We start from the raw sequence: 144,179 nt of genomic DNA on the forward strand, positions 1-144,179 counted from the left end.
GGTCTGAACACAGCCTTATAAAGCTTAAGAAACCCCGCTTTTATATTCTGGTCCTTTCGAGATGTAGGACCCCATTGTATTTGTCTTCCGAATTGCCAGCTCAATATCCCAATTCACAGAAAGTGCGGACCGGACTTTGAATCCAAAGTTCCATTCCTCCGCAGAATCCTGATATATTTTCGCATTCAGCAAACAGTGAATGTTCCTACCTTTCCTGTTTAAGTGCATGATCTCACAATGTCACACATCATTTTTCATCTGTCATTTCTTTGCCCACTCGCCTCACCGATCCATATCTCTCTGCAGCCTCGCTGCTTCCTCAATACTACATGTCCCTCACCGACCCTTCTCTCATCTACGAACGTAGCCAGAATGACCACAGTTACTTCATTCCAATTATTTATGGAAAAAGTGAAAAGTTGTGATCCCAACACTGACACTAGAACACCACTAGTCAGCGACTTCAATCCTCAGAAGGATAATGTTTTCCACAACATCTACATTCTGTCAGACAGGCAATCTTCTACATAAACTTGCCACTCACACCGTCACCCCTTACCTTTCTGAGCAGCCTCTTGCGTGATACCTTATCAAAGGCCTTCTAGAAATCGAGATAGGCAACATTCTTTGGCTCTATTTAGTCTAACCTCCCAGTAGAATTCTCATTGGCATGAGAGTAAGGTGCTTTCTCGAAAGGGAGAGAAAGCAGACGTCATGGCTATTCCGAGAGTCAGAATGGAAATTTTCCTCACAACATTCTCCTTTTAGTCTCGCCAGTGGAAAGGACACTGGATTGTGAGCAGCAGTGACGGTGGACTGAATCGAAAGAGGAGAATTGAAATGCTGCTTTACCTCTAACGTGCGTTTGGTCGCTTGCACAGTTAGAAGCGAAGAGGTTAATGGGCAAGTGTTGCAGCTTCTGCGAATGCATAGGGGGTGCTAGCGAGATTGAACAATTATTTTGGGTGATAACGAGTTTCACAGCGGAAATGGTCCCTGTGGAATGCTCATAGTGTCTGGAAGGGGAGGATATGTTTGATGGTGCTGTCCTGCTGGAGTTTGAAGAAGTGGTGTGGAATGATTTTTGAATGTGCAACAAGCGCAGATGAAGGGAAGACAAGGACATCTCTGTCATTGTTCTGGGAAGGAGGGGAAGAAGTGAGGGCCGAAGCACAGGAGATTGGTCACTCAAAGCTTTCCAATCGAATGTGGAATATTCGAACAGAAATGACAGAAACGGAGAAACTGGGAGAATTAAGTTACTCTCAGTGGACCATGTGTCCAGCCACTTACGGAGGTTACTCAAGAAACACTGAAAAGAATTAATCATTTCAATTGCAGAGTCATGTCGTATATCTGCTCTAAAACGGAACGTCAAAACAGACCGCGGTGAAGGTCAGTGGATTTGTGGGAGAGACTTTGAAGCTGATATTTCATATCGCTCAGAAATGATAGACTATCATCACGAAAGAAGATTCAATGATCAAGTAAACCACCTATGGTTCCCAATGGCTATCAAGGATACTATTGCATCACACAGTAAAGAATTCACGTTTTAGAAACGAGAGTCGGTGTGATTTGGGATGTTCATTTTTAGAACAAAGGGACGACAATATAAAGAAATAAAAGAAGTTTGCTTATAAAACTTCCAATTTTTTAAAAATAAATCTGGCATTAAAAGTTTTTCTGTTTATTTTCTTTTCAAAGTTTGCAATGTGTGTGCGATCCTCGGAAGGAAATCAGGATAGAACATGTGGGACACTTCGAGAATTCGTCTGGGGATTTCGCTTCCTGGAACAAGCAGATAATTTACACCAGTAATTTGCATCATCCCTCACAGGGGATGACACAATTTATTTCAATAACTTCAGCAAAATGGTTGAAGGATTTTTTTTATAGAATCATAGAAACTCTACAACGTGGAAACAGACCAATTGGCGCAGCAAGTCCACACCGACCCACCCGCTACCATTTTACTTTGCATTTCTCCTGACTAATACGCCTAACCGACACATCACTGTTAACAGTGGGCAATTTTGCATGGTCACTTCACCTAACCTGCATATTTTAAACAGATTATTCATAAATAACTGGACTGTTGAAAGAAATCCACGCAGACTCAGTAAGAATGTGCAAACTCCATTCAGAAAGTGACGTGGAACTGAAATCTAAACCGGATCCCAATCTCTTTGAGGCAACAGTAATCACCACTGAGCACCGAACCCAACCATAAGATCATACACTATCTTTAACAAAATGAAAAAGGCTTTATTTTTCAAACAAGTCGTACCAATTTCAGACAACATAGCAAAACTGATACTCTGTTTTAAGAAAGGTTGTTAGAGAGTGACTGGCTGCATGGGTGTGTCCACACCTCTCTCAATTTTCGGAGTATTCCTGCAAAACTGGCAAACCTCCAGTCTGGCGTCTGTTTTCAAGAAGGCAGTGAGACGTTAAACAAGAGTATATATGCCACGCAACCCGAAAATTATTACTGCAAATATGCGACAGTGTTATTAAGGAAGGAATTGCAAGGTATTTAGAAAAAATGCTTTCAGCGATCAGATTCAGTGTGTTTTTCGGAATGGGAAATTACGTTTAGCACTGTAAAGTCCCGCAAAATATTGCTTGAGTTGTCGTCGAGAATATGTAGAGTGTACCAGGACATGTGGAGAGTTATTCAAGGAAAAGGTATGTTATTCACAAACAAAAAATGATGACACTCAGAAAACAAATTCTTGAATGCCGTCACAATTCAGGGTCCCTGGCTCTGAATAAATTTTTGTTATCATGTTTTTTTTTTAATCTAGTCAGCATGCCCAACTGTATTAGTTAGAATAACCTCACACCAGACCTAGAATAAATAAATAATTTTTGTTCCCATTATCTCTCCACTTCTAGCACTACGTTTTTTTTTCCCACATTTTACTTAATATTATTCTAATGTCACGATTAGATATTTGACTACCTCATCTACCATAACGGTCTCCTGTCCCAAGCTGACCTGTCAATATTAGATATTTTACGACCAAAATGCCACAATGGTCTCCTGTCCCAGGCTGACTCTACTTTCTATTAATTAAATATTTAATGCTATGTTCTGCCACAAGTGTCTCAGGCAGGCAGAATCTACTAACCATGAATGGAATTTTCAATGTCATGTCCCAACTATTTATTGTCAAGAATCGTTCCAAAATGCCATGACGATATTTCGCAGGCAAGTCTTAGTTTTCTAACTGCTGTTATCTCATCCCACTATATATAGTGAACTTTCATCCAAAAGCTGACTCTGCTAGTTGGTGTAGCCGCATTCCACTGTTCTTATTCCATTCTGCCGCATCCTGCCGTAGTGAATCTTTCTAGTGTAGGATTCCACAGACCCTTGGAAGAGATCGCCAGTGGTCTTCTGATTTACCCTTCTAATGCTTTAATGCTCTTTATTTTCCATATCGTTTCCTGTGGATGTACCAATCAACTTGATAAAGCGGAACTGATGTGCAACAAATTGTACCCTGGATGTGTAGATTTTATCGCCGATCTGGATGGTTCGTTTTCAGACAATTCATCATCGTTCGTGTAACATCTTCAGTGAGCCTCTGGAGAAGAACACGTGTTATGATCATAACCTCAACCTCAACGTGGTTTCCAAATCTCAAGTCTCGCGAGTTTGTTGGGCTTTCCATACGTGTTCTCTATTCGTCTTGTGACAACAAAATGGCGGTTCTTACACAAGATAGAGTCTCACACTGTGAAAGATAATTTATTGGATCGGTTTCGCTTTTTTTCACACCGACTAAACAGAACGTCGAGATGATTGGGTCTTTATCAGATTAAAAACATCTATCTACTGGGCTATCACAAATTTTACTGCAATTACATCAATCATTTTGCAATTTCTACTGATGGCTCGAAGTGGGGGCTGATTGCAGTATGTATGCGAGTTATAGAGACGCAAACATATGTAGGAGGCTCAGTGACAGTAAGGATGTAAAGAATCTGAAAGGGAAAATCGGTAATGTCAATGAGTGGGCAAATAATTGGCACGTGGAGTTCACTGGGAAAAATGTATGTGGTCATGAACTTCAGACTTAAGAAGCAAACGTCAGGCTGTTATTTAATGATGAAGACACGTAAAAAGAAGTACAGTGCGAAGGAATTTGGGTGACTCTAGCATGAAACATAATGGTTTCAATACTGATACAGCAACTGATGAAAGAGAGTCAGTTGTTTCATCTTGGAATGAAGATGTTGAATTCTCAAGAAAATCTAAAACGTTTAGACATTTATTCTTTGTAGTTGAAATCAATGAAAGGTAATAACATTGAAAATTCCAAGATAGAGAATGGGATTAAAAAAAATGGGAAGGTGGGCACAGTCTCGAACTCGGGGACATAAATCCAGAATACGGGATGTCGACATTGAATTGGGACGCAGTGAAATTTCTACTTTCATGAAGTACCGAATCTCTGAACTTCCATAACCCAGAGGGCTATGGAGGCTAGAGCACTGAAACAACAGACAGACCAGATGTTTGGCCTTTTTGATAAATCGGCCCAGCCGTGGGATACAAAGATTTGGTACGAAAGTAGAGAGAAGACCTGGAGTATTTCAGCCATTTTTTTATTGAATGACAGGGCAGGCCTGAGCTGTCCAATACCCGACAGCTGTTCTTATTTCATATGTTCACATGTTATGTTGTTGGAAAGTAACTGGTTATATACCTGCAACTTGGATTGTGCAATGTTGCATTCAAAGATAGCAGAGGATTGGGCTGGGCTAACGCTGGGTGGGATGTGCGGGCTACACACACAGTGAATTGGGGTCTACAGCATGGACGAAATCTGGAACCGAGGTTATTGAGAGGGGAAGCCAAAAAAGAACATTTGTCGGAGTGACGCTCTCCCGGATTCAGCCTGGGCTTCCCATGTACATTTTCCAAACAGACACCTAACTATCAGATCAGCATCGACCTTTTCCTGTGTGGCAGGTCGAAAGAAATGTATGGCGCATCAGTACTTAGGATGGAGAAGCACGAGTCTTTCATTTAATCATTTTAAGATCGTAGCTCATCTCTTTGCGATCCAGGCTGCACTTTTCTGTCAATACCCTAGTCTCCCTGATCCGCAAGTATATCGAAAAACAAATGAACTCTGCTTCCGTATAAACTAACGATCCAGCCAACACAAACTTCTGGGGCAGGAAATTCCCAATTTGAATATATTCCCACTTTGTGAATTTCTCCTGATAATGGTTCTGACCGAGATTGGAGTGGAAACTATTTACTTTATTCATCCCACTCAGCTACTGGTTACACCATTTTTAGTGTTGCCACGTCAGTGATATGACTAATTGTACAGGTCTCAGACTGGGTCAGGTTCGTTGATAAGAACAAGTGAGGAAGAATTCATTAGACAAATATAAGTCACTTGTTAGTCGTGGAATACACATCCATTGTTAAAACGCAAAGCCAACTGACAATAAATTTGGAAGATGCAAATGTCCATCTGGTATCCACCTGATCCACTCTCCACACGTTGTCTGTATGCTTTAATCTGATCACCTCACAGTCCAGGGGTAACCCGTTAAACCTCCGTAATGCAAACCTCTCATTACAGGAATAAGTGAAGTGAAGATCTCTGAACAGCTTGCATTGTCCGTTTTCAGGTAAGGAGACGAAGAAAAACATTCACTCACAGATCTCCGGTGTGTTCTCAGTCAGACTGGGTGCTGCTGCAACTACAAGTGGCTCCGACAATGTCGATTGAAAGCACATCAGTGGAAAATTGCATGTTTTTCTTTCCTTTCATTTTGAAAATCATCTTCAATTTATTACACAAAGTAGGAGATTTATTTTCATTCTCAGCGTGTTGTGAGACATTCGAACTCTCTTCCCCAGAGAACATTCGAGACATAGATATTAAATGTTTTGAGGCCCAGACAGATATCTTCATGAATACCAATCAGGTCAAGGGACTATTGGTGAATGAGCAGGGCTGTGCAATGAAGGTTTACGATGAAACTGTGAATGATGAGAACGTCCAGAAATACAAAGCAAGATGAAATGACAATGTAGATAAATTTTTGAAATGCTGGCAATGATGGAATACAGTCGCTATCGTCCCAGAGGATCAGGTACTGTTCTCTGATGCGAGAGAGAGATCAATCGTGGCAGTTTGACCTGAGGGTCACCATACCCCAGGCGATTGGTGACAGCGAGAAAGCATAGTCTTCATGTTAACTTCTGCCAGTGTGGGGAATTGATCTTGCGTTGTTGGCCGGCTTCTGCACCAGAAACCAGCCATACAGTCGACTGTGGGAGACGAAGAAACTGTATTCGGCAGAAGTAGGCACCTAAATGAAGAATAGAAACTTTTGTAACAGTCAATAAGCTACGAGTTAGACAACATTCGAAATAACAGCTGAGCAAAAAAGAAAAAATAACCATCATTAATGAGGCAATTGCTTGGATGCTGTCATCAGCTGAGTACAGTACGATGAAACAACTGGAATAACTAGAATTACGAATTGTGTTGGAATATTTATAACAATAAAGTTGGTAAATATTTTTGACTTTTCTGTGTAAACTGTGCATATGCTTTCATCGGAGTTTGAAGCTGATGTAATAAATTGTTTGGAGAGTGCGTTCTCATGGGATATCGCTCCCGGGCACATCCTTGAAGAAAACAATGGTTAAAAAAGAAGTCTCCATGTGCTGTCTGGTCACTGAGAGTGACCCAAGGGGTCTGAATGACGGAATGTTCCTGCAACATGGAGCTCAGGACAGAATCAAATGAGGACGGACTTTATTGATTGTTGCAGCAGATTTGAAGGTCTCATGTTGGAATTTAGTCGTACATGACGTTTTTAAAAAAAACACTCTTCTCCTTCCGCCTTTCTGCTCCTCAGTGGTACCTGACATTTTGCTCAACCTGGGAATCATTTGGAAAATTACCTGGAGCATTCTAAAATTGATATCACAGCGTATCGAGGGTTTCCGGGCACGGGTGAGTACATCCAATCATGAGGGTTTGTAAAATCGGGCTGTCATTCAATGAGAGGCACTGCATAGAGTGGGGTAGATATTGAACGAAGTGAGTTCAAAAAGATTGCAAAAGAAATCCAGCTCGGCCTCGTGCTAACGATTGCTGTGTCGCAATAAAAGATAATGACTCCTCGAGAAATTACTGTCAGATTCAATACAATGAGTGGACAAATCTGCTGACCTCACTCCCAGTTAAAAAGTTAAAGAACAAATGCTCATCCAATACTCTCCAACATCTGAAGTCATAGCATATCCATTCACCCATCATCTGAGAAACACGAGTCCCCATTGCTCGACGCAATCGAAATTATTTCATTTCAGAATTTGTAAACCTACAATCAAATCCTTCTCTGAATTTCTCTCTCAATCTCTCCCACTCATTCCCAAATTGTGCAAAATTTCGCTGGCAGTGATTTTCTTATCCATACCACCTCTTGACATGGCACAATAGAGATGTGGAGCTGTAAATGGATGGGTGCTGTCGTCCTGATCCTTCTCGCAAGGGCTCCAAGAATCCCCGTGCTCAGCAACGATCTCACACAGTGTTACAACGTGCATTGGGATACACATAGCCCGAGAATCTGAGATGGTATCTGCTCAATTCACTGGTGTTGGCTGCACAGTACACCGTGCTGAACAGACAAACTGGTCCGCGTTTGCAGATGAATGCAACTGTGTGGTCTCTTCTGCTCCTGGTGATGGACAGATTGCTACTGGACTGATGAGCCATGCAGTTTTCTACACCGGCAAAATTGCCCATTTGAATTTAGCAGTACATGGGCCAGGCATGCGCAGCGCTCCATGCTGCGTAGAGATCTCGTTTGAGTTCATTCTGAAGCTATGAAGAGGATTGACTAACTTATTTCCTTGCCACTGCAGCATAGTTGGTAGAAAATCATTTGATGTTTTCATTTTTGTGCCTCAGTCATACAAATTCTTCTCCTCCAAACCCGCCGTTTTCTGTCAAACCCCATATTTCAGAAACTTGTTGTCCATTATAAATTATTCAGTTAGTATGTGAGTACCTGTCCCTCTTATTATGGACTAGAGAAAACTCCGTCAAAATGTATGAAATTGTCGCTTCGACCTGAGCATTTTCTTATTGTAAAGATCCGTGTTAAGTGCTGTCTTCAAGATGTAATTCCATTGGCCAACATACTAGATGTTGACAAAGGCATAAACTCCCTAAAAATGCATTAGTTAAAATACAGCAAAGGAAAGAGAATCCAGGAAGAATTTAGTACTGTTGGAAAATTTAATAGAAAACCAGATTATTTTACGACTAAACTGTAACTGTTCCAATATGCTAACATTCCATTCACAAACACTTATCAAAATTCAAAGTCCGAAAACAGTTTGTCTCACAATAGTTTTCCTCTCCAAAAAGAAAGAGTATCAAAAGACAAATGAGAGGGAAATCTCAGAGTCGAGGTGTAGCAGCTGAGAGAGATTTTCCAACGCTGCTGAAATCCCAAAAAAAGCTGGCGAATGGTAAGTCAAATATTCCTCGTCCAGTGAGAGCGTCACGCACACTCTACCGAAGCAGACCACGACTCCACAGAATCAGGAACGGACATCAATGATCATAAAGTAGCGGCCGTATTCGTACTGCATGCACCACAATCGTAGCTGCTCAGACAGTGCCAAACATCACCGATTCTGATAAACGATGAAAAGATAAATGTAGAAGTGAAGCATAAATCATTGCCACAAAAGGATAAAGCAGGCCTATTGATCAGACGTCGACGGTGCCAGGAACCCAGTACTACCTTCTCTGCCTAAATACAGCAGCGTCATACAGCTTCTCAAGAGCTTCCTTTGCAATCAGAGATGTGTCATGAGTCCAATTGCCAAAGATGCCAACATGTCACATCACACGAAATATTATAGTGATATGAGTTGACATCAAAGTTGTTAACTGGAGTAATTGATGTCAGTTTCTACGGTTCTTAATTGTGACATTGGAGGGTTTGCATCTTCGATCAGTAGAGGGTTTCCTTCAATCTGATATTCCCCAAATTAAGGGGCAGCATCATCTCCGAGACCATTTGGTTCAGAAGTTGCAGGGAGAACAAGGTGAAGAGAAGCATAGAACAACAGGTTATTAAAGCAAAAGATAAGAATCAGCAAACTTTTGATGGATTATTGCAAAATAAAAAGAATCGGAAAACTAAATATTGATAATTACAAAAATGCGCAGACGTTTATCATCGTATCTTGACATGCTTTGTCAAGATTAGCCACAGTTCTAGTTGTGGAAACGAGCAGGAATAATGATTGTTCAGGTCGGTTAATATTCCAACCTCGCTGTTGTTTGCGTTCGTTGGAAGTCTGTCTCTGTCAAATTAATAAGTTATGGTGAAGATCGTTGCTATTTCTGTTGTTTATATTCAGCAAAGACGTAAACCTTTATCTTCAGTTTCAGACAGAATCCCTTCTTAATTTCCATGAATATCAGACTCCTCACCCACAAACATCGAATAAGGAACAAGACTGTTCATACCTTCAAGTCTCCCTCTTACCCTGAACTTCTTTATGTCTCCGTATTCCCTCTGTCATCAAACCTGACCATAACCACATCCATAGTATCGCTGCCTCAGTGCTATTGCTGATCATCAGAAAATTCTACCCCTTCCTTAACTGCAGATGTCATCGTTTCATTTCTATTCTTGGCACTCTTCTCGGTGGCAAATTTTCCACAATTAACGTGTCTACATTTATTTCAAAACAAAATCTCCTGATCACAGGTCTAATGATACTGGGTGTTTAATTCAGAGCCAGAGGGCATGACTGTGAGGCATTGTGGCAAATCCAACGACAGCTGATGGAAGAACATCTATTCGGAGGACAAAAACTGGAATGAAACATGTCTTGGTTGTTGACACGCATGATCCATCAGGATTTCTTAAAGCCTACCTGTATAAATGACGATCTTTGTTGAAGAAGTTTTGTATCATTGATGACAGTAAGGACTGCAGATTCTGGAATTCAGAGTCGGTAAAATGTGAAGGTGGAAAGTTACTGTACTAAGTCAGGAGCGGAGGAACAGGAAAATCGATTTTCAGGACCTTTCATCAGGACTCTGACAAATGGCCCTGACCGAAACGTTCACTTTCAAGCCCTTCCGATATTATTTTACCTGCTCTGCTCTTTTAGCTTCACATTTTATTGAACTCAACGTTAATCGAATTAATGAACTTTTTTAAAAAGCATCTCATTGTATTGAACGTTGGCAAAGCTGGTGCATCCAATGCGCAATCTCACGGAGCACTGAGGAGGTCGCAATAGAGCTAGTGGTACAAATACAGATTATTCTTCAAAGCAGTTCAGATTCCGAAAATGATCCTGGCGGCTGGAAAGCTGTTATCTTGAAACTAAACATTTGAAACAAGGCAGAACACGAAACAGTGCATATATTGACGTCAGCTGTGAGTAAAACATTGTAACGTTTTTTTAAGGATTGTGACAGTTTGATACTTAAGGAATAATAAATGATTTGGTAGTCGGCTAAAATTAAGGAAATGGAAATGATCTTTGACAAACCCGCTGGAGATTCTCGAGAATGTCCGTAGTGACATCGACAATTGACAGTGAAATACTTCAAGTTTCAGAAGACCTTTGACGTGATTGAATGCAGGTGAACGGGGAATGTTCTAGTGCACGAGTTGGAAGGGGTGGGAAAATACCACATGGATTAAAAATTGGATAATGGACAGAATGAAGACAGCAGTATTTCTATTCTGGACTGAAGACTTGTGTAGTATAAGAAGAATTTTGGACAATAGTTGTTTGCAATTATAGAACTGATTAAGATGTGAACGACAAGTACAATCACTCTCATTTACAATTATTAAATTATGAGAGAATGGGAAGTGCTTTTGTTGAAAAAGACGTGGATGCCCTTGGTCATGCGACACTAACAGAATTCGTGCAGTGTCGATAGCATGTCAAAGTTTTGTGTCCCTAAATGCAAAATGATTGAAGTACCAGAGTAAGTATGTCTTTCCCAATGATAGTGCTTCATTGCGAGAGTATTTAAGGTGTTGTGCAGTGATGTGCTTTCTTTAATGCCTAACGACGTCTTTGTCACTGAGACAGTCGAGTAAACCTCGGCATGACGATACCATGAGGAGTACAGTACATGTTTATTTTGTAGTGCTATGGCAGAATAAGAAGTTGAAACTACCGTGGTTGTGGGTGTTTTCCCCGAGCTGGCAAGTTGACTTGGAGAGTTTTCATCCAGATGAAATCTTCACTGGTTTGAAACCTCCAGGGAACCGCTGCTGTATTTGGTTCTGCCTCTACTGCTACCAGTTGCCTATTCTAGTTGTTCCTTGTAGCGGACAATATATTGGGTCTATGTGCATATGTACGTTGATGGAATCTGTGGATGATTGCCATGCTTCTAGATATTCTCTGAACATCCTCTGTTTAGCTCGTACTCAGACTAATAATTCGAATGCGAAAATAAAATGGCTATCTGACAAGCGAAACCGTGAACAACCAGAGCATTTCTAGATGCATTGCACACATCCACAGACTCCATCAACAACCTTCCTGACCTACACTCAATATACCACGACAATGAAGAAGTGGGACCATCGACTGTAAGCAGCAGGGACTGAAGCAAATAAGTTCCACAAGACACAGTACAGCAGTGATTTACAGAATGTCCCAAACCACTGAAGATGTTACGTAGGCAGGTAAGGACACATCTGCAAATCAGTGTCCCAGCTCGGCGAACATACCCACACGACAATAACTGGCACCCGAGATGCAATTCTTTACATAAACCTTGAAGTTGAAAATTGATGGTTATGGCCGGGCACTCAATGTGTCTCAAACAACCATTGATACGGTGCGAAGTTTCATACATTTATCCGACTTCCGGTAATCTGCGTGCCTGTGTTTACTGCCAAAGGTTATGAACAGAGTGGTTCCAGGCTCTGAATTATCTGTGAACACTTTAAAGTGTCGTTGCTGTCTGACGCTGCGTTGAAATTTAGGTTATCCATACTCTTGTCAGCAGCCACAAAATCTTAATTCTGAAACAGTTCAGCATTCCCACCAGCTTCCGACTTCCGGAAAGAACATGGGTCTGACTTCTTGGAGATGGAAAACGCCTCCGAACCTAGATTTTAAAAAGGATTCATTTCTACGGCCAGAAAATCATGTTAAAGTAACATGTCATACACTGAATAATGAAGCTACGTGGAACAATGTGGAACAGCCTATCTGTGCAGTCCCTGCTGCATTTGTTTCTGGTGTTGAAACATCACTGATACCTTCTCGCTCCTTTGTTAGGAACTTGAGGAACTGAATGGTCTCCTACTGTTCCTGTGTAAGTGGCCCCAGGTGAGAAATCGTTTATTTCTGATTCTGTGCAAGTGACGCATGAGTCTGAGCAGACTCCTTGAGATTTTGTGCAACTCGGCGGATTGACGGAACGAGTTATTCCACTTCTTGTCCCACAGTTTTGTTGCGGTGAATAACTTCCCCATAGTTTTGGGAATTCAGTCTGAGGTGCTGAATGTGCTCCTCCGTTTACTGTGGACATTTGCAGGGACTGGCAGTGCTGCTACGTGAACCTTATTGACATTTTAACAGCACGAGCTTGAATGCTGTCCAGGTTTTCTTGTACAAGGTCATTGATTGCTTCAGGAGCTGAAGGGGGCAAATTGTTCTGAACATTGCGTAATCATCAGTAAATGCCCCTATTCTAATAGGAGTCAGCTCAATGCGATGAATGGCCTGCTTCCACATTGTAGCTATTCTATCAAAACAAACAGCAGGTGTCTGGGTCGAGGAAGCTACCCAGAGAATCTCCTGTAGTGGTGTCACGGGGCTGAGATGATTGAAGTCAAGCGATGACAAATCTTCCCTTGCAATGTGAATGACTCAAAACAGTGGAGAGGATACAAGCGATTTCCATGAAATGCAATTTCTCTCCTTCTACTTAATTTCACATTCAGTCAGAAACAATGACTTGATATCAGGTTCAGTCATTCTTAAAAGAGCCATTGTGTTCACTTCTTTTGTTCCTATCAATAGGCCATGGGATAGGAGCAGGGACAGTTCAATTCAAACAGAGGGTAATGATTGTCAGGAATTTCATTTTGCATAGAATTGGGGAACATGGTCACTCTAAGCATTTATAAAGAGACTCTCGATTGATTACGATCCGTCAGAGAATTGGTGGCAATGCTGAATTGTACATCAGGGAGGATTTGAGACCGAGAGCAGATCAATCATTATTTTCGCGAAAGGCAAGGTGGGCTTGGACCGCAAATGAACTGTTCCTTTTTTCTGATATTCTCACATTCACTTATTGGAAAGTTAATTTTTGTTAGCTTCCAGAACGTCTGTTATTGATGTGTCTACTCACAGAGAGCAACAACTTTGTGAGCCAACTCTGGATGAGGTATGAGAATTGTAGTCACAAAGAATCTGGTTCTACAACATGACCAAATGAATGAACCACCATTCGAAGAGAGGGAAATCTCTTAAAGTGAGATGAGGTGTTTCTTTGGTACTCAATTATATTTTCCAAATCACCCCGAACTGTGTGTGACAGTCTTGACAGGCTGAAAGGTTTCCTCTGCTTCTGTGCAAGAGTTTATCGGAGTAAGTGGACTACAACTCGTTCTGTCTAACAGATTTGACGGACTGAACTTAAAAAAGGAAAATAGGATTAACGGGCAGGAGTGGGTAGTCGAATCATTCTCCACCAGCATCAGGATCGTGGCTGATCAGGTTGTGTTCTCAGACCCACTTTCATGTCTGTGTCCCATTATCCCTGACTCACTTCGCTGCCAAGTATTGAGCTAACTTCGTTTGAGTAAATGTGAACAGAGAGGCACTATAAACGTCTGGCGAAGATAATTCCCACTTGAAATACCTTATTTTTGAATTTCTCATCATAACGTTCTCTCATCGTATCCCTGCACCAACAAGTTATACGAAATGGATCTCGTCCCCATTTGCCATTAATTGTCAGCATCCCTCCAAGTTCTTCCTATCAATTTGCCCGTCCAGATGTCTTTTAAATATTGTAATTTTACGAGCTTCCATCAGTTTCTCTAACAGCACTCACCGAAAACCTTTGCCCTCTAATGGCGAACTCGCCAACCTGTGAAAAATAATTTTGATATTCATGCCATCCAGGCCTCTCATGATTTTATAAAGCTCTACAATGCCATCCCTTGGCCTCCGGTGCTCCAATGAAGTGCTTTTTCCCGAAACATCCTTTTTCCTGCTCCTCGGCTGCTGCCTGACCTGTTATGCTTTCCCAGTACCACTCAAATCGAGACTCTGATTTCCAGCATCTGCAATCCGCACTTTTGCCCTATAATACTGTCCAGTCTTTCCCCAGTGGTAAAACCCATCAGTCCTGTTGTCATCTTGTAATTCGTTTCTGCACCCTCTCGAATTTATCAACATCCTTCACATAGCAGAGTGTACCAAATTGAGCTCAGTATTCTGAATGTGGTCTTACCAACTTCCTATGTATATGCAACATTTCAATCCAAAGCCTGGGATCAGAATATTGAACAGTGACAGGAAGTGTGCCAAATGCGTTCTCTGCCAGCCTATCGATTTGTAACCCCAATTCCAAATCCAAATGTGCCTGCCACCTGGGGTCCCTTTTCTCAACAATACTCCCGAGGGGCCCAGCATAAATGATATATTTACTGGCCTGCTTGGCATTCCCAACATACAACACATCAAATTAATCTAAATTAAACATGATATTTCCCGCCTTAGCCATTTGGGAAAACTGATCAATGTCCTATTTATCTCTGATATAATATTCTTCCGTGAACTCTGCACGATGTATTTTGATGTAATCTATAAATTTACTAATCAGGAAGATATTCACCTCTAAGTAATTGACATAAATTGATGAAAAGCAGTAGACTCAACACTGATCATTGTGGCAGATCGTTGGTCACAGTTGTCGATTCTGAATAGTAATCTTCTACCACCAGTCTCTGTCACATACCTTCAATCTAATTTTGTAGTCAATTATGTAGCTCATCCTGCACCTATTTATTATCTAAACCATACAGATTTTCGGGCATCTGAACTTTTATCAAAAGCCTTGCCGATGTCCATACTGAGAACGTCGAAGGCCCTTTTCTTCATCAATCTTCGTTGTCATGTCTTCAACAATCCCAATTAATTAGAGACATCAGATTTCCTACATGCAAAGCAATGCCGAATATGTCCAATTAGTCTGATCCGTTTAAATGCATATAATCCTATCCCACGGAATCGCCTTCCACAATGGATCCATTCCTGCGTATCATCTATTTACCAAGCGTTTCTTGCCACAGTTTCCTTTTCTCATCACGTTCCTCCATGCGTCACAGCAATTATTAAATATAACCAAACTGAAAACGTTCCAAAGTAAAAATCAACAATTATCTCGATTCAGTATGTCCTGTTCGCTAACAACCCTTCGTTGTTCCTGTGTACCACACGAGAAATGGCCAATAATATATGTTTCAGACTCTGTCAGGGTCTGTTTTAAGGACGAGTCAGACTGGTTTCTTTAATCTGCTAAAGGTATCCAGTTTAAGACTAAAACAAAGTTACTCAAACAATGATGGAAAGATAAATGAACAGAACAATTTTCATTATACAAATATGTACATTGATATTTCTCTTTTGAAAAGTACTGACACGTGCACGTGCACGAGTATGCACACGCTCACGCACACACATATACGCAAACGCATGGGCACGTTTGAGCACAAACCGAAAAACAACATCTATGCACGGTATTAACTGGAAAGGACTTCGTCCTAAAATTACATCGACTAATGACAAATGGACAATGAGAGATTGTCCCAAATATTCTTCAGCTTCTGACATTGTTGTGCTTTTGAAAGTTACTGGTGACGTCACTTCTTCCAGGTAAAGTTGAATTTATGTAATTTTATTTGGACGGCTTCATGTACCAGGTCACACAAATCCCTCTGTACCACCGAGTGCAACATTTGCTCTCTAGTTACATAATATACTGATGTTTTAGCCTTCCCACAAAAGACAAAACACCCATCACTCACGCTGTTATTTTTTCTGAACTTTACGACAGTCACAATGCTTGCCTCTCTGTACCGTTGCCGGAGATCAGCTTCAACATGACATCCTATTGGAGGACTATGCTGATGTATGAGCAAATTGAAAGCGAAACCATTTAGCCCATTTGTCCAAATCATTAATTTAGATTATAAATTGGTGATAATCGCACTCTGTCCCAATTGTAATTCCACCAGTTACCGTTTCCCAAATTGAAAATACGTAACTTTCTGAACACAGCCTGTCCCTTTTGGATAAACAAGACTCCCCTGTTTGAGTGCAACAGCGGAGAAATGTTGCATGGCCTACTCCTGTGTTTTGTAGTTGGTTCTCAGGATAGTTCTGAGCACAGGACTAACCAATGAGGTCAAGTTGTCAGATAATCAGACACAGGTCTTAAAGTTATTGACACCGATCCTTGAGGGTTTATAAGACGAGCACAGAACACAGCTGAAAATGTGTTGCTTGAAGAATGCAGCAAGTCAGGCAGCATTAACGGAGCAGGAGAATCGACGTTTCGGGCATAAGCCCTTCTTCAGCCCTGAAGAAGGGCTTATGCCCGAAACGTCAATTCTCCTGCTCCTTAGATGCTGCCTGACTTGCTGCGCTTTTCCATCAACACATTTTCAGCTCTGATCTCCAGCATCTGCGGTCCTCACTTTCTCCTCCAGGAACAGAACATAGACTAACATTCGACTAGAACGCTGCACAATCAGAAAAGCTGTCTTTCAGATGCAGCAATTAATCAAGTATGAGATCCCAATCAGGAGTTGCACTTTTGACAGATAAGTCTCGAGGAGGAATGAAGATTTCCCAATAACCTGGTTAATATTTCGGCGTTTTACAACACAATCAAAGCAGATAATCTTCATCATCGTTCGGACACTGAGGTTAACTGTTCTGGTAATTAAACCAAACACCCAGAACAATACTCACCTCTCCTCGTAATATGTAGGATTATGAGGGACTGGGAACTCCAACATTCCAATATATAAAGAAATACTATCAATTTAATCTTAAACTCTAAAAGTGAACATTTCGGGAACACTATGTACAACTGTCAAGTCTGCCTTTCTCTTAACTGCTTGTTATCGGCCTCCAACTCTATAGCAAAATTCTGTTTCAATGAAAACCAGTATTAAAATTATATCAAAATGGTTTCACACCCATACAGCGGCTCTTCTCATCGGTGTTCGTCTCCTTTTGGCTCAGCATCGCCATGGGTCGTCTTCTTTCGTTTAAATTAAAGGTGTTTCTTATGAAAACAAGGTAGCTTGATAAAGAGTATTATGCCGTGGCAATCTGTCGTGATAGCATTTCGTTTCTGTCGATGGCATTTGGTCTCTGTCTGACCTTCAAAATGTCTGCTGCTTTTTATCCCCCAAACATTGGTTCATCTCATTAGGTCGAGTTTGGCAAAAACAATAAATCTGATTGCGGTCAGGCTTTAGTACCCTGACGCCCCCATTTAAACAGATTGATTAAATTCCAATTGTTATCAAAATAGCACCAACACAGGTATGTATTTCACAGCCATATGTTACATATTTTTGATTTTCCAGCACACTCTGATAGTGCTAACTAGTCATATGACAAGTGCTTGTAAGATCTCTATGTAAAACAGCAATTACACTTTTAAACGGAAAGTGCATGCGTTCAACTTCCGAACACGCCCACTCTTACGAAAGAAACGAAACGTTATGATGAAAAGATGACTTAATTTGTTAAAAGTTCTTATTTAAAATAATTTGTCACATAAACATTAAAATTGTATAATTCAATAATTCCTATTCGATGGTATAGTGTTTTCTTTGGTGGGTGTCAGGTTACTTTGAAAAAAAGCCAATTTGCCATTCAATTCCATCATTGTCTTCCATTACCCGAACAGGTCCAACTACTATATTGCTAACATCGATTGTACATTTGAGGGGTTTCAAAAAAATTGGCGTAACCAAAACTGGTGAGATCGGCAAATTGTTTTTTAGAGTTCACAAATACTTCCTGTCATTGTCCCGTCCACCCAAACTTCGTGTTTTTCTTCAGGAAATCTGTTATGCGCGTTGTTACGCTGCTGAAGACTGGGACAAAATTCCAATCCAATCTGCCTAGTTTCAAAATTGAAGGACCGCTTTCTTCGATGTTAATCGTGGAAATTTCTCTATGGCTTGGTCTTGGCATTACTTGGGATCAACCTTCCATAACAGATGTCATAGCCAATAGCAACACCTCTGCTTTCTCGAATTATGTTTTCTTAAATCATTTTACCAGTTTTACTGCACTAAATCGTTCAAAGATATCTGCCAACTGCAACACGTTATCTTTCCATGACTCACTAAAGATCATTACAGCGTCCAGATTGACAGCACCGTTTATGAATATAACTAAAGAGGGTTCCTGAGTCTTTAAAACGTGGCTGGTGCGTTTGGTGCGTTCTTCATTCCAAAAAGAATTACTTTGAACTAACAGAGACCATTCGAGACGAGAAACGCAAAAACGTTGTTTATTATCTCTGAAAAGATAACTGTCAATAACCACGCATAATTTTCAATTTAGCTATTTTCTGGACTTGTCCAACCATCTCTATACAGTTCACGTCCGATTTTATTATGGCGTTGACCTTCTGATAGTCCACACAAAATCGTTGAGTTCCAGCAGTTTTATAAACTAACACGATCAGCAAACACCACTCACTCTGATTCTGTTTGATGATATCTTTGTTGAACATCGCATCCACGTCCTTCAAGAACAGTGTGGCTTTGAAAAGATGGAGCCTGTACGGGTGTCGTTTTGTCTGAACACCACCCCCTACGTCTGCCTCATGTAAAACAGCATTCGCCCATCCCACCTAATTTCTCTATATGCTCTCACTCTGCTGCACAAGCCTTTTCATTGGCATTGTTTCTTCTCAGACGGATGCTTCAATAACACATTCCACTTTTCAGAGACTTCTTCTTGTATAAAGCATTTTGAGGCACATCAAAACCACCACATTCGGATGTGATTCCTCACTCTGCAGGGCAGACACAAACACCTGTTCCTCAATTTCCCTCTCCGGTATCGTCAGGTTTCGACATATTTGCATTGTATATCCAATTTTTTTTTAATAGTTACCTTATCTGACTCAACGTTTTCTCTATTTGGTTAGGACCACTAAATTTGACTTTAACACGATCTTCTAACATTTGTAGCCATGATAATATTTGATCTTCACGGGAAAATTGCGAAGTTCTCTCTGCCACATGAATAATTCAACACTGCAATGCCTTCAGATGCAATTTAACCAACTTACCTACACGATTTAACCCCCTTGCTTACTTCCGATACATCGTCCAAGTGTGCAATCACCGACTTCAGTGTTGTCAATTTGTTTTTTTTAATTACTGTGAAATGTCCGGTCACGTCATTTGCAAAGAATTACTCAAACAGAGTAAAGTGAATAGATTTGTTTGCGGTATATATGGAGGTAAACAATACAAATGGGACACCATTACCACAATCTTTTGGATTATCTTGTCTGATGCCTCGATTCCAAATCTCCTGAGGATTGAGGATCAAACGCATTTGATTTTAACTGCAGTATGCCCAAACTATCAATGACTTCCTTACAAAATGTAACTCCTCGTCTGACTGCTTCTTTCTCGTACCTTTTGTCTTCATACTCTATAATGGAAATGCACCCAGAAATCTGTTAGGCACATCCGTTTTGAATCACCAGTATTTATTCCCAATTTTAATTTGAGGGAGGGGGCTCACACGATCAATCATAACCCGCATGGAACATTCTTTGATAGTAGGAATTGACAAGAATAGTGCTGGTTTTGTTGTTTTCTGTAGCGTATCTACCTTTTTGCATGTATCAGTTGTATGACAAAACTTAACCGCATCTTTATGTGTTCCAGGCAAATAGAAATGCTTTTGGAACTTAGGATGAGTCTTCCTTACATCTTGGTAATCACCGACGTGTAACTCAGTGGCTAGCCTAAACATGTCTGATTTATATACTAACAGCAACACAATCTGGTGCACGTCTGCCAAGTTGTCTTATGCACTAACTGGCCATGTGCTCCACTTCTAACTGGGGACTCTATCTTGAATTCAACAATCCTCAGGAATAGATTATAATTCATTTCCCAAATATGCATCAATACATAGTATTAACCATGTATTTCTGTACTAAGTCCATTAGCCTTACAAGAATGAACACATCTGCCCGGCCCTCTTCTGTGCAGTTATTTCCTGCACCATTACATTAAACAGGATGTCCGCTAACTGAATGTTAACACCTGCGCCTTTCCTTTTTTTTGGCTAAATGCTGTTATTTGACAGTGGGATCATGTTTTTACACGTTCTGGAAAAAAAAGTCCCGTTTTTTTCACAAGCCTTCCTTTGGTTTCTCCACAACAAGAGTTGTCACTCCCAACTTGGATGCTGCAAAATCGTTCTCAAGAACAAACTGCATTGCTGGAACCGACACTCTGGCAATCAGTCCAACCGTTGATTATCGAACCGCATTTTATTTTTTTGCACTCCAACCTGATCTTAAATAGGGATATGCTAATTTTTTGCCCAAAATACCACGGATTACCACTCTCTCGTGTAACAGTTCGGAATGAGTGCAAATGTGTTCATCTCTTATTCTTCGAGACGGATTAGATTCTATATACCTCAAAATTATAAATTCTTTCACTTCTCCCATGTTCTTTTTGGGTATGCTTCACCCACAGAGGCGAAGACTTTGCCAAGATTACAAATTAACACAATATCCAGCTCCTACTGACGGTCTGCACCCACTTTCTGCTTTTTGAATAATGCCATTTGCTTTTCCGCTTTTGCCACATCATTCCCAATTGTGCCATTCTTTAATGGCCAGCATTCCGAATTTCCTTGTCCCCCTTTACAATAGTAGAAACACCAGACGATTTTCATCCTTGTTTCACAATTGTGGGCGTATTAGTTAATCGTGGTAAACTAAAACCAGTGTGCGTTGCTCTGTTATTTGTAGAGCAGGATCTCCCTTTCTCCCAATCTCTATCCCGGGCAGGGTGGCATTTTTGCCAGAAAATGAACATTGCCGAAGTCGTCAGTTCATATTCATCTGCCATCTCTGCTGCTTTTCTCACTTTTTGAAAAATCTGTAAATCCACACCAATTCTTATAATCCATGGAAGTGTTCTTTACTTAAACTGTTCAAGCAGAAAGGCCTCTCTTATGGACTAATTGGTTATGTCTATTTTAAGGCCTGCACCATCTACCAAAATTAAATATTTAATTCTTTCGAATTCAGCATAAATATGACCTGCTTCCTTTAATATTTTAATGAACCGCCTTCTGTATGCTTCAGGTTAGCAATTCATACTTCCTCAAAGTAACTGTTTGGTATGGGTAAATCTCACGCAGTTTTATCTGCCATCGCTTCAAATACTGCACCAGATCAGCCTAACAGATCAGTCTAAAATAGTATTGCCCACAAATTCTGTGACCTCTCTGTGAGCCTCATCTGATTTTCAAAGAATTAAAGAAGGCTTCGAAATCTTTCTTATGAATATGTGGCCATATTTTAAAATATTCGTCTGGATCAGGACACTGCCTTTTTATTTACATCCTGTTAACATGACTTCCCACATTAATTCGCAACTTTGAAATTCAATTTTCTCTGTGTATCTCCTTCTCCTCTCCCTTCTGTCACTCTCGCTTTCTCTTTCTCTCTCTCAATTCCTTTCGTCTCTCTCTGTTTATTCTCTTTCGTTTTCTGTCTCTCCTTTTCCTCTCTTTCTCTATTTGCCTCATGGCTTTTTTTTTTTACAATTTCTTAACTTGTAACTCCAGTTTACTGAATTGTTATTGAACTTTTCCTAACACTAGTGCATTTGTTTGTCTCTCTGATAAACACTCTATCAATTTCAGTTATTTTTGTCTCAGGTAAAATACAAATCTTACCTCGTTGCTAATCCTCTGTTTTTCTAAGCTTTCTTGGCACATTTGGGAATCATGATCAACCCAAGAATCTCATTAGAAATTTACACAGCCAGTTCTCTGACTTAAAGTGAATAACTCACATGTAACGCCAAATAAAATAATTGTCTCACGTTCATTCAATCTTCAATGGGGCACCTCTTAAATTCGAAGTGTGCTCACATCACAGCAAGCCACCTTCTCTTTTGAGAAATAGGGGTACAGCAGGTACGAATTGATGTAGGCCATCCAGCCCATGAAACCTATTGGCCATAGAGAGGAGAAAGACAATGGAGCAGGTTCGGCCGTTTGTCCCGACAATGCTACTCTACTGTTGATCAGAGCTGGTAGGTATGTCAACGCAATTTTCCTGCATTCTCTTCGCAATCCGTAATCCACTTACGATCGAAACATAACCACCTCTTTCTTGGAGATACTGTTGTGACCATACATCTGCATCTCCTTAGTTTGTCTGCTTTAGTGTGTTACTGATTAATGGTCGGAGGCAGGGGGTTTTGTGTTGGTGCCGAGTTGTTTTTCGTGCCTGGAGTATTCCACAGGGAACCTTTGCGGTATCCACTTTTGATTACCATTTATAGGAACGATTTAGATTTACGAAAAGAATGGATCATTAGCATTTTTGTTCAGATGACACCAAGTGTGGTTGTGTCAAAGACAGTGAATATTGTTATTCGAAATTATAAAAACTTCTTGTTGAATTGGATCAATGACCATAGAATGAACTGCATGAAAACAGACCCCTCACAGCAACTTGTTTATATCCTCAAGCAGTCTCTTCCTATATAACAGAATTTGGCCCATATGCCGCTCAGTGTTTCCTTTTCATATCAACATGCAGATGCATTTTAAATTATGACATCCACACTGTGCAGCATATGGGCGAAATTCTGTTACATAGGAAGATATTGTTTGAGGATATGAGCAAGATGCTGTGAGGGGTCTGTTTTCATGCAGTTCATTCTATGATCATTGATCCAATTCAACAAGGTGTTTTTATAATTTCGATTAACAATATTCACTGTCTATGACACAACCATTTGACCCAGCCATTTGACCCAGCAATTCTGTACGAATCCTGCAAAGAGCAGCTCACCGAGATCTGAACCCGACATTTCCCATGTCTCAGCCAGCTACTTACACTTTGGTGAACACAATCGGTAATTTACCAAGGGCAACCTACCGAAACTACACGTCTTTCGACATTGAGAAGAAATCGGAGCACCCAGCAGTAAGGTATGCAGACACATCGAGAATACACAAACCCCACGCAGATATTCACCTGTGTCTGGAGACGAATTCGGATGTTCAGCGCTGTGAGGCACAGTGCTAACCACTGTGTGATTGTATTGCAATTGTGCCAGCCTCCACCACCCACACTGGCAGCTCATTCCTGCGTGAAAAGTTGACCCTTCAGTCCCATTTAAATCTTTCTCCTCTCACCATAAACCTTTGTCTTTAGTTTTGGACTCGCCCACCCTGGGAATAACGAAGTTGACTATTTTCCCTATCAAAGCCGGTCATGGTTTTTATCCACCACTGTCTGGCGAGAATTTGACTCCAATCAACAAGAATGGCTGTTTTTCAGCCACTCCGAGCCTAAATTCTGTAATTCAACACCAACAAATCTTCCTTACAAATTAAAACATAATTACAAAATAAGTTTAATCAGTTAGTTCAGACGTATTATGAAACAGCTCTGTGGAATTTCAATGCAGACCTTTGGGCCCAGGGACAGAGAGACTTCGACCACTCAGAAAAAGCCCTGATAACTGCAACACAATTGCAATGGGTAGTCTGACATGCTGTGACTCCCCTTCATGAAAGAGACAGCTTGAATCCAGACAGCATGGTCCAGAAGTTGGGACATTATCACGAGTTGGTGAATTGAAATCCAGTGCACAGCTATTGCTCAGATACGGGGGCACTGGCCACTATACAAGTCGGAAACCATGCCCAGAATTTGAGTCACATTTTAATGGCAGTTTTCAGCTCGATATGGATTCCATAAAGCCTTGTTAATTTTACAGGATTACAAAGTTAAAGCACTTATTTTTTTAAAAGGTGCAAGGTAATTGTCTCAACTGTTGGATGAAGATTGCATATGCGCTTCCATTGAAAAAAACTGTTGACATCGACAATTGCTTGGCTATGATGTGCAGCTAAATCGTTTTTCATCTAGGAACTGCAACATTAGGACAAAAAATGCAGCAGACAGACTCCGCAGTCTGAAGGAGCATGAAAAATAATCATTATTTCTAAAAACTACAGTTGAGGAAGGAGCATAATTTCTGATGTCAAGCAACGATCACTGTATCCAGTCACTAACACGACCATGCCATGTTCCTAATACCATAAATTATATGAGGCAGCTGCCTACTTTCCAGCTCTCCTCCCAATGACTGGGTCGGCCATCCAACCTCTTACTACTCCTCCCCTCCCAGGGTCAACTGAGCTCAGGGACATTTTGGAAAATGAAAGCCAGACTTTATTGGCCACTCGGGGTCAGTTGTGGGTGAGGTGCGGATACGATGTTTTTTTATGGACGAGGGAAAGTCAGGAGGCCTTAAAAACAATCACTGGGCGAAGGAGTGGAAGTTGGATTTGAACTTGTTTAAATACAAGTTATTTCATTAGTCGTAGAACAAATTAGGAGAAATTATATCATGAAAATTAGGGACTTTGGTAGAGTTGCACAACAGAGAGACTTAGGGATTCAGGCACAAGTATTTGATTTTTGCATGCCATGTGCACAGAATGGTTAGGAAGATGCTGAGCAAGGTTTGATTCAATACTCAATGATGAGGATTATGAAGAAAGTGAATGGCAGCTGTACTTTTCCCAGGATACATTAACTCAACAATAGAGGATAATTTTGAAATGGCAAGAGAAAAAATTGAGAAGTAGATGAGGGGTATTTATTTTCCACGCAATGTGTCTGTGTATGATATGAGATTCCAACGGAAGTGGTGGTTGTGAATGCAGTTGCACGCCGAAAAGGCAATTAGTAATGTTATTAAATAAGAGAACATTTGGAGGTAAATGGGCCAAGCGCACGAATGTGTGTTTAGTTTAATTTGAAATTATGGTCGGCACGGACTGGTTGCATGAAATTATCTATTCACTGACTATACGATTCATGATTCAACGTATGTTTGTGTGTCTATGTATGTGCCTGCATATTTCAATTTCTGTTTCTTTGCGTCTCTGTATGTGTCTGTGTGACCCTCCGTGTCGCCTTCATTTCTATTTCCTGTGTTCTCCTGGATCAATATGTGTACGTACGTTTGTACCTATGTATCTCCATGTCATTGTTATTCAAGTATTTTGATTTCGGGACACATGATTAAAATGAGTGAAAACCTCTCTTGCCTCTTTTATTTAAAGTGATACAATGCTGCCCTCTGCGTCACTGATTTACTGCTTATCAATCATTTTGCGCATTTAACAACATTTGTCAGCGGAAATAACAAAACATTGCAAGTTCTTCTATAGTTTGCGCGGAGGTGCCTGGAAATAATTACAATATTGTGTATACTGTGTGCCAGGAACATTGTCCAAAGACAAGCCATTTCCACAATGCCGATATAGCGCAGACATTTCTTTACAACGACTCATGCCATTCTAAGGTTAATCAGGACAAATGTAATTGTACAAACACCAGCTCGCCAGATTATCTCAGGTGAGTGGATATATCAACTTGCTGATGTGCGCTGCACAGCTCCCTCTTTGCGGGAAATATACCTTTCCTTTTGTTCAAGTTGAGTAAACCGGTGTGGGTTGCACAATGTCCACCCTGGACAGCTCCCCATGCTTTACTGAACATTAAGCTCGCCTGTCCACACAGTACTGAGAGCGGAACAGGGATATCGTCTCCATTTATGGAGATGGCATGGCAGCATTAGAACATAGAACATAGAACATTGTAACGCAGTACAGGCCCTTCGGCCCTCGATGTTGCACCGACCTCTCATACCAATCTGAAGCCCATCTAATCTTCACTATTCCATTTACGTCCATATGCTTGTCAAATGACGACTTAAATGTGTTTAAAGTTGGTGAATCTACTACCGTTGCCGGCAAAGCATTCCCAACCCTTATTACTCTCTGAGTAAATAACCTACCTCTGACATCTGAAATATATAATGTACAGCCCTCAATTTAAAGCTCTGTCCCCTCGTGCTCGCTGTCACCATATTTGGAAAAAGGCTCTCCCTGGCCACCCTATCTAACCCTCTGGTAATCCTATATGTCTCTATTAAGTCACCCCTCAAACTTCTTCTCTCGAAAGAAAACTGCCTCAAGTCCCTCGGCTTTTGCTCGTAAGACCTTCCCTCCATACCAGGCAACATCCTAGTAAATCTCCTCTGTACCCTTTCCAAAGCTTCCACATCCTTCTTATAAAGCAGTGATTAGAACTGTAAACAATACTCCAAATGTGGACGCAGCAGAGTTTTGCACAGCTGTAGCACAACCACATGGTTCCAGAACTCGATCCCTCTATTAATAAAAACTAAAACACTGTATGCCTTCTTAACAACCCTGTCAACCAAGGTGGCGACTTTCAAGGAACTGTGTATCTGGGCACCAAGATCTCCCTGCTCACCTACACTACCAAGAATCTTACTATTATCCCAGTACTTTGTATTCCAGTTTCTCCGACCAAAGTGAGTCACCTCACACTTGTCCGCATTAAAATCCATTTGCCACCTCTCAGCCCAGCTCTGAAGCATATCTATGCCTCTCTGTAATCGATAACATACTTCGTCACTATCCACAGCTCCACTGACCTTAGTGTCGTCTGCAAATTTACGAACCCACCCTCCTACACCCTCATCCAGGTCGTTTCTAAGCGAACAGCAGTGGACTCAACACCGACCCTTGCAGTTCAGCACTGGTAACTGGACTCCAGGATGAACATTTCCCATCAACCACCACCCCCTGTCTTCTTTCAGCAAGCCAATTACTGATCCAAACTGCGATATCTCCTACAATCCCATTCACCCATATTTCGTACAATAGCCTACTGTGGGGAACCGAATCGAACGCCTTGCTGAAATCCATATACAAAACATCAACCGGTTTACTCTCAACTACCTTATTGGTCACATTCTCAATGAACTCAGTAGGTTTGTGATGTCAGACCTACCCTTCACAAAACCGTGCTGACTATTCCTAATCAAATTGTTCTTTTCTAGATAATTGCAAATCCTATCTCTTAAAACATTTTCCAACACTTTAACAAAAGCTGAAGTAAAGCTCACTGGTCTATAATTACCAGGATTGTCTCGACCCTCCTTCTTGAACAGGGGATATACATTTGCTGTCCTGCAGTCTTCTGGCTCTATTGTTGGAGACAATGATGATTTAAAGATCAATGCCAACGGCTCGGCAAATTCCTCCCTGGCTACCCAGAGGATCCTAGGATAAATCCCATCCGGCCCAGAGGACTTATCTATTTTCACACCGCAGGATTTCTCATGCCTCTTCCTTGTGAACCTCAATCACACCTAGTCTAGTAGCTTGTATCTCAGTAATCTCCTCCACAACTTCGTTGATTTCTACAGTGTATACAGTCTAAAAATATTCACTTAGTGCTTCCCCTTCTCCTCTGACTCCACACACAACCTCACACTACTATAATTGATTGGCAATAATCTTATTCTCGTCATCCTTTATTTTTTCCTTAAATACCTCTAGGAAGCCTTAAGAGTTACACTGATCCTATCTGCCAACAACTTCGCATGTCTCCTCCTGGCTCTTCTGAGCTCTCTCTTTATGTGCTTCCTGGCTACCTTGTAACACTCAAGAGCCCTAACTGAGCCTTCACAACTCATCCTAACATAAGTCTTCTTCTTCCTCTTGACCATAGATTCCACTTCCTTCGTAATCCACGGCTCTCGCGCTCGACAGCTTCCTCCCTGCCTGACAGATACATACTTATCGAGGGCACACAGGAGATTTTTCCTTGAATATGCTCCACATTTCTAATGCGCCTGTCCCCTGCAGTTTCCTTCTCCATCCTATGCTTCCTAAATTTTGCCTAATTGCATCGTAATTGCCTTTCCCCCAGCTGTAACTCTTGCCCAATGGTATACAGCTATCCCTTTCTATAAACATAACAGAATTCTGATCGCCATCACCAAAGTGCTCACACACTTCCTAGTCTAACACCTGGCGCGGCCCATTACCCAGTTCCAAATATAACGTGGCTTCGCCTCTTGTTGGCCTGTCTCCATACTGAGTCAGGAAGCCCTCCTGCACACACTGGACAAAATACTGAGACATCGATAATACTCTTACTATAGTGTTCCCAGTCAATATTTGGAAAGTTGAAGTATTATTGTGAGGCTGTTAATCAAAAATCCCAGGAAATACTTTGGCGTCTGTGTTCGAATCCTGAAATGGTCGATGGTGGAATTTGAATCCATTAAATGTCTAGAGTTGAAAGACATGGAACATTACATCAGAGTAGAAGCCCATCACCACTGGATATTAAGACAACCTGTGATAACAGCGTAAATTGTAGCTCGCCCAAAGTAATCCATTATCATTCATATGTTTACCCGGTGAAAATTTAAATTCACTCATGTTGGCAAGTCCACTACTGCTCCGGGCAGGGCATTCCACGTTCTTACGACTCTCAGGTTAAAGTAATTGCCTGTGAGACGTGTCTTTTCTTTTTCACCATTCAATGTATACTTGTGACTCCTCGTGCTACCCATCACCATCCAAGGATCGAGTCTCTCACTTTAAAACCTGTCTCAATATCTGATCATCTTGTATAGTTCGATTAAGTCACCTCTTAAGATACTACTCTCTCAAAAATAAAGCCTCAGCTTCCTCAGCATTTCTTCACAAGCCTTTATTTCCATACTAGGCTAGATTCCAGTTCACCTGCTCTGCACCCTTTCTAATGCTTCCACGTCCTTTTTCAAACGTGATGGCCATAACTTCACGCAAACCTCCAAGGGCGGTCCCACCAGAGCTTTGTATAGCTGATACGTGACCTCCTAGCTCCGAAATTCAATCCTTCTAGCTAAGAAAGCTAAGACACCGTCCACTTTATTAGACAGTTTATTCAAATACACAAACATCACATCAACTGCTTTACCTTCATCTATCTGCAGTCAGTTACTCAAAGAATTCAATGATTGTGAGGCAAGACAGAACCTTTTTGAAAACCATGTTGACTATTTCTAATTGCATTATTGTTTTATAGATGAATTTAAATTCGATGTCTCTCTTCCTTTCGCAAAATGTTTCCACAACAAGTCGCTGATCCATAATTAGCAGAATTGTATCTCTCCCTTCTTTGAACAAAATATGCAATTTTCACTATACTGCAATCTTCTGGCACTATTCCTGTAAGCAAGGACGACATAAAAATCAATGTCAAATGCTCTCCAAAGCCCGCCGAGCTTCCCACAGACTTCTATGACAAATCCCAGTCGGCCCAGGCTAGTTATCGAATTTCACACTTTCCAGAATTGCTAATACCTCCTCCTTCTGAACACCAATCCTGTCTAGTCTCATCGCCTCTATCGCCGTGCTCTGCCCGGCAAGATTTTCTTTGTCCAATGAGAATGCTGAAGGAAACTATTCATTTAGCGTCTCTCCTATGTCTTTGGACGCCACACACAACTTGTTATGATTGTCCTTTACTAGCCCAAACCATGCAAAATTCATTCTTTACATGGAGACATACTAGTAAAAGGCGTTGGGCTTTTTTTCTCTTTTTTCTACCTGCCAAAGACTTTTCATATCACCCTCGTGCTCTCCTGAACTTTTTCTGTAGGCCCTTTCTGTCTATCTTGCAAATCTCAAGCGCACTGACTGAGCGTTCAAGCCTCCTTCTTCCACTTGACAAAATATTCAACTTATTTACTAATCCACGTTTGCTTCCCACGACCACTTCCTTCCTGCCTGACAGGTGTACACTTACCAAGGAAACGCATTGAACAAGCTCTACTTTTCAGTTACGAATATACACTGCAGTTTCGTTCTGCATCCTGTGCATTCTAAATCTTGCCAAATCTCATCGAAATTTCCATTCATTCGACTATAACTCTTGCCCTGTAATATATACCTAGCCCTTTCCACGGTTAAACTAAATGTAATCACATTATGATTACGATCATCAAAGTGATCAACTCTCACAACTTGGTCTGGTTCATTACCCAGTATCAAAAGCCATGTGGCTCTCACCTTATCTGTACACTCTGTGAGGAAGCCCTCCCATACACATTGGACATATACTAACCTATCTAAATTGTTCGAACGAGAGAGTTTCCAGTCAATATTGGAAAATTTTAATTCCCCTACAATAATTACGCTGTCACTTTTGCTCCTATTGAGAATCATCTTTGCAATCCCTCCTTCGACCTATCTGCAAGTTTGCAGCCGCCTATAGAATACTCCCAACAGGAGAATCTCTGCTACGCTGTTCCTCAGCTCAGCCATTCTACCTGAGTAGACGGGTCCACATCAAAAGTTCTTTTACCAATGTAACACTGTCCTTGACTAACTTTGCTACATGGAGAAAGTTAGCACTACAGATGTTGGAGATCTGAGTCGCGAGTGTGAATTTGTCAAAACTCAGCAGGTCAGCCAGCATACGGGGAACAGGGGAATCATCATTTTGGACATTAGCCCTTCACCAGAATCAAGAACAATGCCACATCTCCATCAGTTATTTCACCTTCCCTGATCCTACTGAAACATCTGAACCCTGAAACGTGCAAAAAAGCAATCCTGATCTATTCATGTCTACAAAATAGTCACATTACCTATGTCCCAAGTTCCAACCCATTTCCAATTAACCCATTATGTTGCCCGATGCTACCGTCCTGCAACCTTGAAAACATTGTCACGACTTCACTATTTTCAACCTTCTGTACAATGAAGTGAAAAATCGGTTTGCCATCCTGCGCTGAATGATTTAAAAACCTCCAGAGGAGTATTAGCAATTTCCCCTCCCCCAAGATGTTGGTCTCCTTCTGGTCAAGGTTTTGACCACGCTATGTGTAAAGTTCCCACAATCCCCAGATGAGCCTAAATTATCCAGAATCCCGCCCTCCTACCGTTCTTGTCTGCACATCTTAAATAACACACTCTTTCTCTCTGTCTCTTCGTTCTTCGCTCTCTACCACGTGGCATGTGTAACAAGCCAAAAATAACACCTCAGTTGCTTCTACCTCAGAGCTTCAACCCAAGGTCCCTGGATTTCTGATTACATCTCATCCATTTTTCAACCAATGCCATTGGTGTCCATTTGGAATACGACATGGGGCTGCTCCCTCTCGTTCTTAAGAATCGAGAAAACACGATCCGATACATTATGGACGATGGCACCTGGGAGACAACACATCAACGGCGAGACTCTCCCGTTCCAACAGAATCTTATGTCTGGCTTCGACCTATGGAGACTCTAATGACGAATGCTCACGTCCTCTCCCGCCTTCCCGTCTGAGCTACAGGGACACTCTTTGTGCCAGAAACCTGCATTCCGCTGTTTACCCCTGTTTATCCCTGTACCCTGCAACAGCATTCAAAACAGTATATGTGTTAGACAGAGGAACGACCACAAGGGATCTCCGCACAAACTGTTTCATAACATTTCCAACAATCACTCAAGTATCTTCATTTCCAGTGATAAAATACCTCCCAGGATCTGTTTATCGATAACTGTCTCTGCCACCTGAATGATTCTGCAGTCATCCAGTGTGAGCACCAGTTCCGTATCACAGTCGTCAAGGAGGTGGAATCGAGAGTACTTCCCTTGGGTGCACACCTTAAACATTCCACAGGAATAATATTGCACTGCATGAAAGAAAGAAATAAAAGATAACCTGATATTCCTCTGGTGGTGTACGGTGAGAGGAGGTTGGTGGGTGTTAGACCTTACAGGTGTAATTTCACATGTATAGCAACCACTCTCTTTATATACCTATAGGTAGAAAACTGACCAGTCCCAGAAGCATCTGCCCTCTGGTAAATTTGAAATGTCTGTTTCGCTTTCCAAGTATACTACTCCTGTTGTAGAAATGCCGGCAACTACGACTGCAAAGTAAAATTTGTAATGAAGCTTTTTCCATTGCGATAGCCCCCTGGTTTCCAATCCCGACCGCCACTCCCGCTGTAGAGACATGGCGGTCAAATGTCAGTGTGTAGTTTGCACATTCTCGTCGTGTCTGCGCGTGTTTCGTCCAGGTGCTTCGGTTTCTTCCCACAATCCAATGATGTGCAGGCCAGTTGAATCGAACATGCTAAATTGCTCTTAGTGTGTGCTGCATTAGTAAGGGGTAAAGAGAGCGTATGTGAATAGGTCTGGGTGGGTTACTCTTTGGAGGGTCAGTTTGAGCTTGTTGGGCCGAAATGCTTGTTTCCCCACTGTAATCTAATCTAAGATCGACATTTTTCTGAACACTGTTTCCCTGACGTTCCCTGCAACATTGTATACTGGACATTCTCCAGAAAAATTCATACCAGATATTATCAAGTGCATTCTGTGACTGATATTTTCCAGAAGGTTCCACAACTGGAATGATTTTGGACAGTGGGACGTCAGTTAATTGAAGAAAAGACAACATCGCTGGGGAAGAGCTTCCTACCAATAAAGAAAGCGACACACTTCCGAAGTTTTCTCAGGCAGTTAAATGGATAACTGTGGTTTCCCTGCATTTGCGTTTGTTCCCAATACACGGTGGACCACAATTTTTAAAAATGACAAATATTTCTAACTTACGTTTGTACTCAGGGAACACGAAGAGAATCATTCAGGATGAGTGTGGTGACAGGGTTTCGTATGTTTTTCATCACATGTTTGTCAGTAATTCACATGATACCATTTGTTACAAAATTAAAACGCTGAATACAGTGACATTTTTAAGACTTCTCTGTCTTCAATAAAATGGGTGACGTTTCCGCACGGCTCATGTATAATTCATATGTTTTCCTCCTTCACAGTGAACGTCCTGACCATCTACGTGCAGCTTTGTAAAGATTGTGGATTGTCTCCGTCTGCCAGTCTGTACCTGGGGACCATGAGTGGGAGCAGCGGCCGAGGAAAAACGAACCCGGGAGACTACAGCTAAGGTAAGACAGTTTGTTTCAAAATTACTTACCTGTAGCGGGCAGCGGAAGTGAGGTTGGAGCGCATAGCTGGGCGGGAAGGTAAGTGATTAGTATTTGAGTGGGTGTGTTCTAGACCCCAGGTTATTGACTCAGTGTTCTTGTTTTTGGAGACAGTGTACAGTCATGGCAGCACAGGCGGTGGAATGTTCCTCCTGCAGGATGTTTGAGGTAGGGGTGACCACCGATACTCCTGCCGACTTCGTGTGCAGGAAATGCAGTCAGATCCGGATCCTCACCGAACGAGTTAGGGAACTGGAACTGGAACTGGATGAGCTGAGGATTATTAGAGAGGCTGAGAGGGTGATCGATAGAAGCTACAGGGACATAGTTACGCCAGAGAACAGAGGTAGCTGGGTAACAGTTAGAGGTGGGAAGGGGAAGAAACAGGCAGTGCAGGGTTCCCCTGTAGTCGTTCCCCTAAAAAATAAGTATGCAGCTTTGGAAACTGTTGGGGGGGACAGCCTTGCAGGTGTAAGCTGCAGTGAAGGGGTCTGTGGCTCTGAGATTCAGAAGGGAAAGGGGGAGAAGAAGAGAGCGCTAGTTATAGGGGACTCTCTAGTTAGAGGGACGGACAGGCGGTTCTGTGGACATGGGCGAGACTCTCGGATGGTTTGTTGCCTCCCGGGTGCTAGGGTCCGAGATGTCTCGGACCGTGTCTTCAGAATCCTTAAGGGGGAGGGTGTGCAGCCAGAAGTCGTGGTACACATTGGCACCAACGACATAGGTAGGAAGAGGGGCGGGGAGGTCATTCAAGAGCTCAAGGAGTTGGGCTGGAAGCTAAAAGCTAGGACAGACAGAGTCGTCATCTCTGGGTTGTTGCCGGTGCCACGTGACAGAGAGGCAAAGAATAGGGAGAGAGTGCAGTTGAACACGTGGCTGCAAGGATGGTGTAGGAGGGAGGGCTTCAGATATTTGGACAATTGGACTGCATTCTGGGGAAGGTGGGACCTGTATAAACAGGACGGGTTGCACCTGAACCAGAAGGGCACCAATATCCTGGGGGGTAGGTTTGCTAGCACTCTTCGGGGGGGTTTAAACTAATTTGGCAGGGGGATGGGATCCGGACTTGTAGTCCAGCAAGTAAGCTAGCTGTGTGTCAGGATGTCCAAGACTGTAGGGAGGCTGTGGAGAAGGTAGCACTGACAGGGACTACTTGCGGACACAGAGATGGGCTCAAGTGCGTATACTTCAATGCAAGGAGTATCAGAAATAAGGTGGGTGAACTTAAGGCGTGGATCGGTACCTGGGACTACGATGTTGTAGCCATCACGGAAACATGGATAGATGAGGGACAGGAATGGCTGTTGGAGGTTCCTGGTTACAGATGTTTCAGTAAGATTAGGGAGGGTGGTAAAAAAGGAGGGGGGGTGGCATTGCTAATTAGAAATGGTATAACGGCTGCAGAAAGGAAGTTTGAGGGAGATCTGCCTCTGGAGGTAGTATGGGCTGAAGTCAGAAATAGGAAAGGTGCAGTCACCTTGTTGGGTGTTTATTATAGGCCCCCCAATAGCAGCAAAGATGTGGAGAAACAGATTGGGAAACAGATTTTGGAAAGGTGCAGAAGCCACAGGGTCGTAGTCATGGGCGACTTCAACTTCCCAAATATTGATTGGAAGCTCTTTAGATCAAGTAGATTGGATGGGGCGGTGTTTGTGCAGTGTGTCCAGGAAGCTTTTCTAACGCAGTATGTAGATTGTCCAACCAGAGGGGAGGCCATATTGGATTTGGTACTCGGTAACGAACCGGGACAAGTGGTGGGCTTGTTAGTGGGTGAACATTTTGGTGATGGCGACCACAATTCTGTCACTTTCACCTTGGTTATGGAGAGGGATAGGTGCACACAACAAGGAAGTTTTTACAATTGGGGGAAGGGAAATTACGATGCTGTAAGACAGGATTTGAGGAGCATACGTTGGGAGCATAGGCTGTCAGGGAAGGATGTGGTGGAAATGTGGGACTTTTTCAAGGAGCAGATACGACGTGTCCTTGATATGTATGTACCGATCAGGCAGGAAAGAAATGGTCGTGTGAGGGAGCCTTGGTTGACGAGGGAGGTTGAATGTCTAGTAAAGAGGAAGAAGGAGGCTTACATAAGGTTGAGGAAACAAGGTTCAGACAGAGCAGTGGAGGGATACAGGATAGCCAGAAGGGACCTGAAGAAAGGGATTAGGAGAGCTAAGAGAGGGCATGAAAAATCCCTGGCGGATAGGATCAAGGATAACCCCAAGGCATTCTATGCGTATGTGAGAAACCTGAGAATGACGAGAACGAGGGTAGGTCCGATCAAGGACAGTGGTGGGAGACTGTGTATTGAGTCGGAAGAGATAGGAGAGGTCTTGAACAAGTACTTCTCTTCAGTATTTACGAACGAGAGGGACTGTATTGTTGAAGAGGAGAGTGTGAAACGGACTGATAAGCTAGAAGAGATATCTGTTAGGAAGGAAGATGTGTTGGACATTTTGAACAACTTGAGGATAGACAAGTCCCCCGGGCCTGACGGGATATATCCTAGGATTATGTGGGAAGCAAGAGAGGAAATTGCAGTACCGTTGGCAATGATCTTCTCGTCTTCACTGGCAACGGGGGTGGTACCAGGGGACTGGAGAGTAGCGAATGTTGTGCCCCTGTTCAAAAAAGGGAATAGGGATAACCCCGGGAATTACAGGCCAGTTAGTCTTACTTCTGTGGTAGGCAAAGTAATGGAAAGGGTACTGAGGGATAGGATTTACGAGTATCTGGAACGGCACTGCTTGATTAGGGACAGCCAGCACGGATTTGTGAAGGGTAGGTCTTGCCTTACAAGTCTTATTGAATTCTTCGAGGAGGTGACCAAGCATGTGGATGAGGGTAGAGCAGTGGATGTAGTGTACATGGATTTTAGTAAGGCATTTGATAAGGTTCCCCATGGTAGGCTTATGCGGAAAGTCAGGAGGCATGGGATAGAGGGAAATTTGGCCAATTGGATAGAAAACTGGCTAACCGGTCGAAGTCAGAGAGTGGTGGTAGATGGTAAATATTCAGCATGGAGTCCAGTTACAAGTGGAGTTCCGCAGGGATCAGTTCTGGGTCCTCTGCTGTTTGTAATTTTTATTAATGACTTAGATGAGGGAGTCGAAGGGTGGGTCAGTAAATTTGCAGATGATACAAAGATAGGTGGAGTTGTGGACAGTGAGGAGGGCTGTTGTCGGCTGCAGAGGGACTTAGATATGATGCAGAGCTGGGCTGAGGAGTGGCAGATGGAGTTCAACCCTGCCAAGTGTGAAGTTGTCCATTTTGGAAGAACAAATAAGAATGCGGAATACAGGGTTAATGGTAGGGTTCTTGGTCAGGTGGAGGAACAGAGGGATCTTGGGGTCTATGTACATAGATCTTTGAAGGTTGCCACTCAGGTGGATAGAGTTTGTAAGAAGGCCTATGGAGTATTATCGTTCATTAGCAGAGGGATTGAATTCAAGAGTCGTGAGGTGATGTTGCAGCTGTACAGGACTTTGGTTAGGCCACATTTGGAGTACTGTGTGCAGTTCTGGTCGCCTCACTTTAGGAAAGATGTGGAAGCTTTGGAGAGGGTGCAGAGAAGATTTACCAGGATGTTGCCTGGAATGGAGAGTAGGTCATACGAGGATAGGTTGAGAGTTCTCGGCCTTTTCTCGTTGGAACGGCGAAGGATGAGGGGTGACTTGATAGAGGTTTATAAGATGATCAGAGGAATAGATAGAGTAGACAGTCAGAAACTTTTTCCCCGGGTACAACAGAGTGTTACAAGGGGACATAAATTTAAGGTGAAGGGTGGAAGGTATAGGGGAGATGTCAGGGGTGGGTTCTTCACCCAGAGAGTGGTGGGGGCATGGAATGCGCTGCCCGTGGGAGTGGTAGAGTCAGATTCATTGGCGACCTTTAAGCGGCATTTGGATAGGTACATGGATGGGTGCTTAATCTAGGATAGAAGTTCGGCACAACATCGTGGGCCGAAGGGCCTGTTCTGTGCTATTGTTCTATGTTCTATGGCAGTGGCAGATCTCCTGGTCATAATATTCGACCTGATTTTGAGACACATTCCCTTTGTTTATTATGAACAGTTTTATTTCCTGAAGTCCATCCCGGTGTGTAATATCCACGCTGTCCTACTTTATGCAGCCACTGACTGTTCGGTCTGGTTCACTGTAGCTTTCACTTTTGATCGATTTGTGGCCATTTGTTGCCAGCAACTGAAAAATAATTATTGCTGTGCGAAAACAGCGACAGCGGTTCTGGGAACAGTGACCGTGCTGAGTGTTTTAAAGAACATTTTCTGGTACTTTATGCTCTTGGGTGAGTATCGGCTTGGGAACTCTCCCTGGTTTTGTAAAGCTCCAAGATATGTTTTTTATTCCCGTGTCTGGGTCTCAATTGAGTTTCTTCACCATTTTCTAACCCCTGTTCTTCCATTTATCCTGATTCTATTGCTCAATGTTTTCACTGTCAGATATATCTTGATAAGTAGCAGAGCTCGCAGGAGACTCTGGCCTCACACCAAAGATGAAGCGCATTGTGACAAAGAAATGCAAAATCGAAAAAAATCTGTTATTTTAATGTTTGTGATCTCGGCCAATTTCATCCTGCTATGGTGTACGTTAACGACGTTTGTTATATGGAAACGGCTGCGGTATTTGGGGGTGAAGAGAATCCATCCGTACTGGTTTTTGCTGCTACTCGGTTTCACGCTGCAGCTCCTCAGTTGCTGCACAAATACAGCTATTTATGCCATAACTCAGACTAAGTTCAGACACCAGCTGAAGAAGGTGCTGAAATATCCGTTTACCCAAATTCATGCGTTGCTGAAATTCTCTCATTAATAATTTCATCCAGGTTTTTCCCATAGCTGACTAATGTTTCAGCAATAAAGCAGCCTTTCGCTATGGTAACAAATTGTGGGTAGTGTTGGATTCTCCAACTTTATCCCATCGGGGTTGCGGAAACACATCTCAATATTTGTTTCACCATCAGCAACCAGTGAGAATGTGCACTGGTTGTGAAATTAATTTGTAATTAATAAAAATGTTTGACTAAAGGTATAAGTGTCAGGGTCAACTACATTGTTTTTTGTCGTTGCTCTGAAGAAGCTGAGCTGGAGACCGACAGACTGAGTTGCTACTCCAGGTCCTTAGATAACTGGAGGGGACCGAAGCCCAAGCTCAAGATTTGGGTTTTCATCTTTGACTCCTTGACTCCTTGCTTTTGCGAGGCCTTCCCCCGTTCTGCTTCATCCTCTCTCACTCCAAGTCACTGTCTTACTAGCTTGAGGTCACCCTTATTCTGACTTGCGAGGGGAACAGGAACGTGATGATTTACATGTTGTTGCAAGAGGAATTGTATTGGGATGGGTTCTCACGCCCTTACTGGTGGAACAGAGCCAGAATAAGGTCACAAACAGTTGCGAGGTCAACAGAAACGAGGTAAATCAACAGGCCTGAGTTAAAACCACAGTAGAACAAACAGTTACCTCTGAGATGAACAGAGTGGGGAATGGTCCATAGACAGTTACTGGGGAAACCAAATGGGAGAGGGTAACAAGTCATTGCTCAGAAAACAGATTGAGAACTTGTTCACAGGCCCTAGCTGGGAAAAGAAGTTGCAAATAGTTTTTCAGACTGTAGCTAAGGGAATATAGTGGGGATGTTGTCACAGCCCGATGTTCCGGGAACAATGTGGGGATAGGATCACAAGAGAACAGGTCACAGGCCGTTTCTAGGTAAACAGAAAGGGCACGGGGTTTTATGATGTTGACGGAGAACAGATTGGGTATAAGTTCACAGGGCATTTTTGACGAACAGAGAGGGATTGATTGACAGGTCTTTGCGACGAAAACAAAGTTTGGATGGGTTCGAAGGCCTCGCTGGAAGATGAGGTTTGCCTTAGGTTAACAGGCTGTTTGTTTGGGAACAGAATGAGGATTGGGTCACAGACAGTTTCTCGGAGAAGAGCGTGGGCATGGGCTCAAAGCCCGTTGCTCAGGAAAAGATGTGGGGGAGGGTTCACACGCCATTGTTCGGGAAACAGAGTGAGGATCGGCAAAACAAGCCGTTGGTAGGAAATCAGAATAGTCAGAGAACAGATTTGAGAGACGTTGACAAGCGTTTATTAGCATATGAATTCACAGTACGTTGCAGGCAGAACAGCGTGGATCTGTGTTCACAGGTCATTCCAAGGAGAATAGAGTCAGGTCGGTTTCGGAGTCCGGTGCTAGGAGAACAGAGTTGGAATGGATTTATGGACCTTTATTGGTGAAGAGTGTGTGGATGCCTTTACGGGATGGTGTTTGGAGAACAGGCAAGGGACGGATTCACAGGCCAGTGCAAGGAGAACAGAGTTGTAATGTGTTCACAGGGTGTTGCTGGAGGAAAGACCAGTATCAAAAAAAAAGAATGTCATCACAGGCTGTTGCTTGGAGAACAGAACGGGGATGGTTGTAGAAGCTCGAGCTCGGGTAAGAGAGTTAAGGTCGGTTATCTGGCCGTTTCTCGGAGAGCAGACTCGGACTGGTTTCTCGGGCCTCTTTTGGCGGAGCAGTGTCGGGATGCGTTCACAGGTAGTTGCTGGGAGAACAGAGTGGGAATAGGACCATAAGCTGTTGCTCGTGTTACAGAGCGGGGATTCACTGTCCGTCGTTCAGAGGACAGAATGAAGATGCATCACCGATGGCTGGTAGGAGAACAGCAGTGGAAATGGGTTCAAACCGTTGCAAAATGAAGAGACTGCGGTGGGAGTCACACGTTGTTGCCAAGAGTCGACAGCCGTTTCTAGAAGAACCGAGTGAGGATGTTGTTCATGCGCTGTTCCGGGGGGAAAAGAGCAGGGATGGATTCACAGGCCTTTGCTCAGAACACAGAGCGGGGATGGTTTCACAATCTGTTGCAGGGAAAATAGAAACTGTATGGGTTCACAGTATGTTGAACAAAGAAGAATCTGAAGGTAATGTCACAGACCGTTTATAGTAGTACAGAGTGACGATGGGTACGCAGGCTGTGGATAGAAATAACTGTTGCGATGTGTTCAAAGGCAGTTGCTTGGCGAAAAGAGCGGTGCTTGGTTTATAGGTTCATGCTAAGGAAACAGAGTGCGATAGGTTATCAGGTCGTTTCTAAAACCAGTGCTGGGGAGGGTTCACAGTCCACTTTCAATGGAAATATGTGGGATATGCTCACAGGCCGTCGCTCGGCGAACAGGCTGGAGATGGCATCATAGGTCTTTGCAGGGGAACAGTGCTGGAATGTGTTCACAAGCTCCTGTGGCGAAACAGACTGAGAATGAGATCGCAGGCTGTTGCTCATGATACAAAGTGGCAAGGGAGTCAAAAATTACTGCGAGTCGAGTACGGTGGAGATTGGTTCACATTGCAATTCTGGGAGAAAACAGTGAGGATGGTTCTTAGATAACTGCTAGAATAATAGAGTGGAGATGAGTGCACAGGCAGTTGATGGGAGAATAGATTTGGGATTGGTTGACATCTCGTTGCTGGGGGAAAGGTTTATGGATGTGTTCATAAGGTATAGTTAGGAAGACAGAGAGGGGATGAGTTCACAGGCTGTTGCCAGTCAAATAAATGCAACCAGTTTACCAGGCCATTGCTGAGTTGCAAGAGCAGGAACGGGTTCACAGACCATTGTAAGTCGAACAACACCAGGATGGAGTCTAAGACAGCGGTTAGGAAATAAAAGTGTTGTGATGGGTTCATAGGTTGTTGGTAATGGTAACAGAGATGTCATAGATCAACCGGCTGTTACTGGGAGAAGAAAATAAGGGGATAAGTTCGCAAGCCACTGCTCGGTAACACAATGGGAAAGTATTCCCAGTCCGTTGTCCAGAGAACATTCCAGAAATGAATTCACAGAATGTTGCGATCAGAGCCGTTGCTCTGGGAATAGTTTGGGAATTCTTTCACGGGCTGTTGCGAGTGAAATAAAGTTGGTATAGGATCCCAGGCTTTTGCGAGGAGAAGTGTGTATGATTTTGTCCACAGGATGTTGCTGGGAGAAAATCCTGGAGATGGTTTCAGAGTTTGCAGAAATGAAAATGGAGTGGGGATTCGATTGCTGCGACTTGCTGGGTGAAAAGAATGTGGATGAGTCCCCAGGCCATTACTCATGGAATAGAATGGACCTTAGGCACAAGCAGTTGCTGCGGGAACAGAGTGGTGATGGAGTCAACGGGTTCTACTGCAGGAACAGGGCCAGGAGATCACAGTACGTTGCGAATGGAACGGAGTGTGTAGATGGTCACGGTTCTTGCTGGAGCGAAGACTTTTATTGTTACACAGCAGTGAACTCTTCTGATTATGAAACAAAGCACTCATAAAGGTTCAACTCACATTATAATCTGTTAAAGTATGAGTGACAGAGAACACCTGAAATCCTACTATTCAAAATTATCAACTTTATTCTTTAACGTTAAATTTGAACTTTATTCAACAACTATTTACGGTTCATAATCTCCTTTCTCTGAACTATCTGTTATCTACCTCCAACTTTTCGACAATATGTTGATCCAATAAAAGGATCTATTAAATTGACATCAAATTAATTTTCAAAACCAAACCGCGACAGTAGTTATTGCCGTCTGTCTTTTTTCAGTGACAGATCTCCTTGAGTAGTCTTCGGTCTCTTGTTGCTGAGATGATTCATTAGGTAAAGGTACGGTCGAGATAGAGTGTTATTAATGACAGCCTCTCTCCAGATAGCAGTGCTTTGGAGTTGAAGGAAGGAACTTTACCTGAAAGAGACGGGGAAATTTGAAAAGCTGCCAAGCCTGTCATGCAACTGACTGCAGGTAGGAGTTTGGACTGGTGAATTTAAAAAATGTAACATTTGGGCTTAAACTCAGGTTGTGCGGCGTTTACACTGCAATTGGAATTCAACCGATCAGTTTAAATTATGCCCCAAAATGATAAAACACAACCGAAGTTCAGTTTTACTTTTTCTCACAATTAAAACAATAAGACGAAACAATGTTTTTGGGCATAACCAACCGGCGTTTTGCACAGTTAGCGTGAGACAACGTGCACCTACTGCTGTCGAAAGGCTGCCCACAGACCCTGTCTCAAAAATAAAACATTTTTCATGTGAAACATATTTGCAGGAGAAGAGCAACGATGACCCAGGTTAAATTTACCGATAGGTTGAACAACGCTCAAAGAAGACACCTAGAGTTGAAATTGATTTAATGTAAATTTAGTGGAGGATTGATCGTATCAGTGGATTTTTAGAATGAAATGCAGATAAATCGTGATGAGAAAGCAAGTGTACACTTGTTGAAAAATGTGGATTAATCATTTCTTCTGGAGTTGAAGAATGATTGTTTTTTAAATAATGCAATTTGCAATTCTCTGTCACTCAGAATTTAACGGATTACGAGGGTAAGGTGAAGTTTTTGCGTATTTGATTTAAGTTAGCAGAAGGGTTTACCCATGTCGTAAAAGATTGGGGGAGGGGGAACAGGATTTGGATAGGTTCACATCACAAAAAGTCTGAGATTTGGACAGGTTTGAGCATGTCAGCTCCCAAAAAATTTAACCACTTGCCAACTAAGAATCCTTAAATAATACGTGGGTGAGTCAATTAATTTAATGTCGGATTATTTGTTGGTGGTTCAATTAAAAGAGAGAGAAATGGCTTTGAAAATTGCTAAAGCGGTTCTGGTGTTTGAAGATGATTCCCAAGTTTGCCAGGAAAATTTAGAAGGAAAGGAAACTACATGACCAGTAGATATACCAAACAGGTTGGAATTTGTTAATTAAAGGACAGAAGTGAATGTGAAATTTTCAGGAATTATTCAAGCAATTAGATGCATTAGATAAAAAGGCGAGTGCATTCGAGTTAGAATAAGGCTAATTACAATTGGGGAATATAGAGTTTGAAGATAAATAGCCGGAGAAAGAGAGGAAGAAGAAAGATGGGAGAGGATTAGAGAAAGAGGGAAAGACGTCTGAGCTGAGAAAGGAGAGTTATAAGAACGAGAACGAGACAGAAGAAAGAGACAGAGGAAAAGGAAGAAAGTGACAGAAAGTTCTTAGCTGAGCAAAGACGTAGTGAAGAAAGAGAGAGGGAAAACTGTGCATAGAAAGGGAGAGAGAAAGAGGGAGAATTTGAACTTACAAGTTGCGACTTATTCAGCTAAGTCGAGGAAACAAGATGGTGATTACAATCTAAGTTCGTAATATTTACAAATATGGCAAAACTGTTACATATCTTGTTGAGAAAAAACGTTGAAGCCTTCTTTATTAATTTGGAAAAATGTGCTAGGCAGATAGAATGGTCAGAGGAGTTGTGGATAATGCTTGTTCAGATTAAAATGCAAGGCAGAGCGAGTGAAGCATTTGCAGAACTGTCAAGTGAGGGGTCAATAAATCGTGAAGAGGGCAGCAGGCAATTTTAATTGTTCATTAATTTGTGCAAGATAAATCGAGGTGCTGAATTTTCGGAAAGAAAGTTTTATCAGGACTTATGTATGTAATGGTAAGGTCCTCGGGAACGTTGCTAAACATAGAGAGTATGGAGTGGAGTTTCATAGTGGAGTCGCAAGTAGGCAGGACAGTGAAAGAGGTGTTTGGCCTGCTTTCCTTTATTGATCAAAGTATTGGCATTGGAGTTGGGAAGTCATTTTGCGGGTGTACAGGGCGCTACTCAGTTCAATTTTGGAAATTTTCTTGCAATTCTTGTTTGATTCCTCTCGGATGAATGTTGTGAAACTTGACAAGGTGCAGAATAGATTAACAAGGATGTTGCCAAGATTGGAGGACTTGAGCTAACGGAAGAGGGTGAACAGACTGGGGATGTTTTCCCTTGAGGATCAAAGGCTGGGTGCCGACCATTTAGATGTATATAAAATCATGAGGGTCATGAATAGGATAAATAGAAATCGTCTTTTCTCTGGGGTTGGCGAGTCCAGAAATAGAGGTCATTGGTTGAGGGTAAGTGGGGAAATATATGAAAGGGATAAATGGGGCAACTTTTTCAGGCAAAGCGTGGTGCGTGTACTGAATTAGCTGCCACAGGAAATGGTGGAGGCTGGGACAATTACAACTTTTAAAACGCATTTAAATGTGTATATCAATAGGAAATATTGAGTGGAATATGGGCAAAGTGCAAGGAAATGGGATTAGTTTAGGTTCGGATGTCTGGTCATTATGGGCGGGTTGGACTGAAGGGTCTGTTTCCGTGCTGTAGACCTCTATGACTCTATAACTCTGTGACTTTCGCGTTACCCTATGCCAGACTGGGTTGAAGTGACAGCTCAAGACTGATTAATAAACAGTTGGGCTGATTGACAGAATGTCAGTGACAGGAATGCACTTCATCCTTTGGAACGATTTAGCAAGGTCCACGGTGAATGTAACATACGTAAAGTAGGAGAAGCCCAATGAAGACCTGATAACTGAGAGGTTAAAAGTAAAAAGAACCTGGCATATTCCAAGACTGAGTATGACAATATCTCACTATAATAAGTCACTGCATGATGAAAACCGAAAGAGAAAGGTGAACTATTTAATGTAATGATGCAGGAAAACCCAGAAAACCACAAGTTCAGACAGAACTGTATATTATGAATTGGAATGTTTAAAAATGAAAAGCTAAAGTACTTGCAGTAATAGAACGAGCCAGGAGAATGTATATACTCTTACACTTACTCAGAAACTAGGTAGAGAATATTCCTGAAAGTTACCATTTGAACGATAGAATCCTAAAACTGAAGTGGAGGTCCTGACAGGCTCGTGCAGTGGAGACATGGGCAGAAGTGCACCAGATTGTGTTGACAGTAGCACGCAGACTTACAGGCCGTACGTGAACTACCTGTCGGAGGTTACCAAGATATATGAAAGGTTCAGGGTAAGATTCATCAACAGCTATTTTGACCTCGAATGGACAAGGATGTGGTTAACTTCTATTGTACGTGTCATAGATGCCAACTTGAAAGTAATCCAAAAGCAGTAATAAAGCCAGCGTCATTGTTGCCAATTCCCACCTTCAAAGAACCTTTCACGGCTGTAACGATTGACCGTGCAGGTACCATCCACAGAAGCTGAAGTGGAAACCGCGACTAGCTAACCATAATGGGTAAGTCTACCTGTTTTTCTTAGGTAAGTCCATTGCGAAGCATTAAAGCAGGAAGTGTGAAGAAAAAGTTGCTAGCTTTCTTCCCGATGTATGATCTTCCTAAAGAGATTCATTCTTGCAAGGGGTTTAACTTTACTGCTACTGGTTTAAGAAGTGATGAGTTGCTCAGGTATCCAGAACATTAAATCCAATGCTTGTCATCCTGACTCGCACGGAGCATTACAAAGGGGTCTGCAGACCCTGAAAGCCATGTTATGTTCATGCTGTAGGAATGATCCAACTGATTGTGGTAACGGTATCCCATTCGTATTGTTTGTCGTGAGAGATACCACAAACGAATCTCCTAGTTGATTTTCTTCGAGTTAATATTTGGACAAGAAGTAAGAGGGCATCTTAAATTCATTGATGAGAAATTGACAGGACCCAAGTCGGAGATCTAACACTAGGATTATGTTTCGGAGGTGAGGGAAGAGACTACATTGGATAGTTGAGAGAGTTAAACAGGACCAAAAGATTGCACAGCATAGACAGAAGCAGGTGGCAGATTAAAAACTGAGATTCTGAATTTTTCCTGTGGTGATGTCATATTATTATTGTTAGAATTGATCGGAAATACCTTCAAAGCCAGTTTTAAATGTCCCTTCTAGATTGAGAAAATGTCTGAGGTATGCGGTAAAGATGTCGGACAGGAATAAATGTATCGAGATGTAATTTGAATATGTTGAAGCTTTATTTTGATCGGGAGAAGGTACTGGAGAAACAGGTGTTAGCTCCTGGCGCGCAGTTTGATGAATGAAAGCGAAATGTTGTGAAATTTGATGTGGCTCAAAATGCGTTAAACAACGAGGACGCCCTTGTTGAGTCGGATATTTCTATTGTCTATCTGTCTCAGGAGCAAAGAAGGCAGTTGAATAATTTGTTACAGCAGTATGAGGATGTATGCAGGAATACAATGGGGAGGACTAACAGTGTTGTGCATGAGGTAGATGTACGGAATGCTGTCCTGATAAAACAACACTCTGATGATCTTAATAATTTCAAAGCCAGACATGTCCAGAAGAAAGTGGAGGTGATGTTCAACCAAGGTATCATCTTACCAAGTCGGAGCCTGTGGAGTTGGCTGATGGTGTCAGTTGGCAAAACTGATGGGACATCACGGTTTTGCGTGGAGTATCATAGGTCAACGCTGTAACGAACTCGGAGTCATTCTCTATACCACGATTCGAGGACTGTTTTGAAACAGTTTGACAAACCAGTTACTAACAAAGTTCGACTTTGCGTGGTTAATTAGCACTTACGTTATCAGAGAAAGTGATGGAAATTTATGTGTTTGAAATCCTGAATGGGCTATATCAATTTAAAGTGATGTCCTTTGGAATGGACAACACACCCGACATATTTCAAAGGCTTGTGAAGGGTTTTTTTGCTGGGTTAAAACATGTGCAATATATGTAGATGATGCAGAACGTTTTGGAACGCTGACATGGTACAGCTGGCAAACACTTGGTACGTATAAGAGAATCAAAACTGGTAATAAAATTAAACAATAATTAATTCGATAAAGCAGAAATGACCTTCTTGGAACATAGCATCGATCATTGAAGTGTGACCCCACGGAACGAAAAGATAAAGGCCTTTGAGGTAATTCCATAACCCACCTCGAAGAAAGAGTTACCTCGATTGTTATGACGGAGTCGATTCTACCAGACGTTTATTGCAAACTTCAGTGGCGTATGGCATCATTCGAAGATTTGCTGACGTAGAATATAAAATCTTCATGTAAACAACAATGCCAGAAGGCATTTCACAATTTAAAAACAGTCTGAACCACAGAAACAGTTTGAGATCGATCAACGCTTTTGAACCTCTTCAATATTGCAATCGATACTGATGACACAGCAGTTGGATATATCTTGTTACAGGGGGATGATGATGGAATTGGTCTGTCAGTTGTTTACTTTTCATAGAATCCCAAAAGACAATGGCCAAAGTAATCTATAATCGAAAAACAATTATTGAGATTTGTACTCTCCTTACAGCATTTTAATGTTTATGTCAGGAACAAAATAACTGAGACTGTTTTGCATACGGTCCAAATCCTCTTTCATTCTTGAAAGATAAAAATACCAAACTATTTCGTTGAAAGTCTTACGTGACAGATTATTAACTTAAAATTGTGACAACAGATGCGTTATTAAAGATGCAGATGCGATTGAAAAGTTACCAACGTTATATCTATACGTTTGTGTGTTTGTGTGTAGACTTTAACATGAAGTTACACTAATGTCCTATACATATCATTGAAATGTGGTTAAGAAACAAAAACAAAATGAAACCATCCATTTTCATTGTCGTGTTTCAGTATTTTTTCTGAAGTGGGAAGGTAGTGAGGAGTTGAGGTGTTTACTGTACCTGTACGAAAGGGTAACATTTTAAAAGCTGCCACGCCTGTCATGGAAGTGACTGCAGGCACAAAGTGTTCTGGGCAACTCGAAAAAGTAATGTTTGAGTTATAATTCGAACATTGAGTTGTTTACACAACAATTCGAACGCAACCAATTACTTTAAACAGCGTCCTAAGAACCTAGAACACAATAAGTTTGAATTTACTGTTTCGACATCATCAAACCAAGGAGACAGTCCGATGTTTTGGTGTATAAAAAAGAAACATTTTGAAAGGATGGCCAGAGACAAAGATCACCTACAACCATTGCTTTCCTGCCAGCCTATATCTAACAGTTACTTTCTTTTTTCAAATGAAACATCTTTGCAGGAGAACACCGAATATGACGCAAGGGAAGACTAGACTTCACAGATAACTTGGCAAGCCGAACTTTCCTGCATATTTGGTTTGTTTGCAGTAGGGTTGCAGTAGGGTTCTAGCAACAACATGTTTGCAGTAGGGTTTACCCCGTGTCGTAACAGCAGGTTGTTGTTTCTCTGACTAACTTTCATAAAGTTGGCTTATTTATACCACAAACACGAGATCGTCTCACTTGTTCAATAGAGCCAAAACAATAGCATTCAAATTCGATTGAGTTTTATTATCCTGTGGCATAGTTTAAACGGATTGGTTAAATTCTAACTGTTGTGAACATGATAAGCAAATATGACATTATTTTTTCATATTCCATACGGCTAGTAGGTGACAGGCCAGGTGCCTGCAACCTCTCACTACCAATACAACTTACACTGTCTCTTCAAGGTACAATGTAGGACTTCAATTTCATAAAACATCAAAAATTAAGAAAAAAAAATCGCACCAACATAATGAAAAGGTGGCTTCATTATTTGTTTCTTATTATTAAACCGATTACAGCTAAATAATTTGTGTGTCTGTGTGTTTATATATATATACATACATACACACACAAGCACATATATCTAGATATCCACACATACTCATTGATATCCACACGTACTCATTGTTATCTGTTCAATCTTATCCAAAATGTATCCATTAAATTCGCGAAAATGCTATCACTGCTATCACTTTCTTATCACGAGGAATATGTACGATTGTAACCTAAAAGTCTGTGACATTAGACTTGAACAGAATAGCGTCATATTATTGTCTTTCACAGCTTCCAAGAATGAAAGAGAGTTGTGGTCCGTGTGTACAACTATTACTGAGACATTGCACTTCATGTACACAGTAAAATGATGGAGGGCCCATTCCAAACTCAACAAGTCATTTTTAATGATACGGTGTTTTTTCTGATGGGTGTTGGGTTTCTTTGAAATGGAATGAACTACGCGTTCAATTCAATCATCATCTTCCTGTAAAGCAATTGTTCCTCCAACTCTCATGACACTATTATCGATTGCAACTTTGAAGGGTTTCAAAATGTTTGGTATCTCCAAAAATGGTGTGGTGGTTCGCACTGCTCCAAATTGACAAGTACTTCCTGGTATTATTCTGTCCACCCAAATGTTAAGTTCTTTTTCAGAAAATCATGTAACGGTGCCAATGCACTGCAGATGTTTGGAACAAACTTCCGGTAAAATCAGGTTACTCCCAAAAAACGAAACACCTCTTCCTTCGAGGGTGCTCGTGGAAATTCCTCCCTTGACTTCGTCTTTTTATTTCTTGGCTTCAAACTTCCATGACCGATTTTATGATCCACCAATGTTATCCCGAATTTTGTTTTCTTAATTAATATTACATTTTGTTTTTCTTATTGTTTCAGAAAGCTCAGCCAACTGTACCATGAGATCTTTCCATGACCCAAGAAAGATTCCAACATCATCCAGATAGACTGTACAGTTTGTTAATCGAATCACAACTCTGCTCACGGGTATTTGCAAAGTGGCCAGTGTGTTCTTCTTTACATCGGGCCTCACGTTTTATTGATATAGTCCATGTTCAAACGCAGGAAATTATCTTGCTTTCTTTGACAAAGATAGCTGCCGAGAAGCACGCTGAAAGTAGAATTTATGACATAACTGACTTAACCAACTTCCTCTCAACAGTCCTTCAACCTTAGTATTAGGAGTCGCATTTTGTTCCAACAGTGACCTTCTGAGAGTTCACACAAAATCGATTAATCCTGTCAGGTTTGAGAACTAACAGGATCAGCCAACTCCACTCGCTCTGACCTGATTCAGCATTGCACAAAATTCCTTTTGCAGGTGTGTGTCGTTGAAACGATTAAGATGGTAGGAGCCTGGCTGAATCGGAAAAAAAGTCCCTACTTTTATCTACTCTGGAATTGCCAATCCAACCTTACTTTACACAGCGGATCATGAAATCCCTGTCCATCGCTCATGGAACTTACCACTTCCTCCAGTAACAGTTCAGAATGAGTGCAGGTACTTTCATCTCTTAATATTAGAGACTGGTCAGATCATGCATTTCACAACTTTATGACTTCCTTTCATTCGCATGGTTTTCATTCTGAGTAAACGTTCTGCAGAGGGGGGAATCCCTTCCAGGGCCAAAGTACTAACTACATACGCGGCTCCTGCCTAGACTGTGCACTCCCTTGCAGCTCGGCGACTTTTCTTGGGGTTTTCATTGCTACTTTCAGTAATACCACTGATTTCGCTGGTTTTACCACATCTTTCCCCACCGTGTCTTTCTTTAATGAGCAGCACGGTGTCTTTAATCATGCCCATTTACAATAGTGCAAAAACCTGAAGACTTGCAAATCATTTCCACTTTCTAGGGATTTTTAACCTGTGGCAAACAATTACCTGTGTTCTCTATTCGTTGTTTTGTAGTGTCGGGTCGCCATTCTCCCAATTTCTACTACTCACAGGATGTAATTATTGCTGAATGCGAAACTTTCCATTATGCATCTTCGTATATTCTTCCGCTATCTCTGCTTCCCTTTTCACTTCTTCAACTTTGTGTTCATCCACATGAATTCTTGTCATCCCTGCAAGTGAGTTTTTAAACTTCTCCGTGAGACTACTCTGTCTTACAGCGTCATAGGTCTTATCTATTTTAAAGACCTGAACCATCCACGATGGTTAATTCTTTCTAACTCAACAAAATTATGACATGGTTCCTTCTTTATGGTTCTGAACAGCTGTCTTTACACTTATCGGGCCATTCATAAGCACCTAATAATTCCAATCGGCGCTGCAAATGCTGCACTAGCTCTGCATTACAGCTTAGCCTGAAATAGAATTACCAACAAGTCCCGTCACCACGTCAACTGCCTCGCTAGTCTTTCAAACGGATGGAAAAATATTCACCTCCATCTTAACAAAATGTTACAGTGATGTAATATATTTACTTTTACTTTCATCTCCACTCTGTTAAACTGACAATCGTAACAAAGTCGCAACTTCTGAAGTTCAAATTCTCCCTCCTTTTCACTTTTTCCCTCTACCATTCTTCTCTCTCATTCTCGCTGTCTTTCTTCTCTCATTCTATGCTCAGCTAAGCATCTTCTGTCTCTTTCTTTTTCATGTCGTCCTTCCTTATTTCCTCTTTCTTTCCTCTCTATTTGTTTCTCTCTTCCACTTTCTTCTCCCCTCGTTTGCTCAAATAAGAACATTCCCTCTCTTTCTTTCCACCTTTCTCTCTCTCGCTTTCTTTTTACTGTGTCTTTGTTATTTCCTCTTTCTTCATTCTCTCTTGCTTTAGCTTTCTCCCTCCCTTTGTTTTTCTTCGAATTACTTCAATTTTACCTTCAGATTCTTTCTCATTGTACTGCATTTGCCAGTTTTTCTGACATTCGTACGTGCTTGAGTCACTCACCTAAAATTTTAGGTTTACTTTAATCGTTAGTTAAACGGAAATCTAACCCCTTTTCTCACTACAAATAAAAGGCATCTTTTCTCTCCTTCTAAACTTTCTTGGCAAATTTTGGAACCATCTTCAAACTCCAAAATTCTTCAGCAATTTTCAGAGCCATTTCACTCACTTTTAATTTTATCGACCACAAATAATCTATAATTATACAAATGGCATCACTTTGGTTTCATTTAAAAATGTGGTGCACTAATCGAAATTTCTTAAACTTTGCTGGGATTTTTCCTACTCAATATCTGTTCAAGTCTGTCCGATTGTTAGACTGGATCCGTCACAACCTGCTCAAGTCCAGACGAGACTCCAAACTGCTACGATATGGCGGTAAACCCTTCTGCTACTTCAACAAAACAAACAAAAACCTTACATAACGTAGACATCTGTTCAAGTTTAAGTGACAGATAACGCTCCTAAATACAATTTTCAAAGTAAAATATCCAAATTGCTCTTTAATTCGAGAAGAGAACATAAATAAATAACGTTTGGAAAATCTAAGCTTCTTTTCACTGAGTGTTCTGTTCTCTACATCCAAGCCTTTCACGAAATATCTATTCAACACAATCCCCTATTAAAATTTAATTTCAAAATAAGACAGCAGCTGCCATCATCAGCGTCTTTCTTCTTTGAGGTGAAAATTAAAAGAACTTCCTGTGTCATCATCTGTCGTTGGCTGCAAAGATGTTTCATAAGAAAAATGTACGATTGTAGAGAATGTTTTCAATGGCAACTACCCTCTGAATGGCAAGTCGCTCTCAATCTCTCCCTGGCTATGTCTCAAATTCCAACGTAATTATATCACAAATATCGAATAATCTAAATGGATCGATGGTGTCAAAACAGAAAAATACAAATTCGATTAGGTTTTCATATACCGGGGCACAATTTGAAATGATTGATTGAATTCGAACTGCTCTGAACATAGCAGCCGAATGTTACATATTTTCAATTTCCCAACACACCCTGAATCTGCGAGTCAATCACATGACAGATGCCGACCAACGTTGACTGCCAAAACAAATTTCACACTCTCTTAATTGTGCAGTACATGCCGTGAACGTCAGAACACGTGACAGAGCTTAACTGGCCGTTGCAATGAGAACAGCGTTGGCAAAGTTTCACAGTATATTGGCAGGAGAAAAGAATGAGAATAGATGCAAAGTTTCTTGCTTGTAGAACAGAGAGGAGATGTTTGCGAAGAGAATAGAGTGCGGCTGAGGCCACGGGCCGTTGCGAGGGGAACAGCGAGGGAATGTGTTCAGAAACCAGTCCTTCGGTTATTGCCAGGGTAACAAAGGTGAAATAGATCAAGAGGCCTTGCTATGGAAACAGTGTGGAGTTTGTTTCACAATCAACAGAGTCCAGATGTGTTCACTGTCTGTTGACAGAGGAACAGAGTTCGAATTTACTCAGAGGACTTTGCTGGGTGAACAGATTTGACTTCGATTAACAGGCTGTTACAAACAGAAAAGCGTTGGGATGCGTTCATTCTATGTTGTAAGGAGAAAGGCGTGAGAATGGTTTCAAAGTTGGTTGCTAGGAGAATAGAGAGAGGAAGGTTTCACTCGCCGAAGCAAAGTGAACAGACTGGGTATGGGGTAACAGGCCATTGCGAGAAAAGAGTGTGAATGTTTTCAGAGAATGCTGCTGAGACAACAGTATGGAAATGGGTTCATAGGCGGCTGAGAGGAGAAAAGAGTGAAGATGAGTTCACAGGCCATTGCTGGGAGACGGAAGTCTGGATGGGTTCAATAACCATTACCAGAAGAAAAGACTGGTGTTTAGTGCGCAGCACCTTGCATGGAAATTAGAGTTGCGATTGATTCTCAGGTCGTTGGTAGGAGAACAGGATTGTGGGTAGGTTCACAGTCCATTGCTGGGAAAACGAAATGGCGATGGGTTCGCTAGCAATTACCAGGAAAACAGAGCGAGTTTGGGTTCGCAGTCTGTTGCAATGGAGACAGAGTGGAGTTGGGTTCACTGGCCGTGGTCAAGTGGGAAGTGCCAGGGTGGGGTCAAAACCAGTTGCTCGGAGTACAGTGTGGTGATTGCTTCACAGGCTTTTGCCATGGTAACAGAGGTGAGAATGATAAATAGGTCTTGATGGGAGAAAAACCTATGGATGTGCTTACAGGCCGCTGCTCAGAAAATAAAAAAAATACTTCATTCACAGGCCATTGGTCGGAGAAATATTGGGGATGGGTTCACAATCTGGTGGAAGAAGAACGGCGTGCGGATGGTTTCACAACCTTTTGTAGTATAACAGAGCGGGCATGGATTCACTGGCCGTTGTTACGTAAATAGAGTGCAGATGGGCTCATATGTTGTTCCTAACGAAATCAATTGGCGCTGGAGTCAGTGGCAATTCTAATGGGAGGAAAGGTGGAATGCATTGAAAACATCTTGATAGGATAACATTGGATCTTGCGGAGAACACACACAACATCGGACTTGACAGACGATTGATCGGAGAACACAGTGGGGATGGCTTCACAGGCCGGTACAAGGGAAACAGAGTTGAGGTAGGTCAATAGGCCTTTTCTGTGAGAATAGGTTTGGAATAGAATCTCAGGTAGTTCCAAGAGCACCATAATGCGAAAGAGATCACGGGCAGTTGCTGGGAGAATAGAATGGGATGGTTCACAGGCAGTTCCGAGAAGAACGGAATAGGATGGGTTCACAGGCCGATGTTCGGGGCACAGAGTGGAGATGTGGTTGATAGGCAGTTGCCAGGAGTACTCAGTATGGATTCGATTGCGAGCGGAGTGCGGATGATTTCACAGGCCTTTGCTAGGAGAACAGATTTGTGGTAAGTGAACAGTTTTCTGCAAGAACAGAAGAGAGGATTGTTTCACAGTATGTTCCTATGACAGTAGAGTAAGCATAAGTTCATAGGCCGTTTGGAGGGGAACAGAATAGGAATGGATTGACAGGCCATTGCTCGGGGAACAGAGTGGTGATGGGTTCACAGTCCTTTGCTATGTGTGGAAGAGTGGGAAGTTTTCACCGGTCCTTTCTCGACTATCAGATTTAATTTGTTCTGCCAGGGTCAGTGCAACAGTGACACTTCTTTCAATCTGGTCTCCAATGGGAGAGTGACACAAACACAGCGGTGTCAGTCTGTTTTCCCCTGAGTTAGTGATACAGGGATAGTAATGTTAGTCAGCTCCCGCTGCTGTCAATGGTGCACAAACGGTCGGATCAGTGAGTTCTCACTGGTGTCAGTTGCATAGTCACAGTGGTGTGAGTCTTTTCTCCACGGTATAAGTGATACAGACACAGTGGAGTTCGGCTGCTCTCCCTGGTGTCAATGATACAGACACAGTGTGTTCAGACTACTGGCCTGAGGCTCAGGAATGCACGCACAGTTAGATCTGTCTGTTCACCCTGGTGTCAGTCATTAACAAACAGTGGGGTCAGTCTGCTCTCCTCGGGATCCATGGTACACGCACAGTGGGTCAGTCGCCTGTCCTTGGTGTCAGTGACTCAATCACAATGTGGTTAGTTTACTCTCTCTGTTGTGAGTTATTAGCACACAGTGGGGTGAGTCTGCTCTCCCCGAGGCAGTGCTACACGCACAGTGAGTTTTTTGTGTTAACCACGGTGCTAATGATACTGAGGCACTGTTGTCAGACTGCTTTGCTCGGGTTAGTGATACAAAATAGTGGTGTTAAACTGCTCTCGCCTGGTCAGTGAATAGTCACATAGGGTACGTCTGTTCTTGCCACGGTTAGCCATATAGACACCGTGGAGTCAGTGTGGGCTCCCCAGATTCAAAATGTCAAATGAGCCTGCTCTCCCCAGTTTCAGTGAAACAGACACAGTATGATCGTCTGTCTTGGTGGTGTCAGTGATGCACGAACAGAGACGTTTCTCTGTTCTCCCAGGGGTCATTAATACCAATATTGTGGGGTTTCTCTGCTCTCGCAATGAATAGTGATGCATACTCAGTGGGGTCGTTCTGCTCTCCCCGGGACTGTGTACAGTCACACAGTTCAGTCCACTCTCTCCGTGGTCAGTGATTCAGATACAGCGGTGTCAATTTGCTCTCCTTATTGTCAGGGATACTCAGATAGTCGCATTGGTCTCCTCTCCACGGCTTCATGAAAAAAAAGAGACAACAATGTCGTGCTACATCTCGTGATCAGTGTCACAGCCATGGGAAGGTCAGTCTGTTCTCCCCCAGGATATTTGTAACACGACAGTGGGGTCAGTCTGCTCTCTTCAGGATAGCTGATACATGGACAGTGGAGCCAGCGTGCTCTTTCTGTGGTCAGTGATACACACAGTGGGGTCAGTCTGCCCTCCCAGTTTTCTGATAAATACACAGTGGGGTTTTCATGCTCTCCCCGAGGTCAGCGATGCAGACACTGCTGGGTGAGTCTACTCTACCAGGTTCGGAGATACCCCTCCGGGGTCAGTAATACAGAAATCGGCGGTTCAGTATGCACTCCCAATGATAAAGACACATTGGGGTCAGTGTGCTCTCCCTAGGATCAGTAATGCAGGAATAGTAGGTTCATTCTGCTCTCCCCGGAGTCAGTGATACATACTCAGTTGGGTAAGCCTGCTTTACACGGGTCAGTGACAGACACATTTGGGTCAGTCTGCACAACCTGGGTCAGTAATACAAACACAGTGGGGCCAGTCAGCTCTCTCTATTGTCAATATTGCAGACACAGTGAAGTCAGTTTGCTCTCCCCAGGTCCATTGATAAACACGCATTGGTCTTGGTCGGCTCTCCCGATTGTCAGCGATACACACTCCTTGGTTTCAGGCTCCTCCCCGGCCATCCGTATTACAGACAGAGTTGGGGTTATCTTCTATCTTGGGATTAGTGACACAGACATAATAGGATCAGTGTGGTCTGCACAGTGACATAGAATCATAGTTTAATCGCAAAGTACAGCACAGAAACAAACCCTTCGGTCCAACTCATCCATGATGACAAGATATCCAAATCTAATCTAATCCCATTTGTCATCAATTGGGCCATATCTCTCTATACCCTTCCTATTCGTAGACGACTCCAGATGCCTTTTGAATGCTCAAATTGTATTAGAGACCACTACTTTCTCCCACAGCTCATTCCACAGATGCACCACAATCCTCGTGAAAAGTTGCATTATAGGTTTCTTTTATATCTTTCCTGACACAAAACCTTTGCCCTCTAATTCTGGTTTTCGCACACAGCAGGGAAAATACCATGTCTCTTCATCTTCTCCATGCCCCTCCTAAATTTGGAAATATTCATACGGTAGCCACTAAGGTCAGACCAGTGAGCCTTACCCTGTTGGACTAAATGTTTTGAAAGCATTATAAGAGATAGGATTTATAATCATCTAGCAAGCAACAATTTGATTGGCAATAGTCAACGTGGTACCGTCAAGGGCTGGTCGTGTCTCAAAACAGTCGTTGAGTTTTTGCAGATGTTGACCACGCATGTGAGTAAGGTCAGGACAGTTGGAAAGTTGTATGTGGACTTCAATAAAGCCTTTGATAAGGTTCCACGTTGTAGGGTCTTGGAGAAAATGCGGAACCATGGTATTTAGAAAGATTTAACAGTTTGAAATAGAAACTAGGTTTCAGTCAGAAGGCAACGAGTGGTGTTTGATGGAAATGATCCAGTCTGGAGACCGGTTACTAGTTGTGTGCCACAAGGATGAGTTTTGGGACCACTGCGTTTCATCATTTTCATGCATAACTTGGACAGAGGCATAACCGGTTGGGTTAGTCAGTATGGAGATGACACCAAAGTCGCTGGACAGTGTGAAAGCATGTTGCAGTTTGCAGAGAGACTTAGATAAACTGCAGAATTGCGCCGTAAGCTGGAATCTGGAGTTCATTGCAGATAGATGTGGGGTCAGTAACGTTGAAAGAATAACAAGAAGGGAGAATACTGGGTCAGTGGAAAGAATCTTGTGTAGTGTGGATGTGCAGAGTGATCTTGTATCCAATAACATAGGTCATTGAAAGTTGTCACTCAGCTTCATCGTGCTGTTAAGAAAGCACGCGGTATGTTAGGTATTATTGGGAGATGGGTTGAGTTCCGGAGCCGTGATGTTATGCTGCAACTGTGCAAAACGCTAGTGCACCTTTGCTAGGATTATTGTGTACAGTTTTGGACGCTCCATTCGAAGAATGACGTGGAAGTTTCGAAAACGGTGCGGAGAAGATTTACCAGGATGTTGACTCATCTGCAACGAACGCTTTATAAGCAAAGGCCAAGAGACTTGTGTATGTGCCAATTAGAGAGAAGAAGAATAAGAGGGGATTTAATAGAGACAAAAAAGATGATCAGAGGATGGGATGGGGTGGACAGTGAGAGTCCTTTTCCGAGGATGTTGAAATCGATTTGTCCGAGGGCGCAGGGCTGCATAACGAGGAGTGATAGATTTAAGACAGAGGTCAGAGGCAGGATATTTTCTCAGAATGTGATATGACCGTGGAATGCCTGCCAGCCAGTGTAGTTTATGCAGCCACATTAGGGACATAGAAACAATCCTTGGATAAGAATATGGATGATGATTAGATAGTGGAGGGGGTGGGCTTAGACTAGTCCAGAAGTCTGTACAATAGCGAGGGACGAAGACCCTGTTCTGCGGTGGATTGTTCGATGTTCTGCCACGGATGGTACAGGGAAAACAGCCTGGCCTATTCGCCCTGTCCCAATAGGTCACACCCACTAACAATGGCAACTTTTTTGCAAACCTTTCTGAATCCTTTGAAGTTTACAACATCCTTCCGACAGGAAGGAAACCGGAATTACACGCAATATTAGAAAAGCGACCTAATCAATATCTATTACAGCCATAACATGACTGCCCAACTCCTACACTCAAAACCATGACGAAAAAAGGAAAGCACACAAGCAATATTGTCAGTCTGCTCTTCACAGGGTCAGTTATATGAAATAGTGAGTTCAGTGCTCTAAACACAGTGTTCGTGATACACATACAGTGGTTTCAGTCTCCTTTCCCCAGGGTCAGTGATAAAAGCACAGTGGTGTCATTATGCTATCGGCAGAGACAGTGATATTGACACAGTGGGATCGGTCTCATCTAATTGTTCTGAATGACACAGAATCAGTCGATTCAGTATGCGAACATAGGGCCAGTAAAACGGAGATAGTGCAATCAGTCTGGTCTCGGTGGGGTCAGTGATACAGACACAGCCAAGTCAGTCACCGTTCCCCAGGTTCGGTGATATACACACAGTGAAGGCAGCCTGATCTCTCCTGGTTCAGTAATATATAAAGGGTATTGTCTGTCTGTCTTTTCACCCCTGGGTCTCTGAACAATCGTATGGATGGTCAGACTGCTCTCTCAAGATTTTTTTTGGAGATAGAGAGAATGGAGTTAGGCTGTTCTCTTCAAAGCCGCTGGTGCACCTACAATGTTTTCAGTCTGCTCTTCATGGTGTTAATGTTGCAAAAAACAGTGGGGTCAGTCTAATATCCCAGTTGCAAGGCTTTCAGTGGAGTCAGTCTGTTCTCCCCGGTGTCAGTGATACAGGCACACCGGGGTCAGTCATCTACAACGGCTTCAGTGATACAAAAACAGTAGGGTCATGCTTTACCCCAAGGGTCAGGGAGGCAGACAAATTGCGGTGAGTCTGCTGTACATGGGGTCGGGGATATGCACACACAGTGTGGTCAGATTTCTCACCGCTGTGTCAGTGATACACAAACAGTAAGATCAGCCGACTTTGTCTCCAGTAAGTGAGACACAAAGAGTGAGAAAGTGACGACTGCAGATGCTGGAGATCAGAGCTTAAAAATGTGTTGCTGGAAAAGCGCAGCAGATCAGGCAGCATCAAAGGAGAAGGAGAATCGACGTTTCGGGCATAAGCATTCTTCAGAAATGAGGAGGGTATGCCAATCAGGCTAAGATAAAAGGTAGGGAGGAGTGACTTTAGGCGGGGTGTTGGGAATGCGATAGGTGGAAGGAGGTTAAGGTGAGGATGATAGGCCACAGAGGGGGTGGGGGCGGAGATGTCGGGAAGAAGTTTGCAGGTCAAGACGGCGTCGTGTTACCATGGTCTGGCGATGGAGGAGGCCAAGGACCTGCATGTCCTTGGCGGAGTGGGAGGGGGAGTTAATTACCAAAAAACAGAGTCCTTTCTGGTACACACTCCAAATCCACACAGTCTTCAAAATATAAAATCCATTTCTAGGAAGGGTCCACTCCAGTATACAACATGCATTGTCAGAAATAGAGTCCGCTCACAACTGCAGAGTCTGTTGCTAAAAACAGAGCCCACAAGCATGGGCAGAGTCCACACCTGAAGGCCGAAAATGCACACCCCACAGCACACAGGTGTTCAGTCTCCATGGAGTCCTGGCCCAGCCTTGGAAAATTAGGCCCACTCACAGGAACATAGTACATTGTACAGGTGCAGTTAACTCACAGTTATATGAAGTGGTTTGAATTCTTTCTATAGCTGAATATCTTTGTGCACGAACGAGCTTTTCTTTGTTTTTTTAATTATTTGCTACCCAGCGTGGTATTCACAGAGCCTCAAAGTTTTGTTGGAGAGCTATAGAATCTGAGAATGAGGAAAAAAAAACCTTTAATTAAGAAATTTCTACAGGTTTTATCATTTCTGTTATTTCGTTTCGTCCTTGCGAAGTCTGGAACTGGGGAGATCTGTACTGATGAGAAGGAAATGAGATGGTTAGTCAATTACATGACCGTGAAGTGAAAATTTCGGCTTGATGCAAGACATATGTCTTTGGATTTAGAAAAAGCTCTCAAGAGATTACTTAAATCTGAGTACATTGACACTCAGTTGTATGGTTGGTACAGGAAGAATTTTATTGCAGTCCTAGGTGAAAAAAAATTCAGTCACCAGTCATTTAACCAAATGTTAGATACAGGGATTCTGGTGTGAATATTACTCAAGAGATGTTTACTTTGGAATGGCACCGGGAATGGCAACTCCGAAAAGTTGCTTTCTCTCGTTTTACTTGTATGTTCTTTGGAGACTGATTAGATTACACGTTTACGATGAGTTCATTACTTTTGAATCCGCTTAATAAGTGCAAACTTTAATTTATTCAATTTTATCATCATTTCTTTTGTTACAAACTCCTGTTTGGTAATGCGAGTGATATTTGTAGTGTTGTGTGTTCACGATTCAGCAAGTGATCACTTTCTTCAGTCTATGATCTGGCTTGTTCTGTTGAAAATAACCTGTTATCACACAGCACCAGTTTATAGCCCAACAGCTCACTGCTGAAGGAACGGCGCACTGAAAACTCGTGCTTACAAGTAAAGCTTTTGTCACACAAACTTCGGTTGTATGATTTTTAACTTTGTCCACTGCCATCCAACTTCCGAACTTCCACATCACGTGGTATCAGACCAAATGTGAGGCTATTAAATATATATTATAATTCCCGACGAACTGAGCAAATAACACAACATTTAAATCAGACTATGCCCAACCGTACCATTCCAGAACCTCATCAGACATACACACTGAGAACTATTTCTATATTATCACTCAGAAGGTTACTGCAATCTTACACACACTAGACCAAATTAAAAATAAATCCTCTCACCCTCTGAGACCTGGAAGAGTGGAACCTCATGAGACAATGGATGGCTCACAGCTGCGGTGTTGTGCACAGTACTGGACATCACCGAGCACTCAGGACAGAATTGCACTGAGGAGATTTAAAACAAGGGAGTACAAGAATATTGCCAGCATGTGAAAATTATGGCAGCATTGAGGAATGTTAGATGGGGTCAGTTTCTATTGAACAGAAGCGATGTGATTGACGTGCCCACAGTAATCATGGTCTTGGACCTGTCAACCCGAACGCAGGATGCATCGACCAGGAGACACAGAGTGAGAACAATTGATGGAAGGATGACAGGGAACACGAGGGATAACCCTTTCATTCGGCGACCAGGAGACACAGAGTGAGAACAATTGATGGAAGGATGACAGGGAACACGAGGGATAACCCTTTCATTGGGAAGGTGATGGTGCATCTGGAATTCACTCGTCATTTTGGGTGGAGGCTTGGATGTTTGCAATGCACAACACATTTAATGGCAAACTAGGTCTGCATCTGAAGTGATTTAACCTTCAAAACTATGGACCAGTTGTCGGGAAGTGTGATCAGAACAGATAAATAGTTTATTCAATTGATGCAGACATGGATAACCTCTTTCAGATATTTAACTTCCCTAAAGTTCTATGGGATTGCAGAAAGTCCGAGAAGTGTTGAAATCAATTCACTTTTTGGGGCTGTACGTTTCCAATAATTGTAAAGTTCATTGCAACAGCAGGGATTGTTAAGGTGAATGGCAGAGGGCTGTGGCTACCTGACAGTTGATCATTGACGAAATGTTTGCAGATTCATAATTCGCACAATATTGGAAGTAATGTTTCATGGGGAGGAATAGCTTTAACGAAGGTTAAAACAAAATAATTTATCAACTGAATCATTAGATTAATAGTGCTCACTTGTTTCGTCACTCTCAACGTAAAATGAATATTTTTAATGAAGGGTTGTGAAGTCGTGTACAGTCTGTGAACTGCTTTGCAATCACATTATCAGCTGAGATGCCCATTGCCTCTGACATGCTGACAACATAATACTGCGTCAGACAGACTAGATTTTATTAGATTATATTTTCGAACACGGTTTACAGCAGCCCTGTTAAATAATTGCAGCAGTGAACTGTCCGTATTTTGTTGCATTACGTAGTTTATTCATAAGTTTTCAACAAGCACATTCCAAAACTACTTTCCTCAGACAATTTGGACAATGCAGTGAAAACGTCACGTTTACCTATTTGAATTTTGCATGTTTTGCTGACTCAATGTCCAAACAAAATGTGAAAATTTTCCAAATTTTTGACTTTCCAAACCAAGGTATGAGGCGCAAATTGAGTTTATAGTTCCTCAGTTTATCATCACAGACAGAGCTTAGATAGTGACCTATGACTTTAATGAAGAAACAAAATTTCCTGTGCTCTCCATTCAGTACTTAGAGCTTCTGAGGTGCAACAACTCATGTTGTTTGAAGAAACTGACCAGACGACTATGGAAAATCCTAGATGGAGGTCAGGAAAAAAAAAAGAGTGTGACAACTGCTCCATTTTTGTGGCATTTGAAGTGTTGAAGCTGAGTTACTCGATTTCTGGGAAAAGTAACTGTTGATTTATAAGTTGTTGCCTTGTTTTGATGTTTGATAGATAGAATTCAGAACAATAGCACTTTATATAGGACGAAGAGACTCAATGGTAAAGATCACATGGTCAGAACGAGAGAGAGAGATTAAGAAACATACACTTCTGTCTGGTTTTGCAGTTAATCTGCATATCTCAGCCTTTGCCAGTTGATTTCAAGTAGTTATGAGCATCCGAGTGCACCGAAGAAAAAATAATGACAATAATCAAGCTGACCTTGAAGGAATCTGTCTGGAAGAATCACAGCACTGGAGCAAATAAGTTGGTAAACCGAACCTTGCTGCCTTTCTGATTAAACCAACAGTAGTGAGTAGGGTGGCGAGTCATTGGTTGTCTGTTTATTGAGATACATCTCTTGGTTAAATTTTTATAAAAGTAACATTAATCACAGGCACTGAGTTGGCCTGGAGCACTCTTTTTTTAGAACAGTATCACTCTGCTGTTTTCTGGCTGTCGAGATTGTTCAGCAGCAAAGAAACACCAAAACAGTCAGTGAGAAATTGAGAAACAAGTTTGGAGGGGTTCTGATTAGTTGTGAGAATAACAAGGTTGTCATGGTAACGGCTTTTAACTTTCCAAACATAGACTGGGTACTGCAACAGTTTAACGGGTTTAGATGGAGAGAAATTAACTATTAGAGAAGGTGTAAAATCTGAGCTCCTCTTGTGAAATTAAGCAGGACAAGTTATTGAGGTGCTGGCGTGGGATCGCTTTGGCGCAAGAGTTGAGAATCATGTTAGTTTAAACATTGGTGGAAAATGATAGGCCGGATCTAAAAGTTAAACCTCTAAAATGGAGAAAGGGCAATTTTGCCAGTATTAGAACAGGACATTCAAACGTTTATTCAGGATGAATGTTCTCAGGGAAATTGACAGTTGATGGTGGGAAGCCTTCAAAAATGAGATAACAAGAGTCCAGAACGAGTATGTTCCTGTTCTAGTGAACCCCAAGGATGGTAGGGACCGTATTGGTTAAAATAAGGAAGCATATATCAGGTACAAACAGCAGAGATCTAGTGAATCCTCAGAAGAGTACAAACTCATACTTAAGGGCATATTTCAGAAAGAAATCCGGAGGGCAAAAGTGGACACGAGATAACTTTGTCAAATAGGTTTAGGGAGAATGCAAAGGGATTTAAAACACATCAAGGAGAATGGGTACCGAGGGAGAGAATAGCCCCCCTCAAAGATGAGCAAAACAGCCTATGAATTGAGCCAGAGGCGATGGGGAGAAATTCAACAGGTATTTTGCATCAGTGTTTACTATCGAGAAAGGCATGATTAATACAGAATGTGGTGAAATTAATGGTGACATCTTAACAAATGACTACATTGCAGAGGAAAAGTTACTGGATGACATGAAACACATAAATTTGGATAAATTCTTTGGAGATGTTTGGGTGTACGCTGGAACTCTGCGAATCGAGGAAAGTGATTGCCGGGCTTTTCGTTGAGATACTTGGGTCACAGAACAAAGAAACTAGAACAATACAGCGCAGAACAGATCCTTCGGCCCGCGATGTTGCGCTCGCCTGTGAATTAAACTAAGCCCATACCACTCCACTATCTAATCATCTTCCATGTGCTTATTTAAAGAGTGTTTCAATCTGAGTTATGTGGCTGAGTTAACTGCATTTGCAGTCAGTGCATTCCACGCCCTTTTCACTCTCTGAGTAAAGAACCTGTTTCTTACATCCGTGTTAAATGTATCACCGCTCGGTTTGTAGTTATGCCCCCTCGTACAAGCTGACGTCATCATCCTGGGAAAGAAGAATTTCACTGTGCCCCCTATTTAATCCTCTGATCACCTTGTATGTCTCCATCAAATCCCCTCTTAGCCTTCTTCTGTCCAATGAGAACAGACCCAAGTGTCTCAGCCTTTCCTTATAAGACCAGGCAACATCCTTAAAAAACTCCTCTGCACCTTTTCCAACGCTTCCACATCTTTTCTGAAATGGGGTGACTGGGACTGTACACAGTATTGCAAGTGTGGCCGCACTAGTGTTTTGTGTAGGTCAGTGTGACATTTCGGCTCCAAAACACAATCACTCTCACAATAACGTCTAACACACCGTATGCCTTCTTTACAGTGCTATCAACCTATGTGGCAACTTTCAGGAATCTATGGACATGGGCTCCAAGTTCCCTCTACAAGTCTGCACTACCTAGAATCTTTCCACTAACCCAGTATTCTGCTTCTATGTTTTTGTTTCCAAAATAAATCCGCTCACTTTTATCAGCATTGAACTCCACATGATTCATCAAAGGTGAGGTGTTCGAAGCCGACGGTTGGCTGAAGTGGTGCCCCTATTTTAAAATGGTGGCGAGGAAAATCAGGGAGCTAGAGACTGGCAAGCGTAAAAACGGTGGTCTGAAAGTTGTTGGAGGGAATCCTGAGCGACAGTATTTAGATGTATTAAGATGGGCAAGTACCCAGTACGGATAGTCAACGTGACGTTCTGTGTGAGAAATCATGACTCATTGATTGAGTTTTGTGAAGAATTCACGAAGAGGATTTATGAGTGCAGAGAGATGGACGTGATCTATATGGATGTTAGCATGGAGTTCGACAGGATTCCTCATGGGATACTTCCCAACAAGCTTCGACCACATGGAATAGAGGGAGAACTAGTCATTTGGATGCAGAACTGGCTCGAAGGCAGTTGACAGAGTGCTGGAGGACTGCATTTCAGACTGGAGGCCACGGACCAGTGGTGTCCACAAGAGTCGGTGCTGGGTTCATCACTTATCGTCAGTTATATAAATCATTTGAATGTGAACATGGGAAGTATAGTTAGTATGTTTGCAGATGACACCAAAATCGGAGGTTTAGTGGACAGCGAAGAAAGTTTCCACAGAGTACAACTGGACTTGATCAGGTGAGCCATTAGGACAAGGAATAGAAGATGGATTTTAATTTAGATAAGTGGATGATGCTGCATTTTGGAAACCCAAGTCAGGACATGACTTATGCACTTCATGGGAAGTTCCCGAGAAGACTTACTCAACAAAGAGTCCTTGGAGTTAGGTTACAAAGTCCCGTTAAGTATAGTCTCAGATAGATTGGATAGTGAAGAAGACGTTTGGTATGCCTTCCTTTATTGGTCAAAGTATTGCATGTAGGAATTAGGAGGACATGTTGTGGATGTATAGAACGTTGCTTGTGGCACTTTTGAAACGTTGTGTGCAATTGTGATTTCCGAACTATCGGAAGGATGTTGTAAATCTTGATAGGTTTCAAAGACGTTTTACAAGGATGTTTTCAGGATTCACGCATTTGATGTATAGGGAGAGGATAAATAGGCATGGACTGTTTTCCCATGGAACATTGGTGGTTGAAGGGTAAGCTTAGCGAGGTTTATGAAATCATGAATAGCCTTGGTAGGTTAAAAGGACAAAACGTGTTTCACTGGCATGTGGATCAATGAGGAAGGGAGAAAAGGTTTAGCATGAGAGGAGATAGGCCTTGAAACAGTTTTCCTCCTCTCTCTACAAGAATCTCAGGGAGTCTCTCTCCCACTGCAACACCCAGGTCATTTCCTCTGCTCTGAAGCTCTTCAACCATGTCGTGAAACAAGCTCTGTACCACAGCCACATTTGCTTCCTCAGTGCTTGCCTCCGTAACCAACTCATCCCACACGGACTCCGGACCACCTTTAAACCAGCAGAGGTCGGACCCAAACAGGACAAACAGTGCAGACTACAGATTCAAAAACACCAGCAACAGTTCTCCTTCAAGATCCTCCGCTCCACCCTTGCAGCAATGCGCCGGCATCTCAGTCTCTCCAGTCAGCTCTGCCTCAGCTGAGGGCCACAGTCTCTCAGAATTGCAAAGGACCCACTCTGTACTACCTCCGCAGGAGAATTCATACTCTCAACAAACGGTATTTCAACTCCATCTCAAACATCAAAAACTGTAAGTACAACAAACTTTTATCCACCCACCTCCATAACCAGCGCTCCTCAAACATTCCAGAAGATTCCCCTGGGCTCGGAAACGCCATTAGCCATGCGGCTGACGCAGCTATCAAACCCACGCTGAGTGATGATGTCACTTCCGCCCCCATCATGGCCACTCCCACAACCACTTTCGGCCCTCACATCATCGCTGATGCCACACGCTCAGTGACTTCTGCCACCCCTACTGCCATGATCACCACCACTTCCGCCCCCAACCAGTGCCACTCAACTGCAATCTACTGCCACCCCCCCACAAACCCCACTGTCACTAGCCCCACCCCCCAGAACCCTGAGGGGAACATTAGCCCTGCTCATGCCTCGACCCCCATTCCCCCCACCATCATACCAACTCCAGGTACTGTCTCCGACCCCACTCCCAGCTCCACACCCACACCAGATCCCAGCTCCCGGCCCTGCCGAGTTTTCACTATCCCTCCAGACCTCCCACTCACTGAGGACGAACGATCAGTCCTCAGCAAAGGACTCACCTTCATCCCCCTCCGTCCACGCATCAATGAATTTAATACACACCGTGACATCGAACAATTCTTCCATCGCCTCCGCCGCCGAGGTTACTTTCACAATCAGGACTCCCGCCCACCTTCCGAGGACCCCTTCGCCCACGTCCAACACACTGCATCCACCTGGACACCCCGCGCTGGCCTATTACCTGCCCTCGACCTCTTGATTTCCAACTGCCGCCGGGACATGAACCGTCTCAACCTGTCGACCCCACTTCTCCACTCCAACCTCTCACCCTCACAACGCGCAGCCCTCCAATCCCTCAGCTCTAATCCCAACCTCACCATCAAGCCAGCGGATAAAGGGGGCGCAGTGGTAGTCTGGCGCACTGATCTCTATACCGCTGAAGCCAAATGCCAACTCGAGGACACCTCTTCCTACTGCCCCCTCGACGATAACCCCATCCCCCATCACCAAACCATCACCTCCCCGACCATACAGAACCTCATCACCTCAGGAGACCTCCCACCCACAGCTTCCAACCTCATAGTCCGGGAACCCCGCACTGCCCGGTTCTACCTCCTTCCCAAGATCCACAATCCTGACCACCCTGGCCGAACCATTGTCTCAGCATGCTCCTGTCCCACTGAACTCATCTCTAACTACCTCGACACTGTCCTATCCCCCCAGTCCAGAAACCCCCCACATACGTTCGAGACAACACACACGCCCTTCATCTCCTCCAAGACTTCCGTTGCCCCGGCCCCCAACGCCTCATCTTCACCATGGATGTCCAATCCCTCTACACCTCCATCCGCCATGACCAGGACCTCCAAGCCCTCCGTTTTTTCCTCTCCAGACGTCCCCAACAGTACCCTTTCACCGACACTCTCATTCGTTTGGCTGAGCTGGTCCGCCCCCTTAACAATTTCTCCTTTGAATCCTCCCACTTCCTCCAGACCAAATGCGTAGCCATGGGCACACGTATGGGCCGCAGCTATGCCTGTCTCTTTGTTGCCTATGTAGAACAGTTGATTTTCCGTAATTACACCGGCACCACTCCCCACCTCTTCCTCCGCTACATTGATGACTGCATTGGCGCTACCTCGTGCTCCCGCGAGGAGGTTGAGCAATTCATTAACTTCACCAACTCATTCCACCCTGACCTTAAATTTATCTGGACCACTCTGACACCTCGCTCCCCTTCCTGGACCTCTCCAATTTCATTAGTGACGACCGACTTGACACTGACATTTTTTTACAAACACACCGACTCCCACAGCTACCTGGATTCCACCTCTTCCCACCCTATCTCTTGCAAAAATGCCATTCCGTATTCCCAATTTCTCCGCCTCCGCCGTTTCTGCTCCCAGGAGGACCAGCTTAAAAACAATGATTGCAGATGCTGGAAACCAGTTTCTGGATTAGTGGTGCTGGAAGAGCACAGCAGTTCAGGCAGCATCCAAGTCGCTTCGAAATCGACGTTTCGGGCAAAAGCCCTTCATCAGGAATAAAGCACGAGTTCCACCACAGAACACACTATGTGGCCCCCTTCATTAGAGACCGCAATTTCCCTTCCCATGTTGTTAAAGATGCCCTGCAACGCATCTCGTCCACATCCCGCACCTCTGCCCTCACACCCCACCCCTCCAACCGTATCAAGGACAGAACGCCCCTGGTGCTCACCTTCCACCCTACAAACCTTCGCATAAACCAAATCATCCGCCGACATTTCCGCCACCTCCAAAAAGACCACACCACCAGGGATATATTTCCCTCCCCACCCCTTTCCGCCTTCCGCAAAGACCGTTCACTCCGTGACTACCTGGTCAGGTCCACACCCCCCTACGACCCTCCCTCCAATTCTGGCACTTTCCCCTGCCACCGCAGGAACTGTCAAACCTGTGCCCACACTTCCTCCCTCACCTCTATCCAAGGCCCTAAAGGAGCCTTCCACATCCTTCAAAGTTTTACCTGTACATCCACTAATATCATTTATTGTATCCGTTGCTCCCGATGTGGTCTCCTCTACATTGGGGAGACTGGGCGCCTTCTTGCAGAACGCTTTAGGGAACATCCCGGAGACACCTGCACCAATCAACCAAACCGCCTCGTGGCCCAACATTTCAACTCCCCCTCCCACTCTGCCGAGGAAATGGAGGTCCTGGACATCCTTCACCGCCGCTCCCTCACCACCAGACGCCTGGAGGAAGAACGCCTCAACTTCCGCCTCGGAACACTTCAACCCCAGGGCATCAATGTGGACTTCAACAGCTTCCTCATTTCCCCTTCCCCCACCTCATCCTAGTTTCAAACTTCCAGCTCAGCACTGTCTCCTTGACTTGTCCGGACTTGTCCGACCTGCCTAGCTCCTTTTCCACCTATCCCCTCCACCCTCTCCTTGACCTATCACCTTCATCTCCTCCCCCACTCACCCATTGTACTCTATGCTACTTTCTCCCCACCCCCACCCTCCTCTAGCTTATCTCTCCACGCTTCAGGCTCACTGCCTTTATTCCTGATGAAGTGCTTTTGCCCGAAACGTCGATTTCGCTGCTCGTTGGATGCTGCCTGAACTGCTGTGCCTTCCAGCACCACTAATCCAGTAGGAGATAGGTATAAACGAACCAGAATGGAAACCTTTGTTTTCACGCAAAGGGTGGTGCATGTATGGAATGAACTGCAAGAGGAAATGGCAAGGCTTATGCGTGTGCAACATTTAAAATCCATCGGGAATGGAAATGAAGAGGGAAGGTTTTGAGAGATACAGGCCAAACGCGACTTGGTTAGGTTAGGCTATCGGGTCAGCATTGACGATGAGGATCAAAGGGTCTGTTTCTGTGCTGAACATATAGAACATAGAACATAGAACAATACAGCACAGAACAGGCCCTTCGGCCCACGATGTTGTGCCGAACTTCTAACGTGGATTAAGCACCCATCCATGTACCTATCCAAATGCCGCTTAAAGGTCGCCAATGATTCTGACAATGATCTCTGACACTAACTATGCCCTGTATGCTAAGAGCTATCTAACAATTGTTCCATATTAGACAACTACCAACACGTTGAAACTCAGTTCCCTTTTAGAAAACAGTCCCTGCCCTTGGTTTGCAGTGTCAGGAATTTGAGTGAGGAGACAATTGAGTTGACGTATTGATTTCCTTAACAAATGTTCAGGTGAAGGCGTTCTGACTCTTTTTCTCTCTTCTCAGTTGTTGATATACTTGTTCAGTTTCGCCAGTTATGTCTGTTCGTGTTTCATGTTTCCAGTATCCATAGCCACTGAACTAAATCATTCAAATATTCCACTTCCCAACCTATTTTCCAGAAGTAATTTGTGGAATCTTGGAACACAACTGTACAGAAGAGGTCTCTTGGTCCATAAAGTTGTTTAATCAAAGCTGAATCAAATCTAGACTCATCCCAGAGACTTTGTAAATGTGGTGAGGTTTCTGTCGCAATTACACTCCCAAACTTTGAATTACCAGAGATCCTGCCACACTAATGGTGAAATCCTATTCCTGAAAATCAGTGCAAACCACTTGCACTTCACCTTAAAATGACTGCCCCCTTGCCACCATCAAGTCTATGCCTCAGTTAGATCTTAAGATCCTACATTCCTCTCTGGACATTCGCAGGGAATGTTTGATCTGTAATTTATGGTTTATGTTTTATCTTCTGTCTCTTTCAGTTAATATCTTGGTGATTTTGATTCTTGCACGTGGCAAGTGTGGCCTCTCTAATTGCACACGCGCTGACTTTTGGCTATGGCAACGTCGGATCTACTGTTCATTCTCACTAACATCATACCGACTGGACTCAAATACTTTCACTTCCGAAGGTGTTTCGTGCATCTAACCGCTGTGTGCAGAGTTATCTTTGTCTTTATGCGTGCAGCCACAGACTGTTCTGTCTGTTTCACTGTCCTTTTCTCTTATGATCGCTTTATGGCCATTTGTTGCCTGAGAATAGGGAGAAAATATTCGACAGATAAAGCATTGTCTTTGGTTCCAGCTGCTACAGGCATTTTGTTATGTTAAAAAAAATTCCCTTCTAATTTCGGTTCAGACCTTCGAGAATAACTGACAACGTTTCGTGGTTCTGCCAAATGAAGAGTAGCTATTTTACTGATCCCTGGTGGTGGGGATTTCATAGCTTTGATATCACTTTAACCCCATTGATTCCATTCGTGTTAATTCTGTTGATCAACATTCTGACAGCCAGTTACGTTTTACTGGTCAGTCGAGCCCTCAACAAACTGAGGGGTCAGAGAAAGGGAGAAAATCACAAAGACACAGAGATGGAGAACCGGAGGAAAGCAGTGATTTCCCTCTTCACCATATCCATCACCTTTATACTTTTGTGGATAGTCTACTGTGCAAACTTTTTATACTTTACCATTGAAGGAAAAGGTCGTTTGAAAAAACGCTCTTTCGCCCTTTTACCTACGTTGGAGAAATGCTCAAGGATTCCAGCTGCAGCATGAACACATTTTTCTATGCAGTGTCTCTGTCCAAGTTCCCAGCGAAGCTGAGGAGTGCGGTGCAGCAACTGGTAATGTAAATTCCTTACTTAACGTCTCAGCAAAACAACGGAGAGAGCTCGTGAGGCTGTCACACCGTTCCCAATAAAGGAATTGCATTCGTACGCCAGGATTCCATGAGCATAATGTCATGGTTCTGTGATATAACACTCAGGCGTGGATGGGGAGGGCGGTATCAGGATGGGTTAGCTTTCACCACGCTCGGGAAGTCTTTGCTCTCCCTAATTGACACACATGGTGACAATAGACAATGAGCAGCAGTAAACCATTCAACCCTTCGCGTCTGGTCATTCTGCTTTTCCAGAAAATTGCGACATTATAGACACATTCCCGCCTGCACCTGATCACCAAGCCTCCATCCCCCAAGTCTTGAACAAGAATCTATCGATCACCGCTTTCAACCACACCGGAGGGTTTGACAAAGGAAGAGCAGGTAACTGTCAGGGGCAGTGTCGGATGGAACAAAACTGTCGGAGTGATTTTGAAGTGACGGACTGGCTGTGAGTGATGGGTTCAGCTGGAAGACTGGGTCTTCAACGACTCTACTGTGAATAAGTGTTAAAGACCATCAGGAGGTGTCTCGGCTTTTCCCCGACTGGAAACGAGGTGGAGGGACAGAAACAGTCCCTCTTCTATGATGACGATTGTCAGACTCTCTCTGATCAGATCACAATAAACACTTTATAACAACAAGAGAAATACTGCTGGTGCTGGGGATGCCCTCACCCGTATTGGTTATTACTTCATGGACATCACTTTTTGAGAGAGTTTATTGTGTCCACCGCCTGTCTACTCCCATTACAAATATATTGTTTCCCTCTCTTGCTTTACCTGCTTCTGTCTGTCTTTATCTCTGTTCGTTTCCTCCTCTTCCGTCCTCTCCCCATGTCTCAGCTTCTGTCTCAGTCTCTCTCTCTCTCTGTCTCACTCTGTGACTTTCCCTCCCTGTATCATTCTGTGTCTCTGTCCCTCTTCCTATCTATCTGTCTCTCTTGCTGCAACTATATCTATCCTTCTTTGTCTCTCTCTGTCTAGCTTACTCTCTGTCTCTACCTCGCGCTCTGTGTCATATTCTCACATTAACCATGTCAGATGCTTGCTGTCTGAGTTTACCAAAATGCTCACTTGCATTAACTCAAATCCGTTCAACAGACCTTCATTCACTCATCTTTCCCCAGGCAGTGATTTATAAAATACAAAGTCCCCAGTTACAGCCAACCATACCTTAACACACTACTGCAAGTAAGTCTACCTGTTCATGCGTTTCCTTTTCGGTGTGTGAAGGTCTCTGTGTGGGATGATTCATTGTTTTGTGGGGATGTCACTCTGTGTGTGTTTGTCCCTCGGTTTTTGTGGTTGGATATGCCCCTGAGTGTGACACATTATGAGCGCGTTTTTGCATCTGTGTGTGAGTTACTCAATGTGTACAAAGTTAAAAATCACACAACACCAGATTATAATTCAAACAGTTTTAATTGGAAGTACACCAGCTTAGGAGCTCCTCTCCTTCATCAGGTGGTTGTGAACAGCTGGACAACCACGTGATGAAGGAGCAGCGCTCAAAAAGCTAGCTCACTTCAAATTAAAGCTGTTGGGCTATTACCTGGCGTTTTGTGATTTTTAACTTTGTCCAACCCAGTCCCACACTGACATCTCCAAATTATTTCTCAGAGGCGACATATTCATGCGTTTATGTATTTTGGCAATATTATTCAGATTGTATGAGAGGGTTTCGTGAAGGACAGTGTTTCTACGTGGGTAATTGTTACTGTGGCTATGTGTTTGGCTATCTGTGTGTGTTTTGCACATGTGTATCTGTTGTGCTTGTGTCTGTGAGTATGATATTTGTGGGGTTACAGTCCTATGACGGTGTGGTTGTGGGAACGTGCGTGTGGGTGTTACTGTCAGTGTATCATGATGATTCTGTAACTCCATGTGTTTATATCGATGGGTTTCAGTGTATTATTGTGGGAGTGAAGTGTGATTAGCTGCCTGGTTATGCTTTTGTTTAAGCAGGTCAATGTGTCTTTAAGACTGTGTGTCCGTGTGTCAAGATGTTCTTGGGCCCACAGCAGGATCTCTGTGGGTGTGTTTGTCTCTGAGTGTCGCTCTATGTCTATATCTAATTGTGGTTGTGGTTCACTAACTGGGTTTGAATGTGATTCCCTTTGTATTTAATAATTCCCTGTCAGTTCTCGCAGGTTAGTCTGTGATGTTTCTTACTCTGGGATCGTTTCTATATGTGTGTGACGGTGTGGAGGTGATTCTGTGTCTGTGTGAAAATATATTCTTCTCTCACAGCTCGTTTGTTTCTGTCTATGTTAATGTGTGTGCATTCTGTCTGTACATGGGTGTGTTCCTATATATCTCAGTACATATGCATTTGTGTGTGCCTGTGTGTTTTGATTTGTGGATACCTCTCAATATAACGGCATTTCTGCCTGAGTGGGTGTGTGTGCATTCGTCTGTACGTACGTGTGTTATCATATGCCTCTACGTGTCAGATTTCTTTGTGTGTGTACTTCTATGTGCATGTATGTGTAGGTGTGTACCTCTTCTGCACTCCATATTCCTGTGTGCGTTGTGATGGTGTGGGAATGTTTCTGTAGTATTTGTGTCGGTGTGTTCCCACATTTCAGTTTGGCTGTGTTATTGTGTGTTTGTACCTGTGGGCATTTGTCTTTGTTTGGCAGTATATTCCGAAATCTCAGTTTGACTGTACTTCTCTCTGGGAGTGCTTATCCGTGTATCTGTACATGTTTGTGTGAGGGTGTGGGTATGTTTTTGTGTCCCTCTTATTGTGGTTCTGTCTCTGTTTGATCATGAGACTCACTGTCTTGAAGAAGGACAAGGGATCATTACAGAAAGTCACAGTGACAGATGGCTCTCAATGACTTATTTCTGGCAAACTGGAAAATATCTAAACACATGTCACTCCTGCATCCTGAAACCTTCAGTTTAAAGACCTGTTTTGCAAACTAAACAAGACACAGGAAGTCTCAATAAAAGGCAGAATTCCAGTTTTTTCATCCATGATTGAAGCATGCATGCAATATGTAAGTAGTACGTTATGTTTGAGCTGTTTGGGTTCGTAGGTAAACGAAACCGCATGATTTGGCAGAATCCACGGTTTGACATCCCTGGTTTTGGTGAACACAAGGGAAGACCACGAAACAGTTAAGTTAAAATATAAATATCCTGGTAATTTCCCAGACCAGATCCCAACATCATAATCAAAACACAAAGCGAAATTTAAAGAGAAATAAGAAGGAATTGCGGTTCAGTTAGCAGACACCCTATTTGACATAATGATGCAGGATAAACCTGAACAGACATAGCATCAGACAGAAGTGTTTACTCATGAAAGACTAAGAGAATTGCAACAAAAAAGACAAGACAACAAAACATATATATGTTTACCCGTAAAATAGAGGCAGAGAACATGCTGGAAGGTTATTACCGTAAATAGAAAAAAAAAACAATCTCGGGAATAAAGAAAACAGCAGAGGAGGAATGGGCCGATGCGCACCAGGTTTTATTGCCGATAGGCAGGAGCTGTTATGAGTGCCTTATGAACTACCTGTCAGAGATCACCTTGGGATAAGATTGACTCAAGCTAAGGTCCATAACATTTATATTAGCTTGGATTACACAGAGATGTGGGTCATTTTAACCATCCGTTTCATACAGGGGAAATGGTAATTAAGCCACAGGCGGTAATAAAACCAGCATCTTTGTTGCCAATTCCCACACATGAAGAACCTTTCACGTGAGTTTTAATTGTTTGTCTATATCCACTCTCGAGAACTAAAAGTGGAAACCAGTATTTGTTAAACATAGTTGCTGTGTCTCCCAGGTTTCTGAAGTGAAATCCATTGCGGATTATCAAATCAAAGATGGAAGTAGATCAGTTCATTGTTTATTCAAACCTTTATTGGTGACCCAGAGAGATTCATTCAGATTTTGCTGGTAGGCTGTTAAAGGAGGTTTTGGATAACGTAGGATTACAGCTTTTAAAATACAAAGTGAATTATCATGAATGACAGGGACCTTCTGAAATGTGGAATCAGACCTTGAAGACCATGCTGAAAGCATACTGTCAGGATTACCCGAATGACTGGTATAAAGATTTCCCATTTGCTTTGTTTGCCATTCGAGATGCACAGAAAGAACCTGCCCAGTTTACTCCCTTTGAGGTCATCTTCAGTCATGCGGTGAGTACCCCTTTGAAGTTAAATACAGAAAGAATAACAGAACCAAAGTCGGCGATCCCACAGTTAGATTATGTTCCGGAGGTGACGAAGAGATTCAATAGAGCAGGCGAGCTAGCTAAACAGGGCACAGCAAAGAATGCAACAGGTGGCAGATATAGTTTCTCAGACTCCAACGTTTTTCCGAGGGGATAATTTGTTAGCCCTGTTACCAATGACAGGAGATATTTCCAAGCCAGGTTTTGTGGTCGCTATTAAATTCAGGCAAAGATGAGTCAGGTGAACGAACTCGATAGATGCCATACATAAAGTAAAGGTATCAAAAACAACTTTTGCCAGTTCACTTCTTGAACAGTCAACACTGTAATTTTGTGTCCCACTCCCCTGCAGTGAAAATGCCTGCGGCCTTTCACACCTCACCTTCACCTTCTTGGCATTTTTGTTAAATCTGTGGTAGACAATGGACAGTGCCCTCACTCTTCGTTTTGATATGCAACATCTCCCCTTCTCACAATTTGTGTCCCTCCCTGAGTGAAAATATTACCTGAATTGAAAGATTGCCTAATGCATCAATGTATTTTCGCCTGATTTCTCTGCCACTGTTCTCAATTGTTGAGCTTTCTGTTCTTGGACATGAATACTTGCCATCTCTGGAAGTGAGGTTTTTAAACTTCTCCACCAGAATCACCTCTTTCGAAGCCTCGTTGCTCTTACCTACTTTTAAAGCCTGCAACAATTTGCAAAACATACTATGTTTGATTCCTTCAAACTTGATATCAGTATGACCTATTTCCTCCCTTATATTTCTGAACCGATGTCTCTACACTTCTGGTACCGATTAATAATCTCTTGATCCCTCTTCTAACCACTTTGCAAAGACCTCACTAGCTCGGCCTACGAACTTAGTCTGAATTGGTATTAACCTCAAGTTATATGACCACTCCATCATCCTAGATAATTTTGCAAACGAAATAAAGAAGTTTTTAACATCTTTCTATCAAAATGTGGCAATGTTTTAACATACTTGTGTACATCAGTAAATTCTCTCCTCAACTCAATCCTTTTTACTTAACTTTCTTGACTAATTCACAACTTCTCAAGGTCAATTTCAATCGCCATTTCTCTCTCTCTTTTTCTATCTGTTGCCTCTCTCTCTTTGCTCAGATCTGACCGTTTTTTCACTTTCATTATTTCTATCTCGATTTTCATCAAATGCGTTTTTTTTTGCTCAATCTGCTGCACATGTTTGTTTCTTCGGCACAGCTAAGTGCTTGATTAACTCCCTAACAATTTTAGATTTACATTTCTTTCCCTTGTTAGATCTAATTCTAAGCTATTTGCAAATTTTATACATCTACCATTCTTCTGTGTTTCCAAACATTGTGGGGAAATTTGACAATTATCTTCAAAATCCAGAACCTGGCAATTTGAAGATCCATTTTCCTCACTTTTTACTCAACCAAGCACAACAAGTCAAAGTAAATTAGTCGCATGGCCTACGCTTTATTTAAATACCTAGTGCACGAATCGGCAAGTGATAAAACCTGCGGGGATCGTTCGTAACTCAAGCCCATTCAAATGTGTTCATCTCTCAGACTCGATCTGTCTAAATCATCCAAATCACAGATGCGAGACCAACAAATGATATGACACGGCGGTAACCCACTCTGTTAATTCAAACAAGAACCCAGAAAGCTTCATGTCGCTTCGTGATCTATCAGAGTATGTGAGACAGCGAATTCCGAAATTTCACCATTTCAAGGAAAAAATACCAGTCTATTCCAAAATTCAACAAGTAAAAAATTTAACAGCAACTGTTTACCATCTAAATCTTCTTTCTCTTAAGTGCTCTGTATCAGCCTCCAAATCGGTAACAACTGTTCCAACAAAACCCGGATTAAAAGTTACCACTACACTATTTGTGTGATTTTCCAATCAGTAAAAATTATGCCCCAAGGTACCAAAATTCAATCAAAACAGAATTTACTATTTTGATAATATGGCAACCAATGAAACTATGACACGTTTTGGGTATAAAACCGGAATTTCTGAACTGGTCAAAGAAGAACTGCCAAGGGCATGCACAAAGATAGACTGATAGTTGAAGAGCTCTGTGAAAGGTACCTGTCAATAAGAGGTTTGTGCAGCAGAACTTCGAAACCGAACACAGAAAGACTACAGAGGAAAATCTACAATGGAGAATCATACAAAGTTGACAGGACGTTTCAAACGTGTTTTTTTTTGTATCAATTTGAATCGGGATTTTTTTCATTTAATCAGACCAGTGTTGGAGAGTGGGAAGTAAAAGGTATATTTAAGAGCAATGAGGTCAAATAGTTGTTGGTTTTAATATTCTCTGTTGGATTGAAGGAATAAAATTTTAAACTTTTTCTTTAAATATCGACCTCTGGGATAGTTTATTTCCTCTTGAATTTTAAAAGGTTATGGCGTGAGGTCAATCTTTTCTGTGTGGCGAGTTTAAATGAACAGAGGTGTTTACCCCATGGTGTAACACTTTGAGGGGCTTCGTCAGCAATTTGAACAGGTGTAGACAGATCCCGATTTAGATTTGGAGGGATTTGAACTGATTTGGGATACGAAAGAAGTCATTAGATTTAAATACTTACAGTATACTGTTCTCCAACTTTAAACAAAACAGAGGGGAGACATTAGATTAGATTACTAACAGTATGGAAAAAGGCCTTTCGATCCAATAAGTCCAGGCCGACCCTCCGAAGAGCAGCCCACGCAGACCCCCATTCCCCTCCACCAAACGCTACGGGCAATTTAGCATGGCAAATTCAACTAACCTGCACATTTTTTGGACTCTGGGATGAAACCGGAGCAAACGCACGCAGACACGGGGAAAATATGCAAACTCCACACAGACAGTTGCCTGAGGCGAGAATTGAAGTCGCGTTTCCGGCACTGTGAAACAGCAGTGCAAACCATTATCCCACCGTATCGCCCACGCCAGCAGACTGAAGACATGTGGCTGGTTAATTGAAAAGTGAATAAAATGTCTCTTTAAAATTGCGAAATAGGTTCTAGTTTTTGAAGATAGTTCCCAAATTCTCCAATCATGTTGAGAAGGAAAAAGTGCGGATTGCAGATGATGGAGATTAGAGATGAGAGTTTAGTGCTGGAAAAGCACAGACTGTCAGGCTCATGCTCGAGATGTCATCTCTCCTGTTGCTCGGATGCAGACTGGTAGGCTGTGCTTTTCCAGCAAGAAAAGTTGGAAGGAAAGAAAAGTGCCATAAATTCAGAATTAGCAAAGAAGTTACATTTCATTTCATGAACAACAAAAGTAAAGCGAAAAATATAAGGGAGCTACTCAAACACTGATGTGTGTCAGAAAAAGCAGGAAAGTGCAGTTCAATTAGAAGATATTAACTTACGAGTGAGGAAAATGGAGTTTGAAGATAAAAAAGAGAAACAGAGAGAGAGAAGTGAGATACAGAGTAAGAGCGACAGAGAGAGAGGATAAAGAAAGAGAGAAAGAATTCGAAATTGAGAGTTCGCGACCTCATCAGCAAAGTGAAGTCAACGGGATGGAGATTAAATGGGGATGTTATTGAGATATGAAAACGTGACAAACCTCTGCCACATTTCAATGTGAAAGATGTTGAAGCCTTCACTATTCAATTTGAGAAATTGGTTGAGAAGCTCGTGTGGTCCGAAGATTTTTGGGTAATGCTCATACACATTAAACTGATAGGCAGGGCAAGTGAGATATTTTCCGTGCTGTTAGATTGGAGGCGGGGTGGGGGGGTGAACAAGAGATTATGAAAAGGTCAAACAGGCTATTTTAAGTTCTTACGAATTGGTACCAGAAGTGCATAGACAGTGGTTCAGAACCTTAAAGAAGGGACAAAGTCATAATCATGCTGATTTCAAAACTTTAAGGTATATTCATTTTGATAGATGCGTGTGGGTCTGAAAGACAGATTCGACCTATTTGGTTGTGAGAAAGATCTTTCTGCTGTAGGCATAAATGGTCACTGCGAGAAATGATCAGAATTCACGTGGAGGAACAAGACTTCACGAAGCGAGAATGGCAGTTGAAATAGCAGAAAAATACATGCTTGTTCATAAGACAGGCTTCAGTTAAAATTTCTTTCCGTGAGGGATAGAAATTGGAAGATGGGGGGATCCTACACGACGAAAGAAACAGAGGAGAACACTGGTAAGGGTTTACCACAAGTCAGAAATGAACCCGGAGATGGTCGAAATGATGTGAAAGGCTTCACAACTTTTCGCTGTCGTAAAATGGGACAGTGAAGGTCACAGTGCTGGTCGGGACAGAATAGTGCGTTGGGAAAAAATGTAATAAAAGAAGCTGAGCGAGAGGTATGTATGATAGAAGAAAAAGAATTCCCCGGAAGAGTCGAGCAGCAGCGGGCGAATATACCGTTTAAGCAGAGGCTGTGTATGGAGACAGTACCTGATCTCTATGAAGACTTGGTGTGTGTGGTTAAGTTTTACTCAGAAACAACGGGGGAGACGGACTAAACGTTATGATTTTGAGAGATACAGGATCTAAACAGTCTTGAACAATAAGAGTTGAGCGAATTTGCCCTATTCCTGGTCTGTTACCTGAGATTGTGGCAAATTGTGGGTTAACTGGACAGGAATCTAACTTTCCCGGATGTAAAATCATGTTCGATTACCAACTAAAGTCGAGCCAGGTAACAATCGGAGTGATTGACAGACTGTCAGTTCCAGGAATCCAGTTGATTCTTGGGAATGCTTTAGCCAGATCCAAATTTGGAGTGGAGAAGCTGAAGGAGGGTAAGAAATGGAGGAGATGAAACAAAAATGTCCTGGTATTTTCTCAGACAGTTTAGTAACCAGATCCCGGTATCAAGTCAGAGCACGAAGCAAAAATTCAATGGAAAGAAGCAGGAGGTGAGCTTCTCTTAATGGACACATTGTTTGATGTAATGTTGCACGATAAACCTGAACAAGCAGAGGGTCAGACAGAAGTGTTTCGTCCTGAAAGGCTAAAGGACTTGCAACAGAAGGAAATAGCGATGGAAGATACACATGTGGATGTGTACTCTTAAAAAGAGGTAGAGATAATTCCTGGGGTCATTACCTGAAATATAGAATCCTAAGACGGAAATAGAGACCACGGTAGGTGAATGCAGAGGACAAATGCGCAGAAGTGCACCAGATTGTGGTTTCAATAGGCAGAGAGAAAGTGTTACGGGCAGACAATGAACTACTTGTCCGAAGTCAATTCGGGGAACGAATGACACAGGAGAAAGTGAGGACTGCAGATCTACAACATCTGGAGATCAGAGCTTAGAAACGTGTTGCTGGAAAAGCGCAGCAGGTCAGGCAGCATCTGCCAAGTCCCTCCTCCCTACCTTTTATCTGAGCCTGCTTGGCACACCCTCCTCATTCCTGAAGAAGGGCTTATACCCGAAACGTCGATTCTCCTGCTCCTTTGATGCTGCCTGACCCGCTGCGCTTTTCGAGCAATACATTTTTAAGAACGAAAGACACAGTCTAGTGTACAAAAATATTTTTATTGGCATGGAATGCACAAGGATGTTGTTAAACATGGTCGTACAAGTCATGCATTTCAAATTATTGGAAAGCCACAGGCCATAATAAATCCAGAAAATATATTGCCAATTTCTGCATTTGAAGATCCTTTCATGTGGGTTCCAATTAATTGCGTAGGCCCCCTTCTGAAAACTAAAATTCGGAACCAGTAGTTATTACTCATAATGGATGTGTCTACCAGATTTCCAGAGGAAATTCCATTGCAGATTATCAAGAGAAAATATGTGGTCGAGGAGTTAGTATCTTTCTTCACCTGGGTATGGGCTACCTAGAGAGATTCAGTCGGAAAATGGGTCAAAATTTACTGTTGAGCTGTTTAAGGAGGTGATGGATAACTGAGGAACACAACACTGTAATCCCAGTGCGCATCATCATAAATCCCAAGGAGTTTTAGAAAGGTGGCATCAGACCTTGGATACCATGTTGAGAGCATACTGTCAGCAGGATTACCCGAATGACTGGGATAAAAGTATCCTATTGTATTTTTTGCATCAGAGTTGCTGCAAAAGAATCTACGCAGTTCATTCCCTTTGTTAATATACGGTCATGAAGTGAGAGGCACTTTGAAATTATTCAAAAGCAATATTGAGGAGCCAATTTGTAGATGGTACACTTAGGTTATGTATTGGAGACATTAATCGAGTACGTGAGTTACCTAAACTGCACTAAATTGTTCAAATCGTGAAATGAAGCTGATAGCAAATAAAGGCTCCAATCGGACGGTTTTTTGAGATGATGACGTGTTCATACTGTTACCAGTACTGTTACTTTCAAGTTAACACACGTCTATCAACGGCAATATGCTTAATGCTTTCGAAATCAACATAATTCTGACTTGATTCCTTCTTCATGGTTCTCAACCTCTGTCATGCGCTTCTGGTGCCAAATCATCAACACTTACAATTGAAGATACTTCAAAGCTTGGTGTAGTTTTCCTATCAAACTGCAAAAGAAAATAAATGATTCCGGTGAATTATCAAGTAAAGATGTGAGATGGGGGAAAAATTAGAATCGAACATGTTGAAACTTTACTATACTAGAGAGAAAGAACTGGAGAATCAGATGTCAGTTACTGCCCACACAGTGAAGAATCCTATCCGGAGTTTGTAGAATTTCATGTGCCTCCATATATGTTCAACTATGAGGGGGTCCTTCAAGAGTGGGATAGGTGAGCAACCTATCTGTCTCAGGGGAAAGATCGTAGTTGAAAGGTTTCTAATAGCATTATGAAGACATATGCAGGAATAACATAGGGAGGAATAATACTTTGTGCATGAGGTGGATGACGGGAAAACGTTTCGATAAAACCAATTGCTGTTTGCTTTATATTTTTAAACCAGATCGGTCCAGAAAGAAGTGGAAGCGATGCTCATTGAAGATATCATCGAAGCGAGTCAGAGAGACTGGAGTTCACTGATCGCCTTAGTCACCAAACCTAATAACAATCAATGATTTTGCGTGGATAATCCGAAGGTCCACACTGTAAGGAAGTCGGACACGGTCCCAATAATAAAATTAGAGGACAGTATCGAGAAAGATGGACAAGCCGGTTACATCACCAAGTTGGACTTACTGTGTGGTTATTGGCAGGTATATTCTCTGCCAAGACGAAAGAACTTTCTGACTCTGTAAACCCAAATGGGCTATATCAATTCAAAGTGATACCCTTTCGAGTGAGGAATGCAACCTCCACATTCCAAAGAGTTTTTAACAGAGTTGTATGTGGGCTAACACACTGTGGATTCTGCTTGTACGATTTAGTCATCTTTAGTGTCTCCTGGGAAGAGAACACGGCCCAGTTAGCAGAGATCTTTAATTAAGAGAGGCAAAACTGAGAATAATTCTAAACAAAACTGAATTTGCGACAGTAGAGTTGAGGTGCTTGGGACGTGACAATTGTCATGGAATGTTGCCCCCTTGGAATGCAAAGACAAAGGCCATCGTGGAATTTCCACTACCAACCTCGAAAAAGGAGGAGTTTCTTCGTTTTTGGTGACTAAACGGATTATGTCGGAAGTTTGTCCCAAACTTCAAAGTTAAAAATCTCACAACACCAGGTCATAGTCCAACAGGTTTAATTGGAAGCACACTAGCTTTCTGAGCGACGCTCCTTCATCAGGTGATAGTGGAGGGCTCGATCGTAACACAGAATGTATAGCAAAAATTTACAGTGTGATATAACTGAAATTATACATTGAACAATTGATTGTCTGTTAAGCCTTTCATCTGTTAGAATACAGTGATAGTTTCACTTCTTTCATGTGTAAATCACAAAACCTTTTTTTAAGACCTTTTTTGACACATGAAAGAAGTGAAACTATCACTGTATTCTAACAGATGAAAGGCTTAACAGACAATCAATTTGTTCAATGTATAATTTCAGTTCCATCCTCCTGCAAATGTTTGCTATAAATCCTGGGTTACGATCGAGCCCTCCACTATCACCTAATGAAGGAGCGTCGCTACGAAAGCTGGTGTGCTTCCAATTAGACCTGTTGGACTATGACCTGGTGTTGCGTGAGTTTTAACTTTGTACACGCCAGTTCAACACCGGCATCTCCAAATCATGTCTACTATCGGTCCCAAACTTCTGCAACGTAGTAAACACATTTGCTGAAGAAGAACACAAAATTTCGTGAGATAGAACAGCGTCAGGGGCAACTGGCAAGTTAAAAGCAATATTAAACACTGCACCAGTTTTAGCAATACCAAACTGTTTGAAACCTTTCGACGTTGCTCTCGAAGTTCGTGACATCAGAATTGGCACCGTACTGCTGCAAGAAGAGGACAATGCCATTTAACTGCCAATTGTTTACTTTTCAAAGAAACTCAGTAAAGATCAGGTAAAATATTCTACGATCCCCAAAAAAGGAACTATTGATTTTGCTACTGGCCTAACAACATTTGAATGTGTATGTCTCGAAAAAAATGTGTCAGAGAGGGATGGATGCTCGGATTACAATGCTCTCCCATTCTTGGAATGCTTTGAAAATAATAATACGAGACAATTTCTTTGGAATCTTATCTTACAGGCATTTAATTACCATATCGTAGATAATGTTCATTGTACGAATGTCATACCAGGTGCATTATCGTAAATTCGCTAATAAAGAATAAATTATGTAGATGTGTGTGTGGAAGTTAATATGCATTCATATTAAAGTTATATGTTTGTAATGGTAATGTGGTTCAGTAGTAGAGGACAAATATGTAACCTTATTTTAATTATGATGGTTCATCATTTATTTTCCTTCAGGGGGAATGTGTTATGAAGATGCAGGGGTGCTTTTTTACCTTTAAGAGAGTATGGAAACTGGCATGGACCGAGAGAAACAGAGAGTGTGCTGAAGATTTAAAAATGTAACATTTGGTTGAGAATAAAATAGCTGAGGCTGTGTTACTGCCTTGCAAATCAAGTTCAAATTTACCCAAACAGTTAAAAATATGCTCCGAGTTACCAAAATACAACCAAATTTGATTTTTACTTTTTAGGATGACATCAAATTCATGAGGCAGTTCGACGTGTCAGGTATATGAAATTGGGTATTTTGAACAGTTAGAAGACAAGCAGAGAGCACCAACTAATATATGGCCTGCAGTGCCTCTCTCTGAATAGTACATTTTCAAATGAATGTTATCAGACAGAAGACCGAAGAAAAGATCCAGGAAAGTACAAACGAAAATATCAAGTGTAAAGCGACTCCTTGCAGCTGTGGAAATTAGATTTCGTTGGTAAAACTTGGTCAGATTTATTTATCGAATCATTATAATATTCGAGAGTGGGAGGTAAAAATATTATTCAGACAAAGGACATTTACATTTGAGGTAATTGGTTTTTAACGTTCTTGTATTTCTCAGCGATACATAATAAAGTGTTACTTGCTTTGCTGACAAAGTCACTCACTTGAACTGTTCATGAGGCAGAGTGAGCTTTCTGGTGGTTAAGATTCAAATAAGCAGAAGCGTTTACACCCATGTCGTAACACTGTATAGCTGTGACATTTTCTTGAACATTAAATATTGCGTGCAATTTCATTCACCTCACGTTATAAAGGAGATACGTGATCGAGGGGGATGCAGCATATGGTGATCTGACTGATCATTCGGATGACAGATATTTTTTCCTGTGAAGTGAGGGCTGGGCCAGTACGTTAGGATTATTGGCACGGTGGCTCAGTGGTTAACACAAATACTCCACAGCGCCACGGATATACATTCGATTCCAGCCTTGAGCAACTGTCTGTGTGGAGTTAGGAACTTCTCCCTGTGTCTACGTGGGTGTTATCCCATAGTCCAATAATGTGCAGGTCAATGAATTTGCCATGCGAACTTGCCCTTAATGTTCAGGGTTGCGTAGAACAAATCTAGATCAATATGTTTAGGGAATGGATCTGGGTGGGTTACGTTTCACAAGGATGAAGTGGACTTGTTGGGTCAAATGGCCTGTTATCACCCAGTAAAGATTGTATTCCATGAAACCGAGTGAAGATTTCAGTAAAATCTATAGCATTCAAAACGGCGAGACCGAATGAAAACAGGGAATGATAATCATTCCCTGGCTTGGACGTCAAAAAGAAGGAGCTGCAGTCTTATGTACAGGCAGGCCATTCTTTATTTTGTTTTTAATAGATCCTTCACTCAGAGAGTGATTAATTGGACATTCGTTACCATGTCAGGCTGTGGAAGCCCAGGCACTGAGTGTAAAGTAGAATTACGTAGATTGGTTAATTGAAAAAAAGGGATGGACAGAGAGCAGGAGTACGATGTGGAGTTAAAGGATAATTCATTAATACTTTGAACTGGGAAGCAAGATCTATGGACCGTAGGACTGATTCCTATTCGAAAATTAATTGTGTTCGTCTTTCACCAATCAGTCGCGTTTAGGGATTAGCACATAGTGCATTGAGATGATGTGCAGAAATGTCCATGCACTGGCAAATGTTCAATGGGTTAAATTCTCTGATCATTTTCCTTTTACTGTGCAGTCTGTGGGGAAGCTCATTAAATGTTGTCACTTACTGTCAGACGTTAGAAAGGAGGTCTCTACGCAGTCATAAGGGCTCAGATTATGGTTCCCTTTTCGCAGCTGGGTTTTCTATCTGAGCTTAGACTTTCGGACCTCGCAATTGCTTGAGACCATTGTATTATTTGCGTGATCACTTCAGAGTGCGTTTAAGACATAATCAAATGACTCTGTGCCTGGAGTTACGATTAAACCAGAACTGGAGAGGCTGATAAGTTCAATTCCAGAAAATAAAATAGAGAAGCATAAATCATAGAAGATAGGATCAGAAGGAGGCTCCTACATGCATAATGATCATTATTGATCAACCTAACCAGTAGTCTGAACCTGCTTTCAAACCATAATCTTCCCCGTGTGAAATATCTAACCATCTTTTGAGTACGTTGATTGATTTCACATCAACTAATTCATGCAGTAATGAATTCCCCAGGCTCATTAATCTTCGCTTTGACAATGCCTCCTTATGTGCATCCAAAATGGTCCAGACCCGAAAACGCAGTATGCGACTCTTGGTTCTGGACACAGACACCATTGGGAGCAACTGTCCTGCATCTACCCTGTCTACTCCAGTCAGAATTTTACAAGTGTCTATGTGATCCTCTGTCACTCGTCTGAACTAAAGAGAAAACAATCGTAACATAGTCAATCTCTCCCCGGTTTCAGCCTCGTAAATCTTCACTGCACTCCCCCGAGATCGAAAGCATCTTAGCTCAGAAAAGTTAACCAACATTGCAGATAATATTCTTGTTGTGCCCTCACCAATGCCCTTAATAAGAGTCATTTGGTGCACTTTGGTGAAGCAAATTGGGTATGATGCACCACGCTAACCTTGATCAGAAGGAGAACTACTCATTGTTCAAAGATGCTGTTAATGAAGGCGTTCACTCACAAACGAAATATACCAAATTGGTGAAAATTAGAATAGGCCAGATTTGGAATTGCTAATGTAGGAACGAGAAGCAGATGTTTTAAAGTGAATTAGAAAGAAAATAAATATAATGAGAGTAACTTGGTAAGGTAGAAAGAAATAAACAGTAAGTGATTTTCGACGTATATTTTACAAAACCTCAAGATGAATGTGTGAGCCTTAGAAGAAAGAAAGTCAGTAAAGGATACATGGGACACTTGGAGGTTGTGAGTGAGGAATTGGGTACAAGGATCAGGCAGAGAATTTGCATTTGTGTTTTGCATCCTTTCTCACCGGCGAAGGCACTGTTGGTCTTTCAGTGATACAAACTAAACAGCGATCAGAGAAAATATGTTCAACGTTATCAGTGCAAGGAAGGCGGTGCGTTGGCTCAGTGGTTAGCACTGCTGCTATAGTACAAAATGAAGGTCCTCACATCAGTCCTCACATCATTAGAGAAAGGAATTGGGAATATGGGATGGTGTTTTTACAGGGGGCAGGGTGGAAGGAGGTGTAGTCTATGTAGCTGTGGGAGTCGGTCGGATTATAGTAAATGTCCGCGTTGATTCGGTCACCCGAGATAGAAATGGAAAGGTCTAGGAAGGGGAGGGAGGAGTCTGAGAAAGTCCAGGTGAATTTGAGGTCGGGGTGGAACGTGTTGGTAAAGTGGATAAACTGTTCAACCTCCTCGTGGGAGCACGAGGCAGGGCCGATACAGTCATCTATGTCGCGGAGGAAAAGGTGGGGGGTGGTGCTCGTGTAGCTGCGGAAGATCAACTGTTCCACATATTCTACGACGAGGCAGGCATAGCTGGGGCCCATGCGAGTGCCCATGGCTACTCCTTTGTTTTGGAGGAAGTGAGAGGATTCCGCCTCGGAACGCTCCAACCACTAGGGATGAGCTCAGAGTCCTCCAGTTTCCTCATTTCTCCTCCCCCCACCTTGTCTCAGTCAAATCCCTCGAACTCAGCACCGCCTTCCCAACCTGCAATCTTCTTCCTGACTTCTCCGCCCCCACCCCACTCTGGCCAATCGCCCTCACCTTGACCTCCTTCCACCTATCGCATTTCCAACGCCCTTCCCCCAAGTCCCTCCTCCCTACCTTTTACCTTAGCATGCTGGACACATTTTCCTCATTCCTGAAGACGGGCTGATGCCCGAAATGTTGATTCTCCTGTTCTTTGGATGCTGCCTGACCTGCTGCGCAATTTTCAGCTCTGATCTCCAGCATCTGCCTTCCTAATTTTCTCCTCGAATACTTTCTAAGGAGCCTTGGTAAATTTCTGCAGAGCACCGTGTCGATGACACTACTGTGTCAGTGGAGGAGAGGCAAAACTGCACTCATCCAGGCTAATGTGAAATATTTAATCACACGCATCTTCAACGTGTGTATTACAGGTGGTGGACAGACTTTCAGAAAGCATGAGCTTAGCTATTTTTGCATGATTCCCAGATCCTGACATACTTTTCTCTCTAATAAATATATATGAATCGAAAATAGGCGCTCTGGAAAAACACAACAGGCCAGTCAGCATCTGAGGTGCCAACGAGTTGATGTTTCTGGCGGTAGCCTTTCACAGGAATGGTAATAAATCTGTATGTTCAGTCCAGTTCTGTTTGACGTTAATCCTGAGGATATTGATATTATGGACGTTCGGTGATGATCATGGCATTGAATGTTATCGATTGTGATTCACTTCTGTATTGTTCGAGGTGATTATTGTCAGGCATGTGCGGAATGCAAAGGTAACTTGTCAAATTAAAGCATACGCCTACATAGTTTGCATATCTTAGTAATCACGAAGGGTGACGAACATTGTCCCATCATTGACAAATACCCCATTTGTGACATTACATTGTAGGGATGGCTATGAAGCAGCTGAAGACTGCTGGGCCTAGAACGAAGAACAATCCTTCAACTAACCCTCATTGACCCTCTCTCCGAACTAGGAAGCTTGCTGCAAATTCCATCTGCTCCAGAGGTATGTCACAACATATCTGAACAGAATATTATTAAAATATCTAACCTAAGGTGCTGCGTGAAGACTTGGTTATCTCAATAATTTGGGCAGGTCTTTACGTGAAACTAGTCCACACTTGGTTAGTCAGTCCTCGTTGTTTGTAATGTAGTGGAATGCAAACATTGTGGGGTCAGTTTCTGCACTGACTGATGTGATTGTATATATCTATCCATCTCAACCTCTCCCTTATTTAAGGTATAATTACTGTCCGATTAATTTACCCACAGTTGTCTCAATGAACGAGAGAGAAACGTTATCACTCCGTAGGAGGATGTTGCTTTACCTTACCATTTCTGATCTACAGGCTTATTTGGAAACACCTCCACTTGGGACATTTTGCGTCGCTGTTCTGGAGTTGAGGTGACTGCTGTCAACTTACCACAACCATCTTATGTTGTATCAGATCTAACTTCAAACAGTGCAGGGGTTTCTGTGATTCACATTTTCTACAGTTTTGCTATTACTCCTTGAAACCACACTTGGTAAAATGCAGTTATGATTATGTTAATTGCAGTCAATCTCACCTCACCGCGAGAAAACAGGTGTGTGCTTTCTTGTTGTTCATCTTTGAACCACGGCTTCAATCACGTCACTGGATGAGTGGCCATGGCAAAGCCCAGGCTGAGCCTCAGTGAGCATGTTAGTGCTGAACAATTACTATTTGATACCACTGCAAATGAAATCTATCAAATCTTTATTAATGAAAGGTATTAGAAGAGTGGGGCATTCATTGAATGTCTGATGTTTTGGCTGAGTGTGTCCAGGACATACACGGCGATTGTCCCATATTGTCAGATTGATGCTAGTGCTGTAGCCCAATAGGAACAACTTGAATCGAATGTGATCGGGATTCACAAACTTTGGATTCTCCAATCCCGCCAGTCATTTTGGATACCACAGGAAATGAATCGATTCGGTTGAAGTCTCCCGTCTGTAGGAGAGTAAACAGATCATTCCATTTACACTTCTAACTGTATATTGTTGTGAATGCTTCAGCCTTATCTTTTGTATTTTTGTTCTGGACTCTTCAATCTTTGAGGAAGGCGACATGTGTGGAGCCGCCTCCTCCAATGAGTTGTTTGATTGTCCACCACCATTCAACCATCTGCATGTGACAAGATTGCAGAGATTAATTTTGATTTGTTTTATAGATATGCCTTTCACTTGCAGTTTATTTTATTTGGTAAGTGGTCCTGATCGGTAACTTCACCTTATTTTATGTGTAAATTGTGCTGCCTTTGCCAGGCCCTTCTGTGTGCTTCGTTGATCAAAGGTTTATCTCCTGGCTTGTTGGTCAGGGTAAAGTGAACCATATGCGCTGGAATACAATTCTTCTGCTGTTGGAAATTATCTGAATCACTTCACACATCCCAGTATTGAGTTGAGAGGTCTATTCAAAATCTGTCCTGTTGAGGTCAGTGAGAGTGTTACACACACACAGAAGTGGGGATTCACAATGTAAATTTGGGACTCTGTCTCCAAAAATGCCGTGTCAAAGTGTCACTGGCACCAATACGGTCATCGATGAGGTCAAGTATATTTCTCCCTCTTAGTCGTCTTAGCCCGGTGTATTCCCAGCCGAGCAGCTATGTACTTTGATACCCAACAAACCCAATCAGCAATGCTGCTGCTGAGCCGCTATCGGTGGTGGTACATTCTGCATCTTTGTAACACTCTCAAAGCTTCCCCCAAGTGTTGTTCAATGTGGGCGGACAGTGATCTATCACCTGAGGGAGGGGAGCCAGCCAGAGATTTCTGTGTCAATGTTTCATCTGACATCATGATGTTGAGGGAATGGATTCAGCAGGACTTTTCCAAGACAATATTGATCTGACATCATGAGACTTCATGATTTAGGAAGGATGAGTTTGCAGATTCTACACATCTTCTCATTTGTATTGCAGTCAACCGAAGGCCCTCTCCTGTGGTATATGACACTGATTCTCTGTCTTTTGTGATTGTACCCAAAAATGCCTCACACCTTCAGGTTCTCATAACGCCTTGTCTATTACACAGGTTTCTACAACGAATTTCTTCCAGTAAGTCATTGTACAATTCTGTTTTGAAACTGCTCACCTGTCCCTCTCAATCTTCCATGTTATCGCCTCCAGACTCTACATCCATCTCGATCTAGAGAGACCACCTTAACTCCATAACCTTCATAGACCGACCTTCAACTGTAAATTCTGGCAGAATCTTTACTACACATCATTTCTTTAAACTCATCTGAACCACACACCTCACCCTATTCCTTTAAACTCCAATTAATCCTAAATGCATCCCGACCTCTCGAACATCCTCCAAACCCAACAACACCAACTCTCTGACCTTCTCCAAACATGACACCACACTCAATTGATCAAACCTTCTTCAAACGCTACATGCCATTCACTCCCTTACTTTCTTAACACCCCTCCTGATCTCCCAAACGTCCTCCAAATCGTACAACGTCGCTGCTTCTGTAACATCCTCCAACCCGGACACTCCTCCCTCTTTCACAAACCTCCTTCTACTCCTACACATATTGCTCTTTCACAAATCTCCACGATTCTGCATCCTTTCCTATATCTCTATGCTCCACAAAACTACACCCCTACGAATTTCTCTAAACTCCTCCAGATTCAACATCACCCATATCTCGATAATCTCCTCCAGGCAGAGCACTCCTTCCTGTCTTACTATCCGCCTCCACACCGCACACCACTTCCTATTACTCTAACTTCCTCCAAACCCGACACTCCTCCCTTTCAATCGAACCCCTTCCAAACACTGCACCCCTCCGTATTTCTCTCATCTCTTCTAAACCCTGCAACATCCCCGTCTCTCCAAACTTCTCCAGCTTTTAATCCCTCCCAAATAACATCTCTAATTTCCTCCAGGCCCTTCACCCTTCCTATCTCTCGACAATTGCCCAGCAACTTCAGCCCGCCTGATCTTTCTAACCACATCGACATCCTACGCTGTATCATTGCTTGCTACCAACCTCCATCTCCTTTACCCCTCCCTAACTCTCCAACCATCTCCTGTCCCTACAACCCTCCCTTATCTTTCTAAACCCCTTAGCTCCTACATGCCTCCCTATTTCTCTAACCTCCTACAGAACTTACGCCACCCCCCCCCCTTTTCCTCTAACCACTTCCAGTTCCAAACCTCTCCCATATCTCTCAAATCACCTCCAGCCCCCACATATCTCCCTTTGTCTGTACACCTCGCCAGCTGCTCTATGGCTTCTTTTCCCTGTAATCACCATCAGCCTTCTCACCCCTCCCATCTCTCTAAACTTCAGTTGTCACCCAACGTTATTCTGTGAATGGATTAAAAGTTCTCATGAGCCTGCTCTAGCATGCACAGACATTGCTATCTCTGTCGAGTCTCCAGCTTTGTTTGTCCTGTGTCCATCATTGCTTTCTTTTATCCTAATATCTCCAGTCTTCTTTTCCATTCTCTGTAACATCTGATGCCATGCTTTTTTATTTCGAGAATATCTCCTGATGTGCATTCCTATCTCTGTATTATCTTCAGCCTTGCATTCGTGTCTGTGCAACATCTCCAGACTTGCTTTCCTACCTTTATAATATCTCCAGCCTTGCTTTGTTACCTCTGTTCCTGTGGTGAAATGACATCAGCAACCCGAGGAAACCTAAACATATGAATCGAAAGTGTGCCCTGCACAGTGCTACATCCGGAGGCTCGCTGCTGATGTTATCTAGTATGGTGGCATAGCGTCTGAAAACGAACAGTCCAGCTCAGAGAGCAAGGCGACATCCACAACCTCAACCTGAGCAACAAATCTTTTGAAAACTCGCTGTTCTTTCCTATGCCTGTAACATGAACAGCCTTGCTTTCGGGTCTCTTTAAAATCTTCAGCGTTGCTTTCCTTTCTGTGTAACATCTCCTGTTCAGCTTTCCGATATCCATAACATCTCCAGCCTTGCTCTCCTACTTTTGTAACTTCACCAGAATTGCTTTCCAATTTCTGTAACATCTCCAGCCTTGCTTCCTTATCTCTGTAACATATCCAGCTTTCCTTTCCTATCTCTGTTTTCTATGTCGGAAACATCCCCAACCTGGCTTTCCTATCGCTGTAGCACATCCAGTGTTGATTTTCTATGTCTACATAGTCGCCAGTCTCTTGGTTTCCTCTCTCTGTAACATTTCTAGATTTATTTTCCTACCTGTGTCACATCTCCATCCGTCCTATCCTCTCTCTGTAACATCTCCAGTTCTATCTTGCGTTACGATGTAACATCTCTACCGTTGTTTTTCTATCTCTCTAAAAGAATCTGCCCAGCCAGCTGATCTCTACAACATCTCTGGGCTTGCTTTGCTGAATGAGTAACATCACCAGCCTTGTTTTCCTGTCTCTGAAAAATCCCCAGCCTTGCTTTCCTACCTATGTAAAGTCTCCAGCATTGTAAAGTCTCCAGCATTGTTTTCTTATCTCTGCAACACCTCCAGCTTTGCGTTTCTGTATGTGGGCCATTCCCAGCCTTGCTTTTCGAACTCTCTAACAGCTCCAAGCTTGTGTTCTGATCTGGTTAATACTTCTAGCCTTCTGTTCCGGTCTATCTATTATCTCCAGCCTTCCTTCCCTACCTTTGAATTATCTACCACCTTGCTTTCCTATCTCTATAAAATCTGAGGCATCGCTTTCCTATTTGTGTAACGTCTCAAGCTTTGCTTTCCTATTTTTTGAAATATCTTCAGTTTTGCTTTCCTATCACTGTAAGACATCTAACATTGCATTCCCATCGATGTAACACTTCCAGCTTTGTGTTACAATCTCTGCAAAATCTGTAATCTTGTTTTCCTATTTCTATAACATCTGCAGCTTGGATCTCCTATTTCTATAAGCCCTCTGGTGTTCCATTCCTATCTATGTAACTTCTCCAGCCTTGCTTTCACATCCTGTGCAATCTGCAAACTAACTTTCCTATCTCTGTAACATCTCCAGTCTTGCTTTTCTATCCCTGTAACATCCCGACCCTTCCTGCCCTATCTCAATAACATCTGCAGCCCCGAAATCTTACCTCTGTAACAATTCCGGCCATACTATCGTATCTATTTAATATTTCCATCCTTGTTTGCCTTTCGCTGTAATGTCTCCAACCTTGCTTTCATCTCCATGTATAATCTCCATCTTTGCTTTCCTATCTCTGCATCATCTCCAGCCTTGGTTAATTATTTCTGTAAAATCTCCTGCCTTGATTTCCTATCCATGTAACATCTCCAGAATTGCTTTCCTACGTAAGGACCATCTCCACCTTGTTTCCCTATCCCTGTAATAGCACCAGTCTTAGTTTCCCATTCTATAACATCACCAGCGATGCGTTCCTATCCATGTCACATCTGCAGCCCTGCTTTTCTATCTCAATAACATCTCCAACCTTGTTTTCCTATTAATGTAACCGCTCGAGCCATGCTTTCATAACTCTGTAACATATCCACCGTTGCTTTCATATCTGTGTAACATCTCCAGCGTTGCTTTTCAATCCACGTAATGTCTTCAGCCCTGCTTTCCTATGTCTCTGACATCGCCAATGCTGCTTTCCTGTCCGTGTAATATCGCAAGCCTTGTTTTCATATCTCCGGAAAAGCTCCAGACCTGCTTTCCTGTCGAAGTAGCATCACCAGCCTTCCTTTCCTATCCCTTTGTCATCCCAGCCTTGTATTGCCAACTCTATAATGTCTCCAGTTTTGCACTCCTTTCTCTGTATAATATCCAACATTGCATTTCTATCATTATAACGTCTACAGCCTTGCTTTTCTATCTCTGTAACATCTCTCGCTGTGCTTTCAAATATCCAAACAAATCCCGCATTGCTTTCAACTTTCCTAACATCTCCAGCCTTGTGGTGTCAACTCCAGACTTGAAATCCTAACTCTGTAACCTTTCCAGGCTTCATTTCCTATCTCTATAAGATCACCATCTTTGATTTCCTACCGCCAAAACATGTCACGTCTTGTTTTCCAAACACAAAAGCGTCTTCAGCCTTGTTTCCCTATGGGTAAAATGCCTTCAGCATTGCTCTGCTATCTCTGCAACGTCTCCAGCCCTGCTTTCCTCTTTCTGTAATGACTGAGACCTTGATTTCCTGTTGCTGTATTATCACCAGCCTTACTTGCCTATCTCTGTAACTTCTCTATCATTGCTTCCCTGTCTTCATAACATGTCCAGTCCCGACTTGCTATCTCTATAACATTTCCAGCCATGCTCTCCTACGTCTGCAACACCTCGACCCTTGTATTCGTATCTCGATAACATCCCCAGCCTTGCATTACTAACTTTATCACATTTCCAGCCTTTCTTTCCTATCTCCATAACATATCCAGCCACGCTTTCCTTAACATTTACATCTCCAGCCTTGTTTCCCTAACTATGTAATAACTCCAGCCCTGGTTTCATATCGCTATAACATTTCCAGACTTGCTCTGCTGTCTCATAAACATCTCCAGGCAGGCTTTCCTCTCTCAGTAATACCTCCAGTCTTGCTTTCCAATCCGTGTGACATCTCCAGCCTTGCTTTCCTGTATCTCTAACATCTCCAGCCTTCCGTTCCTGTCTGTGAAAGATCTCTAACCTTACTTTCCTATCTTTGTAACATCTCCAGCCTTGTTTTCCTGTCTCTGTAACATCTCCAGACTTGCTTTGCTATGTCTGTTACATATTCTGCCCATACTTCCAATCCCAGTAACATCTCCATCTTTGATTTCCTAACTGTTTGACATCTCTGCCTTCATTTCCTACCTCTGTAACATTCCCATTCTGGTTTTCAAATCTGTGTAAAATCTCCAGCCTTGCTTTCCTGTCTCTGTAACATCTTCAGCCGTACTTTCTGATCTATGTGACATCTCCAGCCTTGATCCCTTTCACATTTCCAGCCTTGCTTTCCTACTTTTGTAACAACTCCAGACTTGTTTTTCTATTTCAATAAATTCTCTAGCCTTGCTTTCATATACCTGAGATGTATCCAGCCTTGATTTCCTATTCGATTCAACTACCATGCCGTAAAGCGAATGTTATCTTCTCACGATTTCAATCTTCTCTATTTTTGCAACCACCTCCTCGATCAGCAGTTCTCCAAAACTCTGTAATCACCTCTTTCGTTTTCCTTTCGCTCTCTGAGTAAATTCATCCAGCTTCCTCTCCACTTTGTACCTCCTCCGTCTGCTTCAATGTTCTCTATCTCAATAAACGTCACCTGCAACCACAGCCACTCACTATCATTGTAACATTGCCCAGCTACTGCACCCATTTCCTATCCCTGTTACATTCTCCAGCACCTATCCGCTCCATATCTCTGTACATTCTCAAGCACCTGCACCTATCCGTATCCCTGTAAAATTCTCCATCACCTACAACCGCTCTCTATCGCTGCAACATCCTCTCGCAACAACACCGACTCCCTTTACCTGAAACATACCCCAGCACCTCCACAGATTCCTTATCCCTGTATCATTCTCCAGGAACAACACAACTCCCTCTCTGTAACTTTCTTCTGCACCTACAGCCACTCCCTATCCCTGTAACATTCTCCATCCTCTGTACCCACCTCCTAAACATGTAACATTTTCGAGCACCTACATCCAATCGCTATCACTGTTATATCCTCCAGCAACTAAACTCACTCCCTACCACTGTAACATTTCCCAGCACTTACACCCACTCCCTACCCGTCACATTATCCAGAATCACCTCACTATCTTTGTCTGTTGCTCTAACGCCTACAACTCTCCGTCGCTGTCACCTGCTTCAGTGTGAACACGCATCTTTATTTTCTCCAACATCCGTCTGCAAGTAAAACCTTCTTATCTATAAAAACTTCTTCCAGAATTGACACTATTCGACCTTTGTAAACTCGTTATGTTCTTTACCACCTCCTGTTTTTTGTAAATTGCTGCAGCCTGCACATACCTCCTTATCTCTGTTATCTTCAGTGTCATCCTCTGGTGTATTTAGGGGGTAACAGAGGCTATCTACCTGCGCAGTGACATGAATATGTTGGCATTGTCTCCACAGAGGATGTAACAGAAAATCGTCCATAAATATCAGGAAAATGGGTGACCCAGGGAATTGAGAAACCCAAAGAAATTAGAAGAGGAATTACTCGAAAAGAAATCATTGCGGTGAAGAGTGGTTGAACTCTGCACCAGATAAATGGCGAAATATACATGCAGCTTGAAGATTGAGCTTGCTGGATTTATTTTTCCAAAACTGGTATACACACAATGGATCTTTTACTCCCGTAAATTCATTCGTTCTACAAGCCACATTTCGAACTATTGAGGGAGATCAAAGTTCTTCAATACTCTTTAGATTCCTGAGAGGATCCCGCAGATGACAAAGTAGCGATTGTGACAGCGAATATTTCAAACAGGATGGAGAGCGAAAACAGAAAAAAAATGTAGTGGATAGCTTGATGCCAGTTGTGAGGAAAATAATAATACTTTTCTTGTCAGCATTGTTTTCGAAACCGTCTGCTAATTAAATTAAATACCCCACAAAACCTTGTCTTGCCACGGAATCTGCTAATAGAGTCAGTGAGAAAGAAAACCCTGCCATTCCAAAGTTTATGGAAATAATGTAATTTATGCTGCTAATTCTAACACTGAAAACGAAGCAAAGCAATTAACAAACTCGACCCCCTTCTTTCTTAAATACGCACAATCTGACCAAACTCTATTAAAAATACTCCTTTTATAACATGATTAATAAACATTAAATGAACTTAATTTCTCAAAGTCCAAGCAGTCTTTTATGCTCTCTTCCTTGCTGAATTCAGAATCTCTAACCTTCCCTGTGTGCTTTGCGTTCTGCTGATTTCTTCTGTCCTTCTGTTTCTGCGGTCTTCTCCTGGGCGGCCTTCATTCTTTTTACTGTGAATATTTTTTAGTGATAAATTGTTTCTCCGATGTTTTAAAAGATGGCATATTCTGATACTTGTCATTGACAGTTTTGAGAGCCCTTGCAAATTACACGTGCTCTCGGTGGGCAGCTAGCTTTGGGTAATTTTCAAAATGTCCTTCCTTGTTTCGTTTCTGAAGACCCCGTCATTAACCAAATGGTTTCAAAACAATCAAATTTCAATTCCCTTGATTTTTGTGATACTGAACATAACTTAAATCAATTGGCTACATTCAAATCCGGTTGCTATTAAAATCAAAACCCAATGTCACGCTGATTGTTACATATTATAAATTCACAGTAATCTCTGCACCTGCCAACATGTCACACACGTGCTCTCAGAATCTCTCAGCTCAGAAAAGCACCTCTCTGTTAAAGAAGATGAACTGTCATAATTAAAAGATGGCTTCATTTTTCTTCTTTTTCTCTGAACCTTAATACCCTTTTTGCAAAATACATAAATAGGTAATCTAAAGTTACGCACTCTTTACTGATTCTGCGTGCGTACTCGATAAGTTTGGACAGTAAGAGTTCTGCGTTATCTGTTTAAATTTAATTTTTAGCCCTCGGATTCAAAGCATCTGCAACATTATTTCTTCGATCTGCGATATGGACCGTTTGTGAATTCGAAGCCTCTCAGTTCAGACTGCATCAAAATAGTCTCGAAGTTTTGCATTCTAATCTTTACAAAAATGTAAGAATTCTACAAATACTCACAGTAAAAGTAAGAAGTCGCTCCAAGGAGATGAGAGCTAAATCAGAATCTAGAAGAAAATAGCATAATCGGGTGATCGGAAGAAGACAACTTAGGAATGTATGGAGTTTGAGTGATTATGTTACATCAATATTTATTAATTATGTTATTGGAGTAACACTTTGATATCGCTTGGGGTTCGAGAGTGATTCGTTAAGAGAAAGGGGATTAGTTTTGTTGATCGTTTTGTTTCCTGTTCACTGCCAGAAATAGCATAAAAAATTGTTATTTCATTTCTTTACGCAGTAGAAATCATTGATTTTCATTCAGTCTTTACGAGGCGAGGAGAGCTTTTCTGGGGTGTTCAATTTAATTAGCAGATGGTTTCGACGTCAGCGCCCTGACACTCAGTCAAATTACTGCCTTGGCATTCGGACCAGTCACACCAAACTCGTGTTTGTATCTTCCTTCCAATTCAGTAGAACCCACTGTTTATGTGCAGAGTGTTTCCTTCTAACAAAACGGATTAACTGGTGAGACACCTCTATTCCAGTGAATTGGGGAACCAGGACAATGGGATATTTACCATGGGTTGTGCTCGAGGGATTTTTGACCGGTCAGGGAATTAAGAGCGACAAGGAATTGGGCATCAAAGACAAGTTGAGGCCAAGAGCAGACCATTCATGGTCTTATTGTCGGGCAAGGCTGTTTTATGGTGAGAGGGGCGAATGACCAATTTCTGAGTTTTCTCTTCATCTTACTGGAAAGTAGGTGGTTGGTAATTTCCTGGAAAATCTGCTGAGGAATGCTGCAGTCAGACAGACCAGAGGATTTTGTGAGTGATTCGTGGGTGAGGTATGGGAGCCGGGAGGGTGGGAGCGCAGGAACTGTACCCACAGAAAATCTGGGTCCACAACAAGAATTTCAAATGGAGACATCGGAACTTGTGTAAGGAGAGACGACCCAGTTGCTTCACATCGAAATTCATTTCTTTTTCCTAAGAACACTTTTAAACCCCATACCAAACTGGGTGTGTCAGGCCTGAGGGGCTAAATGGTCTCAGCTGTTTCTGTGGTCCACGTACGAGGGGAAAGTGCACCCCAACTGCCCCTGGCTAGCAGATTCATGGGACTGCATAACAAAGCAAGAAAGTGCGATGGACCAGGAGTGGGTCATTGGACACTTTGCGCGTTCTAAACCAGGCACTGAGAGCGTGGTTGATTTGGTTGCGGTCTCAGCCACACTTCCTTATCTGTAGTTTATTACCTTTGAATCACATTTCTGTCAAATACCTAAGTAAGACAACTTTGAATTAATGCAAACATACAGACCCCACAAACTTGTGGGCAAGGGAATTTGCACTTAAATTGCTGTTTGAGAATACATCTTTATCCTTGTTTCGACAAAGGTTCGAGGGTGATGTTTTCATTTTCTACTCCCGCTTTAACAAGATTATTTTGTTCGTGGCTCCTTTTTTTTCCAAAAGAGTTTGGAAAGGCAGACGTGCAGAAGTGTCTCAGAGAAGCCTCGTTTAACAATGGCAGTGAAGTGACCAGTTTTCTCAGTTAGAATGTTCATCTGGTTTACTTTAGTTGTAGCAGAGAAACTGGCAGCTGTGACAGACGTTGCTGAAGTGGGAAAAAGGCTCCATTCTTCAGCAGATGATTCCTGACTGGCGGTAGTGTTTTTAAATCGTTAATTATTCTAAATTTCTTTTTCGTGTTTCAAATGCAGTGATTTTAAGAACACTGTTTTGCTTCCAGCGAGTGGTTTGACCAGCTGAATTGCACCGAGATTATCTACTCCACATCCGCCTTTTCAATATGAATAAAGTTAAAATCGTGCCTACTATCATAAAATATTATGAGGGTAACTAGCCGACTCCATAACATCAGTATTAGATTGAGTTTGGTGCAATGTGAGGGACAAGTCAGGTAGATATCTTAAATTTGTTCAAACGTATTTAAAGTCAACGCAAAATGTCTCCAGCAAGGATGGAAAGGTAAATGACAAACAGTTTGGACATTGTAAATATATGAATCAATATTTATCTTTCTTTACAAACCGAGACATATTGAAACATGCACTAACACAGACACCAACAGACTAGGACACACATACAGAGACGCATATACACACACGAACACAAATGAAGACAAGTGAAAAAATAAAAACACTGCAGAATATTAATTCGAAAGAGCTTATTTTCCCAATGGCAGTTGATTTCATAACAAAAGAAAATTAAGATTGTCTCCAATATTATCGTACTGCTGAAGTTATTCTGCTCACAGAAGCTGTTGGAAATACGGTATCTTCCTGGAACAGTTGGATTAGGTTGATTTCTCTTTTCTTTCCCGCACTCTCTCTCTGATCCCTTCGAACTCTCGGTCTGTCTGTCTACCCCCTCCCACTCTCTCTCGCACTCTCCAGCCCTCTATTTCTTCACACTCCCACACCCTCTCTGACACCCTCGCTCTCTCACTTTCTGTCCACCCCTTCCACGCAGTCTCTACCCCGACTCTATCTCTACACACTTACTCTCTCTTCCCGCCCACCACTTCTGTATTTTTCTCCCCTCCCCCTCTCTATCTCTCGTCCCCTGCTACTCTCGCTCTCTTTCCATCCCACTCCCTGTCTGCCACCCTCCCACATCTCACTAAGCTCCTTCTCATTCATTCCCCCTCCCTCTCTCTCTCTCCAAACTCCCACAGTCTCTCTCTACTTCCTTCTCACTCTCTGTGTTTCGCTCAATGCTCTCCAAGTCCCTCTCGCTCAGTCCGTCTCTCTATGTTTATACCCTCCCACTCTCACATTCTATAAAACCGTACATGCGCTCTCTACACCCACTTTCTCTCTACCCCCTCCCACTCTCTCCTTCTGCACCGTCCCACTCTATATCCTCTATACCACGTCCCACTCTCCCTCACTTCCCACGTTCTCTCTCTATACCTCACACTATCTCTCTTCCATCCCACTCTCCCTCTCTTCTCCCCTCCCACTGCCTTTCTCTACTCCGTCGCTGTCAATCGTGCTCTCTTTCTACCCCCTCTGCCTCTCTCTTGTCCCTCTCTGTCTTTTTACTCCACTCCTGCACTTCCTCTTCCTGCCTCTATCTCCTCCCTCTATCTTTCTCTCTGAACCTGAACTACTCTCTCTCACGGTGTCTCACTCATTATACTCGCTCCCACTCTCTCTCTCGGTCTTTCGCTTTGCAAACCCCTTGCACTCTCTCTCTGTCTGCATTTCTCTTGGTCACATTTTCTCCGCCCTCCTCCAACTCTCTCAAAACCCTCACACACTCTCTCTCCACCCCTTACCCGCACACACTCTCTCTCCTGCCTCTCTCTCCAACCCCAAACCATTCTCCCTCACTCTCTAACCCCCTCCCACTCTCTGTCAAAGATCCTCCCACTCTCTCTTATCTCCCCAATCTCTCTCGATCCCCCTTCTCTCTCTTCATCCATGTCCCACTCTCTTTCTCTCTCACTCCTCCTCTCTCTACCTCCCTCCTATTCTCTTTGGTCTCTCTCGCTTTGTATATGTCGCTCTCTCTCTCCCTCCTCTAACATCCCCCACCTTCTCTCTCTCTCTCTCTACCATTCCCTCTCTCTCTACCCTCTAACCCCTTTCTCTAACCACTCCCATTCTCTCTCACCACACTTCTCCCCATTTTCTCTCTACACACTCCCACATGCACTACACAACTTACAACAATCTCTACCTTACTCCCACTCTCACTCTCAATCTTTCAACTCACCTCTCGCTCTCTCTTTTTCTCTATACACTCCAACCACTCTCTATAATTCTCTGTTTTCGTATCTCCTTCTGCTGCCTCCCACTGTCACTTTGTCTCACGCTCTCTGCAAACTCTTTCCACTTTCTCCCTCTGTCTTTCTCTGTCACTCCGGCAACCTCTCTGTAAGTCACTCTCTAGCCACCCTCCTCCGTCTTCTCTCTCAAAAAAACCTCACTTTCTCTCCATCATCCACACACACTCTCTCTCGCCTCCTTTCTCTTTCCCTAATCCCCATCCATTTTCTCTCTCTACAGCATGTCTATTCTCCCTTTAATCAACTCCCACTGTCTCTCTACAACATCCAAACTCTCTCTGCCCCAGACGACACTGTCTCTCTATTCCCCGCCACTCTCTCTCGAACCGCCTTCCACTGACTTTTTGTCCCTCTCTCTACAGTCCTCCCATTTTCTCTCTCCACCCGCCTCCCATTCTCTCCCTCCTCCCACTCCCCCTCTCTCTGTATTTCACTCGCACGCTCTCTTTCGTCGATACCTTCCCTCTCTCTCTCTATACCTCCTTCGGACTCTCTCTCATCCCACTCGCTTTCTCACTCACTCCAACCGTGTCCCAGTCTGTCTTACTGTCTCGCTCTCTACCTGGCCCACTCTCTCTATACACTCCTACCACTCTGTCTCCCTAACCCACTCCCACTCAGTCTCTATATCCCCCACTCTGTCTCTGCCTATCTGCACACATCCGACTCTCTCTCGGTCTCTTTTTCTGTTTCTCTCTGTCTCTGTCTCTATAACCCCTCCCACATTCACTCTCTTTACCCTCTCCTACTCTCTCCATGTTCCTCCCACTCTCTGCTGCTCTCTCTTTACCTATCTCTCTCTCTCTCCTTGTCCCTCTCTCTCCTTCCTCCCACTCAGTCTCTCTCTAACAACCTCCAACTCTTCCTCTCTCTACCTATTCCCTCTCTCTATTTACCCTCTCCCCCTCTCTCGAACCACTCCGATTATTTCTCACTAACTCCTACCCACTCTCTCTCTTTAAACACTGCCACCCACATTACTACCCCTTCCCAAAAGTTCTTCCTCACTCCCACTCTCACTCTCAGTTTCTCTACGCACCTCCCACTCTCTCACTTTCTCCTCACACCCCAAGCATTGTCTCTCTTTCTCTATCTCTATCTCTCTCCTCTTTCTGTCACTGTCTTTCTATCGGTCTCGCACTCTCTGCAAACCCCTTCCACTCTCTCTGGCTGCCTGTCTCTCTCTGTCTCTCTGTCAGTCACTGTTTCTCTACACTCCTCCGTATCTCTCTTCTTCACTCTCTCAAGAATCTCCCACTCTCTCTCTCTTTCTCTCTGGCCTCCCTTTCTTCTCTCCCGAACCCCCAACCACCTTATCGCTCAACACGACTTCCACTCTCTCCCTAAACAACTCACAATGTCTCTCTACCCGTTCCTCTCTCTCTCTCTTCCCCAAACACTCTTCTCTCCATCCGGGGCCAGTTCTCTCTCGAACCAATTTCCACTCACTCTTTTCCGCTTTCTACTCCACCCATTCGTCCTCTACCCGCCTCACACACTCTCTCCCACCTCCCATTCTACCTCACTCCCTACTCAAGTCCCACACTCTCTTTCTCTAAAAACATCCCACTTTCTCTCTCGTTATGCCCCCTTCCTACTCACTCTTTTCCCCCTCCATTTCTCATTCACTACAACAGCGTCACACATTCTCTTTCTCTGTCTCTCTCTCTCTGCCTCTCCCCCTCAATCTCTACCCTCATTCAACTCTCTCTCCCTTCCACACACCCTTCAGTCTCTAACCCTCACTCTCTTTCTCTCTGCCTCCAGACCCCTCCCCCTCTCTGCTGCTCTCTGTTTCTGTTTCTCTCTGTCTGTCTCTCTATAACTCCTCCCAAACGCTCACTCTACCCCACCAATCTCTTTCTCTTCCACCCTCCTACTCTCTTTCTGCACCCGTCCCACTTTCTCTAGTTACCCCCTCCCACTTTCGTTCCATCTCTCTCCACACTTTCCAAAGTTATCTCCCTCTCTCTACTCGCTCCCTCTTTTTCTCTCCCCTCACTTTCTCTCGGTCTACCCCAATCTTTCTCGCTCTCTCTCTAATATATTCCCACGTAATTTCCCTGTGCCATCGCACTCAAGCTCTCAAATACCAACCACCCTTTCTCTCTCTTATCTCCTTCCACTCTCTCTACCACCCTCCAAATCTCTCCTTACCCTCTTCCTTCTCTCTCTGTTCGGTGTCTCTCAGCCCTCCCACAATCTCTCTCTGCACTCTTCCCGAGCTGTCCCTTTCTCTCTACCCCTGCTCCCCAGTCTCTCTCTCTAAACCCCCTCTGTCTACACTTCCCACTCTGTCTAACCTCATCACACTCTCTCGATCAGTCTCCCACTCTGGATCTCTACCAGCCTCCCAATCTTGATCTACTCCCTTCCTTCTCCATCTTACTCCCCTCCAACAGTTCCTCTCTACTCCTTTGGAGCTCACTCTTACTCGGCTTACTCCAAGAATCTATCTCTATCTCTCTCTCTCGAACACCTTCCCATTCTTTCTCTAACCCCGCTCTCGCTCTCTTTCCACTGCCATTCTGCCGCTCTCCCAGCCGACTGCCCCACCTTCCCCCTCCCACAGGCTCTCTCCACACCGTCCCCCTCTGACCCTCTATAAACCCTCACACTCTCTCCCTCTCGCCTCCCCTATCTTCATCTCTGTCAGTCTCTCTCTACCCTCGTAACACTCTCTGTCTCTCAAATCCCTCTCACTCTCTCTGCCTCCATTCCCTATTCACAACCCCTCTCTCTCCCAACTTTCTCTCTTTCTGTCTAATATCACCCCTCTCTCCCTTTCTCTCTTTACTTCTTACCAATCTCTTTCTCTGCCACACTCACATACTCTCTCTACCCACATCCACACACTGTCTGTCTACCCCTTCCGTTTTCTCGCTAAACCACCCCCACTCTTTCTCTAACCACCTCCCCCTCGTTCATTGTACTCACCACCATCACTCACTCTCCCCCTCTGCTTCTCACACTTTCCATCCGCGTCCACTCTCTCTGTCTCTCTCTCTCTCGCTACATCCTTCCCACTCTCTCTTGCTCTCTCTCTCTGTCTGTTTCTCTTTTTGTCTCTCCATCCCCCACACTCTCCATCTTCCTCTCCTTCTCTCTCTATCTACCCCTTCTCACTCTGTCTCGACTTCCTCCCACTCGCGCAATATACATCCTCCACTCTATCTCTCTCTCTACACCCCCACCACTGTCTACACCGCTCGCATTCTCACTCTCACTCTCGCTATTCCACTCCCACTCTCGCTCTTTCTCTCTGTACTGTTTCTCCCTCTCTACTGCCTCCCACTCTGTCTCTGTCTCTCTTTGCACACCCCTTCCACTCCCTGTCGCTGTCTGTCTTTCTCTCTCTCTCTAGTTCGCTCTATCAGTCACACTCTACCCTTCTCCCACTCTCTCCCTCTCTAAGCACTCCCATTCTTTTTTCTCTCCATCCCCATCCTTTCTGTCTCTCCCTTCTTTCCCTCTCTCTCTACCTCTCTGCCACTCTCTACCACAATCCCACTCGTCACTCTTAGAACCCTCCCACTTTCTCTCCTCAACGCACACCCACACACTCTCCCGGGTCCCTCTCTCTCTATCCCCTCTCACACTCTCTCTATCCTTCTCCCAACATCTCTGCCCCGCTTCCACTCTCTCTACCCCGGCAACTCTCTCTTCTCTACTCCCACCACTCTCTTGATATTTCCCTCTCCACACCGGTCCGACTATCCCTTATTCTCCACCCGCTTCAACTCTATCGCTCCACAAACCTCCCTCACTCTCTTTCGCTTCATGTACAAACCACACGCTCCCTCTCTCCTCCCCAAACCGACTCTCCATGTCTACTCCCTCCCACACACTCTGTCTCTCTCCCTCTACCCTGTTCACATTTTTCCTACCTTTACACCCCTCCCACACTCTCCTACCCTCTGCCCCTTTAACTCTCTCTCTGCAACTCACTCCTCTCTCTCGCTCTACCCCTTACTCTGTGTCTCTATCCTCTCCCACCCACGCTGTCTCTCTCTCCAAACATCTCCCTCTCACTGTCTGCACCCGTCTGGCTCTCCCTCTCTCCCTACCTCACTCCCTCTCTCTCTCTCTTTCTCAGTACCACCATCCCACACTCTCTCTTTCTCTAACTCGTTCACTCTCTTTTTCTCTCTCTCTGTCTTCTCCGTCCCACTCGCCCGCTGTCTCGACCTCATTCTCTCTCTCTCTCTTATACTCCACATTCCTCTCATTTTCACTCTCTCAACATCACTTTCTGTCACTCGATATCCCCAGATTACTCTCTCTACACACCACCCACACTCCCCACTCCGTATTTCTCTCGATATATTTCTCCCCTCTCCCATTTCTCTTTCTAACGTCACTCTTTCTCTCATGTTGTGTTTTATTCCTCCCTTACTCTGTCAACATTCATCCCACAATCTCTTCCTCTCCCAATGCCCACCCAACATTCTCTGACCCTGCTTCCCTCCCACTGTCCTTCCCCTCCTACTCTCTAGTCCACTTCCCTCTCCGTCACCATCCACGACCCATTGTCCCTCTACTCCTCCGAATCTCTCTCTTCCCCAATCTCTGTCTCCTCTCTCTCCCCTCCCATTCTCACTCCACTCCCTCCACACTCTCTCTCCGCCCTAACCACTCTATATATCTACCTGTTCCCACTCAATCGCTCTACCCGCTTCCAGCTGTATTTCTCTTTACCTCTGCACCCTCCGATACTTTCTCCCTCTCCGCACTCCCACTCTCTCTTCTCCACTCGCTCTTTCAATACCCCGGTCTCTCTCTTCTCTCTCCCTCCATGCGCATTCTCTCTCTCTCTCTCTCTCATCCTTCCTTTTCCTCTGACTGAATCTCATTCCATTCCCTTCTTCAATCTCTTTCCGACTCACTCTCTTTTGCTTCCCCTACCGTCTCCCTCTGACCCATTGATGGGGATGGGTTGAGATGCTGGGGAGTGGAGTAGAGGATAGACAGATATGGTCGGGTTGTTGGAGAGATAGAAAGGCGGGAGAGAGACAGCGTTATAAGGAGAGTGAGAGAGAATGTTAGTATGTGAAAGAAAAGTGGTAGCAGGTGGAGCGACAAGTGTTGAGATACAGAGAGAGATTTGGGAAGAGAGTGAGTGAAAGGGAGACGGAGTGAGAAAGTGATTATGTGGAGGGAGGGAGTGAAATGAGGAGAAAGAGGGAGAGAGAGTGCAAGTGAGGAGCTGAGGGTGGAGGCTAGAGAGCGTGTGATAGAGAGATAGATGGAGAGAGAGGAAGACGGATCCCGTTGAGTTGAGATGGGGTGAACGGGCTGTAGAAATGAATTTTGCCAAAGGCCAATTCGAAGTGGGAGTCCCATCTGCGAAAGCAAGGACAGAGTGACATAGACCGAACTCGTGAGCTCAGGCACCGGTCTCCTCCTCTTCCCTGAGGACCAGGACTTGGGACTGAATCTGTCTCTCACCAGCTGAGCTTCTTCAAAACAAAGCCAAGCAACAACATCATTCACTCCGCTGCTCAGTGCTTTTTAGTGACAATTTTTATTGTTTAGAAATAGATCTGTTCGATCCAGTCAGTGGGAGGGTGCCTTTAGAGACTGGCCCTGAGTTGACAGAAACATTGAAATGTCTCCCTGCAACCATCTGTTCGATAAGCTCAAAATAAATCCGCACTACCCTCATATTGCTAGGCTATTTTATTGCTGAAACAGTGAAATGAAATGTGAAAACCCGAATGGTTTAATGAATGAATGAATTCGATTGATTGAATTTGGATAAAGGGATATTTCAGTACATTCTTCAGGTGCTATCTGAACTTCGTCTGGTTCACGACTTAAATCTCGGTGTTTGTGCAGCAAATGAGGAGCTGCAGCATAAAGCCAAGTTCCCGCACAAAGAATTCTAAAGACGCAATGTTATCCACAGTATACCACGTCCGTCTCCATATAGAAAACACCATTAACGTTGACCATAACAGGATTAAATTGGCCAAGATCACACACAGTAAAATGATGTTTTTTTTTCGATATCTCATTTCTGTGTCAGACTGAATGTCCCCCTTGGTGTGAGCGCGGAGTTTCCTGCGGGGTCTGCTGGTAATTAAAACGTGTCTGACGGTGAAGACATTGAGCAGAAGAATCAGGAAAAAAGGGAAAGTGGGGTTCAGAATGTATTGGAGGAACTCGGTTGTGACCCAGACACGGGAAAATTGAACAAGGTTTGTTACGAACAAAACCAGGGCTCGTTCCCCAGCTGATAATGAGCTGTGAGCAAAAAATACCAGGAAACGTTCTTTAAACGGTTCAGCACAGTCACTGTTCCCAGAATCACAACCACCGCTTTCTCACTACAATATTTACTTTTCAGCTATTGGCAACAAATGGCCACAAACCGATCAAATTTAAAAGTGATAGTGAACTAGACCGAACAATCAGTGGCTGCACAAAGCAGGACGGCGTGGATATTACGCACGGGATTGACCTCATGAAATTAAACGGTTCGTTATAAACAATGGGAATCTGTCTCCAGATCAGCTCGAGGATAATGGCCCGCAGAACCGCCAGTGCCATGGCCACCAGGTGACGTCTGACACTTGGAGACAATCCCCAATCTTGAAGAAGCAGGACGTAGATCGTCAGTACGTTTACTGCGAAAAAGGTAAACAAACACATAATGCATCAGTCTGGAGGCCAAGTGACCAGTTTGATTGAGGACACAGTGAGAGTTTAAATGTGTCACTGTATTCAGAGATTTATTTAATAATTGAAGCTGAAATAACAAATGGAAATCTCTTAATTATTGAAAATAAATGTCATAAACGCAAGCAAGCGTCCCTCCTCAAACGCACAGAAACACATCCATACGAATAGATGGTTTCTCGAACATTCCCCATAAGAGATCATTCTAGAACAGACACAGGTAACGTCTTTCTAATTCCTCAAACGAAGGGTGAAATGATTCTGTTCTGAAGGAATCGTTCCTAGTTCCTTGAAGACAAGCAGTGTCTGGAAATTTCTGTCTTTCAGACTAAATTATGGCTAATCCTACGTCGTGAAGAAATGTAAATGCAGGGAAAACATATTCACCCCTTTGATTGCCTGAGGGATCTTCGGAAGTGTGTCTCCATCTCCCTGGAACGTGATCTCCTTCGTTGGGATCTTGTCATTTATTCAAATCACTGACGGACGGCCGTTCACAAATATCAGTGATAGAATGTTCCAGAGAATGTCGGGTAAAAAGGGTTCCCGGGAATGTCGGGTATGGAATGTTCCGAGGATTGTTGGGTGCAGTATGCGGTGGAGTCATAAAGACCCATATCACAAAGTAACTTCCGCCCACTGAGGTTTGGTTAGACCAAGTCAGCCTCACTCTGGGAATCTCTACCCAAACTCAACTCAACTGAACTGGAACTTTGTACGCAAAATGAATAAGACAATGGCAATAGCTCAAAATGTTGATATAAGATCCTCTTTAATAACAATGTAGATGTCATCCCTTAATCAGCTATTTCCTCCGAACACCCTTTTCAGGTTGATCTGGCAAACACAGCTGTAAAATGTCGTGGATATTCAGTTGCCAATATCAGTAACACTGTACTCATATCACTATAATGGCATAAAATAATATCCATTTCACTCAATGTAAACATTGATCGTCTCAGGCTATTTGAGAGTAAAATACACATTCTGATCGAGTGCCTTTCATTCACCTTTTTAGCCTATGAGTCCCTGCCCATAGTCACCATTATCCCTCATATTGATCCGGTTAGGAAACAGTCTGACACATTCATACTCATAGATTCAGGCCTAATTGGTAATGTTGCAAAGAATTCCATCACCACCTCTGGATATATCCTGTCCCACTGGCAGGACAGACCCACCAGTGATGGCGGCACCGTGGGATACAGTCAGGAAATTAGTTAACCGTGGATTTCCCCAACAATGATTCTAGAACCCTGGAAATCTAATAGTAACAGGTCACGATGGTCAAGGAAACCACCTGATGATAGACATCTACTAGCCTCCACACGACGCCTCGGTGAAAACTGTGCTCCCCAAAACGTTAAAAACAAATCAGAGTAAGCACTGAGGCTAACAAGAACGCACAACGTACTCTTGGTGTGGGACTTCATAGTCTATCACTAAGAGTGTGTCCACATGCCCACCACTGACTGACCAGCAAGGCCTCAAATACACAGCAGGCAGACTGTGGGAAATGATAGGGGTACCAAGAAGAGGGAAACATTTTCACCAAAATCCTTCTCACTGATGCATCTGATCCTAAAATTATCTCCAGGAACAGCAGGTACACAGTCCTGTCTGAGGGAAATTCTAACTCTCCTATTGAAGGTACTCCCCACTGTGCTCTGTAGCACTACCCCCTGTGAGATATGACATATTTCTAAAGGATCGAAAGAATGGAAACCGGGCATCCATGAGTCACAGTGGGCAATCAGCAAATGCAGCATCAATGGACTTCCCTCCATCATTAAGTTAGAAGGACGCTGTCACTGACGGTACCAAATGTTCAGCACCATTCCGAACAACACCCGGACTGAAGCAGCCGATGCAGCCTCTCAAGAGTTTTAAACACGAACAGAAAGAGGCCATTCAGCCATTCGAGAATTCTACTCAGACATTTGAGCAAATCTTCTCATCTCTCATGACTGATACACAGGAAATGGAAGTGAACATTCAGCCTTTGAAATCTACAGCACAGGAATACGGGGAGGACTGGTTACTGAGACGTGAGCAGGTAGGAATGTGGGATAAATCCGTCTTTATCAGTTCGACACAAATTGACGACTATAGTGGCACAGTGACCAGTGTTCGGTCCACAACTATTTGCAGCCAATATCAACGGTTTAGATAAGTGGAACAAACACCTTCTTACTAAGATAGGCAGGAATTTAAGTTATCAAGAAGATGTGGAGAACCTCATATTGGATATCAATACACAATAACGTGACAGCAGGAATATAACGTGGGTGACTGTGAACCTGAGAATTTATTTTTCAGGAAGAATAAACGGCAGTATATAAATGGAGAGAGATGACACCACTTCATGATACAGTGTGTATTCTGAGCCGTTTCGGCATCAGAATAGTTGCGGATTCGCTCTGATGTGTTCCTACCGAATGCTCCCAGTGACCACATACCTCTCAGTACACGCGGGATATTTTGATGTGGTTCGTTACCAGTGGGGAGTGAAGAGAGCGACGGTGTTTTGAAACTTGTGTCAAGCGGCCAACCTTTATCGGAGATGCCATACTTTCGCTCGAAGTGGAGATCCGAAGAAGATGGGAATGGCTGACGACTTCTGAAAGAAGAAGCTGTGGCTGCTGGCAAGACAGTGGGTATTCACCAAAATGGTGTTCTGTGCATGACCACATTGCAACATTAATTAGGTGAGAGTTCCTTAACTTCATCAACCTCTCCTGATTAACATGGGGACAACACAGAGAAATATCCACCAACGGGCATAACGCTATACTGGCAAAACAAGTATGCACCCGCAGCTCCTTGATGAGGGAGGAAGCATTGCATTCACTTCTCCATCATATATATCCTCCATCAACGAATGGTGACGTTGGAGTCGTCACACTGGGATGTGATGGATATGTCACCCGCTCCGTCCTGGAAAGTCCTGGTTCATAGAAACTGAATGAAACTGTGAGCCTAACCCCCACTGGCAGCGCCCTCCTCCCCTTGTGTGAAGCTGCAGGTCATGTTGAATGAGATGACACACTCTGTGTCAAGCTCCTTGTTTAATCAGAGTCCCATCCCACTCTGCTCCTCGGTTAGTGTAGATTGGGAAGATGGTCTTGGAAAACTCAGAGAGGTTTACCCCCACCATATAGATGCACATAAACCAGCCCGTTGCAATGTTTTGTAACACTCTGGTAGATCATTGTCCAGTGTGTGGAAACTTGCAGTACATGCTGAAAGTGACAGGATATCCAGCTTCCATCTACTTACAGGTCTTTCTCTCCATTGTGCCAAAGAACGTGGAACATGTTGCCAAGAGGAGTAAGGAAGCTGGCATACACGTGAGGAGGCAATACATCATCGAGGACTTTACGTGGCTACAAGGAAGGAACAGAAGAATGGAATAGAAGAGCGAGAAGGACGCAATAAAATGCCTCAGCGGCTCGGGAAGGGAAAAGTCAAATGCGTTCTACACTCATATGAGCAACAAGAAAATGACCTAAGTGAGAGTAGGGAATATGAGGGATATTGGAGGGAACTTGCACCCAAGTCAGAGGAGGTAGGAGAGGTCCTTGATGAATATTTTGCTTTAATATTTACTAGTGTTGGGGTGGGGGGTGGGGGTGACCTCGTCGTTTGTGAGGGCAACGTGAAACAGGCTGACATGGCAGAACAGGTTAATGTTATGAAGGAGGATGTGCTGAAAAGTTTGAAAAACACAAGGACAGGTTAATGCCCTGGGCAGGCGGGTTATACCCTACATTACTACAGGAAGAGTGGGAAGAGCTTCCTGCGTCTTTAGCACTGATATTTGCGTTCTCTCCATATACCTGAGTAGTGCCAATGATTGGAGGTTTGGAAACGTTTTTCTTGTGTTCAAGAGAGGGAATATGTATAATCGTGGGAATTGCAGACCAGTGAGTCTCACGTCACTGGTGACCAACGTATTGGAGAGGATTCCGAGAGACAGGATTTATGATTACTTGGAAAAATTAGGAAGAGGAAGAGTGGGCTAGTCATTTTGCCGATGACACGAAGTTGCTGGAGTTGTGGATAGTGCGAAAGTCTGTTATAGGTTGCAACAACACACTTAGCAGAGCTAAGCTGAGAAGTGGCAGATGGAGTTCAAACTGGAAAATTGTAAAGTCATTCACTTTGGAAGGACAAATTTAAATGCAGAATACAGTGTTATAAGCAGGATTGTTTGCATTGTGGAGAATCACAGGGATCTTGGTGTCCATGTTCATAGATACATCAAAATTGCCATCCAGGTTGACAGGGATGTTAAGAACTGGATTAGTGGTGCTGGAAGAGCACAGCAGTTCAGGCAGCATCCAACGAGCAGCGAAATCAACGTTTCGGGCAAAAGCCCTTCATCAGGAATAAAGGCCGTGAGCCTGAAGCACGGAGAGATAATCTAGAGGAGGGTGGCGGTGGGGAGAGAGTAGCATCGAGTACAATGGGTGAGTGGGGGAGGAGATGAAGGTGATAGGTCAAGGAGCAGAGGGTGGAGTGGATAGGTGGAAAAGAAGATAGGCAGGTCGGACAAGTCAAGGAGACAGTAACTGAGCTGGAAGTTTGAAACTAGGATGAGGTGGGGGAAGTGGAAATGAGGAAGCTGTTGAAGTCCACATTGATGCCCTGGGGTTGAAGTGTTCCGAGGCGGAAGATGAGGCGTTCTTCCTCCAGGCGTCTGGTGGTGAGGGAGCGGCGGTGAAGGAGGCCCAGCACCTACATGTCCTCGGCAGAGTGGGAGGGGGAGTTGAAATGTTGGGCCACGGGGCGGTTTGGTTGATTGGTGCGGGTGTCTCGGAGATGTTCCCTAAAGCGCTCTGCTAGGAGGCGCCCAGTCTCCCCAATGTAGAGGAGACCACATCGGGAGCAACGGATACAATAAATGATATTGGTGAATGTGCAGGTGAAACTTTGATGGATGTGGAAGGCTCCTTTAGGGCCTCGGATAGAGGTGAGGGAGGAGGTGTGGGCACAGGTTTTACAGTTCCTGCGGTGGCCGTGGAAAGTGCGAGAATGGGAGGGTGGGTCGTAGGGGGTTGTGGACCTGACCAGGTAGTCACGGAGGGAACGGTCTTTGCGGAAGGCGGAAAGGGGTGGGGAGGGAAATATGTCCCTGGTGGTGCGGTCTTTTTGGAGGTGGCGGAAATGTCGGTGTATGATTTGGTTGATGCGAAGGTTTGTGGGGTGGAAGGTGAGCACCAGGGGCGTTCTGTCCTTGTTACGGTTGGATGGGTGGGGTCTGAGGGCGGAGGTGCGGGATGTGGACGTGATGCGTTGGAGGGCATCTTTCACCACGTGGGAAGGGAAATTGCGGTCTCGAAAGAAGGAGGCAATCTGGTGTGTCCGATGGTGCAACTGGTCCTCCTGGGAGCAGATACGGCGGAGGCGGAGAATTTGGGAATACGGGATGGAATTTTTGCAAGAGATAGGGTGGGAAGAGGTGTAATCCAGGTAGCTATGGGAGTCGGTGGGTTTGTAAAAAATGTCAGTGTCAAGTCTGTCGTCACTAATGGAGATGGAGAGGTCCAGGAAGAGGAGCGAGGTGTCAGAGATAGTCCAGGTAAATTTAAGGTCAAGGTGGAATGTGTTGGTGAAGTTGATGAATTGCTCAACCTCCTCGCGGGAGCACGAGGTGGCGCCAACGCAGTCATCAATGTAGCAGAGGAAGAGGTGGGGAGTGGTGCCGGTGTAATTACGGAATATCAACTGATCTACATAGCCAACAAAGAGACAGGCATAGCTGGGGCCCATACGTGTGCCCATGGCTACGCCTTTGGTCTGGAGGAAGTGGGAGGATTCAAAGGAGAAATTGTTAAGGGTGAGGACCAGTTCGGCCAAACGAATGAGAGTGTCAGTGGAAGGGGCCAAACGAAAGAGAGTCGAGATTGAGTTGGGACATCTGGTCGGCATGGGCGGTTTGGACAGAAGGGTCTGTCTCCATGTTGTACACACCGATGACTCTAGGACTAAAACATTACCTCTGTTCTTCTCTGTTCACGTACCCCTCCACGAGTTAAAACTTTGCAGGAGGTCTCGATATGACTGAGACCTTTCCCTGGGACAGATACTCCCTCAATCCACAAATATTTGGCCTGCTGAAAAATTTTCATGTCAGAACAAAGGAGCTGAGTTTTCTTGCCCCCAAACCTGATGCCCCAATGCTCCCTAATTCATGTCAATAGGGTCTGCTCTCAGTGAGGTGGGTGCTCCCAGCCTCGGCATTTCACGCGCCTCGAAACCATTAGGTAAATCTCTCGCTCTCAGCTATTTCATCACTGCAGCCACATCTGCCCGCTCATCCACATCCCAGTTTCAGTTCGATTTTCGGTGCTGTGCCACTTAGTATGTCTGATTCCTATCTGTGAACTGGCATTTTTTGATATTGCACAGAAGATGTTACTTGTTTTTTGAGGATTTTGGTGAAGTAACCGTTGTTAAACAGCACTGATGTGGAGAGAGATATTTCAACAATACCTTACAATCTCACCATCACTTTGACGTTTTGCAGAATTCTCTCAAGCTTAATCTTCAATAAACTCAATGGTGGAATCTCCCCAACCTTTGAGGAAACCACAGTAAAGATTAAGCCCACTCTGAGTTCCTGAATTTGTGTTTCATATGATTTATAAACAGTAATGTTCCAATAATGATGACTCGACAATATCTCCCTCTCTCCAGGCTCAGGAGCCATTTCCCCCAATTTGCACCGTTTTCTCTCTCTTGTCCAATGCCTTAATCACGCTGTCAAAAAGTCCAGTAAATGAGACTTTATCACAGTTCACTGACATCGATACAATCAATGGCATCACCTCACCTGCCTTCTCTGATCCTGGAATACCAATCAGAATTGCGTTTGTCAGGTACAACTCGCTGTTAACATATATATTGACATTTGCCTGTCATAAACCCATGTTGCTTTCGGAGCATTTTTCAGTTAGATTATAGACGATAAAGGTTCTCAAAACATTTTAATGATATTGTAATGACAGATCAGCATTTACAGAATGTATAAATCTATCAGAGGACAGAGAAGCATACTTGAATTCTGATAATCTTCTTGCATTGCGCCAATGTCCATAACAGTTTAAATGATTACACTAAATCGATATGCCATGTCAAAAATCTATTCTCTCAGATACACTCATATATGCCATTCAGAACGCCTAAATTTTAAAAGTTTTTTTTTGTATTAGAGTAATACCGTATTGAATTAGAAGTGGTTAACTGGATTTATTTGTTTAGCGAATGTGATTAAGGTTAGTCCCCGTGGATTCTAAATGTGTCAGTCGAGGATTAGCTCCTTCTATACATAAGGCACACATTTCGGTTCATTGTTCCACAGTTTGAGCGGGAGCATCACCGCCTGCACGAACAAGCATCAGCAGACTAAGACGGGGAGGAAAGATTGGAATCGGAGAACTTTAGACTGGAATATTATGATAATGGACAAGAATCTGAGAACAATAGACTGGAATGCTCCACCAACGGACAGCAGTTTATTTGACGGACTTTATTATCTTTCTCAGCCTTGGATATCATTAGCATCGCGGATCCAGGATATTGTTTGGATCATTCAAGGTGGTTACTATCCCATCCTTGCTGTAGTCGGTGTTCCTGGTAAATCCATTTATTTGTATATTAAAACAGGTTGAAATGATTTGCTGCTCCTGATACGTAAATATTGGAAAGGTGGTAGTCAACGTTTTCAATTCCAATCAAGATTTCCTTACCTTACAAATTATAGCTAACAACTTAATATTTGCAATTTAGTAACTGGAATGCAAAGAGATAACAGACTGTTGTTAAACTCTTTTTTCTCCTGCACAGATTTACATGTCCATATTCTCCACTCTCACCAACCCTGTACAGAGCCAACATCAAGATGTCTCAGTATTCATATTAACTTCTGTTGAACTCTACCTTTGTAAAATTCAGATACAGCTTTTTCAAGTCCATTCTAACCACACTTCCGTTAACAAATGATTGCACTTGAGATATTAACTTGTTCTATCCACTGAATCTGACAGGCTGGAAGAAAGTACATGGTGCTCAATCATTGACTCATAATCTGCAGCCACAAAATTATAATCTGTTGGTATAAGCCCATCTGCTTGCCTTATGTCCTTTCGGGAAGGCAATGGATCATTCTTCCCTTGGTCAGGTCTCCGGATGACTGCAGACACACGGCAATGTGTTTTACTTTTGACTGATCCGGGAAGAGCTGAACCAGAATCTCAGTTGAAGACAGGTATAACACACTGTCCTGATAAGGGTGACTCACATCTGGTGAGAGAATACGAAAAGGAAAGATAGCTTAGCTCCCTTCCCCTAAGTTTTTCCCACTTCCTTACAACTCATTTGCATTCAGGGAGGCGGCCATTCCCGAATTCAGGTGTATTCTGTTTCTTTCAAATTATTCCAGAGACTGATGTTTATCTCCATAGACATCTCGGGTACTGCCTTTATTGTTGCTGAAATACAGATGTAAGAAACGTTTACATTTCACGTCAGTCGGAGTGCACAGAGAATAAATGGCTTTTTATGTCATGACAAAACAAGGGAGATGGCAAGGTGAGGGATAAAATTATGGTGATCGACGCTGAAAGAGTGGTTGTCGGCGTATTTGGGGTATTGTGGACAGATTTTCTCTCCTGTATTAGAAATATACTCCTTGCCACAAAGTGCAAAGGAGCTTCACCAATCTAGCCCCTGGGATGATAGCACAATGAAGAGTTAGTGAAGGTTACTCTGTAGCATTGTGAGAGAATAAGAGGTGATTGCATTGACCCTTGAGGGAGCTGTACTATCCCTCATTAAATCAAAAACCGATATGGATAAGCCAACAAATCCATGGCTTTATTTTCAGTTGGGTAACATGATTCTGGATAGTTATGCGCCTCTGACAACGTTCCCCGAACCCACACCCACTCCCCTTTTCGATGGAGAGACGAGGATTCCAGTCTTTGAATAAACTCTTCCCATATTAATACATTGGAGTTGGTGTGTGCCCCTGCACTGAACATCATGTTATACTCAATGCCGGCAGCTGCCACAAGACGTTTAATGTAAGAGGATTAATTATTCACACCAATTTCTGACCTCAATGGGTCTGCCTTCTTGGAGATGGAAGATGTCTCCTTCAGACTTGCAGCAAATCATGTGGCTTCCCTCTTCCTTACCAGCAATCCACGTTAAAGTATCCTGTGTTCGACGGGCTGAGGACACACGAAGAACATCATGGAGCAGTCAACCTGTGCAGTGTCTCCTTCATAGGTTTGTCATGTTGGAGGTTCAATGTCATGCCCCTCTCTTGGATAAGTGTCTCGCAGGGCTACATGGCCTTCTCTCCGTCCCACAGAACAGGTTCAAGAGCATGACCAGGCTATGCCTGTCCCAGTTTAACAGATCAAGACACTGAATAGACTCGTTCTCTCCCTGTGTGACAAGCAGGGGTATTGAATCGACTGTCAATAATATTGTTCAGTAGTTTCGATGGGTTGAATGGCTTCCTTATATTTGTGTACCACCAGCTTAAGTTGCCGAATGAGCTCCACTTTTAATTGTGGAAGTGACTGGCAGCGCTGTTATATGTCTGTTCCCGACACTTTGACAGCACAAGCCTGAATGATGTCCGTGTCTTGCTGCATACGGACACAGATTGTTTCTGGAACTGAGGGGTTGGGGAGAGTAAATTGTTCTGAACATGGTGTAATCTTCAGTTGTTTCGCACACTTATTATCTTATGATTGGGGAAAGACATTCATGAAGCAGATGAGGATGTTCCTGGCAAGGAAGCTACGCTGAGGATCTCCTGCGGAGATGTGCTGGAACAGAGAGGAATAATGTCCACCAACCACGAACATCTTCCTTTGTCCTCTGAATGACTCCAGCCAGTGGAGAGATTGCGCCTGATGCCCTTTTACTCAATTTAGTCAGCGATCTCTGATATCATCCTGATCAACTATTGGCTTGGTTCAGGTTATTCTTTACTCTTATTTCAACCCCTGTGAACACGTCTTTTCAACATAGGAATAGGTTTTTATCCATGTTTGGAGGAAATTTCTTCTCACAGAGGGTAGTGAATGTCAGGTATTCTCTCGTCAAGAGTTAGTTCAGCTGGTTCACAGGAAATATTGAATGAGGAGGGAGATATAAGTTGGGCCTGTTGGAGAGATGAAGCGTGTGAAGAATTGTGTATTCAACAGGACCTGATGTCAAAGTTGTTCAGCCATGATATTACACAACGACACAGCAAGATTCAGCATCCGAATTACATTCAGGCATTGAAAATGTAATGATTGCTGTTTTGCAGGACGTTCAGATATCGAATGCTATAGTCACAGAGAGGCAAGTATTTTGGGAGCAATATCTGGGAGAAGAATGGGGGCTGTATTCAAAGTGAATCTGGATCTGCAACATGACCAACAATAGAAGCACAATGAGAGGAAACGTCTTGTAAAGAGACAGTTGGCGTCTTCTGCAACCAGACTGGATTTTCCAATAACAATTTCCAACAAACGCCAAAACGTGTGTGACAGTGTTGAGGGACTGAGTGATATCCTAATTCAGTGCCAAGCAGGCGTTTCGAGCAACTGGCCTTCATACGCTCCCGTGCAGGAGGTTTTAGTGGCTAAACATTGCATCGGACTGAGGAGCAGGTATGTGTCATTGGAAACTTTGTCATGGCTTACCCAGACACGAAGGTTGGAGCTGATCTGATTGTGAGTCTCAGCAGCCCTTTTCTGCCTGCTTTCTATTTGCCTTCATTCACTTGTCTTTAAAATGTTCAACGAACTCAACTTTCAGTGAATGTAAACACCCAGGCACCATAAACTTCTGGGAAAGGGAATTCCCACTTGGACGCCTTTTCTGAATTTCTTGTATGTGTTCTGATCCATGCTGCAGGTCCACCGGTCGATTTTGCAGATCCAGTCCTTCACTGGCAACATTAAAATTCAATGTTTCGTCATAAGGCCAATGATATAAGTTCAGTTTGGGGCCTTTTACTTGTAATCCGTCAGGCACATGCACACATACACACACACACACACACACACACACACACACACACACCCACACACACATACACACACACGTGCACAAACACACACACACGCACACACACATCTTAAGACAAACAGAAAAATGAAAGCCTTCCAGAGTTTCCTAATCCTTTAAATCATAACAAATGGGATCATGACAGAAAGCCCCAACTGTTATTCTGCCCTCTCAGGTCCTTCTTCTCACATCAGCTGCTGATTATGGGATTTGTTCCTCGAACGGTGGGATTTGGCTGTATTCCCTTGCTTTAGCAGTGGGCAGATTCCAATGAATCCTCATCAGGAATCCTCCACGAGTGGAAAACATGACTCAGGAATTTTCTGCTATCAAAGTTTGCTGTCAGCTGGAACAAGGAATGAGTTAGGGAGCACTAGGCTGCTGTTCCTCTCTGTGTGTTAAAACAGACAATAACATCAACTGAATACTGAACTGGACCATGTCCACGCTTCATGAACATTCTATGGAGTGTATGATTATTGACTATATGCAGGTGCTTCATTGCTGTTTTCATACCAAGTGGCTTTCATTAGTGATTTTTAAAATCCGCTTCATAATTTGATGATATGTTTATAATGCACGGTTTTTTTTTCAAAATCGTTTGATGTTTTCATAATATCTGCGCAAAATCAATATGTATGATTCCTAAAAAAGATTCCCTCGTTTTAGTCTCCCTGACAAGAGAAAATTTCTATTCATCTACTATACTTTTCTCAAATTCGTGTGTCATTTATTTCTTTTCTAAAACCCAAACTGATAATCTTTCATATCAAAAAGCCTTCATTCTCGTATCATATAAAGCCAAACAGCTTTGGAAATCTTACAAGTGAAAGGTTTTTTTTTCATTTTTCTTTCTTTTAGGGAATCAGAACTGTGCACAGTGTCTTGCACGAGTGCAGAGTCGAAACGTGTGCTCCTGAAAAAGCAGAAAATGTCAGGCAGCATCTGAGGAGCAGAGGGTTGAACGTTTTTGTCAGTTTCGTGATGAAGGGGTTATGCTGGAAAGTCGACTGTCCTGCTCCTCGGATGCTATTTTTTATCCAGGGCCATATGTTTCGACTCTGATCTCCAGCATCTGCAGTCCTCAGTTTCTCCCTGTGCACATGCAATAAAACATTCCGAGGATTGAACCTAATAACCTTTGCATGAAACAGCATCATTTCACTTACCTTCCAAATCACTTGCTGCATCTGAAGAGCGGCTTCACATGCAACATGAACCAGGAACACGGAAACCATCTTTGACACAGAGGTCTGCAAACCCTCTCCATTTCATTTGTTCACCATTGTTGTATCCGGTCTGCCAAAATAGGCCACTCACGTATGTCATTTCTGCTACAGGTTCGCTCACTAACCTTCCCTGTCAAAGTCAAAATTGCAGACTCACTATTCTCTGTTTCCTGTTATTGACAGCGTCCTTTTTAGCAACGCAGCCGCGTTGAATAGCATCCTTCCGGGCTGTGTAATGTACTCAACGAGGTAAACAACTTCACTCTCTATTCCTGCGAAAGTCGTTCAAGGGGCAGAATGGTCTCCTCATGTCTCATTGCAACGATCCTGTCTGTGTGAATGGGTTCGTCATCTACTTCGGTCGCGACCTCGAGGACTGCATAGGGAGACAGAAACACGGGGTTGGGGCAACAGTCTCAATGGGGCAATAGGCTGTACCATTCGGAATGCCCATAGCAGATCCCAGTGTGTACGAAAGTCCAGTTGTGTGTCACGATCGTGTTGTGATGACCATGCGACTTGTCTCACCATCAGATTCTGTCTGACCATTCGATTGCGTCTGACCATCCGAGGGTTGTTTCACCATCCACTTATGTCTGACCATGCCTCTCGAATCTAAACTCAATAAACATCAACTCTCCAGCCCCGAAAAGATTGGTCGAGCTCAGCCATGAATACCTTTATTAACCAAATCTTCACTGCTCCCTGACGATGAGGACATTACAGATAACATAACCATAAAGATCCAAAAGACATCATTTTAAAACTTGTGTTAATCTAACATCAAATCGCCACCTGTTTTGAAACATAAGAGCACAATAATTAGGAATAGATGTAAACTGTTTAACTTTCCAAGCCTGTCACCACTGATTCTTTCTCATCAAAGATGTATCAAACCCAGCCTCAGCTCGTGTCTCGCAAATAAAGACAAGATAGCCTGACACCACACAAGCATAAAATAGAAACAAAATTAGGAGAGTCGGCCCATCTAGTCTGATTAACAATGGCTTATATGATTCTGAAAATCATTCTTTTGCTTTCACTCTGTAAGCCATTGTCCTATTATGAATAAAAAAAGGACCTACTTGTCTTAAAGATACCAGTGTTTGAGTCTGTGTGTGGCACAATGTGTCGATAAGGTGACGTGCCTGTCCATTATGTGTCTACATCTGCCCATCTGTATCATTGCCTGAGCTTTGTATCTTTGTACGTGATTATTGTATGTTGATACTATGCATGTCTCTCTGCATCTACATGTGCGCGTGTCTGTCTCCATGTATGTACTGTGAGTACTAGTATGTTAGGGTATTTCCATACGTCTCTGTGTATTTCTGTCGCTGCATCAGGAAGGAGAGAAATTTTTGAACCGACAGAGAGTTTCAAGTGAAAATGTTTCGACACTGAACATTGTTGGTGGGACGTGGATGCGATACAATCCCCATACAATTCTTTGTGGTCGTCTCTGGCTTTTCCCAGGGTTCAATACACATTGGGTTTGCGGGGGAGAAGATGGGGAAGTGTGAGCGAACGTATAGTGGAGATTCCACCGCCCGACTTGTGTGCTTCTGTCCTTTTCCAGGCTGTTTCTGCGGGGATGAGAGAAAGGGAGGGACCTCGTGAAGGTGGGCATGTTCATGTTGGAAGTATTAGTGCTGGTATAGACGTTGGGGGTGGGTTGGATGGTGAGGTGCCCAGGGGGAGTTAGTCAACAGTGTTGGAATCATGCAGTGTTATTAGTGTGGGGACGACAGTACAGGCGACAGAGAGAGACATAGACAGAGAGAGACAGAGAGACAGAGACAGATTGTAGGATTGCATTGCATTACTGAGAGTCTTGGAGCATTTGACTCGTTTGGGGTTCGATGCTGTAACGGATATAGAGGGACTGTCAGGGAACAGAGAGAATACGGTGAGACTTATCCTGGCAAAGCTGTGAAGGTTACTGTTGCTTGCCCATTATTGCTCAGCATTTCTTCAGATTATCTCTGCGTCGAGGTGAGCGTCCCCGAATGTTTTGTCCAAGTCTATCTCTAATAACGCCACAGACCACGTGCCTCAGATTCCATAGAATCTGTTTGAGTGGAGCTTACAAATAGCATGGAGAAGCCAGCATTGGTGTATTATATATCTTACCGCAAACTTTTGCACACATTGTGTGCATTTCACGTTATACGGAATTGATATGTATATATCTTGAGTGCTGCAATTTCAATGGATGATGTCAAGTTGAATCTGAACTGCCTCAACCAAGTGACTGCGAATTTAGTGAAAAATAAATTTCATAAGAGTATATGAGGTAGGTTGAAGATAGTGTTGTGAATCGAGCTCTATCCCAGGCTTTTCAGATTTGGTGTTGTGTGGTCAAAAGGACTAAATCGTAAACTTGCTCTGAATCAGCTGTTGAGAAAATTTGACAAGAAAATATTGTATTTTACGCAGCATCTGCACACAGTGTGGACTTTTTGAGCATTACGGTCAAACATCATGGAAGCCTGGAGGCAAGATGGCCTCGTTCGTTTGAGTGAAAGTACAATATAACATTAAGTGATAGACAAGCAATAACTTGTATAAATACTGCTACTTCTGAAATATGCAAATAGTTTTCCAAGATACAAACGGCAAATAAAAAAGGTGGTGATTCAACCATGGTTAAATGAAGAAACTAAAGCTTGTGCTAAAACAAAGGAAGTGGCTTCAGATGAATTCCAGACTTTGTGGAAACGTCAGAATTCTGAAAAAAAAATCCATAAAAGGACGGTCATGAAACTCATAAAGAAATCAAAATGCGAACATTATTACAAACGACCAGGAAACACAAACACTGACAAAGTATACTGTCTATAATTCAAAAAGGACAAAATAAAAGCAAGATCAACCGTGGAAGTTTGTAATAGGGACGTGACAACATATCGTGAAGAGCGGGGAAATAGTAGAGAAACGAACCAAATGGTTTGCATCAGCCTGCATGGAGGAAAATCCAGCAAATCTCCCAGAGAGGCCATTCGATCATAAGAACTTCTGGAACTAAAGATGCAAAATCAATTCATATTTGTAACAAGGTAATATTTGAAAAAAAGCAGCTGGGTTGAGCTTTTATTAGTTTTACGGACCAGATTTACTTCATATCAGAATATCAGAATAGAAGGGCGATAGACATATTAATCGCACTGTCGATGATGGTGTTTTATTTTTCTGGACATCCTGCAAATCTCGAAGCCACTGCAGATAACTGGAAGATAGTAAACGCGATCCAAACCTTTATTAACAGAAGAAAAGATAATGTGGAGAACTGTTGACCAATGAACTTGACATCTACATCGAACATTACAGAGCAGTACAGGCCCTTTGGCCCTCGATGTTGCATCGACCTGTCAAACCAATCTGAAGCCCATCTAACCTACACTATTCCATATACTTTCTACTCTCTGTTGGGACCTGTTGGAATCCATCTTTAAAGATGAGAAAAAAGATATTCAGAAATTAACAGAAACATTGGAGAGAATCAGTGTGTTGTTCTGGCAGAGAAATCATACTTGACAAAGTTAAGAAATAATTGAAGTTGTTTCTTGCAGCTTGGACAGTGTCGACACAGTGGAAGTGGAATATTTGGATTTCCAGGAGGCTTTCTGTAAGATCTTACATGGTGATTTCAGAAATGCAATAAAGGTAAAGGGTGTTTGGAGAAATACATTTCAATGGAAAGTCAAAGTTAGGTTTGCCTTCACTGAATGAAATGGGAATGTAGAAATAAATATATCATGAAGCACTTGTATAGCGTCTTGCTGAGACTACCTGGAATATTATGTACAGTTTTCATGTCCCAGTATCAGAGAATGTATACTGACCACAAAGGAACTCTAATGTATATTTCTCATGTTCGACCCTCAGATGGCGAGATTATCTGATGAAGATACTCGCTTGTGACCGATAGAATTTCGTAGAACAGGTGAAACTTAGGAAATCTCAAAGCATATGACATGATGGAAACAAATAGAATGCTTCTCTCGCTGTCTATTCTTGATTCAAGGAAAAAAAATCAACATAAGATTGCAATAAAGAGGAAATTCTTCACTTTGAGGAAACTGTCAAAGAGATGAACGGAAACCTACTCGCAGACAAGATTAACGAGAATCCCCAGATATTCTACACGCATGTAAAGTGGAACACAATAAGCAAGGACTCATTAATGACTTGCCATGTTGCATCGAAATTCAAGTTCGTGGCAGGAGACAGAGGGTGGTTGTAGAAAGCTGTTTGTGTGACTGGAGAACCGTGTCCCCTCCACCACCACCGGAATCAGTGCTGTGTCTCTTATTATTGGTGATATTCATAAGAGATACAGATGTACATGTTAGAGGGCGTCCGAGTGGTGTGTGGCCATTGTGAACACTAAGTTTCAGCTTGACACAAACATTTGCCGAGTGGTTGACAGTGAAGAGGAAGGTCTTACCTTACAGGAAGACACAGATCGAGTAGTAAGATGGGCAGATCAATGGCGGAAGGAATGGAACTCTGATAAATATGAGGTGATGTATTTTGGTAAAAGGAACCAGACAGGGGAGAAATCAATGAATGGCAGCAAACTGGGATGTTCAGGGGTGAATCTCCACAGGTGCCTCAATGCAACTGGGCAGGGTAAAAGATGAGTTGAGAAGGCAGCAACCACCGCGGTGATAGAGATTCATTCAGTGAGACGTAGATTACAAAAGCTCGACAGATCTTTGTTTCGGCCATAGATGAGATACGGTGTGCAGTTCTAAGTGCCACATTACAGGAAGAATGTAATTGCACGGGTGGGGTGCAGAGGAGATTCACCAGTGTGTAACCTAGGATGGAGCCTAACAGCTAAGAAGACAAGTTGGATAAGTTCTGATTTTCTGCTGTGGAGTCGGTAAAGCGGAGGGGGATGTGTTTCAGAAAGATAAGATTATGAACCACATGGAGAGTGTGGATATACAGGAGTTGTTTATTTAGTCAGAGCGCCAACAATAAGGGAACACACTTTGAAAGTGAACGCTTTGAGATTTGGAAACGATTTGTGAATTTGTTTTCACGCAAAGGTTGTTGGAATCGGAAATGTATTTCCTGAGAGGGTAGTTGACAAGCGTGACCTCACAACTATTAAGAATTAGTTGGATGAGCTCTTCAAGTGTCATAACATTCCCGTCTACGGGCTTCGTGATGGAAAATGGGACGAATGTAGATTATGCTGGATTACTGATAGTTCAGAGTCGATGCTTCTCTGATTGAGAAAGGTCAATCGTTGAGCAGCTCATGACAGAATGTGCTGTGTTTCCGGACAATATATTAACAATGGTTGAAGAAGTTAACTTTAATGCCTTATAAACAGTATGTCGATGTAAATGGAAATATAAAGCAAGTGCAGCTACTGTAGTCTGAAAGCAGAGAATGGAGAACAAGGAAATGGCAGAACCACGAAGAAACTCTGCCTTCAGTTCTGCCTTCCAGAAGAATTTTCAAAAATATCATCCCAGAAAACTGGCAAACCTAAGGGTTAGGTAGGGTGGGCATTGAGAGCTTTTCCTTGGATGGTGAAGGCTGAAATAGGGGACAGAGCGTCAATTGAGGGGTGATAGGTTTTTGACAGATGTTATGGGTAGTTTCTCCTCTCAGAGAGTAGTAGAGAATGGAACGCCCTGCCTGCTACAGAAATACAGTCGCCGACGTTAAGGGCATTTAAATGGGCATTGGACATTCATACGGAGCATATTGGAACTGAGTAGTTTCGATGGGCATCAGATTATATTCAGTGTAACATCGAAGTCCGAAGGCCCTGTATTACGTTGTAACGTCCTACGATCTATGTTCAATGCTCTATGTTTTAAGCTGGTGGGAAAAGGGAAGAGAATGAAATTAGTAAATGCATGGTTTTGGAGAAATTCTTGGGATTGAAAGTGTTGGACAGAGACAAGGTCAACGTAGAATTACGAAATGGGAATTATATTTGAGAAAATTACAGGCTGATATAATATAGAGAAGCAACCTGTGCAAGTTGTTGGGATTTTCAGAAAGAATTTTCATAAGTCCAGAAGCCGAGTGTTCACTGATGGTTCCAATACTTTCTGCATAATTCACAACTATATCTATGCTGCAGCAGGCTACTCAGCCTAACAAGAGATTTAAAAAGGCACAGAATGGGATATTTCAGCCATCCGAGGCGGTTCTCAGCAATTGGAGTCGATGTTTTTCATATCTCATGCCTGTTATAAAGAAAATGGTCAGGAATATTACGCTTTCCGAAACTGCTGCACAGGAATACGGGGAAGAATGGCAACTGAGCTGGAAGCAGTGATTAATGAGTGAAATTAGCTTCTTTATCAGGTTAACAGAAAGTAAGGACGGCAGTGACACAGTGACCAGTACTGTTGGTAATCACTGCCTATGTCTTTTTTGATAAATGGAAAAGAAACAACTACATTTCTGGATGGCACGAAGTAGTTAGGAAACTAAGTTATCAAGGATGTAGACAATCGGCAGGTATAGAATCAGTAAATGCATCAGCAACGGACAACAGTTTCCTCATTTCCCCTTCCCCCACCTCACCCTAGTTCCAAACTTCCACCTCAATAACTGTCCCCATTACTTGTCCGGACGTTTCCTACCTGCCTATCTCCTTTTCCTCCTATCCACTCCACCCTCTCCTCCCTGACCTATCACCTTCATCCCCTCCCCCACTCACCCATTGTACTCTATGCTACTTTCTCCCAACCCCACCCTCCCCGACCTTATCTCTCCAAACTTCAGGCTCACTGCCTTTCTTCCTGATGAAGGGGTTTTGCCCGAAACGTCGATTTCGAAGCTCCTCGGATGCGGCCTGAACTGCTGTGCTCTTCCAGCACCACTAATCCAGAATCTGGTTCCCAGCATCTGCAGTCATTGTTTTTACCCCATCAGTGAACAGCCCACTACTGATTTTCTGATGAGTGGAAGGCTATTGATCCCGCAGCTGCTGATGGCTCACAATGCCTCTTGGATGCCCAGCTTCCACTTGCTCAGTCACTTATAATTATGTCCGATTTCGCAGGGGAAAGTGCCACATAAGACAGTTGGCAATAACTTCAAGATGACGGTGAGACTTGCCCTCCACCAGGTCAGTCGGCATATTGCTCTGACAGAACGTTTTCGGGGCAGATCCATCTGTGACAAATAGTTTGGTGAGAATGTTTCACTCTTGTTGGTTCACCCATCACTTCTCGCAGTCGGGCTACTGAGTATTGGAAGACTCGCCCTACTCGATGAGTGTTGGGCCTGTGGAGACACTGACAGAGCTGCCTCCGATTTGTTTTCGACAGCACGGGGAACTGAGTTTTTACTGAAAGCTAGCGTGGAGGTCAACAGATGTCCATCATCAGGCTATTTCCTTGATCATCTCCAAAACCGTGAGAATTCCTGAGTTCTGATATCAATGTTGACGAATTCCAGGGAAACTCCTTTCTTGACTGCATCCCACGATGAACCCAGCACTGATGGATCTGCCTGACAGTGGGGCAGGATATACCCAGGGATCATGATTGGGGATTCATGAAACATTGCTCATCCGTCCTGATTCTGTGATTATGACGGTGTCTGACAGTTTCATGACTGGATCAACATGAGAAAAAAAGGCGAAAATGGAGCAGGAAATAACGGGTTAAAATGCTGAGTGAAACGCATGCTATCAAATTGTGTTTTCTATTCTAAAAGCAGACTAAGGAATTCACATTGAGTGAATGGATAATATTCAATGATATTAGACGGACATGGCTGTAGAGTGACCGAGATTGGAAACTCAATATCCAGAGCTGTTTCGATTTGGGAGTGCTAATGTTATGAACACGTGGGTGTACTTTCAGAGAGTTAACAGCAAAAGCCTACCGGACACAGCACCAAGTGTTCTCAGAAAGGAAACAATGTAACAATGGGCTGAAAAACTCGATTGGTTTTTTTGCTTGAAGACAAAAAACACATTCGAATTCGGGCAACCAGTTTAAATTATCCCCGAAATGCATCAAACGTCAATCAAGTTTGATTCGAGTATATTGACAATCTTGAGTGCTGATGACACATTCCGATGGTCTTCAGTATAAGACCAGGGAAAATTGAACAAGTGGGAAGTGAAGTGCCACGACCGAGCATTTAAGCAGAGTGCCTAAAAAATTACTCTTCTAAAAAAGCACCTTTTCGATCAATTAAGCAGGAATTCCTAACCAGAAGGAAAAAAAGACGCAGGAAGATTTTAGAACCGAAAGCTCTATGGTTTTAAGATACATTGCTGTTTTTTTCTTAATTACGATCTTAATTGAGCGTTTTGTCAACCTAGTATTAAAGAAAGGAAGGTGAATATAGCTTAGAGATCACAATTGTAAATAAAGGTTAATTAGATTTGATTACTTACAGTATGTAAACCGGCCCTTCGGCCCAACAAGGCCACACCGACGCAGCCCACCCAGACACATTTCCCTACACCTAACACGACGGGAAATTTAACTTGGCCAATTCACCTAACCTGCAGATTTTTGGATTGTGGGAGGAAACCGGAGCACTCGGAGGAAACCCACGTAGACACGGGGAGAACGTGCAAACTCCACACAGAGAGTCACCTGAGGGGGCAATTGAACGCGGGTCTCTGGCACGGTGAGGCAGCAGTGCTAGCCACTGTGCCACCGTGCCGCCCACAAATTATGCGCTGTTTTACTTTAGGAAATAAAGTTGTGAATTTTTACTTTGAATCGTCCTTGGCGACTCGAATATTTACAGAATACTGCATGGAATAAATCTTTTCTGTGTTCCTGGTTTTAAATTTAACAGGAGCGTTTACCCCCGTAATGTCTCAAATATACAGAAATGAAAAGGAAGTGAGAGAGTTCTCGGAATAATGAATGGTATCTGGACGATCACAAAAGACGATGCTACAAATCAGGATTGATGTATTGTCTTAATAATGATGTTTTTGCTGCAAAGTCCCAGTTGAATTGAGCTTGGGGAGAGATTCTCACCATGAGGCTGAGTGGGTCTCAGCAAACTCAATGGGAACACGTGCCTTTGTGATGTGAGTCTCTATGACTCTGCCAAATTTCATACCCGACATTCCCAGGAGGATTCCGCATTCGACATTCCCGGAGCATTTTATATACGACATTCCCCAGAATATTCTATAACTGACCTTCTCCAGGCCATTCCTCATCTGACATTCTGCAGACCAGTCTGTACGCACATTCTACAGCAGTCATTCTCCGGACCGTTCTGAACACAGCATTCCTCAGAACATTCTATAACTGACATTTCCAAAAATATTCTCCACCCTACATGTTTCAGAACATTATAAGACTGATATTCTCCGGATCTTTCTTTAATTGCCATTCTCGAGAACAATTTATAACGGACATTCTCCGGAAAAAAACTACACCTAATTTTACCTGGAACATTCCTTCACTGACATTACCCAGGACATTCTGTACCTAACATTCTCTGGAACAATCTACGCGCAACTTTCTATAATGGCCATTCTCTAGAACATTCTATAATTAAGATTCCCCAGAACATACAAAACCCAACATTCCCTGGAACATTCGAGAACTGACATTGCTGGAAACTTTCTACAACTGACAATCCCCGGAACGTTCTACACCCGGTTCTCTGTAACGGCTATTCCTCAGAACATTGTATCCCTCACATTCCCTGGGGCATTACCTTACGAACATTCCTGGAACGTTCTACACTGATATTCCAAAACTGACATTCTCCAGAACCTTCTATAACTTACATTCCCAGGAAAACTGTAACTTACATTACCAAGAACATTCCAAAACCGACATGTTCTGAGATATTCCAGTACTGATATTCTCTGTAGCATTCAAAACCCAACATTCCCTGGAATATTCTATAACTGATATTCGTCAGAACATCGTTAAACCGATAGTCCCCAGAACAATCTACAATCGACATTCCCGAGAACATTCTGTCTCCATCATTCTTTGAAATATTCTGCACCCGACATTCCCTGAATCACTCAATCCCTGAATGTTTTAGTGACTGGCCGAACGTATGTTAATAGAGCAACAGCTAAGACCGCTAGTTAAGATGCTGTTTCATGGAGAAGGAGACACTGTCCTGAAGTCTTCTTCCACATTTCAAGGGGTGAGTATGTTTTTCCTGCGTTTGCATTTCTTCCCGACACAGGACAACCATAACTTAAATGAAAAGACAGAATTTTTTACCTCCATTTGTCTTCAAGGAACTAAGACAGAATCCTTCAGGACGGCGACGTTTTCACACTTCGTATTAGGAAATGGAAGAAGTGACCTGTGTCTGATCTCGAGTGATCGAATGTGCAGAAATGTTCCAGAAACCATCTGTTACTATGACTGGGTCTTTGTGTGTTTGGGGAAGGGGGGAGGCGTTCTTGTATTATATGACTATTTTTGTCATTAATTTAGAAAGTCCGATTTGTTATTTCAGCTTCAATTATTATAATAAATCTCTGATTATGGTGACACGTACGAAAATTTCACTCTGTCATCAATCAAACTGGTCAATTTGCCTCCAGGCTGATGGATACTGTCTTTGTTTGCTTCCTCATAGTTAACGTCGTTACGATCTACGTCCTGCTTTGTAAAGATTGTGGATTATCTTCATGTGTCAGACGTTACTTGGGGGCGATGGCAGTGGCGGATCTACTGGTCATTATCCTTGACCTGATATTGAGACAAATTCCCATCGTATTTCAGAAATCGTTTTATTTCCTGTTCTCCATTCGCGTGTGTAATATCCACGCTGTCCTGCTTTATGCAGCCACTGACTGCTCTGTCTGGTTCACCGTCACTTTCACCTTTGATCGGTTTGTAGCCATTTGTTTCCAGAAGCTGAAAATTAAATATTGCAGTGAGAAAACGGCAGCTGTGGTTCTGGGAGCAGTGACTGTGCTGAGCTGTTTAAAGAACATTTTCTGGTATTTTATGCTCGGAGGTCGCTATAATCTGTTTAACCTACCCTGGTTTTGTCATGAGCGAACAACTGGTGATTCCATGTTTGCCTGGGCCATAATCGAGTTCCTCCACTACATTATAACCCCGGGTCTCCCTTTTCTCCTGATTCTGCTGCTCAATGTTATCACCGTCAGACACATTTTAAAGGCCAGCAGAGCGCGGAGGAGACTCCGGGCTCACACCAATGAAGCCGCTCAGTCTGACACAGAAATGAGAAATCGAAAAAAATCCATCATTTTATTGTGTGTGATCTCGGCCAATTTCATCCTGTTTTGGTCAACGTTAATGCTGTATTCTATTTGGTACCAGATGCGATTGTTTGTGCATAGCAGTTTGCCACTAGATTTCTTTGTGATGGATTTGGGCATTATGCTGCAGCTCCTCAGCTGCTGCACAAACACCGTGATTTATGCAGTCACCCAGACTAAGTTCAGACAGCAGCTGAAGCAAGTGTTGAAATTCCCCTTTCCAAAAATTCATCAATCAATCAAATTCACTCATTAATCAATCTAGCCGTGGTTTTCTCATTTCAGTTCAATGTTTCAACAATGAAGCAGCTTGTCGCTATGATAACAGACTGAAGTTAGTGCTGGTTTGTTCAATCTTGTCCCACAGCAGATTACAGGGACGTATTTCAAGGTTTCTCTCAACCCAATGATCAGCAAGATAAGGCACCATACCATTGGCTGTACCAAATACTTCAATTTGTCAGCAATAAAAATGTTCATTGTGAAGTGCCATGCAGCAGAACCAACGATATTGGTGTTTGTCATTGTGTTGAAAAAGCTGAGCTGAGATAGACAGACTCAGCCCCAAGCTCTGCTCCTGAGAGAAGTGGAGGCGAACGGGACTGTGCTCTCAAGTGTTGTGTTTAAATCATCCTGTGCATGTTTCACTTCTGTGTAACCCACCGCAACCAGGCCATGGGCATATTTCATCTCTCTACCCCGTTCATCCAATTTCCACTCAATCACAACCATCTATCACTCTCTATCCTTCCGTTTCTCTTTCCCCTTTGACCCCTCTCTTACACCATTTCCCCAGATGCTCTCCCCCTGTCGGCATTTCTTTCCCTCTGTCTCTCTGCCCAATCTCTATTTCTCTCCCCTTCTGCCTTTCACTCTCACTCATCCTACACCAAAGCAACCCTCCCTCTCTCACCACCCTGATTTCTTCTCTGTCATTCTTATTTATCACCCTCCCTTTCTCTCTCACACCCCTGCTGTCGCTGTCTCCCTCATTTTTATCTCTCCCTAACTTTCTCCCTCCTCCCAACAACCCTACAGCTGTCTTACCTTCCACGCCTCCGTCAAACTCTCCACAACTTTCCCGTCACTGGGTCAGAGGGAGAGAGAAGGACGATCGAGTGAGTGTGTCTGATAAAGACGGAAGGAGTGGGTGAGCGAGAGATTCATTGAGACTGAAAGGTAAGGGAGAGAGAGTGGGAGTGTGAGCGAGAGAAAGTGTCGATAGAGCATCGTGCAGGAGACTGACAGGAAGGTGAGCAAAAAGTTTAAAACTCACCCTTAGCATCGGTGCCCGCCATTGCTTTTCGAGCAGTAGGGTGTTCGAGAGCGTCGAGCAAGTGGGTGTCGGGAAGGTTAGCAAAAATTTGTAACCACTCCTCTGAGCGTCGGACCCAGCCATTGTTGTTCCAACAGGATGTGTGAGCGCTTCGAGTAGGAGGCTGTTGGAGAGGTCACGAGTTTCCATATTTGGGCTGTTGCTTTAGCTTAAACATTACTCATGTAGTGCCTTCCAGCAATCCTTCTCGAAACAAAACAAAAAGATCAGTGCATCGGTTAGTGGGGTGATAGGTATTTTCTTTCGTGATTCACTTTTTCAGCGGTGCATTTGGAAACTTAGAGCAGTGGGAGTGTAGGTTCACGCAGTTGAATATTCCTCCTGCAGTAGGTGGGAGGAAACGGTCACCTCTAATGTACCTGCTGACTATATTTGTGGGAAGTGTACGCAGCTGCAGGTCCTTGAGGACCGTGTCACTGAACTGGAGCTGGAGCTGGATCAATTTCGGATCATTCAGGAGGCGGAGGGCGTTATTAAGAAGGTTTTCAGGGACGTAGTTATTCGACAGCTCCGTGAAGAAGGTAGTTGGGTTACCATCAAGTGGGAGCCGGCAGGCAGTGCAGGTTTCTCCTGTGGTCTATTCCCTCAAAATACGTAAACCATGTTGGATGCTGTTGCAGGGAGGACCACTTACCAGTGATACGCTGTGGAGAAGAGCTACCTCTCGAAGACTCTGTCCCTGTCACTCAGAGAGGAGTGGGGAAAAGGAGCAGAGCTTCAATCATTGCAGATTTCATAGTCCTGGGACAGATATGAGATTTTGTGGTTACTAAGGAGAGACTCGCGATGGGTGTGTTCCCACTTGTGTGCGACAATTCGTGATGTCTCTGCTCGTATTTTCCAGATCCTTGATTGGGAACAAGAGCAGTTCCAAGGTATGATCCACATAGGCACATCGAGGAAGGAAAATAGGGATTGGAGACAGCAATTCAGGTAGCTAGGATGGAACCTGAGAGCAGGAACAAACTGAGTTATTATCTTTGGTTTGTTGTTCGTGCCACGTGCTAGTGAAGTAAGGAACAGTGAGAATGCGACGCAGAACCCGTGACTGCAGGACAGTAGAGAAGGGAAGGTTTTGGATTGTTGGATAATTCGAGCTCTTTCTGAGGAATGTGGGACTTTATAAAACAGCATGGTCTTCAGGTGAAGCAGAGGGAGACCAGTACCCTTTAAGAAATTTGGAAACTCCCTTCGGGGGGAGAGTTAATACTAACGCAACAGGGGTTTGGGAACCTGAGTTGGCGTTCCTGTGTACAGGATGTTGAGGGTACTGATGTCAGGGATAGGTTTGAAATGTTGCGAGAGGGCACTGGCAATCAAGATGTTGGTTTGAAATGTGTGTGCTTCAATGACAGGAGACTCAGAAACAAAGAGTGGGTGAAAGTGCAGCATTGATTTTAATGTGGTCGTTGTAGAGGCATGGCTAGAGGAGCGAAAGGAATGGTTGTTCCCGATTCCAGGATAGAGATGCTTCTGCAAGAATAGAGAAGATGTTAAAAGAGCCAAGCATATGTCGTATTTTTAAACAAGGGTAGTAATACTGCAGATGAGATAACTCATATTGAGTTTGAGGACTCATCCACTGAGGTACTTTTAATGTGGTTAGAAACAGAAAAGGAGAGTTCACTCCACTGGGAGTGTTCTGTATGCCTCCGAAATATTCCAGGGATGTAGAGGAAGGGATGTCTAAGATGATACCCGATTGGAGCGAGACTAACAGGATGATTCTAATGGGGAACTTTGACTTCCCCGACATAAGCTGGGAATATTATAGTTAGAAGCAGTTTAGGTGGGTCAGTATTTGTTCAATGTGTGCAGAATGGTTTTTGACACAATACGTTTAATGGCCAACAAGGGAAGATGCCATATTGGAGTTGGTATTGGGGAATGAACCCGGCAACGAGTTAGATTTGTCGGTAGGTGAGCTCTTTGGCAATAGTGAACATAATTCGGTTATGTTTACAATAGCTGCGATAGGTATATATTGCAAGGAAAGAGGTAGGAATGGGGTCGAAAGCAATTATGATGTGATCAGTTAAAATATAGGATGGACAGGATGGGGAAGGAAACTGCAGGGGACTGGCACACCTGACCTATGGGGCTTAATCAAGGAACAGCTACTGCAGGTTCCTGATAAGAATATATCTATTAGTGGTGAAGGCAGTTATCAAAGAATATAAAACTCTTGTCAAGAGGAAGAATGCTTATGCGACGGTAAGGCAAGATGTCCAGGTTAGCGGGCATAAGACTTATAAGTTAGACAGAAAACTTATGTCTAACTTAAGAGGGCTCAGAAAAGACAGTAGGGTGCACGAGAAGTTGTTGTTGGATATGATCAAGGTAAAACCCAAGACGTTTTACAAGTAAATCAGAAATAAAAGAATGACTGGATTACGTTGAGAGCCAATCAAATACAGTCGTGGCAATATGTGTGTGGAATCTGAGCACATGGGCAAAGCACTTCATAAATACTTTTCGTCAATTTCCATATTGGAAAACCGCAATGCTTTTGATAAAGCGGAGATACAGGCTAACAATTTAACTGGGATTGGGGTTGACAAAGAGGAGATTTTAATAAGTCGAGAAGATCCAAATTTAGGTAAAATCCCTGGGCCGGATGAGATTTATCCTCAGATTCTTTGGGAAGCCAGGGAGGAGATTGCAGATACTTTGGCTTCCATCTTTATGTCGTCATTGTCATCAAGAGTATTGCCAGAAGACTGGAGGATTGGAAACGTTGTTCCTTTGTGTCAGAAGGGGAATCAGGACAACGCTTCTAATTATAGGTCATTTAGACATCCTTTGATTGTGGGCAAGTTGTGAAGAGATTTGAAGAAATAGGATGTATAATCACCTGGAAAGGAATAAATTGATTAGGGGTAGCCAACACAGTTTTGTGAAGGATAGGTCGTGCCTCAATTGAATATTGTGTTCTTCAAGAAGGTGACAAAAAACAGGTGGATGAAGGTCAAGCCGTGTATATGGACTTCCGTAAAGCGTTTGATAAGTTACCACGTAATAGGCTATTGCGTATAGTACGGAGTTTTTACATTGAATGTCATAGCGGTTTGGATCAGAAATTTGCTCGCTGAAATAAGGTACAGTGTCGTGGTTGATGGGAAATGTTTATCCTGGAGCTCTGTTGTCAGTGGTGTTCCGTAAGGATCTGTTTGGGAGCCACTGCTGTTTGTTATTTTTATAAATGTTCTCGACATGTGCGGAGAGCATGGATTATTGACTTTGCGAATGACGTGAAGGTGGGCAGAGTTGTGGATAGCGCTAAAGGATGTCGTGGGTTACAGAGGAACACCGATAAGATGCACAGCTTGTTTCAGCGGTCGCAGATAAAGTTTAAAACAGATAAGTGTGAGGTCGTTCTCTTTGGAAGGAGTAACAGGAATGCACAGTACTGGACTCATGGTAAAATCCTTTGCAGAACAGAGAGATCACGGTGTCCGGGCGTATAACTCACTAAAAGTTTCTACACGTGTTGGTAGGGTTGTTAAGAAGGTATAGGTTTTGTTGACGTTTGTTTGTAGAGCGACTTACTTTCGGGGCCAGGAGGTTATGCTTCAGCTGTACAAATCACTGTTAAGTTTGCGCTTGCAGTATTGAATGCAGTTCTGGACAACGCATTTGATGAAGAATGAAGAGGGTTTGGAAATAGTGCAGAGGCGATTTACTAGGATGTTGTCTGGTTTGGCAGAAGGTCCTCTGAGGAACGTCTGAGGCTTTCTTCGTTGGAGAAACCAAAGTTGAAAGGATTTAATCGAGACACATAAGGTAATCAGAGCGTTCGACTGGCTGGACAATCACAGCCATTTTCATCCAATGGTGAAGGCTAACACGACGAGACATCGCTTTAAATAGAGGGCTGATGGATGTAGAACAGATATTAGGGGTAGATTCTTTACTCAGTGTGTAGTAGGGGCGTGGAACGGCCTTCCTGCAGAAATTGCAGACTCACCGACGTTAAGTGAATTTTAATGGACATTGGGCATGCATATTGTGAGTTATCGGATTGTGTAGGTTAGATGGGCATCAGATAATTTTGATAGGTCTGCGCAACATCGAGGGCTGAAGTGCCTGTGCTACGCAGTAACGTTGTATGTTCTATATTCGATGAGTGCGAGTGTTACAGAGAGAGAGGGAAAAGGGTAGCCTGAGAGGGAGTCAGGGCAGAGTAGAGAGAGAGAGAATGGGACGGGAATAGAGAAAGACTGTGAGGAAGATACAGAGAGTGAGGGATGCACAGACAGAGTGTTGGAGGAGATGAGAGAGAATGAGGGAGAGTTATGGGGTGTCGAGAGAGATAGAGAGGCAGAGGATAGAGAGAGACAGTTGGATTTCGGCAAAAATGAAGGTGTGTCGAGAAAACGAGGGTTACAAAGAGGGTGGTAATGGAGAATAGAGAGAAAGATTGGGGAAGGTGTTGGAGAGAACGAAAGAGAGTGGGAGGCCGGTAGAGAGAGTGGGGCGAACTGAGGAGAGACAGAGATAATGGGGCCGTTAGACAGATAGTTGACAGGGGGACGGAGAGACACAGAGAGGTAGGGGTGTTGAGAGAGAGAAAGCGAAATTGGGAGGTTGACGAGGAACAGACAGAGTGGGGGTGGAGAGAGAGGAAGCGTGGGGGAGTGGGGTAGAGTGAAGTTCAGTGAGTGGGAGAGAGGGAGAGAGGCAGCGGGAGCGGACTGTCGAGAGACAGTGGTGGGGTGAAGATGTTGAGAGTGGAAAGTGGGTACACAGAGAGAGTGAGAGGTGTGCGGTGAGAATGCGAGTGGAACAAGATCAGAGAGAGTAGGAGTGTCTTAGAGTGAGAGATTGAGAGCGGGTTAGAAAGAGGGAAAGAGAATCAGAGGGTGCTGGGAATAGTGTGAATGTATTGAAGGGGTGATGAGAGAGACAGGGTGAGGAGGGCATAGAGATATAGGAAGAGCAAGAATGGCGGAGCGGTCCAGAGAAAGAGTAGGGGAGTGAAACGAGAGTATGCTTGTGGTCGGGAGAGATGGAGAGTGAAGGAGGGCGCTAAAGAAAGAGAGCGTATGTGAGGTGGCAAGGAGAGATCACAGGGATAGGGAGGACTGACGATCGAGAGAGATAGGCAGGCGGGTAGTGTGAGTGCGGGGTTGGAGAGAGGATGGGGTGAGCATTCGCGAGAGAGGAAGAAACAGTGGGCCAGGCGAATAGAGTGAGTTGGAGTTGGATAGGGAGGAAGATTGGGAGGGGGGATAGAGAGAGGTTGAGCATGCCTGGGCATGGGGTGGTAGCGAGAGAGAGAGATAGAAAGAGAGTGAGTGACCAGGGAGAGAGACTGAGAGCGTGCTCGAGAGGCTGTGCAGGGTATGGAGAGGCCGTGTGTGAGAGGGTGGTGAGAGATGGAGTCGATGTTTCGAGACAGAGACAGAGAGAGGGAGAGAGAGAGAGACAGGGAGGGCGTAGCGAGTGAGTGTGGGAGAGGGCAGGCAGAGAGATGGGAGTGTCGAGAAAGAGAGCATGGGACTGTTACAGAGAGAGACATTGACAAGGATGTTCGTGGGAGGAAGAGATTGTGGGGTGTGTGGAATAGAGAGCGCGGGAGGGATGTAGAGACAGGGAGAATGGGAGGGTTGCAGAGACAGACAGAGTTGGAGGAAGGAGGAGAGTGAAACAGAGACGGAGCTGGAGGTAGAGGAGGGGGTTGAAAGAGTGCGAGGGATGCTTACAGAGAGAGCAAGGAAGTGGGTGGTGGTAGCGAGGGAGATAATGGAAGGACTCGAGAGGGAGGTAGTGGGCGAGGTGTCGGCGAGGCAGAGAAACACAGTGGGAGGCAGGCAGACAGACAGAGTGGGGGAGAGGTGGAGAGAGAGAGAGGCAGAGGGTCAGAGAGAGGGGTTTGGAACAGAGAGAGGCTGACGTGGAGAGGAGGGGTGCCGAGAGAACGTGTAATTTGGAAGTCGTTCAGAGAGGGAGAAATAGTGGGAGGGGAGACACAGATACGTAGAAGTCGGCGTGAGAGAGAGAGAGGGAGAGGGTAGGGGCGCCGAGGGAGGGTGGACCAGGTATATAGAGACAAACAGTGGATGGTAGGTAGAGCGAGAGAGAGAGTAAGGGATGGAGAGGGAGGAAAGGAGAATACAGAGAGAGAGAGTGACAGGGAAAAGAGAGAGTGCGAGGAGGATACAGAGAGAGATGAAAAGGGATGTGGATGGAGTGACAGAGGAAGATGGGTGTTGAGAGAAAAAAACGTTGGTGGGTTAGAAAGTGAGAGAGGGAGGTTGATGAGGGGAGGGTGAGAGTGACAATGCCCCAGAGTGGCGAGGGGAAGAGTTGGCGGGAGGTAGAGAGAGTGATCAGCATACACAGAGAGAGTGGGAGGGATGTAGAGAGGGGGGTGCGAGTATCATAGATAGAGAGAAAGAGAGTGGGGAGCGGACTAGAGAGGGACAGATTTGGAGCTGTTTGGTGAGATAGAGTTGGATATATGTAGAAAACGAGAAGGTGGGGTTGTAGAGAGAGGGTGTGAACTTCAAAGGCAGTGAGTGCGAGGCAGTTGGAGAGAGAGTGAGAAGGCCCGAGAGGGAGATTGTGGGACAGGTGTAGAGAGAGAGGGAAAGTACTAGAGTGAGAGAGAAAGAGATTGTGACAGGAGAGAGAGAGAATGACAGGTATGTACCGAGACAGAGAGTGCGAGAAAGAGCGACCATCAGATAAAGGGAGTGAGGCAGAGAGAGAGATCAAACAAGATGGAGAGGGAGGGAGAGAGAATCAAGCAGGGAGAGGGAGACAGAGAGAGGGTCTGTAAGGGAGAAGGAAAGAGATACCTGCATTTATTGGGAGAGTCAGACAGACGGAGATGAGGAGACAGCATCAGATAGAGGGAGTGAGGACGGCAGAGTCAGTCAGAGTGTGAGGGAGACGGAGTCACACATACAGAGACGGAGACTGACAGAGTCAGACAGGGAGAGGGAAATAGGGAATCAGAAGAGAGGCAGAGAGAGATTCAGACAGAGGGAGAGGGAGAGAGAGAAATTCAGGGAAGGGATTGTGTGAAAGATTCTGGCAGTGAAACAGGCAGGTGGAGAGGGAGAGAGTTAGGCACAGAGAAGGGAAGAAATAGAGAGTGAAGGACAATAAGACAAAGGGAAATGTAAAGAGGGGAGAGAATCAGAGAGAGGGTAAGGGTGAGAGGGAAATGCGGGGAAGGGATTGGGAGAAAGATTCTGACAGAGAGACAGGCAGTTGGAGAGGGACAGTGAGAGAGTTAGTCCCAGACAAGGGGAAGGGAGAGTTAGAGAGTCAGACAGAGGAAGATAGAAAGAGGAAGTGACAGAGTCAGGTATAGGGAGAGGGAAAGTGGAAGACTCAGACATTGGCGGGGGTGGGGGGGTGTGAGAGAGAGTCAGCCAACGAAAGAGGTAGCGAGAGCGTCACACACAGGGAGAGGGAGAGGAAGAGTCAGATAGATTGGGGGGAGAGAGAGATAGAGAGATGGAAAGGGCGAGAGAGGGTCACAGACAGAGAGTGGAAAGAAAGAGAGTCGGACAGAGGGAGCAGGGAGAGAGAGTTTAAAACACAGGGGGAGAAAGCGATGGCGAGAATGAGAGAAAGAGTCCAACAGAGAGATGGAGAGACGGACAGAGCGTCAGAGGGAGAGGGAGACAGAGAGAGCCGGGCAGAGTTAGAGGGAGACAGAGAGAGAGAGAGTCAGGTAAATGCAGAGTGAAAAGGATAGAGCGAGTCTGACAGAGGGAAAGGCAAAGTCAGACAGACTTAGCCAAATATACAGGGAGATTGACTAATGCAAAGAGCTGAAAAGGGAGAGAGTCAGGGAGAGAGGGAGAGGGAGTGTCAGACAGTCACTGGGTGAGGGGCTGACGCAGAGAGTATGTCAGGCAGAAGGCACGAGAGACATAGTGAGGCAGAGTCAGGCAAAGGAAAATGCAGAGTTGAAGAGAGAGAATTCGATAAGCAGGCAGAGGGCGAGGGAATCGGAGATACTACAAGAGACAATGGGGAGAGAGGAACAGAGAGAGAAAGAGAGTGATACAGAGGGAGAGCGAGACGGATTCAATCAGAGGGGGAGGGGACAGAGTGTGTGTGTGTCAGACGGGAGTGATACAGAGAAAGAGTCAGACAGTAGTGTCAGGGTGAGAGAGAGATTCGGAGAGAGAGAGAGAGAATGGCAGAGAGTTGGAAGGAGAGCCAGACAGAGGTAAAGGGAGAGGTATATACTTAGGCAGAGAGAAGGGGAGAGGGAGAAGAGATACATTCAGACAGAGGTAAAGGGAATGAAATACAGTCGGACAGAGGGAGACGGAGAGTCAGACAGAGGGAGGGAAGACAGAATCAGACAGATGGACAGGGTAAGTAGAGATTCGGACAGCAGGAGAAGATGTGAGAACGTCAGCCAGAGGGAGAGAGTGAGACCACGTCAGACAGAGGGAAAGGGAGAGACGGGTGAATGTCAGACAGATTGACAGGGAGACGTGGAGAGAGAGTCAGGCAGAGGGAAAGGGAGAATGAGAGAGTATAAAACAAATGAAGAGAGACGGTCGAAAGACGGAGGTGAGAGAGACAGACAGAGGGAGAGGGATGCAACGACAGACAGGGACAAGGAGAGGGAGTCAGACAGAGGGAGTGGGAGAGTGAGTCAGGCGGAGGAAGAATGAGAGGGAGAGTGACAAAGGGACGGGGAAGAGAAAGAATCAGATATAGGATGGGGAGAAATCGGGAGACAGACAGAAAAATAGCACATTGAAAGTCAGACGGAGGGAGAGGGTTACGGATAGAAAGAGTCAGAATGTGGGAGAGCGAGAGAGCCAGGAGGAAGGAATGGGATAGAGAGAGCCTGACGGATAGAGAGAGAGAGAGATATATCGGACATCGGGAGGGACGGGTGAGAGATTCAGACGGAAGGGGGCAGAAAGAGAGAATCCGATAGCTGGTAGGAAGAGGGTGAGTCAGATGAAACGAGAGGGAGAGACAGTCACAGAGAGATAGAGAGAGTTTGAGACCGAGGGGGAGAGAGTCAGAAAGTGGAAGAGTAGGTGTGGCAGAGTCAGAGGGGGAGAGTAAGGGACAGAGAGTCAGACAGATGGAAGATGGATGGAGAGACAGAGAGAGACAGAGAACGACAAGGAGAGACGGAATTCAGACAGAGGGAGGGGGAACCGAGAGACAGAGAGAGTCAGGCAGACGATGAGGGAGAGAGAGTCGGACAAAGGGCATTGGAGAGAGAGACAATCAGGGAGAGGGAGGGAGAGAGATTCTGACAGAAGGAGAGAAAGAGACAACAGAGAATCAGACAGAGGGGGAGACAGAGGGAAAGAGATTGTCAGACGGTGTGTGGAAAGAGAGAGATCGAGAGCCAGACCAGCGGGTGCGGTGGAAAGAGAGAGAGAGGGTGAGAGAGAGAGGGCGAGAGGGAGAGTGTCAGATAAAGGGAGAGGGGGAGACAAGGAATCAGATGGAGGAGGTGAGTGAAAGAGTAAGAGACAAAGGGAGGGGGAGGGGAGTGAATAGGAGGGATAAGAAAGAGAGAGTATGCCAGACTGGGAGGGAGAGAGAGGCAGACAGATGGAGGTGGCGAGACAAAGAGTCAGAGAAGGCAAGAGGATTTCAGATAGAGTGAGACGGCGAGAGAGTTTCAGACTGAGGGAGAGGGAGAGCGTCAGACAGATGGAGTGTTACAGGCTGCGTGAGTCTGAGAGAGAGGGG

This window comes from Chiloscyllium punctatum, chromosome 43 (assembly GCF_047496795.1).
Source record: "Chiloscyllium punctatum isolate Juve2018m chromosome 43, sChiPun1.3, whole genome shotgun sequence".
Lineage (NCBI taxonomy): Eukaryota > Metazoa > Chordata > Chondrichthyes > Orectolobiformes > Hemiscylliidae > Chiloscyllium > Chiloscyllium punctatum.